The sequence below is a fragment of the Pipistrellus kuhlii genome, unplaced genomic scaffold (genome assembly GCF_014108245.1).
Source record: "Pipistrellus kuhlii isolate mPipKuh1 unplaced genomic scaffold, mPipKuh1.p scaffold_m20_p_43, whole genome shotgun sequence".
NCBI lineage: Eukaryota > Metazoa > Chordata > Mammalia > Chiroptera > Vespertilionidae > Pipistrellus > Pipistrellus kuhlii.
The window spans coordinates 484,474-624,933 of record NW_023425544.1 but is presented as its reverse complement, the minus strand read 5'-3'; the positions used below and the strand labels follow the sequence as shown (position 1 = coordinate 624,933).

Here is a 140,460-nt window from a genome sequence, read left to right as displayed (position 1 = left end):
TGAATATTTTTACGTCTGTATTAGACATTTTCTTTGCAAATCTATTGTTCGATTGAAATGTAAATGAAATTAAAGATGGTGTACACCCATCATGTAAAAAGCAGGCACCATCTCTAAGATGGATTTAATGCTCATTTTTAAGGCATATACTCAGCTTCTATTTAAAACTATAATTTAAAATAATTCTGTACAATGAAATGGGGAATATATATGGGAATAAATTCTATTCCATTTATTTCAATTTGAATTTCCAAATTGTAATGTTTCCCTTTGTGCTATAGGAATAGGATTAAGTGGGGGAAGGCTAGGACTTATAAGGCCTGTATATGGGGGGAGGGCAGAGATGGAACAATGAGGGTTGTGATGGTAGTGAATAGCGAAGAGTGAATTCTGTGTGTTTTTTCTGTAGGACTGAAGTGAAGAGATATTAGCTTTGGCTGTTCACAGAATAGAGCATCATGATTTTCAGTGTTTGAGAGAAAATTGATGGAAAAAGTTTGCAGTACTTGACATGTATTTGCATGCACAAAATAAAATTATTTGTCCACCTTAAAAGTTGTTTGTTCAGTGTCAATATTAAGGTTTTTGATACATTTTTAGTTATCTTGATTTCCTTGGTATATTATTTTGCTTAACTAAGCTATCAGATATTTCTTACGTTGAGATTTATATATGTATTCATCATTGGGAAGGATCTGAAAGGAATAGACCAGAGAGATTGAAATATTCCTTAATTCGATTAGTCACGTCATTTATTCAGTGGCAGATGAGAACAAAGATAATAGCAGTTCAAGGTATTGAACTCACAGTATTTCTCCTAGTGGAGAAAGTACACAAATAACTAATACAAAGCAGTGTGTTGTGGAAGTGTGAAGACAGTGCTGTGGAATCTCAGAAAATGCCATTTTCAGTGGGCCTTGAGTAGTTTAATTTATTCACTTGGCTGATATATTTGAAGCCCCTGTCTGTACTGGTCTTTTAGGTTAAAGGTTAATGAAATGTGAGCCCTTTCTCCAGAAGCTCACTGTGTGAAAAAAGGAAAGACCAATCTGAATAACCAGATCAGTGAACTATGTTCCAATGTAGGGTGTGTTGAAACTCCAAAAGGGATATCATGAGACAGGTAGTTCTGGTTAGCTGGGGGAGGTACTTTGAAAAATGACCTTGGGCTAGACTTTGAAGGTTGAATAATATTTCACCAAGCAAAGATAAGAGGAGAAAACAGCCCTTCACTATAGTCATGATCCCTTTTTTTATATTTGAGCAGTTGACTTACCCAGGACCTCTAAACTAGAAAGTACAATAGTAGAATGAGAATTGTGATTCAAGTCTGTCCTTGCTCTGCTTCCCAAAGGGGGTAGTGGTGGTAATGGTTGAAACCTATTTTAGCCATAAATGTTATTGTAGAAGGAATGGCTTATCTAACCTCTTAGAGCACTTAATATGTTACCGACAGAGTTTTAAGAGCTGTAGGTATATTACCATTGCCATCATTTTACAGATGAGAACAGAGAGTCCTTAGAAAATTTGCCCAGGGTCATACAGCTAGATGAGGTAGGTAGGGCCTTCTATGAAGGATGTTGAACATCATATTAAAGATACTACTAGGGAGTCCCAGAAGTTAAATGACCTGAACAACTTGGGTTTTTAGAAAGATCCCTTTGGCAGGAGTGCGAGTTGAAGCTGGAGGCAGACCAGCAGGGAGGCCATGTCCATGTCTGTAGAGCATGGCCAAAGTGAGGATGGAGGGAAAGAGATGGATTCAAAAAGTAGGAGAGAGCAACTGATGGGATTTGTTGTAGGGGGCATATTAGATATCTGCACATTATTGTGGATTAAATTTGTCTTAGTATCCCAGACCTCATTGCTGAGAACACAGTTATTTGTGAAACATGTAACCCTGGACTGACCGCTGAAATCAGCAAGAAGAGGAAGAACCATGGATAGTAGGATCCAGGCAAAAGAGAGGCAACATAATGAAGGAAATGAAATTCCAGGAAGGTTTTATTTCCTGTTTAGTTAATGGCCAAGTAATGATCATGCAAAGACTACATTTTTTTATTCCTTATTGTTAAAAATATTCCATATGTCCCCTCCCCCCCCCATTGTCCTCTCCCAGCCTGCCCCCAACCCCCCCCCCCAAGCCGGGTTTTCACCCTGCATCCCCCCCCTTTCCCCCCCCCCCCACTTGTCTGTGTTCATTGGTTATACTTAATAATGCATAGAAGTTCTTTGGTTGATTCCTTACTCTCTCCCACCCCTCCCTGGCCCACCCTTTCCTGCCTTCCCTCTAAGGTTTGTCGGTCTGTTCCATGCTTCTCTGACTCTGGATCTCTTTTTGTTAATCAGTTTGTGTTAGGTCCAACCTGCACATTATAATCATCTCAAGGTGTTTTAAAAATCCCAAAACCCAGATCACACCTCAGACCGATGAGATCACAATCTCTAGGGGTGGAGCCAGGCATCAGTCCTTTTGAAGCTCCAGAGGTGCTTCCAATGTGCAGAAAAGTTTGGGAACTACTGCCATATGGATGTTAAAGGGTTTGGGGCCTGTCTCTGCCCAGGTGCATTAAAAACATCCGTCATCAAATGTTCAGGTCCATACCATTTTCAGAGGCCCATTCAACAAGTAATTTTGAGAATGTGCTATGGACTAGGCAATAGGGACACAGGAGTGAACTAGTCTCTCACCTTGTGAAACTTGGAGGGACAGATAAGAAGTAAATAAAAGGTGTATGTAGATAATGAGGAATAACACAACCAGAAGGAATATAATGCAACCAGTTGGCGAGCTTTTATATGATGGGAGTGGTAATTCTCAACACCAAGGACAGTTTAGTTAGGACAGTCTATTGAACATCTCCATTGGGATGTCTAATAAACATCTCCAACTTAACATGTTCAAATCTCAGTCTCCAGTATTCCTCTGCTCCCCAGGCTATCCCTCCATCTTCAGGGTACCAATTTCCCTGTTGAGAGGTTCATGGAAGAATCATTGCTGAGCCAGACGGAGGCTGCAAGGTTATCAAGGGCCACATGTACTGGACCCACATGGTTGAGGGAAATCTCCATTGGATGTCCTCACAACATACTACTGACCACTGCCCCTCCAATGCCGTCTACTGAGAAAGCTTATTGTGCTCATTGAAAAGCACACATGCTTAATGGAATTCTGTTCATTACTGCAAAGCAAGAAAGGTAACTTGGGAGCGGAGAGGCAATGAATTGTTTATCGAGACAGGAGCCATTAGAAAGATCCCTTTGGCAGGAGTGCGAGTTGAAGCTGGAGGCAGACCAGCAGGGAGGCCATGCTAGATAGAGGCTATAACCCTCTATCTACTAAAGAAATTCAATTCATTATGAAAACCTTCCCACAAAGCAAACCCTGGACCCAGATGGTGTCACAGGTGAATTCTGTTAAACATTTAAAGAAAAACACCAATTTACAAAAACTTTCAGAAAATAGAGGCGGGAACTCCCTAACTGGTTGTATTGGATCAATATAACCTTGGTATCAAAATGAGACAAAGACAATACTAAAAAAAAATGCAAAATTACAGATCAATATTTTTTGGAACAGAATAGATAATACTTTGAGATGATTAAAAATCACACAAATGGCCCTGGCCAGTGTGGCTCAGTTGCTTGGGCACTGTCCTGTAAATCAAAAGGTTGCCAGTTTGACTCCTAGTCAGGGCACATGCCTGGGTTGTGGGCTCAGTCTCTGATAGAGGGCATGCAGGAGGCAGACAATGTTTTGCTCTCACATCAATGTTTCTCTCTCCCTCTAAAAATATATTTTTAAAAGTTATACTAAAATTATATTGTTATATAAAAGTCTCGCTTCCACTCCTGATTCTCATCTGTCCTTCAGAAGAAACTTTTTTAAAGATTTCATACACATATATATTTTTTACAGTGATTTTCTTTATGCATATATAAGCAAAAATTTGTTCATGTGTTTTTATGCAGAAGACAGGAAACATACATAATATTCTTCACCTTGCTTTTTTAAAAAGTAATATATTCATGCAAGTATGTCTATATGATAAACTCCCAGGATGGAATTGCTAGCTAAAGGTATACCTTGAGGGGGATGCTCAAGTACAAGTCTCTCTTTTTTAGGGGGGAGATGGAGCTTGTTTAAATATTCAAGAGCTATGTGTTTTTGGGCAAAAAGTACTTAATGTCTCTGATTCTGTAATAATAGACGTGATGTGCTTAAGAACAATAAAAAATATGCCAGTATATGCCCTGCCTGGGTGGCTCAATTTGTTGGGAGTGCCCTCCTGTACAATTCCCGTCAGGGCACATACCTAGGCTGCAGTTCATCCTATCTGGGCGCGTATGGGAGGCAACCAATGGATGTTTTTTCTCTCTCAAATAAATAAAAACACATCCTCGGGTTTGAATAAGGTCTATTAAGATACGTATTTGGAATAGTTCGAAAATGTCAAAGGTAACAAAATAAATGTTTTTCTTGTTCAAGGCTGGGCATATATAATGCAGCTTTTCGTTGTATTTAAAACAAAGAAAACGAAAGCGTATTACTGTTGTCGAGGTGTTTTGTCCCAGAGTCAGACCCGTAGCCCCGCCCTCGGCCCGAGAGAGGCTTCCTCTGATTGGGCTGCGTGATTCTGCCCTGACACCGGAAGGCCGGCCCCATTGGTCAGCGCAGTCCGGGCACCGGCGGCTTTTCTCTCGGTGCTCGAGGTGCTGACCCGCTTCTCTCCCCTCCGACTGGGCGCTCCCGATCTTCCGAAGTGTCCGGAGCCGCCAGCCCGAAGGGGTCCGGACCCAGCTAGGCCGATAACTGCGCTGAGGTCAACGGGGAAGGAACGGGTGGAACACGGGTGGTGGGCTCGCCGGCGTGGCCCGCGGTCCCTGCGACCCCCGTGGTCTCCGCGATCTCCCTGCCCCGCCTCCTCCGCCGGCCCCACCTCCCTCGGACTCCCACGAAGGCTCCGCTGGCCCCTCCGCGAGCCCCTCCACCGCCTGCCCTCCCGCAAACCCTTCTGCGGTCCGCCCTGTGCTCCACCCGCCTGTGGCCCCGCCCTCCCGGCGCTCCCTCCAGCAGCCCCGCCGCCTCCGTGGACCCCTCCACGGGCCGCGTCCTCACCCAGCGCTCCACCGCCCAGTGGCTCTCTGCCCGCGGGGCACCACCTGGGCCCCTCCACGTCTCTTATGCTTGGTTCTGTCCCTCCTCTTAGCACCTGCTTCTTTCTCTCAATTAACCCTGCCTCCCCTCTTCCTGCTGGGGTCCCCAGGTCCCCCCACCCATCCAGTCTGTCTCTGTTTGGGCTTAGCCAAATGGTGCAGAGGCCTGCTGCTGGGCGATAGAGATCCCTGCTTTCTAGAGCTCGCTGTCCCGTGGGCAAGTCACTTTGTAAGGGAGTGCAACGGGATCGGGGAATGGAGGAAACAGTATTGCTAAGCTTCATGGAGAATGCTACAGTTTTCACCCTCCCTGCTGGATCTGCTAGCAGGATTGCCAGGGGCTAAGCTGTGCCTTTCTCTCAAAATGTCCCAGGCTTCTTCTGATGCAGAATATTGGCTCCACTTGTTGTCCTTTAAAAGCTTAGAAAGAAGTAAAATTTTATCATGGGCCCTTCTTTTAGCCAGAGTTGGTAGGGCTTCAGACCTCATCCATTTAAGCCTTCCGTGTGCTGCCTGGGCTGAAGGCAGCAGACTGGCAAGTGATGGACTTAGCGACTCAGCATCAACCGGTTGATCCTTTTTGAGATCTTCCTGAGGATGCTTACCCAGTATTTCAATTACCCAGCAGTCTTAGTTGATAGGAAAACCTATACCTAACTCTGTAGATAAAACCTCCAGTCAGTGGGTAGGCTTCAAGCCACTGCACCTACTAAGTACTAGTGTCCCTTATTCAGAAGATTGTGGCTGCCACCTTCCGTTTTTTGTAGTCAGGCCTCCCTGGGCCCCTGAACCCAGCTCCACCATTTGCTGTGAAGTTTGACAAAGAAACTTCCCTTATCTGAGCCTCCGTTTTACCTTCTACACAAACAGATGGTTAACCCTCTTACACAGAGTCGTGATATGGATTTGTTGAGATCCTGCTGATGAAAAAAAATAAGTTGCTTTTAGGGTCCTCTAAACCACATGTGTCAAATACAAGGCCCGCGGGCCAAATCCGTCCCGCCAGGCCTTGCAATGTGGCCCGCACCACGCTGTCATCACTGCACTCCGCTGCGTTTCCATCATAATGACAGTTTATGACTGTTCAGTAAACCATTCGGCCCGCGATTTAGGCTGGATTTTAGATTTTGGCCCCTTCTCTGATTGAGTTCGACACCCCTACTCTAAACAGTGGGATCTCAGCACAAGTGAGCTCCTCCTGCTCTTCAGATTCAAGTCCGCCTGGTTCAAGCCAGCAAAGAGCCTGACATGTTTGCTCCTCTCTCCCAGGCACCATGACCACCCTGGACGATAAGCTGCTGGGGGAGAAGCTGCAGTACTATTACAGCAGCAGTGAGGATGAGGACGACCACAAGGACAAGGACAGGGGCAGCGGTGCCCCGGCCGGCAGTCCGCTGCCTGCAAATGCTAAGGCAGGCGAAGGCTTCTCCATTAACACAGGTACTGGAAATCCCTGAGCTCTGGGAACAGGTTTAAAAATGTCAGGTAAATATGTATCAGTTGGAAGTCTCCTAATGAAATCCCTCTCATTCCAGCCCCACTTCCAGAGATTTGATGTTGTCATTTCACTGCGCATACTTCTAGCCATGTTAAAGCACAATACAAACATGTATGCATAGCACCACGGCAGTGAACACAGACTGGCCTGGGTTTGAGTCCTTCTCAAATTAGTATTTGTTTGATAACACGTACATCATAGGTATGAGTACATTGGTAGTATAAATTCCTAAAAATGGCATATTGACTTTTTTTTTTTTTTTTTTTTCCATTTTAGTTCCAAATTGCTGTCACGTTGAAGTGGCACTATTTTATATTTTAGCCAGGAGGACAGTGTTTCTCCATATACCTGCCCTCCTGCTTTGTCCCCACACTTTTGTTAAAAAATATATTTTATTGAGTTTTTTTTTTTGTTTTGTTTTTTTTTTTTTACAAAGAGGAAGGGAGAGAGAGAGTTAGAAACATCGATGAGAGAGAAACATCGATCAGCTGCCTCTTGGACACCTCCTACTGGAGATGTGCCTGCAATCAGGGTACATGCCCTTGACCGGAATCGAACCTGGGACCTTTGAGTCCATAGGCCAACATTCTATCCACTAAGCCAAACCTGGATTCCGCTGCCCTCTGTGAGCATTGCTGTGGAGTCGATGGAGGGAGCTTTAGACCGGTGTGAGCTGGTCTATAACTCCTTGCCCATTCTTCTTGGTTACCTCCGCGTTCACCCCTAACTCAGGTCCCAAAGGTGTGATCAATGACTGGCGCCGCTTCAAACAGTTGGAGACAGAGCAAAGGGAGGAGGATTGTCGGGAGGTGGAAAAGCTGATCAAGAAGCTGTCACTGACCTGCAGGTCCCAGCTGGATGAAGAGAAGGAGCAACAGAAACAGAAGGACCTCCAGGAGAAGATCAGTGGGAAGGTAATGCCTAGAACCCTGGCTCTTCTCTGGAGCTGCCCTGGGGTTAATGATTCAGGAGGTGTGGGGTGTTTGATGTGGCCTCCAGGGAGCTGTCATGCTGGGGAACATATAGCGTCATGTCATAACTCAGACACACATGGGCATGAATCTGAGCTCAACCACTAGTGATTGTGGGGATGTCTCTTCCATTTTGAGTCTGGCTTTTCACTGATGAAATGAGGTCCGTAGCCCTGCCCCACGGAGCCGTGTGGGTATGCTCTCCATCACAGTGCCTGGTCCATTGAAAGTGCTCAGTAAATGTGAGTTTCCTGTCCTTAATTGGGCCTTCGGAAATAATCCTCTGAGGTTGGTGGTATTATCCCCATTTATTGGATGATGAAACCAGTGCTTAGAGATGAGAGGGGACTGGCTCAGGGTCCTGCAACTAGCAAAAGCTAATAGGAAGTAGGATTCTAAGCCAGATTTTCTTGCTCTTTTCATGGTGTTTCTCTGTTTCACTGGAAGCCAGTGAGGCAATACAATAGAAGAAATATGGAATGAGGGCACTGACTCTCTGTATTCCCAGTATCGAAAGGCCTCTCTATGTCATCCCATGCCCTCCGACCACAGATGAATGCCTAGGAGTGTCTGGATCATTTGGCTATGACCCAAAGCAGCTCATGGCTGGGCATACCAGCCAGGATCAGGAAAAGCCGTTAAGAGTTTTAAGTGAGGAGCCATTCACCTGGCCAGAAGGATGATGTCAGGGCATTAGACTCAAACAAAGACCCTAACGGGTAGTGGAGAGCTCTGAGGTGGGATGAAGATTGGGAATGTAAGCAAAACAGTGAATTCAGAACGGGGCTGGCTACGGTGCAGTAACATCTGTTCTTATCGAGTGTGGTTCCTCAGCCTCCACCCTCTAATCTGTGCCAGGTTAGGCAGAGCTAGGCCTTGTCTTACTGCACTAGAGCAGGAGAAGCAAGACACTTGAATAACTTCAGCTGGCTGCAGGGCGGTGTGCCCACTGCTCACCGTGCTTCCATACTGAGGCAGCGACGTGTCACATGATCACACAACACAAGTCTGAGAGATGCTGTCCCTGCTCTGCTGAGTTATGTGAGGTACAACAGAACTGGACATTGCCTGGATGCCAGAAATAGGGGAGAGGCAAAGCAAAATATGGACATGATGGATCATTTTATAAAAAACATTTAAAAACACAAAGCGTTTATGATATAACTAGAGGCCCTGTGCACGGGTTCGGACACCGGTGGGGTCCCTTGGCCTGGCCTGTGGGGATCGGGCTGAAACTGGCCTTCCGACATCCCCCGAGGCGTCCTGGATTGTGAGAGGGCACAGGCCAGGCCTCTAGTATGTACGTAAGATCTTTGGTTAATTTTTCCCCGCCCTCCCCTCTCCCCCTTCCTTCTGAGACTCATCAGTCTGTTCTATGTTCCCATGCTTGTGGTGTCTGCTCCTGTATTGAGCATCTGACCCTTGGTGATCAGTGTGCATCATAACTACTGGATGGCCAGTCGAATGGTTGGCTGGTCGCTTAGGCTTTTAGATAGATAGATAGATAGATAGATAGATAGATAGATAGATAATGCTAACTGGCAAAAGCAGGTCATAGCTTAATTTTGACCCCCACAACTGCTATTATAAAAACAAGCCATTCAGCATATGACTGTGTACTGTGTGTATGGGATGTGCATGTATGTGCAGGGTTAGGATTATGGTGTTCTTTTTAAAGTTCCTAATGTCCTGTTGTCTTTTCAACAAAAACAAAACCATGAATAAAATAATCTATTGTCATGAATAAAATAATCTATTGGCAAAGCTAGTGAAGTGATATTATCTGATGCTGCCTATTTGGATTTGAGAAGCAATATTAATACAGTGGTTAAAAGCCTGAGTTTTAAAATAATCTAGTTTGATTCCTAACTTTACACTTATTAGCTACGTGAATTGTGCAAATGATCTCAAGTCTTGGAACCCCATTTCTAAAGTGGGGGAAATAGGTGGAGGGGAGGGGGAAGGTAGGGAGAGATTAACTGGGGAACTTACATGCATATATGCATAGCCCATGAACACAGACAATAGTGTGGTGAAGGCCTGCGGGAGAGAGATGGGATGTAGGGGAGTCAATGGGGGGGGGGAGGGGGGAGACATCTGTAATACTTTCAACAATAAAGATATATTTAAAGAAACTCAACATAACAAAAAGTGGGGGAAACATAAGAATTCAGGGAAGTGTCACACACAGCGCTGAGCTCAGTGCCTGCTTCTGGCGTCATAAGCACATGGTACACGTGCACTGTTGTTACGGGTGTTGGGTTTGTGTTTCGGATGCTCACTTGCTGGTTCTCCTGCAGATAACTCTGAAGGAGATGGCCATGATGAATGGGGACCTGGACGACGAAGAGTTTCTGCAGCAGTACCGGAAGCAGAGGATGGAAGAGATGCAGCGGCGGCTCCATAAGGGGCCCCAGTTCCGGCAGGTGTTTGAGATCCCCAGCGGAGAAAGGTTCGTAGACATGATTGACAAGGAACGGAAAAGCACCCTCATCATAGTCCACATCTACGAGGATGGCATTCCGGGAACCGACGCCATGCACGGCTGCATGATCTGCCTCGCCTCGGAGTACCCCGCTGTCAAGTTCTGCCGGGTGAAGAGCTCGGTGCTCGGGGCCAGCCGCCGGTTCACCAGGAACGCCCTTCCTACTCTGCTGATCTACAAGGGGGGCGATTTGGTGGGCAATTTTGTTCGCGTCACTGACCAGCTGGGCGAAGATTTCTTCGCTGTGGACCTCGAAGCCTTCCTGCAGGAATGTGGATTGCTCCCCGTGAAGGAAGTCGTGGAGCGGACGTCTGTGCGTAACTCTGCCGCCTGCCACAGCGAGGACAGCGATCTGGAAATAGACTGAACTGACTCTGGTGGCGTAGATCTCTCATCGTTTGGGCTGGAAGATACCCCTCTCTGTGCTTATCTTTATTCCTTCCCGTGTCTTCTGGCTCTGCAGCTATTCTTTGTAGTCCCTTTGATTATATGTAACGTCAAGAATGTGTGGCTCGCCATAAAGCGACTTAAAATTGTGTAACAGGGAAGCGGGCTTTCAAACTGTTTACTCCAGATTCTCCAGCACGACATCCTTGTTGCCTCCACTCACTGTTCCCATGGCAACCTAAAGACTGTGTCCTGGAAACTGTCTTCAGATGATCTCAGAGGCCCGGCCAGGGCTGGGAGTCTAATTCTACGGTGTGTTACTTGTAAATAGTACATTTCCTTCATCAAATGATTGTAAATCATATTTTAATTGTAAGCAGACCCATAGTCCAAGAAGGCGGTTAAATATCCCCCCTGAGATCCTGTTCTCTATCGGGGACTTACTTTGAGGTTCTAGATGATGTGCACTTGCCCCATTAAGAAAGAGGGTGACCTTTGCTGCTGGGCCCCATGTGCCACCCAAGCACAATGTCTAAAGGAGGAGGAAGGACCCATGCTGACCGCCCGGGAAGCCCAGTTTGACTTACCGATGAGAGCTGGGTGGAGCTAGAAAGCCTTTTTAGAGGAGGATCTTTCAATAACGTACTCATCTCTTTCTCTCTTATTTAATAAATTAATTTTCTGTTTAATGTAGATTAAAAAAAAACGCAAAACTTTCCTCCCAGGGTGTTTTCTTTGTAGGCATTCTGTTTGTTGTTAAGACAATGGGATCATTCTGCACATACTGTTTATAGTATGGTCAGCCAATATAGCAAACCGTTTTTTCGTGTTATTAATTACTCTTCTACAGCATTTTGTAAATGGCTGTTGGTATTCCATCGTATGGATGTGCTGTAGTTTGCTTGTTGGTTGTCGCTTAAAAAAGAAAAAACAGCACAGAAATTTTTTTTGCAAATCCTGCTGTCACTCACTAGCAGATGTTCATTGTAGAAAATGTTATAAAAAAGATTAAGTTAAAAAGTTTTTAAAAGCCTTATAATTGCACCAACCAAAAATAATCCCTGATGTCATTTTACAGGTATCTCTTTAGTCTTCTTTCTCTGTATTTATAATAGTGATTGTCACATGTTTCTTCCTCTTATTTTTTGCATTTTAGGGTCAGGGAAATGTAATCTGGAATTAAATATTAGCTTTAAAACTCTCAGTTTCACTTTGCCTGGCCATTTAGGAATTCAACTATATGATGGGTCCTGAAAATATCTGTTGTAGTTAATCAACAAAAAGAAAGTGCTTGGACCCTAACCAGTTTGGCTCAGTGGATAAGAGCGTCAGCTTACAGACTGAAAGGTCCCAGGTTCAATTGTGGTCAAGGGCATGTATATACTTTGGTTGCAGGCACATCCCCAGTAGGAGGTGTGCAGGAGGCAGCTGATCGATGTTTCTCATCGATGTTTCTAATTCTCTATCCCTCTCCCTTCTTCTCTGTAAAAAATCAATAAAATATATTTAAAAAAAGAAAGAAAGAAAATGCTTGGTTTTTCTGATTATAAAAGCTCATTGTGCCTGGCCAGTGGTTGAGCTTTGACCTATGAATGAGGAGGTCATGGTTCTGTTCCACTCAGGGCGTATGTCATGTCCGGGTTGCAGGCTTGATCCCCAGTAGGGGACATGAAGGAGGCAGCCAATCAATGATTATCATCATTGATGTTTCTATCTTTTCCTCTCCTTTCTCTATGAAATCAATAAAATAAAAGCTCATTATAAAAGTGTGGAAAGTACTGAAAATTATTAGAATCAGACAATTATTGCCAATGTTCTAGTTTATTTCAGTCTTTTTCACTGTTTAATAACATTGAGAACTGAATTTAACTCTGTTTTGTTTTATTTCATACTATATCATAAATACTTTGACATATAAAGATTCCAAATAAATAATTTTAATGGCTTCATAATATTCCATTATTTGGATATAACAACTTATTCCCTAGTCTATTAATATTGGATATTTAGAGGCCAAGTTTTTTGCTAAAACACTTAGTATTTTGGGCTGTATTTTGGGTCATTTAGTATAGATTTATAGAAGATGAATTATTCGATAATGAACAGGGATGTTTAAAAATAGCTTTCAGCCCTGCCCAGGTGGCTCAGGTTTGATTACACCAAACTGGTTTGATTCCCAGTCAGGGCACAACTGTGTTTGATCCCTGGTTGGGGCATGTGTGGGAGGCAGTTGATCAATGTTTCTCACATTGATGTATATTTTGCTTTCACAGAACCTTGACTTTGGCTTTCAACAATGGAAATTATTTAAAAAGTGAACAAACACAGCGTGGGGAAATCCTAGCATTAAATCACCAACTCAGGTGTAGTGCAAATAGCACAGGTTTTGGAGTCAGATCAGGGTTCAAATCCTGCTGTCACTCGCAGAATAGCTTCCTGCGAGGTTCCTAGCCTTCCTGAAACTTAGCTTCCTCACCTTTGCAGTGGGAGCGGTACCTGTTTCTTGGGTGGTTTTGTGACCGTGTTTCTCAAGGTGTGGTCCCAGAGCAGCAACTTCGCTGGGGAACTTGTTGGAAATGCAAATTCTTGCCCTCGCCAGTTTACATCACTGGATGGAGCGTCGGCCTGTGGACCAAAGGGTCTTGGGTTCGATTCCGATCAAGGGTACGTTCCTTGGTTGCAGGCTTCTCTCTGGCCCGGGGATGCGTGCAGGAGGCAACCAATCGATGTGTTTCAGTCCGTCCCTTTCTCTTCCATTCTCTCTCAAAGACCAATGGAAAAATATCCTCAGGTGACGATTAACAACAACAACAAACAAAACACAAAAAAAAACCACCACCAACAACAAAAAGAAATGCAAGTCTCAGGCCTCTCCCTGGACCTCCTGCATCAGAAATTCTAGAGATGGCCCGACATGCTTCTTCTGAGTCCTCCAGGTGATCATGAGGAGGGATCAAGTTTGAGAATCATGAAGGTGAGGGACAGCATCTGTCACAGAAGAAGGGTTGGGAAAGGAGAGGACTCAGATCACTTCCTGTTTCATATGAGTCTCCTTGTTAGCCGTGGAGTTGTGGGAAAGAAAGACACTAATATCGGTCTCTTGCAAACGGTCTCGGTAGTTTTCCAGCTCTCACTTTCCTCTGGAATGAAAGCCTCACTGAGACGTGGACTGTTTTCCTGCCTGTGTGGCATACCCTGTGTTCGCTCTGGAATAGGCTGTACCAGCTCCGTGGGCAAGAAACTCACCCCCTTAATGCCTCAGTTTCCTGAAGTGGGGACAATCAGTGATTATCTCAGGGCTGCCGCAAGGATTCATTCAGTGAGCCAAAGTTCTCAGCATGGTGTGGCACATAGTAAACATTCCAAAAGCATCATCTTTATTACTATCCATTCTCCACAGAGCCTGTGTCCACTTAGGAAAAAAGAGCCTCATCCAAGATCCTGGATCCCTTTGGACTGCTTGGAAAACCCCATCTATACTTCAAAACTCAGTTCAAATCTCACATCCACCCTAGCTGTTTTGGCTCAGTGGATTGAGCGTTGGCCTGCAGATGGAAGGGACCTGGGTTCTATTCCAGGTCTACTCCAATCAAGGGCATGTACCTGGTGGGGCGCGTGCAGGAGGCAACTAGTCAATGTGTTTCCTCTCACATCGATATTTCTGTCTTTCCCTCTCTCTCCCACTCTCTCTAAAAATCAATGGAAAAATATCCTCAGATGAGGATTAAAAAAAAAAAAGGACAAATTTCACATCTTCTCTGGGCCCTGAGTCTTTCTGGCCAATTTAGAAAGCAGCATGGTATGTGCTCCCACAGGTTATGGTGAATTAAGAAAAGTGTTTGAGGACTCCAAGCCTGGTTCTAGTGCTGTGTGTTCCTTGGTTTGCCTACCTGCACAGTGGGAGTGACAGAGGTTGGAGGACACGTCTGTGAGTTGCCACTTAGCGCTTTGCTTAACACATAGAAATGTCTCCGTTATCTACTGTTGGCCTCCTGCTATCATTTGGTATTTAATTCAATGAAAAATGTAAAGTTTTACCTAAGTATGAGAGGTGGTTGGGAAGACCTTGGCTCGCTTTTCTGTAGGGTAATCCCATCTTCAGCATGTGTGGTTGCCAAAATTGAATTGTAATTGTTTGTTTACATATCCTAAATAATAATAGTCTAATATGCTAAGTATCTGGTCATCTGCTCAACCAATCAAAGCGTACTATGCTAATGATATGCTAAGACTGCTCAACAGCTCATTATGATGTGCATTGATCGGGGGCAGATGCTATGCTGCTGGGGTCTGGCAGATTGGAACTGGAAAGGGCATGCCCTGGAGCCCTCCCTCGGTCCCTCTCTAGCTGGCCAACATCCTGCATTCCTGCCTGGCCCCAATCATGCACCAGTGGGGTTCCTCGGCCTGGCCTGCGCACTCTCACAATCTGGGACCCCTCAGGGGATGATGGAGAGCCGGTTTGGCCTGATCCCGCAGGCCAGGCCGAGGGACCTTACTGGGGCACAAATTCATGCACTGGTCATCTAGTCAGACTATAAAGTCCTTAGGGACAGGGACTGTGTAATTTCTGGTCTCTGATCTAAGTTGACATAAGTAAACGTTTGCTGCTTAAGTGGGGAAAATTCCCTCGTAGGTCAGAATTCATCGCAATAGGGCAGAAGACTATTATATTGCCTTTCCAGGAATGGAGGAGTGCTACCTACCTCTGCTCACTGAGAACCAGATCACAGGTTCAAGCTAAATCCCAAACCCTGCCAGAGCGTGTGAGAACGCTGGTTATAACCTGATATGACCACATGGTGGAAGCAGAGGAAAGGGAACGAATAGTTTTATTAAGTAACTGGAGCCAAAGACTGGATTTGGGGCCTGAAGATGATTATGTCTAGCAGCATATAGAGTCATTTTATTTATTATTTTTATTTTTTTGTTAATCCTCACCCAAGGATATATTTCCATTGATATTTTACAGAGAAGGGAAAAGAGAGGGAAAGACAGAGAGAAACCACATCAGTTGGTTGTCTCCTACATAAGCCCTGACCAGGGCCCAGGCCAGGGAAGAGCCTCCAACCAAAGAAGGTGCCCTTGACCAGAATTGAACCCAGGACCCTTTGGTCTGCAGGCCGATGCTCTATCCACTGAGCCAAAACCAGCTAGGGCTTGAGAGAATTTGTTTTTAGGAAACAGAACCAGAAAGTATTATATTCACTCACTTTAAATAATGAATAACAAAGACGAATGTTGTTTGATAAGTGCCTCATCTATACACGTTTATAGTATGGTCAGTTAAGTTTGAGAGAAAAACTGGTCCAGGAAGAGAAAGGCTGTAGGCATGTACCAGTCCCCAGGTTAGAAGTCCCATTATCCATCCTCAATCGCCTTTTGTCTCTGTCTCACCTGCCTGAACTAGTGATTGACAAACCTATATTGAGACTTACTATGTGCTGGGTTGTATGTATGTGGGAGCCCAGCCAGCCCTTCACACCTCCGCCCGTCCAGCCAGGCGCTATGCGGTCTCCACTTTCCGTCCTTGGTTACCAGGGTTCTCTCCAGCTAGTCTTCAGTTGATTATCCAGGGTGTTTTTTGTTTCTTTTCTTTTTTCAAAATTTTAGTTGTAATTCCAGTTTGGTCCTGGGAGCAAGCCAGTGTAGCATCCACTTACTCCAGCCATTTTTAGTCTCCTTTTCAATAGTGCCCCGTTGTGGACACTCTGGGAAAAGCCCCCAGTAAGGGATTAGTTGTGATAGCGCCCTCTTATGGCTATTATGAGAACAGCATCCTAGTAATGAATTCTGGAAGTCTGAAAAGAAAACCCCATCCTAGACACTCTGAGAAAGAGGATTGGTGTGAAAGATAATATTCGATAGTTGTTCGCTGGCTGGATTCTTATTTTTCTGCTGTTCGTTGGCTACTTTAGCAACCTGATTCATTTAACAACTCTGAACCTTAGTTGCCTCATCTGTAAATACAATGCAGGAATTTCCTAAATGTAAATTTGTGGGTCCAGATGATTTTTTTCCTTTGTTTTTTTTTGTTTGTTTTTTGGTTACAAGTAATGTATGCATTAGTCAATTATTTTCTTCTCTTGTGCAATGATTATTCATGTTGGTACATTTATATTTTTCATTCTGATTTGTAAGATTTCTTGGTATATATGTGCATATTTGCCATATATTTTATAAATATTTTAAATTCTTTGTTTAAATTTTAAAAATTGTAAATTTTTTATAGTCACAGAAAAGCTTTATGTGACTGAGCCATGGGACTACATTATTATAATACTATCTAACATCTGGTAGCCCTAGACCCCTTTATTATTATTTTTCAAAATTTGTTTGCCTATTGAGCCAGATGATATCTTAAAGGTGCTTTAAGATTCTTTAATAGCTAAGACGAAAATGCACCCAAAAAAATCCCATTTGTCTCTTTCCTCCAAACCCAAGCAATCCTTATTCTTCTAGATACAGAATTAGTCTTTAAAAATGACTGTAATCTTGCCGAAACTGGTTTGGCTTAGTGGTAGAGCATCAGTCAGCGGACTGAAAGGTCCCAGGTTCGATTCGGGTCAAGGGTATGTATATTGGTTGTGGGCACATTCCCGGTAGGGGATATGCAAGAGGCAGCTGGTCGATGTTTCTCTCTCAAGTTTCTCTCTCATCGACGATTCTAGCTTTCTATCTCTCTCCCTTCCTCTCTGTAAAAAATCAATAAAATATATTTTAAAAAATGCCTATAATCAATCTTTTTATGTGAATATGGTTTATATGTATAGTGTTTTTAAGTGTATTTTGTGTATGTGTCTGTGTTGTGCGGGTCTATGGGCTTGTGTATGTGCAAAGATATGTCTATGGTGTGGGGCATGTGTTTATATATGTATAAGGTATGTATGTAGTGTGTTTGTGTGTAGTGATATGTATGTATATATAAGATGTGTTTGCATATATGGTGTATCGGCTTGTACTTAGAAAGTATTATGATATATCTGTGTGGGTGCAGAATGTTTGTGGTGTGTTTGTATTGTGTGTGTAATATGCATATGTATGTGTGTGTGGGGGGGCGGGTGTGAGGTAGAAAAGAGATACTGGGGCCCACAATCACAGGGTGCTAGGGTATTCTGGGCATGTTAGAAAGGCAGACTTGTTCCTCAAGCTCCCCTGCCTTTTTTAAAAAATATATTTATTGATTTTTTACAGAGGAAGAGAGAGATAGAGAGTTAGAAACATCCATGAGAGAGAAACATTGATCAGCTGCCTCCTGCACACACCCCACTGGGGATGTGCCCGCAACCAAGGTACATGCCCTTGACTGGAATCAAACCTGGGACCCTGCAGTCTGCAGGCCGACACTCTATCCACTGAGCCAAACCGGTTTCAGCTCCCCTGCCTTTTTGTGGAAAGCAGATCCATAATTGTGGGGGATCCTTTCTGAATGTTCCCTGTGGGCAATAGTATGAGTTCATAGGACTAGTCTGGCCTGGAAAGGCACTACCCAGGCTCCCACTCACTTTTGTCCTGAGAAAAGAGTGGCCTGCCCCTTTAAGAAAGGACATTGTTAACGCTCTACTAAGTAAGGGGTTTACTGATCAGTAAAGGTGGTGAAGGTGGTGCTATCACACAGGTCAGATCAGGATCAGAGTGGCAGTGGGTCTCTGAATCGGTTAGTTGCTGAAAGGGGCTGAAGGAGTCAGGAGGGACTTGCAAGGCAGTGGGACCTCTGTCCTGAGTGGGGGTGAAGTGCCCTGTGGTCCTCCAGGCCATTTACAGATGGGTCCCCTCATCTGCAGGATGCTCATGGCTTCCCTGGTGCGGGCTCTCCAGTGGTCCCGGGCACAGCACTCTCTCCTTTCCTGCCGACCTCCGAATTCCTCCCGGGAGAGAACACCGCTCTCAGGGGGCATCCTCCGGCCAGGCTAGCCATGCTCCCATCTTGCTCCTGCAGGTCTACGGCCCCTCGCACCTCAATGTTCTGTCTGCACCCTGTGGCTTGAGCCTGAGGATGGGCATTTGCCCTGGCTGGGAGGAGTGCCAGGGCCAGGATACCTCCCTGCACAGAAGGATGCTTGGACTCACGCTTTCCAGCCAGGAGTAAGATCAGGCACAGTCAGGTTGTCTGAGTCCTGGCACTGAGTAAGATCAGGCACAGTCAGGTTGTCTGAGTCCTGGCACTGAGTAAGATCAGGCACAGTCAAGTCCAGGGAGCAGGTAAGTCTACCTGCCACTGGGTTTCGGCCAGGGGGGGACTGGCTTGCCCTTGCTGAGGACAGGACAGTGCTCAGAGGGGAGGCTTGGGGGAAGATCAGAGCACGGCTCACTCAGTGCCAGGATTCAGACAACCTGCTGTTCTTTATGTGACGCTGTGGCACTTGGCCACTAGTTTGCCGATTTCGGGGTTCCTTCTCCAGTGTCCGCTCCCTGCTGGTGGCCAGCCGGCGCCAGGGCATCTAATTTCCTTACCCGCATCAGGAAGGCAGGCCTGCTGCCTCCACTTGCTGTTGGCCACGGGGCAGGTATGGACACCAAGGAACAACAGAAGGAGGATGGTCTTTGGGGCAGACAGGCCTGGGTTTACATTTCAGCTCTGCCAAGCCATCCACTCCTCTGCCTGAGGTTCAGATTTGTCCCTGGTAAATGGGGGCTCATGCTTCTTTAGGGTCACCACGAAGATTAAATTAGACGATGTATGTCAATTGCCCAGCTTAGGCCCTGGGCCCTGGCACTCAATTATATATAACTCCCTCCCGTCCCCCACTTTCTCTCTTACATCCCCCAACCCTGCCTTGAGCATGCATCAGGGAGCCACAGATATCCATTTGGCAACTTCCTTCCCATTTTTAGACTTATAAGACTAGCGGCTTTCCCTCCCACAGCAGCGATAGTCTAGATTTTGCAGAGCAGATGTCTTGGTGTGAAACTGCTCCCAGGAGGCGCCCCATGAATGTTTGCAGACAAAGCTGACCTTTCTTCCCGCTCTGCCTCCTCGCAGCAGGCCCTGGGCATGGAAAGCATCTGCCTCCTTCTCTGCGTCCTGGGCATCTCTGTCCCCTCAGATTCTGGGAGCCCGTCCTCCTGTCCCCGGGCACCAAAGGGACCGTGAGGCTGGCTGGAGCAAGCAGCCCTGGTCTGGCCCCGTGCCAGCCTGTGCTCCTTCCAGGGAAGGCTCAGAGGGAGACGGAGAGGGCAGGGTTTGGGATGGCGCTACCAGCCGGCGGGTGGGTCCATCCAGGGGTGGAGAGCACGCACTTTCCCAAAGTCTCCGGGGCCGGGAGGGTGCTCAGTTCTGGCAATTACAGGTCGGAGCTTCAAAAGCATGTAGCAAACCTGGCTAATGGCTGGCCTGGGGGAACTGGCCAAGCAGGCCGAGCGTGGCCGGGTGGGCAGCCTAGGAGAGGTCCTGGAGCGGGGAGCCCTGGCGTGGCCGCCCGTCCTGCGGGCTTCCCTTCCCGGAGGACCGCCGTCCAGGCCGCCGTGGCTGCCGGTGCCATTGCAGCCCGTGGCCGGCCGGCCTGCCCGGTCAGGTGGAAAGCGCCCCATTCAAACCGCGCGGGCCAATCAGCGCGCGGCGCGCCGCCGGTTCAAACGCGCGTCTGGGTCCAGCCCCGCAGGGCCCCGGGCTCCCGCCTCCGAGACACCGGCTGCGCGGGGGGCGGGGAGCCCGCTGCCTCGGTGACCGCGGACAACACAGACGCCTCCGGTTACCGGCGGTCCGGCCGGGCCTGCGGCCGCGGCCATGGAGCACTCCCTGCACCGCGTCTCCCTGGGCAGCCGGCGCGCGCAGCCGGGCTGGTCCTTCTACCTCTCCACCTTCGGTAAGTGCCGGCTGCACCTGGCGCCCCGCGGGGCGCCCCGGAAGGGCGCTCGTGGTGAAAGGTGAGGCTGGGAGCAGGCGATCCTTCCACGGGGGGCACCTTCTCCGGCCCCTTCCCCCTGAGGTTGCCCAGGAGGGGCGCAGGCGCAGCCTCAGGCGGGGCAGCCGCTGGGCACCACCTGCTGCCCGGCCACAGTGCCAAGTGCATTTGGTTCTGCCTCACTTGGCAGGAATAATCAGACCCCAGTTCATCTCTCAGAGGCCCAGGTTGTCGCCACCTGAGTTCCCATTCGTAAGCAGCTCAGGGTTTAATCAAGGCCTTGCTACTACATCTCCAGGGTCTTCTGGGGGGTCAGCCCAGCGGCTCCTGGGGGCTCCCCCGGGAAGCTACACTACAGTGTGGCTGTGCTCTGATGTCTGACCCACAGCAGAGGCGCGAGCTTTCTCTCCTCAGGCGTGACCAGGCTTTGGACAGGGGCATAGGGCTGTCCTAGGGGCTGAGGGTGAAAAGACAGGAGCAGATGGCTGCTGTTCCCCAGTCTCCCGGGTAACTGGACAAACCTGGCCTTCCAGGTAGCTGTGGGAAAGATGGCAGCCCTGTCCTGGTATGCAGCTCTCCATTGGTTTCCTCTGATTCTGCAGCTCCTGGTGGAGAGGGTGCTGTGTTTCCCCTGTGAAGACTTGAGATCCAGAAAGAGGGAGGTTGCCCTGTGAGCCAGTGACAGAGCTGGTACCTGAGCACAGGCCTTCCGGGACCTTCTACACTTTTCTGGATGAAGGTTGGGGCAATTACTGCACCATGGCTGCACTTGGCTCAGAATTCAAAGACAGAGCACCCAAGGAGCCAGTCCTTCTCTCTGATCTCAAGCTACCTGGCCGCACACTTGGCTCTTCTCAGCCTGCCTTTTCCTCCAGGAGCAGAAGAAGTGATGGAAACACAGTGTCTTGGCCCTAGAAATGGCCTGTGGTTTGGCCCCCTGGACCTCACTGGTCCAGCTGGTGGAGGATAACTAGGTTAACTAACTAGCCACCATCTGTTGAGCACTTATCATGTGTCATGCCTTGTACCAAGTCCTTTACCTGCATGATCTCATTTAGTCCTTCCAACTCTTGGAGGCAAATCCTATTAACCTGACTGGGATGTGGTTAATGAACATCCAGGATGATCTGAGTTGGTGGGCCAGGAAAGTATCCGAGGGCTGTGTCCTGATTAAAAAAGTAAAACTATGTGTTTTCTTCTGTATGAACATGGCAAGTTGCATTCATGATTGAGAACTTAGTGGAAAGAACCACCTGTAACCTGACCTCCCAGAAAAAAAGCCATTGTTAACGTGTTGGCGATTAACGTGTATCCTCCCAGACTTCTTTCTCTGTGTGTATGGGGGAAGCTGTGTCTAATTTTAACAAAATCGAGGTCATATTGTAAATACAGTTTTGCAGCCCATTTCTTTTTCTTACTGGTATGCTGTAACTAAAATTGACTGGCATCCGTCCCCATGCTTCTTTTTTTTAAAAAAAAATATATTTTTATTGATTTTTTACAGAGAGGAAGAGAGGATAGAGAGTTAGAAACATCAATGATAGAGAATCATTGACCAGCTGCCTCTTGCACACCCACTACTAGGGATATGCCCGCAACCAAGGTACATGCCCTTGACCAGAATCGAACCTGGGACCTTTCAGTCCGCAGGCTGACGCTCTATCCTCTGAGCCAAACCTGTTTTGGCCGTCCCCGTGCTTCTATGGAATGAATCTCCCAGCAGATCTAGGCAGCTGGGGAGGGTCTAGCCCAGCAGGGAGGGGTGCCCTGCCCAGCCATGGCCTCGGGGCTGGGTCAGATGGGTAACAGGGAAGGTTCCTACTGTGAGTGACTGGTCTGAGTGTGCAGGGGGCAGGCGGGAACCATGTGTGCAGTCTCCTCTCCAATCTCTCCAGGGACACGGAGTGACACTGGAGAAGTTCTCCCCTGTTTCCTGACGCAATGACTCTGTTTCCATGACAAAAGCCACCCCTTTTCCAGGCGGCTGGCTTTCTTCATGATCTTGGCTTGACTACTCACGAGTGGAGATTCAGATCAGTGGATACTAACCTGGCCAGTTATCAGAATCAACTGGGGAGCCTGTTCAGATAACACAGATTCCTAGGATCCTCCCCCAGAGATCCCGGTGCACTAGTCTGGGGTGGAGCCCGAGGATCTAAAATGTAAAAAAGCCACAGAAGCACTTTGGCGATCAGGCAAGTGTGGAAGCTACGGATTCAGAGTCAGTGTGAGTCGTCAACATGGACTCCCTTAACGGGAAAACCACGGCTAAGATTTCCTCTGTTCCCTGCCTTTACCCAGCCTGGCAGGTAGCCCAGCTAGCCTGGCTCTGTCCTGAATGAACCAGATGAAGGTACCACCTCGCTGGTAGTTTCCTGAGCAAAAGTATGTAAAGGGAACTACATTTCCAGTTTCTCTGGAACCATGGGGACAATATATATTATTGATTTCAGAGAGGGAGAGGAAAAGAGAGATAGAAACATCCATGATGAGAGAGAATCATTGATTGGCTGCCTCCTGCACACCCCCTACTGGGGATCAAGCCTGTAACCTGGGCATGTGCCCTTGACCGGCTAGGGCTGTGGTATAAGTGGCTTATATACTGGGGTGCACCCTCAGGAGTATAAACCCTTGCTCCCCAATAAGGTCATGTTCAGGTAATGTTAATTGGCCCTTCACGGCCTTCTCAGGAGGTGACCTGGCTTCGGGTGGGTGGAGAGTATAAACTGGGGCTAGAACCCATCTACTCCAGAGGGGTTTTTATTTATGAGACAATGCAATTTGAAGAAGCCATTCTAGGTGTAAAACAGTTATTTTCCCCCTTTTATATCTATAATCCTTTTATATCTTTTAATAACATAAAAAATAACTGATTTACACCTAGGATTATATCTTTTAATGCTATTAGTATATTTGCTAATATGCTCTTAAAAGTCTCAATAGCTTTATTGAGATATAACTTATATACAATTAACTCATTTAAAGCGTACAATTAAATGGGTTTTGGTATATTTGTAGAGTTGTGTAACCATTACCACAGTCAAGTTTAGGACATTTTTAACACTCCAAAAAGAAACATTGTACCCTTCAGTTTATTACCCCTAATTTCCAGTTTCCCCCTCTTGGACAATCCTAAACAATCACTAATCTACTTTCTGTCTGGACATATGAGCCAATTCCAGACATTTCATATAAATAGGATTGTATATAGTTTTTTTTTGTGTGTGACTGCCTTCTTTCATTCAGCATAATATTTTTAAGATCCACTCATGTTTCGCAGCACTTTTTGCTGCAAAAAGCTTTCTTGTTTCATTTGGTCCAGCGCATGGAAGAGGCTTCAGGGTGGCTAAAAGAATGGCTATTAGTTTCGGGAAGAGGCTCAGGTAAAAGCCAGACACCAGGGGATGCAGAGGGGCCCCTCAGAGGCCTCGGGCTCCAGAGGCTCCTGGTCGTGCTGGAGGGGGAGCCTTGGAAGAGAGACTCGCCCAGTCCAGCCTGGGGGCCGACCAGCCCGTGATGGTGGTCAGGTGGTCGCCCATCTTCTTGATGAGTTTCACCTGCTAACCCCCCCCCCCCCCGAAGTGGTTCCCCAGGAAGTCACAGGGATGGGGTAGAACCAGGGCCTGCAGCTCCAAAGGGGCCTGGTTCGGGCTCCTCTCTAAGGCCAGGGCGGCCTCCAGGGCAGCCTGAGTTTTGCCCGCTCATCCTGGGGAGGCTTCAGCGTGTCCTGGAAGTGAATGCGGCCACCGCGCTTGTTTTGCAATGTTAAGAGATGCTCAGCGCCTTCGCCCTTCTTCTCCACCCCATGCCCTCGAGAGCCACATCTTCTGGGTCAACATAGAAGCCCAGAGAGAGGAGGTGTGCGAAGCCCGCAGAGGCCGGCTGGCCAGGCAGGCGACTGCAGCCTCCACCTGGTGGAATAATTCTGACGAATTTGGGAGCTCATGTTTGTTCAGCAATAAGGAGTTAAGGTACAGGGAAAAAGCAAACAAACAAACCGGTGTGTTGGCTGGTCCTCGGAGGTGGTTTTGAAGGTGGTGACAGCATAAGGTGCAGGAGAGTGGCCGGAAGCTGGAAAGGGCGTCCGTGGGTCTGTTCTGTCCAAACACTGGTGAAGCACGAGGCAGATCCGGACCACAGAGGGAATTCTCATTCATGTCTTTATGTCTGAATAATATTCCATTGTATAGGTAGACCACATTTTGTTTGTTCATTCATTAGTTGGTGGACATTTGGATTATTTCTTTCTTTTGGCTGTTATGAATAATGTTCTTTTTATAGCTGTACACAATTTCGTGTGGACAAATGTTTTCAGTTCTTTTGGGTACATACCTACGGTGTTTCCCTGAAAATAAGACAACCTCCGAAACTAAGACCTAGCGCATGGAAAGATAAGACATCTTCTGAAAATAAGATCTAGCGCAACTTTGGGAGAAAAAAATTAATATAAGACACTGTCTTATTTTCGGGAAAACAGGTTAGGTGTAGAATGGTGACTGGGTCAAATGGTAACTCTAGGTTTACCTGTTTGAGGAACTGCCAAACTCATTTCCAAAGCGGATGCACCATTTTACATTCTCATCAGCAGTGTCTGAGGTCTTTGATTTCTCCAACCTCACCAACACCTGCTATTAACTGGCTTTGATTCTAGCAATCCTGTGGGTATAAAGTGGTATCTCCTTGTGGTTTTGATTTGCATTTCCCTGACGATCAGTGATACTGAACAGCTTTCATATACTTATTGGCTATTTGTATATCTTCTTTGGAGAAAAGTTTGATTAGATCCTTTGTCCATTTTTTAAACTGGGCTATTTGCCTTCTAATTGTGGGGTTTTGACAGTTCTTTATATATTCTAGATACAAGTTCCTTTTCCAGAAGCCTCGTGTTTGATGCTATGTAGCTTTCTTTTTTAAAATATATTTTATCGATTTTTTACAGAGAGAAAGGGGAGGGATAGAGAGTTAGAAACATCGATGAGAGAGAAACATGCATCACCTGCCTCCTGAACACTTCCCACTGAGGATGTGCCCGCAACCAAGGGACATGTCCTTGACTGGAGTCGAACCTGGGACCCTTCAGTCTGTAGGCCGATGCCCTATCCACTGAGCATCCAAACCAGTTAGGGCGATAAGTAGCTTTCTTTTCTTTTTATTCTGTTCAAAATATTTTCCAATTTTCATAGTCATTTTTTCTTGAACCTTTGGGTTATTTAGAAGTATATTTCTTAATTTCCAAAAATTGGGGATTTTCTAGTAATCTTTTTATTCATTATCTTATACAAGATTTTGCTCAAAAAACATGCTCTGCAACCTTTCAGTCTTTTGATGGCTCAGCACATGGTCAGTTTTCAGGAATGTTCCGTATGTACTTGAAAAGATCTGCAGTGGGTGGATGTAGGGCTCTTTGTAGATGTCAGCTTTAGGTCAAGTTTGATAATTATGTTGTTCAAATATTTTATTTTCTTTCCGGCCTCCCCCTCCCCCACATTTGTTCTCTCAGTTACCGAGAGAGACATGTTAAAATTCCTACTATAATTGTCTGTCTATTTCTCATTATAGTTCTGTCAGTTTTTCTTTGATATATTTTGAAGAAATATTAAGAGCACACAAACTTAGAATTATTATCTTTCTGGTGAATTGAGGCTTTTATTATAACGAAGCCTTTTATTATTATGAAGTCTTTTATTGTTGTGAACTTTTTTATTTCTCGTGGAGATAACTTTTACTTTTACTGACATGAACATAGCCACCCAGCCTTCTTTTGTCTCATAAATGCTTGGCATCTTTTTCCATCCTGTTTCTCCCGGTCTTTCTGTTTCTCTGTGTTTCGGTGTGCTGTGTCTATTACGGAGCTTTTCTTTTTCTTCTTAAATGTAGACCTGAGATGATTATCTTCCTTCAAAAAGGTCTTTCTTTTCTTCTCTCAGGTGCTTGAGGTCGCTAGCAATCTGGAATAATCTTAGTTGAATGTTAGGGATGGAGACTGTTTGAAGTTGAGCTGCGATCCTTTGAGAAACTATATCTCATCTTGGCTAATTCTGTTCCTGAGGAGCAAGCCGTTATGGTTCCAGTCCAAAAGTGGGGGCTCAGAAGGACCCCACCTCTGGGCAGGCCCTGATCTCCAACTCCTGTTCCTTGAGTCCCAAGCCTGGGGAGAAAGTGGGAACTTGTGAAGGGCTTGACTAGCTGGTACCTGGAGCAGCTGAAGGTCCCTTCTCCTAGTGATTTATTTTTCTAGACTTGGGTACATTCCTTGGAGCCTGCCCTCTCTTCGGCCTTCTCTTGGCTTCTTGAGCAAAGCTGTGGCACATTGTCTGGTGCCTGATGGCTCTCTCTGCTCCTGAACCCCTGAGTTGCATTGGCAGATGCAGTGGTGCATCATAGGGGGCTGAGAGTGTTCTAGATGGCATGCACAGTCCACAGGAAACAGTGCTGGAGTTGGCACAGAGTTCTAGTCTTCACTTTCTGGCTTGGCCCACCCTGGTCACTCTGGGCCCAGGCCCAGGGCAAGTAGCCTTCCTTTGCTGGGCATGCCAAATGAGAAGTTCAGGAGCCTCAGAGATTTCCACCCCCCGCCTCACCCAAGGATATATTTTCATTGATTTGGGAGAGAGAGAGAGAGAGAGAGAGAGAGAGACAGAGGTGAGAAACATTGATTAGTTGCCTCCTATGCATGCCCTGACTGGAGATTGAACCACAACCTAGGTATGTGTTCTGTCCAGGAATCGAACTTGCATCCTTTTGGTGTATGGGACGAGGCTCCAACCAACTGAGCCACCCAGCCAGGGCAGGAGCCTCAGATGTTTGATGGAATTGGCTGTTGTGGGGAAGACAGAGGGGCCAGGCAAGGAGGAGGGAAGTGCTTCATTCTTCATCTTGCCCTTATCTATGCAGCTGGGATGGGCTAAGTAGGGTGTGCCCTGTCCTGGGGCTTGGAGCCTCCTGTGTTGGGTTTGGTTTTTCTGCTGTCACAGGGTGTAGAGACTTCCTGAAGAGACCTGCTTGTCAGGCCCTGAGGGGAGCTGCATGGAGAGATGCACACTCACCTGACTTCTGAGTCAGATTCACCCCAGGCCTGCCTCCTCTTCAGTCCCACCCTTGGCCTTGCCTAGGCCTCTGACCTAGCCCCGGGTTGTGAACTCCCAGAGGGCAGGCACTGGGCTGTTCAGATCTGCCTCCACTCCCTCAGGACTCCTGCAGGTGTCTGTTGTATGGAATCAGTGACCACTTGTGTGGGGAGAGTCCTCGATGCTGGTTTCTGGGGAAGGCCGGTGGTAGTAGGTGATAGGAGTGATCAGCACAGTGGTTCTCGTGCCTTTCGAAAGGCAAACATGTTGGGGCCAGAGCTGGCTTTGCACTGGTGACAGTTTCAGAAAAAATGTTTTGTGCTAAACATAGATGCCTTTGGGTTGATGAGATCCAACCGGTGATTGCTTGGCCTGTTGGTCTGTTTCCAACCTCCCTCTCCATCCCACACCAGATCGCACAGTTTTTGTAGGAGTTTCCCAGCGTTCAGGAGTCCCAAAGTGGTCATTGCTCAACCCTTGAGCTAATAATACCCTGGATTCTTGTGGCGCCTTTCATCCCGGGACCTCCTCACCCTCCAGTGTTATCTGATCCCCACACAGCTCAGAGCGTGCGATAACCCTGTCATTAATTAGCTCCACCTCGCTGCCCTGGACACGGAGGCTCTGAAAGAGGCTCTGAGAGAGGAGATTCGTTAGTGCGGGAACTAGAACAGGCCTCTCGGGCTTCTGAGATCAGTGTCCTGGGCAGGAGAGCAGCAGGGATTGCTGATGGGAGGAGATAGGAACCCACATCACTGGAGCGGGGATTGCTGGGCTTGTAGCTTGAACACCTTGAAGACGGAGGAGCAGGTGGTGGCCAGGCCACAGTGGTTGGTGGGTGACTGCAGAGTGATGAGGCATGAAGCTGCCTTCCTCCAACCAGCAATGAAGTTCGAGCCCAGTCACCATCCCAGTCCCCTGGGGGCAGGTTCAGGGACGGGCAGTGGATGGTGAGGGATGGCTCACACTGCCATGAGGAACGGTGGAAGGACATTAGCCTTTGGTCTAGAGGAGCGATCCCAGGCTGCAGAATGAGGTTCAGTCAGTGAAAATTACCGAGAAGCCACTTTTGGCTCAACAAAGATGGACAAGCAGAGCTATCTTAAAATCAAAAGGGTTCCCGCTTCAGGAAGTGAGCTCCTCGTCGCTGAAAGGGGTCGAGCAGAAGTAGGCGACTGTTAGCCAGCCTTGTCCTGGATGGAGCAGATGCCAGGGCTGTCAGGTGGACGTGCGGGGTGGCTGCAGGCTGGGAGGTCCTGCCTGCCCTCGTTGCCTCCACAATGGTGGGCTGAGTTCAGCAGCTTCTTGAGGCTCCCAGGAGGGTTTATTACACTAAGAGAATATCTTTCAACATGTCTTTGAGGAAGAAGAGCGTGGTCCTCTGTCCATGCTGGAGGGCCGCTGGGTGTCTGTGAGAGTAACCTGATATTTGTTTTGGGCTACCTTCTGAAGCAATGAGCTCCCTATCCCTAGAGCGGTGTGGAGTCGAGGCCGGAGAACCACAGCTGGAGGTATTGCAGGCGGGGCTCTGATGTGGGTGAAGAGGCTGTTCTAGGGGGTCCGGAGTGCCCTGACGACCCAGAGACTGTGTGGGGTTTTGAGTCATTTCACATGAACCAAAAACTGTTCCCGTCACTGTGACCCCACTTTTCACCCAATGAAACGAGGTGAAGTTGTTTCTGTTGTTATACCCTCAGGTCAGCTGAAGCTGTCGATCGATGCCCAGGACCGGGTTCTGCTGCTCCACAGTGAGTATGGTTACATGCCAGGTCCTGTGCCTCTCGGCCTCCTGCCTGGAGGAGGTGTTCCTATGGGCCAAGGCATCTTTTCTCACCTTTGTATAGTGTCCTTCCATGTGTCCATTGGAAAAAAAAGGACTCGTTCTAGACACCCTCCCCCGGTCCTGCCCTGGATGTGATGGAGTTCACACAGTGGGCTTGCGCCCTGGCAGGCGGGAGCTGCTCAACATCCCCTCGATGTCCCGACCCGCGGGACAACAACGGGGGGCACGCAGGAACCACCTAAGAGAAAGAATCAAACAAGGAACGCGAAAGAATGGAGGCAAGACAAGGTTCTGATCAAGCCTCGGTTTGATTCTCTGAAATGGCTGTATTTATACAGCAGAGACAAAGGGGGGCAGGGCCACCCATCAGAGGGGTCCCTGGCAGTGTCCATGGGGGAGGGTCAGGAAGGGGAAGTTGCAAAGATGTTAACATTCCAAGGTGCTACATTCCAAGGCTGGGCTATCTAGGGGGGGAGGGTCAGGAAGGGGAAGAGGCAGGAAGACAGGAGATGCTAAGCCCCAGGTTAATCTTATCTTCTGGCCAAGCCCTCAGGGCACCTCATAACTTCTGCTAGAAGGAACTTAATTCTAGAAGGAACTTAATTCTATTTCCTTAAGACTGAGTTGCTTGCCTCAACTCTGCTCGCTCCCAACATCTCCTCCCTTTGTCTTAATTGAAGGTGGGCCTTAACCGATTGGGGGAGTAGTGACCTGGTTCCTCCCGTGGGCTTCCCAGGCCCACCAGTGTTAGCGGCTCTTGGTATCTTTTGGGGAGGAGAGGCAGAGCCGATTGGATTTGTATTGATACCAACCTCTTTGGACCTTCCCTTGCAATGCTTTGCTCTCCTCCCTTTGTCTTAATTGAAGGTGGGCCTTAACCGATTGGGGGAGTAGTGACCTGGTTCCTCCCGTGGGCTTCCCAGGCCCACCAGTGTTAGCGGCTCTTGGTATCTTTTGGGGAGGAGAGGCAGAGCCGATTGGATTTGTATTGATACCAACCTCTTTGGACCTTCCCTTGCAATGCTTTGCTCTGCACCCATATCGGTACCCATACCTTTCTCCCAGTGAGGAGTAGGTAAGCATTCCTCTGGTCATCATGCTGTCCCCGCAGGGAGGGAGCAATGGTAAAGTTCAAAATCTTGCTCATGATCAGCTACGGCTAAACGGTGGTAATGTATCTGGATGGGTTTGGCCAAGATGCTGTCAATGTGTTGTTTTACAAAATCTGTTAACCTCCGAAAAGCCCAGGGGCCAAAGGATAGGATTAATATAAATTCTATGACAGAGACTAATTTACTTATTTTCTTGAAGGCCTTAAAAATTAACTTTTTAAAAAAGGTTCACTAGCATTTTGAAAACTATTTCTTATTATGGAAATGCGAATATTGTTGCTGGAATTAGCTTGAATTTCTTTCAAGAAGATTTTTTCACTGTTTTTCTCAGGAAAAAGAATCAGTTCTGGGTTTTTCATTTCTGTAGCTCTTGTAAAGAGTTAAGGCCAGTTCAAGACTTATCTAATATCCAAAATCGGACGTGCGCACATTTAGTCTTATACTAGCTTTCTCTTTACACATGTACAGATATCCCAGACGTATTTCTAAATTTTTAAAACTTTTTTATGGCGAGAAAGGAAATTTTTAATTTAATATACTAGGAGAGCAGGCTTCTATATTGGATCGCCTCATGTCTCTCCCTTCCCCCATATTCTGCTTACTTCAGGGGAAGCATCAGCAACAGATCTGGCTGAATTTCTTTTCATGCTTAAAAGATAGACAGATCTCAATTTTTTTCTTCCTTTTTGGCTTTCTGAAATAATAATTAATACCCAATTTGGTCAAGATTTGCATTTCCCTGTGAGTTTTCTTATAATTTTTAAACAAGGCGGTAGTTTCAGCAGTGGAGTTCCACTTATTACAGATTTTAAATTCCATACATATACTAAGATTCTAATTTCAACAAAAAACATTATTTTGTGATCACATAAACATATAGACTTCAACATTTACTCTAAAGAGCACTTTCATTTCTAAGATTCTTTTTTTCTCTAGCCTTAATTCCTCGTGTCTGAGGGGACTGGACTCCCTGAGCCCTTTTTCTAAGATTCTTTTTTCTTAACCCTTACTCCTCGCGTTCTGAGGGAAATCTTGACACCGTCAAGGAACATTTCATGACAACTTAAAGCATTCCCCATTATTGGTCGATTGGATGGCTCTCAAAGAGATTCCTTCTCCACGTAAGCCTCCGGGACGTATAAACCCCGTGCCAGGTCAGCTTGAATTTTCTCATCAACCCAGGAATTCAGGCGGAATTACTCTCTTTTCGACTCTACCCTTTACTCCCTTGCTTGCGTGAAACGGTCGGTAGGTATAATCCGCCTACACGGATCCTCACAGACAGGGAGACCCCGTTTGCCCTCCTCAGGCGCGCAGGTCTCCCGTGGTTGAGTCTGAAAGGTGAACGACCTTTTGTTCAAAGCAAGCTCAAGGTTTTAAGAGTAGATCTAATTGGAGAGGATTCTCGGCAAGAAAACCGGGAGACGGTACTAGTTCAAGTGAATCGGAGTTCTCACAGCCGGAAATGGGTACCTTTCACTCTTCCCCAGATCGGCAAGTGAGTGCTTATTAGTGGGCAGGAAGAAACCAACCGAGAGAACCAATAATAACAATCGAGCAAAAAAAAGGGGTGAAATGTTCTGAAATCTTGTTTGAAAAGTCATCTACCTACCTTTACTCCGATCTGTCTCACGGCGGGCGGACCGTGGTGATCCAGTGCTGAGTCTTCACTCGCGGGTCCTCGCGGCGACTCTGGGGGTGCCTGGCCAGGGCTTCTCCGGTAGACGTTCTCGCTAGAGATTCTCAGAAGTACCCCGAGTTGGGCGCCATTTTGTCCCGACCCGCGGGACAACAACGGGAGGCACGCAGGAACCACCTAAGAGAAAGAATCAAACAAGGAACGCGAAAGAATGGAGGCAAGACAAGGTTCTGATCAAGCCTCGGTTTGATTCTCTGAAATGGCTGTATTTATACAGCAGAGACAAAGGGGGGCAGGGCCGCCCATCAGAGGGGTCCCTGGCAGTGTCCATGGGGGAGGGTCAGGAAGGGGAAGTTGCAAAGATGTTAACATTCCAAGGTGCTACATTCCAAGGCTGGGCTATCTAGGGGGGGAGGGTCAGGAAGGGGAAGAGGCAGGAAGACAGGAGATGCTAAGCCCCAGGTTAATCTTATCTTCTGGCCAAGCCCTCAGGGCACCGAATAACTTCTGCTAGAAGGAACTTAATTCTATTTCCTTAAGACTGAGTTGCTTGCCTCAACTCTGCTCGCTCCCAACACCTCGACCCCAGGGGAGCAGGGCCACAGAGGGGCCTTCCCAGCCTCCCTCTCTGCTGAGTGACCTTAAGCAAGCTCAGTCTTCTCATGTGTCAAATGGCAGCAACAATAGTACCTATCTCATCGGCTGTTGTGAGGATTCACTTGGGACAGTGCCCAGTATGTAAGCTGTATTTTATTTTTTTAAAATATATATTTCTTTATTGATTTCAGAGAGGAAGGAGATTTCAGAGAAGGGGAGAGAGAGAGAAACATCCATGATAAGAGAGAATCATTGATCAGCTTCCTTCTGCATGCCCCCTCCTGGGGATCGAGCTCACAACCCAGGCATGTGCCCTTGGCTGGAATTGAACCTGGGACCCTTCAGTCTGCAGGCCTACTCTCTATCTATTGAGCCAAGGGCTGTAAGCTGTATTTTAGTGTTTGCTAAATCAGATAGAAAACCAGGAATTCCAAAAACAACCACTGAGCAGTGGCTCTGTGCTAGGGGCGGGACACCAAAGGGAAGCACCGATTCCTGGGGAGGCGGTGCTAATAGGATGGCCGGGAAGACCTGACAATGGGGGTGATGGCCACACTGTATCCTGAAGGAAGAACAGGTCTAAGCCAGGCAGAAGGGAGCAGGCAGGCCGGGCATTCAATATGACGCAGGGGGAGCAGCAAGTGCAAGGAGATCAGCGAGAAGACCGTGCATTTGAAGGACTGTCTGATGTAACTGGGGCTGGAACAGGAACGGGTAGAGGGAGTGAGCCAGCCAGGGCCACGTGATGAAGGTCTTATGTACCACCCCGAGGGTTTCACACATTTCCTGTCCATGTATCTCTTTGTTCATCCTTCTGCCCAGCACACAAATAGTAATCAAGCTCCTGTTATTATCCCCTTTACTTGGGCTCTTCTGTCTGGCCCAGCAGGCCCTGCCTCTCTCCCTAGCTTCCCAGGCTCCTGCTGCTAAAGCCACCCTCCATCCCCTTTTCTGTGCAGTGACGTGTCATTCCCTTGAAGGCATCATGCTTTCTAATGGCAAAGGCACAGAAAGCATTAGAAAGCATAATGCCTTGTGTCTGTTCCTTGTGTCTGGAATAGCCTGCCTTCTTTTTTGAACTTCTTTAGAAAAATCACTCTCTATAGAATTGTCTCCCTGAAACCTAAATTAACCAATGTCACCCCAATAAATTGGATTAAAAAAAAATGACTCCCTCTTCCTCTGATTTTGTAAGACCTATGCCTGCCTTCACCATCCTGGAGACTTGGGGAGGAATCACCTCCTGGGCTGTTTGTTGCTTCCTCCCCTGTGTCCTCCTCACAGCCCTGACTGCCCTGTGTTACCGTGGTCTTCTCCTCGGCTCTGGGAGTGCATCCCCTGAGTGCCAGAATGACCCAGAGCTCAGCGTGCCGGGATCCTGGCCTCAGGGACCACACCCTTGAGGGGAAGGATGCATGCAGGAATAGTAACTAGGATACCAGGAAGCATAAACCAGCAGGCGCCTGGAATCCTGGGGTCTTGGCCTTGGGGGGGGCCCTAGGTGAAGTTCCCAAGGACCAGCCGAGGGGGGCCCTTTGCCCGCCAGAGCCTGGCTCCAGCTGTGCAAACAGTTTTTGCAGAATGCGTGTTGGCCTCCGGCGCTTCGTTTGTCCTGCACAGTTTGCTTTGGCTTCCCCCCAGCCAAAGGCCTTCATCCCGTCCAGCTCGTTGCCCTCTCTCCGCTGGTTTCCCAGGCCTCAGGCCTCAGGCTCAGGCCTAGGGAGCTTATCTGAGCCAAAGCCCAGGGTTCCATCAAAACCGAACACAGAAGAAAATAGAAAAGAGACTCAGCTTCTGTCAGGTCCGCTGTCAGATCTCTGCAGACCTCAGGCCAACAGGCCGTGCTTGCTTTCATAACCAGCCCTGAACCCCACCCTCACGCATCCCTTGCCTTTACTTATTATTCTTTTCTTCAACAAACATTTGTTGAGCAGTTTTTTTTTTTTTTTACTTGCCAGGTATTCTCTTAACCACTTTTGACACATTAATTCATTTAATCAGCACCACTACCCAGTCCAGTGAGTAGTATGATCACACACCCATTTTTAAAATATGGCAAATTCATTCCTAGAGAGAGGAAGCTACTTGCTTGGGCTGACGTGGCTAGTCAGTGGCAGGGCTTGGGGTCCATCCTCAGGCCTGTTGACCTCTGGACCCAGACCTTCGCCTGTTGTGCTATACCGTCCGTCAGCCACGGCACAGACTATGGAGCACTGTGCGTTCTCCAGCGTAGCCCCTCCCTTCCCAGGACGCAGTCTTGTGTGGTGGAAGGAACCACTGGCCTAGGAATTAAGGAACATGGCTCTGTCACCCCACTGCTCTGTGATTTTGAACAAGTTTCTTACTGTCTTTTCCCTCCCTCCCCCCAGCCTCATCTTCCCCTTTCAATGAGGGTTGGACTCAATAAATTTTGTTCCCTTCCAGCTGTCAGAATCAGGAGGTTGAATGCACCCTATGCTGCCTCGCTGAGGGTGCTACCTGAGGGTGCGAGATGGTGGGAGTGGACCAGACCAGAGAGGGGCTAATGTCCAATGGTGGTTATGTGCCTTAAGGGCCTGGTGCAATGAAGGGGGGGGGGAAAAGTGAGGAACATTTGTAATAATATGAACAATAAAGATTTATTTAAAATAAAAAACTTTTTTTTTAAAAAAGGGCCTGGTAGTAATCTTTCCCACTCACACACTCCAACATTTTACTTCTCTGTTTAGTCATGGAAGGCAAAGGTCTGATGAGCAGAGAGCCTGGCACCTGTGATCCTTACGTGAAGGTAAGTGGAGGTCAGGGTGGGTGTGGATGGGGCTGGGGGTGGGGAAGAGCCATGCTATGGACTGAGTCTCAAGGCCCCGCATCTGTGGGCCTGGGGCCATTTGAGGAAGCAGTGACTGCCGCCTCATTCAGTCAGTAGGCATTTATTTTGTTCCAGGGCGAAGCCCTGAGCTAGGATAGACCCCTCCCCTTAGCCTGGCTTGGTCCCTAGGGTCCTGCAAGAGTGAGAATCTTCCGGGTGAGCTTGGTCATCCACTCAGTGAGCACAGTGAGCACGTGGAGGGCAGAAATCCACAGATGATCTCAAGCCCTCCCCCTCCCCCTCTCCAAACCAGAGGGAGGCAGGATGGCCAGATCTGGGTGGTGGAATGGAGGGAGAGTCTCCGAGAGCTGGAAGGTCCATCCAAGTGGGGCTCTTGCAAGGAGACAGAGGCCCCATGGGGTGGGGAACTTGTAACCAGAACCAAAAGCCAGATGCCTCCCAGAGGGTGGCAACCTTAGTGCCACGCTGGTCAGAGGTCCCTGTGGGCAAGGACTCGGTCAGGAGCAGGGTGGGAGCCTGAGGCAGCTGGTGAACGCATTAGGGTGAGAGCATGGAGTGGGGGGCTTGGCAGGGAAACCAGGAGCCTCTTGTGAAGGGGAACTTAGAAGAGAGGAAGCCTGTGTTTTGGGGGCCACCTCTCTGCTTGAGAAAGAGCAGACATGGTCAAGCTGTACCCCATCTCTGGCTGGGCCTCTGGCTGCCTTCTTGCTACCCCCCACTAGGGGGAATCAGAGGTGTCTGAGTCCACCTCTGGCCTGGGGCCCCTCGCTCTTTCCCAGCATCTGGCTGAGGATGCCACCGTGTCCCCTTCAGAGGCTGGGGAGCCTTCCACTGCAGATGTGCAGAGTCGGCCTCTGGGCCTAGGTGACGGTTTAGCCACAAGCAATCACCTAATGCTTCCTTTTCTCCAATGTAAGATTTCTCTGATCCCCGAAGACCCCGGGCTGTGCTGTCAGAAGACACAGACAGTTCCAGACTGCAGAGACCCAGCCTTCCACGAGCACTTCTTCTTGTAAGAATGCGGGGCGGCTGGGCCCCCGTCAGGAGCGGGAAGGAGTGTTTATCTGGAAACAGCTCTGTCTGCCAAATCTAGAACTAGATCTCAGCAGAAAAACAGTGACTTCGAAAGGATGTCTTTGTTTTCTCATTCACCGTGTCCTTGCATCCCTGGCATCTGGCCCGGCCGTGAGGTCCTCGGTGATAAGGTCTCACTTGGCTGGTTCTCATCATTCAAATGCCCAGCCTGAGACTGGCAGCCCCTGAGGAGAAGGCGACTTCCCACTGTGCCGCGCGCCAAGCTTTCTCCTGAGGCAGAAGGAATTTTCCAAGCTGAGGGATGTTTTGCCTACACCCCCCTCGTTTTAAAACTTGCTAACCTCTTCGAGCCCTGGCTTCCTTATTTGTAAAACGGGGCCAATAATAGTGCCAACCCGAGAAAGCGGAGGTGTGGATGAGACAGGAACACTGAGTGTTGTTTGTTAGTATTTCTTTCCTCGATGCCTAAACTCGATGGGAAGGTCATGAGCATTTTGGATTTTTCTGCTAGTGCAGATTAACAATGTGTTTGTTGTTTTTCAAACCTCCCAAGGTAGTTTTGCTTATTATAGAAAAAGTAGCAGTTATAGATAAACAAAACGGAGAAGAGAGAAAAATCCTTCCAGCCCTACTACTCACTGATATGTCTTGATTTATTTCTTTTTCAGATCTTTGAATTTGTGGGGAGGAGGTCCCTCTCTCTCTCTCTCTCTCTCTCTCTCTCTCTCTCTCTCTCTCTCTGTCTCTCCCTGTCTCTCCCTGTGTGTGTGTTTATAAAAATTGAATTGTTCTATAATATTGTCTGGGAACCTCCCTTTTGTCCTTAATAACATAATGCAAACTCTTCTATGTATGTCAGTACTCACTTCCCACACTACTGTGCTTGGGTTTTTCAAACAGCTCCTCAGGGTTGGAGGTGTAAGTCATTTCCAAATTTTGCAGTTGTGTTGGACGCCATGGGGTCTGGTCTGGAGCTCAGCTCTGCAAACCCTCTGACCATCTGCCTGGTTTGCTTTGCAGTCCTGTCCGAGAGGAAGACGAACCGAAGCGCCTCCTGGTCGCAGTGTGGAACAGGGCGGGCGACTCCAGGTGAGGGGCGCTGCTGAGCTGGAGGAGAGGGCCTGCTCGGGGCCTGTGGGTGGCAGCCAGGTGGCCAGCATACGCCAGGGGCTCAGTTAGTGGATGAGTGACCAGCCGTAGCAAAGCCAAATGTGCCACCAAGTCCCCGTCACTCCAGGTGATGCCAAGGATCGTGTTATCAGAGAGCGTTTGCCGTGCCCTTGGCGCCAGCAAGACACGGTGATGGCCACCAGGGATGCAACCTACCTACCTTCTGCTCTCAGGACACCTCCTGTCAGTAAGGGACACCAGGACAGAAATTAGAGTAACAGCATGCACAGGCTCAGCACCACGGGAGTAGAAGCTCCATGAAAAATGGGCCCATTTCTCTCTTACGCACCCACTGTGCCAAGTGCCTGGCATACGGAAGTGTAGTGTCTGTTGGTTCAATGAATAAAAGAATGAAATGAATAGTAGGACAGTCAATGTGGGCAGAGAGAGAGAGTTCATTGTAGGCTGAGGTGGCCAAGGAAGCCTTCATGCAGAAAGGGGGGTTTTGAGCTTGGGGCAGAGATCGAGAACAAGACAAGGAGAGAAGGTCGGAAGGTCTTCCAGGCAGGGGCACAGCATGAGCAAAGGCCAGGAGGCAGGCATGTGTGCGGAGGGCTTGGGCTGCCGTGGGAGGCCAGTTTAGGAGATGCAGGAGTTTTGTGTAGGAGACTCCAAGCAGGCTGCATTGCAGCATGCTGGAGGCCAGCTACAGTCATTAGTGATAGCGTTTAGTATGGAGCAGGGGAGGAGTTCGGGGCACGGAGGGTGAGGATCGCTGTGAAGGAAAGGGGATGAGAGCACTTGACTGATGGTCACAGCCGACTGGGAGCTGCAGGGGCTCATTCACCTGGTGCAGCCGAAGAAATCTGGGAGGCCCTGTGGCCGGTAACATTTGTCAAGCAACCATAGAACCAAATGGTGTCTGTAAAATGTCTGTAAATTAGCTCAACTCACCTTCTTAGGCCCAGACAATATTTTAAGGATGAATGCTTTTTAGTACCCTAAATTTTAAAAAATATATATTTTATTGATTATTTATTTATTTATTTTTTTACAGAGAGGAAAGGAGAGGAATAGAGTTAGAAACATCACTGAGAGAGAGACATCGATCAGCTGCCTCCTGCATGCCCCTTACTGCATGCCACGCTAAGGCACATGCTCTTGACCAGTATTGAACCTGGGACCTTTGAGTCCGCAGGCCGACGCTCTATCCACTGAGCCAAACCGGTTAGACTAATACCCTAAATTTTATAGCTATTATCTTTCTAAAGTTGAGCCTTATTTAACCTTCATAAGGAAGGAATTGCCTTTTAATAGAGAATCTATTTTTAAAAAATCATGGAATGGAGCTCATGGTGCTGTGGGCCTCCTTCATTGAGCTGCCATTTCCTGGGTGCCAATGTGGCAACATTGTCGTAGGTTCTGGGGATACATGGGGCCGATCAGAGACCATCCTGCTCTCGAGAGGATCACTGATAGAGACTTGAGGTGGAGGTGGGTGAGGAGGAGGACATTGCCTTAAAAATAGGAGCAACCGTTTACTGGGTGTTGACCACAAGACAGGTGTTAATAGTGTATTACCTCATTTAATTCACAAAGCGACTCTAAAGGGAGTACGTTTTTATCTTAAGTTTTCAGAAGAGGAGACTGAAGCTAAGGAGGAAGTAACTTGCCCAAAGTCATACAGACATTGACAGTAGAGCCAGGGTGGGAACCCAGGCAGTTAGACCCCAGAGTCCTCACTCTCAACGCTGTATTGTCTCCTCGCTGCTCAAGTGAAAGGACAGAAGGAAGAACCAGTAGAGGGGAGGGGACAGGGCAAGAGTGTAGAGGGATCTACAAACTCATTGGCCTTGCTGGGAGGTCAAGTACAAAGTAGGGACTGGCTAGAGGTAAGATGAAGAAATAGTCAAAAGCCTAATCTGATGAATCCTTAGGGTTTTTCTTCCAAGGGCCAGTGGTTCTCAATCCTGAATATATATATATCAGAATCACCTGGGATGCTTGTGAGGAACCCAGATTCCCAGGTGCCACCGAATCTTCATGGGCAGGGCCTAGGAATCTGCATTTGCACAAGCTCTCATGGGGAGCCTTATGCAGCCAGATTGGTGTCTGGTAATCCGGCACTGGGGAGGGACCGAAGGGTGTTGAACAAGGGAATGAGAGATGTGCATTCTAGAGCTATCATTCTGGTAGATCTTAGGAAGGTTGGGGAGGAACCAGGAGATTCTTGTGGTGATCCGTGAGAGAGGCGATTTAGGGATAGAGGGGAGGGAACAAGACCCAGGACATAGGAGATGAACTGATAGTACTTACTGGTGATCTGGGCGTGAGAGCAGGTGGGAGAAGTCAAGGATGACTCCTGGGTGTTGGGTGGTGTCCCCGACTAAGCCAGCGTGTCCCGGAGGGGAAGGGAGCCAGCTCTGGGTACGGTGAGGTGGAGGTGCGTGGACCGCAGCCGGGGAAGGGCTGCGAGGGGCTGTCTGTGCTCTCGTGGAGCTCAGGGGAGGAGGGGGGTCTGTGCTCATGCGAGTATGTGAAAGCCAGGACCGCCGAGGTGGTGGGTGCCATTCTGAGCAGGTCAGATTGCCCGGGAAGAAAGTGAGTGCCGGGGACCACGGGTCAGAATCCTGTCTTGAAGGGAAAGCTGGGAAGTGACAGAGGAGGGGCTCAGAGAAACAATAGACACATGCCCACTGGGTGGAGGCAAGGAGTGGAGCAGGTGCTGGCGGCAGACCCCACACTGGGAGCTGGCGCTTCCCCCACCGGGAGCCACCCTCCTGGGAGAGCAGGGCAAGCCCAAGGCTGCTGGAGACGTCAGCAATGCAGCTCGCAGCTTTTGGAAAAGAAGGTGAGGCCGGAGGGTGAGTCAGCAGGACAGCGTGACAGAGGCAGTGAGTGTCTCCACTTGTTGCCTATTTTGGGAAAGTGAGATTCCTTATTAACAAAACAGTTGAACTTGTGGTCACAGTCCCAACCCGAAGCTCAGGAGGGACAGAGCAGGCTCAGACAGGCCTGCCTTTCGGAACAGAGGGCCCTGCTGAACAAAGCTGTCAGCGCCAGCCACCCGCTCAGCGGTTCAGGGCTCAGGGCTCAGCCGGTGGGAGGCGCAGTATTGATCCATCATCCGACCCAGGAGGCTTCTGAGCGGGAGGAGGCAGACAGAGCGATCGCAGGAAACTTCTACCCTGCTCCTCGCTCTCAAATCAAATTGTGCTTCTCTGAAGGACGGACATTCAACTCATCAACGTGACAGACAATTACAGGAGGAAGGAAACCAACATTTATTGAACTCTTCTCTGTGCAGAGCACTTTGCATACATTATCTCATTTAATCCTCATAGCAACCCCGAGAGGTAGGAATTATTACTGTCCCTCTTTTCAGAGAGGAGGAAAGTGAGGCTTCTGAAGGCCCAGGAACTTGACTGAGGACATGTCACAGCTCATGTTTATTAAGTAATTTAGTAAGCATTATCTAATTTAATCCTCATAACACCAAATGAGGTAGAGATTATGGTTGCTCTTTTACAGGTGAGGAAACAGAGGCACAGAGAGGCTAAGTAACTTGCCCAAGATAACACAGCTAAGATGTGATGAAAATAACATACAAATCCAGGCAGTCTGGTGCCAAACTCATGTCCTGGTGACCACGTGATAGTACACTTGACAGTCTCACACAGGTGATAAGTGACTCCCAAACTCTATGTTTCCTGTGTCAGTATATGTACTTTCCATAGCATTTATAACGTCGTTTTATGTGCCTTCCAGCTGAACATGTGGCAGTTACATTTTGCAGATGATAGGAGATACAAGGGAGGCACTAATTTCATTGATTCTCACGATCTTTCCAGTGATGACCATGAACTTGAGTTAGGGAAACAAGATGCTCTGCAAAGATGTTCTGGGGGAGAGCCGGCTGACTCCCACTCTTCCTGGTGATCACAGTGGGAGCGGAGGAGAACTGGCTCAGAACACTAGATTTTGGCCTCGCTCAGACTTGCTGTGAGTCTGTGGTGAGTCCTTTCCTTGCTTTGGGCCTCCGTTTCCTCGTCTGTAAAATGCACCGCCCTCTAAGGTGCCTTTCAGCTGTCAGGTTCTGAGAGTTTTTAAGAAGGCGTAGACAATTTCAAACGTATGGAAGGGTAGAAAATATCACAGCATAAACCCTCCTCCGCTTAGCCCAGCTTCACCAATTGTCAATACGTGGCCAGTCTTGTTTCATCTGTGGCCCTACTCACTTCCCCTCTTCCCATGGATTATTTTAAAGCAAATCCCAGACCTCATCTCATCTCATCTCTATATCTCTATAAAAGATGGCTTAAAAAAATACCAACAAACCCACAATGCCATTATCATGTTTAACAACTGACAGTAATTCCTTAATATCACTGACTGTGGAACCGAGCTATTTAAAAGTTTTGTTGGATGGTATGGTGAAAGCCTAATGGAAGCTTCTACTCATAGCATTTTCAGAACTTGGGGCCAGAGTACAAGCTTAGATTTGTAATGTCATGCACCAAGTTAAAAACAGCAACAGCAGCATGCACAAAAGCCCGCAGGACATACTCGTTTATGTTAGGAGCATCTACAATGTAGATTCTACATGTATGGAGAGCCTGCTTGCTCCGTGTCGCACGGTCATGGGTACTCCGCACGTGCTCTCTCCTTGAATCTCCTTTCATAAACAGGACCTCAGTGCCGAGCACAGTGCTGTCATGTTAGGAAGCCTGTGACCAGAGATGGGAACTGAGCCTAAGGAAAGAAAGAATGAATGGGAAAATGGGTTCGATTTAACCCATCAAATTAAAAATAAATTGAGATTAAATGGAGTAGCCCTGCCACAGAAATAGTTCAAGGTCCCTGAGATGGAATGGAAGGGCACCCCCTCAAAATAGCAATGCCTTTTGCCTTGCGGAGGTTTCCTACTTTATGCTCAAAAGTAAACGGAGCCAAGCACTCTTCCCCTTGAGTGTTCCATGAAGCCTTACCCTGAGCCTCTGCCTAAAATACTCTCACTCTCACTCTCTGAGGCTTAACTCTTTGGGCCTTCTTCAAGCACCTTAGCCCTAAACTACCTCTTGCCTCCTGAGCTTTCATCATTGTTTCCTGCACTGCTCATCTGTCCACCTTGCCCTGTCTAGTGACATCCCTGTTTTGCTGGCCTGAACTGCCATTTAAATTTCTGCATGTTTGTCTTACTTCCTTAACTAGTGGCTGAGGGGGGTGCCCCTCAGCCCAGCCTGCACCCTTTCCAATCTGGGACCCCTTGGGGGAATGTCTGACTGCTGGTGTGTGTGGTATCTGGCCTACACCGGCAGTTGGACATCCCTCTTGCAATCTGGGACCACTGGCTTCTAACCGTTCACCTTCCTGCCTGCCTGATTGCCCCTAACCACTCTGCCTGCCATCCTGCTTGCCCTCAACTGCCCTCCCTGGAAGGTCTCCTGGTCTAATTAGCATATTACTCTATTATTAGTATAGATGCTGTGGCTCCTTGCCCAGTGCCTGACAACCATGGGCATAATGGATTCATCCATTTGTCAAGTCTTCACTGAGTGCACCAACCCCTGTGCTTAGGGCTCGGCAACCAGAAGTCACCAAGGCTTGGTTCCTCGCAAAACTTCAGGCAGCCCAGGGTGCATGTTGTTCCTGGTTTTATAAGCTGACTGGTATATTGCTGTGCACCCAGGTGACATGCAAAAGAAGTCTTTCTCCCTCCAGAGATTTTTTTCAAAAGCAGGTCTAAGAAGTGCCCAATTGAAAAACACTCAGAGGGAGGGTCCTGCTTATGGACATGAATTGTGACAGTTTACTCTGCCTGAATTATCATGAAGTCATTGCAGGCCCCTTAGCAGGAAGCAACGCTCCTAGAAGGCTATTAACCATTTAGCCTTCTCTAAGCACCAGGGAGTGAAAACTGAACTTCCCGGAGAGCAGGGAGCGGCAGCCTTTATTACAGCAGGAGCATTGTGCCTGGAGACTCAGAGTGTTACAGCCATGCCCAGTGTAGAAGGAACATGTGGGCACTAGGTGCCAGCTGGCCTGCTCTTGCATGTGTTGACAAACAAAATTAAATTGGTGATGAGGACCTTGGCAAAGCCTCGACAAGGCTTTTGTGGAATGGCAGCTCAGGGCAGCATCTGCGCTTGTGACGGTCCCGGCAGCTGCCTCTCCCCGTCAGTGCTGCCTCGGCCACTTGCCAGGAGGGAGGAGTGTTTGTTGGTGGTGGTGGGCTTGGGAGGGGACTGTGGAAGGGTCACTTTACTGGGGTGATCACCCTGTCCTCTTTGGGTGGATTATTAATATGGCCGTGTATGATGGGAGGGGGCAAGAAAGAGGGGAGGAGCAGGTGGAGTCCAGGCTGCAGGAAATGGGGCAGGGAGTGAGAGCAGGCGGTGCAGCAGAGTAAGAGTAGCCGGTGGGACCAGGCCAGGGGCAGAATTTGCAGGGCAGGCTCGCTGGTGTGAGGCCGAGGCCCCGGCATTCTGCATCTCTGCCCCTCCCTTGGCGTGGTTACCCTCAAGAAGCCAGTTTTATTTTGCTTCGGATTGTTAGGCAGTGAGCTGCCACCCTTTCTGGAGAATGCAAACAATATGCATTTCTACAGGCCTTCTAGACCACTGGTCCTTCCCTGGGGCAGGCATGGCAGGTGCTTTCTCCAGACTCACCTGCCTGGACCCCGCCTGAGACTGTGGGTCCGGATCTCCGGGAGCAGGCTCTGGGGCATAGGATGTGGGCAGGCACTTCAGGGGGTTCTGGGGTGCACCCCCTGACTCTAGCCACCAACCTCGCTGAGGCCCCTTAGACCAGGTGCCAAGGAGACACATCCCCAGGGAGTTCACTGCCCATCTAGGAGCTCAGGCCATCTTGGCTCTGCTATTGTGCCTTCCACAGAACATGCTAGATCCGAGTGGGTCTTTCAGACATTGACGTCAGCCACCAGGGCTGTGCTCCAGTCCAAATACCCATGTTCTTTCCTGATTAACAGTAAACCAATCTGAAGGAGTCGGAGTCAGGGATGTGCTAGGAGAGAGAATAGAAAAGTTAAAAAGCAACTCCGGTGTTAGGATGGAGAACGATGCTGTAGAATAGAAGCACTTGCCAATACCTTTATACTGTGTTTTATTTTTTATTTTTCCTGATTATAAAAGTACTGCTTGTTCCCTAAGAAAATTGGGAAACACTGAAAACCCAGAGAAAACAAAACCTCCGCTAATCCCGCCTACCAGATACAATCATTATTAATTTTCGTGGGCGTTTCTCATTAACATCCATTGTGAATATTTTTTTGTGGGCGTTTTCCTCATGAAAGGACAGATTTGTGAATTTCCTTTTCTCACAGTAGCGAGATTTTTCTTTTTGCATTTCATTAGTATTCATCTTTGCCATCATTATTGAAAGCTGCCAAGTATCCATCAGTCCCTGACTGTTGGGACTCAATAATGGACCGTCTTCAAGGAACTTTGAATGACTCTTAACCAAGAAGGACCTCAGCCTTTCGCCACAGTGACATCCCCTCGAGGCCTGATCCTGGTTCATGCCTACTTGTCCTCCTGGCCACCCGGTCAGGTTGCTCTCGTCGACTTTTCTGTTGCATTTGATCTTGATCTGAGACTGTCCAGGATCTGCTCAGGTCTTGCCTGGACCCGAGACAGAGCTTCTTGAGCTTGTGCTCTCGTAACCTTTGTCCTCAGTTGAGCACCATCAGCTAATATGGAAGCTGCAGTTTTCTGGGGGGACCAGTTCTTTGGATCTACTGGCACCAGAGCAGTTAAAACCTGTGAGGTAGCTCTGAGCTTCTGTGGCGGATGGAGGGAGTGCCGCCCCATGACCTGGAACCCCTGGGTTTCCCACGGGACACTGCTACTGATTAGTTCAGGGACCTTGGAAAGGGGACCAACTTTGAGCCTCTGTTTTTCCATCTGTGAAATGGAGAAATAACTTTCCTCCAGCCTAACTCATGAAAGTTGGAAAGGTCAAATGAGATGATGTAAACCGCAGTGCATCCGACAAATCCACCCTACACTTGGTAAACGATCTCCTGACTTAAGGTGCTGACGTACGTCTGTGTTGTTCTCCCAGACAGAGCGGACTCATCGGCTGCATGAGCTTCGGGGTGAGGTCTCTCCTGACTCCAGACAAGGTGAGTCCTCGGGAAGCTTCTGGCAGGGTCATCCCACCTAGGCCGAGCTGCTTTGTCTGGAAGCCCGTGGGCAGGGCTGCTTTCTGTGCTAGACCGGTGCCCGGTGGCCTGAATAACAACACTGCAGTTGTCATCTATGTGCCAAGGGTTTGGGTCCCTTCTTGATTTCTTTTTGTCACAGAGCAGTTGTTAGGAGACCCAAGTCCTCCCAGGGGACTCTGGTTCTGGTGTCTGCCCTTAAGGACACGGGTAGGTCCCTTGAAGCTCAGAGGACTCCTGGGACTTCCTGGAGGAGGAGGACCAGGTACTCATGGTATGCCCCAGAGGTCACTGCGATGTCATCTACCAGGGCTTGTGTTTTGGGGCCAAGCAGGTACCCAGGGGTGGAGTGAACATCCTCCATGGAGCTATCCTTCTGGCTGGGTGAGGCCTCCTTGGGGTCTAGAGACCTCTCCCCCAGGTAGCCCGTCCCTCATCCAACTGGAGGCTTTTGAGCAGGAGAGGGACATGCTTCTTTTGTGCGTCCCTGGTGATGTCCCGATGGCCTGCCACACAGTGTTGCCAGGTAGCCCTGTCACCCAGCTTAGTGTCCTGGCAGCAAGGTCTTGGGCAGGTGGCCGAGAACCCTTTATCCTGTATGTGGGTCCCAAATGTCTTTTTATTTAAAAAAAAAATATATATTTCATTGATTTTTTACAGAGAGGAAGAGAGAGGGATAGAGAGTTAGAAACATCCATGAGAAAGAAACATTGATCAGCTGCCTCTTGCACACCCCCTACTGGGGATGTGCCTGCAACCAAGGTACATGCCCTTGACTGGAATCTAACCGGGAACCTTTCAGTCTGTAGGCCGACACTCTATCCACTGAGCCAAACTGATTTCGGCAAGGGTCCCAAATGTCTTGATTGCAACCTGGGCTTCGTTCCCTGTTGGGAGAAGATGTTCCACCCTGGAGACTGCTCAGGAGCCTCAGGATGCCTACTTTCTGGCATTTCCCTCCATCCTTCATTCCCTCCCTTCTGTCAACATTTATTGGGCTCCTATTGTATACCAGGCACATCAAGGAGTCTGTTCACAGCTTAGTGGGGGAGGTAGGTATGCAAGTAAACTGTGGGAATTCAGCAGAAGGGAGGACCAGCTCTGTTCACTGCATCAGGGAAGGCTTCCTGGAGGTGTAGTCACAACAGTTACTTTTGGGGAAGAGACGCTGGGGTGTCCATCTCTGCAGAGATGCTGCTGCTCTTTGAGGGGTATTGGTGGCTGCCTGACCTGTGCCCTCTGCCTCCTCTGAGTGTGTCATGTCTTCTCTTGTGACAGGAGATCAGTGGCTGGTACTACCTTCTGGGGGAGGACCTGGGCCGGACCAAGCACCTGAAGGTGGCTAGGCGGCGACTGCGACCCCTGAGAGGTATTTGCACACCACCTCAGCTTCTGCCCAGATGTGCTGCCACCCCCCATCCCCCCCCCGGACCTCCCCCTTCCCTTCCTGGGCAGCAGCATCAGTGCCTGTGTTTTGTGGCAGATGTCATCCCAGCTATGATTAGATCTCAGGTCCAGGGACTTCTCTCGAAGCCCTGCTAGCATGTGGGCATCAGGGAGCTTCTTGCCCACGTACCCTGATGTATGTGGCTGGATTGGATAGGGTTAGAGTCTGATCCCACGTGGTTCGGTGCCACCCCTAGCTCAGGGAGGGTGGGCTTCGGGAGCTTCCTACATGGGCTGATTCCCAGGGCCAGTCGCCTCAGGATCCTCTCCAGCTGCCCTGCTAACCCACCTCTGTGGTCAGGGCCCGTGGGCCTGGCCATGAGTCCCGAGGTTCAGGACTTGGATTTTGCATTTCCTCTGTTCTGTCCCTCCCACACATAGTCATGGCTCCTGAGCCCCTGCCTGACCCGAGCTCGGGCATCCCCACGTCCTGGAGGCCAGGAGTGACGTGGGCAGCCACATGGGCCTGCCACTCGGGCCTGGTCCTCTGGGTGGTCTGTGGGATGGACCCTTACATGCCAGCAGACACTTTCTGATGCCGCTCTGTTGCCTCCTAGACCCGCTGCTGAGAATGCCAGGAGGTGAGGACACTGAGAACGGGGAAGAACTTAAGGTAGGTGCGGACCAGCCTGCGTTGAACTCATGGGCCTGAGCACTGCTCCGGGTTAGAACCTGCTCTTGGTCAGTCCCTTGGCCCCGGAGACCCCTAAACAGGACAGCACTGGGTGCCTGGAAACTCAGCAAGTGTGCATTTTTGAGGGATTATTTCTGAAGCTCTCCTCTGGCTCCTCAAGCTCGGGGAGAGCCAGGCCCTTGCCCTGGAAATGGAGGAATCAGATCTTCTTGACTTTCAGCCTCTTGAAGCTGAGTCCTCCCTTCCCCACAGGCCTCCGCACACACCTTGCTTTCCCTGGAACCGAGGCCGCATTCTCCTCTCAAGTTAGGGCTGCTCCATGTCAAGGAGTCTCACCCTGAGACCCATGGTTCTCGCTCCATCAGGGCTTTGAATCCAGGGAGGAGCCTTCACATAGGGATGGGAGAATGGCCCCAGATTCATTTTGTCTCTTTGCAGAACATGGCAGGTAGGCCATGGATTTCTTCAGCAACACAGACAGGGAGAAACAAAGTCCCAGAGACTGAGTAGCCCAGTGTGCCAGGTGCTGTTGTTATTGAATTTAATCCCACCTCCCACCTCCGAGGGGGCTGCCACTTCCCTGTCTCACAGAAGAGGGGGATGTGCATGGTTCGGATGTCCCTGCCCTCATGGAGCGAACAGTCCGCAGCCATGCTTTCCAATATGGTAGCCAGCCACTGCCTGCCTGTGGCTCTGGAGCGCCTGAAACATGGCTAGTCTGGCTGAGGTCCTGACGTTTATTCAACTTGAATTTAAATTCACCTTGCACTTGTATCTGATTGCCACTGTATTGGATAACACTGGTCAGTTACTGTTTTCTGTGTGACGTTGTTAGTAGTTTAGAGCTGTCTTCTGGCTTCAGTAGGAGACCTGCAGTGGCCTCCCTCCCTCTCTCTGTACTTGCTGGTCACAGAGGACAGTGCGCAGGGAGCCTCGCTGGTGATCTGTGGGGGTCACGGGGACGCCAACACTGCAGGTTTCCAGGTGGCTGGGGACAGCCCTGCCTCTACACACAGGCCCGAGCCCAGGGCGCATGGTTCTGAGGCGCCTTTGATTTTCCGGGGCGTGCACACTCGAAGTTGTCTGTAGGACTCAGCCAAGTGGGCGTGACTGTTGGAGGTTTTGTTGGGGGTGGGCGAGAGAACCCCCCAAAAGTCACCTGTTCAACTTGTCCATTGTGCGAATGGGGAGATGGAGGTCTAGAGACCTGGGTGACCTGTCCACTAGAGTGACAACCAAAGCTGAGCTGGATGAAGGGATATGCTCAGGCATCCAGGATGTGGGTGGGTGGATGGTTTCTCCAGGGACCCTGAGGCGGGTGTAGGCTCATCAGGTGCTACAAGACAGGGGACAGGAATGGAGTTTTGGTCCCAGCTGCATCTTACCCAGCTGTGTGACCTTGACTGCTCCAGGCCTCCAATTCTTCCTGGGTGAAATGAAGAGGCCAGCCGAAACCGGTTTGGCTCAGTGGATAGAGTGTCGGCCTGCAGACTGAAAGGTCCCAGGTTCGATTCCTGTCAAGGGCATGTACCTTGGTTGCGGGCACATCCCCAGTGGGGGGTGTGCAGGAGGCAGCTGATCAATGTTTCTCGCTTATCGATTTTCTAACTCTCTATCCCTCTACCTTCCTCTCTGTAATAAAATCAATAAAATATATTTTAAAATAAAAAATAAATAAAATGAAGAGGCTGGGTCATCTGGTGATTGGAAACTCTTCCCAATTTGCCTTTATGGGCCAGTCAGACCGGAAAGCAGCCCACTCTGCTTACAAGGAAACTGGCTTTTAAGTAGAGGCTGAGGGGCAGGCAGGTCCTCAGACTCCAAATGTTTCATGTTCCCTGTTGTGAGCTGGTACGCCTGAGAGTGCAGCCCCCTGACCCATGCTTCCATTCCGTAGGCTGGGTTGGGCCCCTGGCCTTGCGGTGGGGACCCTGGGATTTGCACCCGGGCAGAGGCAGCCCTGGTGTGGAGTGGGCCGTGCTTTCTGCCCGGCCTCTCCTGTGTCCGGGTGTTTGTGAGAACCTGGGGTGTTTGTGAGAACCCGGGGTGTTTGTGATCACAACGTGGCCCGTGGCGGAGCACGCAGCCAGAACAAAGGCGCCCTCTCCCCGCCGGGCCCGGGGAATACTAACTAGTTGACAGGAATTTTAATATAAAACTCTCCCTCTTCCTTGTCATTCTGAGGTTTCAGGAAGCCTTCGGGCTTATCATGCAGAGGCACACAGCACAGACAGGGCCTGGGGAGGTGAGAGGTGATTTCCTGCCATTCTTCTGCGGGGCGGGCTTCCCAGGGCGGTCATGCCAGGCTGGCGGGGCGCAGTGCGGGCTCCGGCTGCTGGGGGAGAGCCGGGTTTTCATGGGGCAGCAGCGGAGCGGGACCTGCAGCCATGAACCGCTTCAACGGGCTCTGCAAGGTGTGCTCGGAGCGCCGCTACCGCCAGGTGGGTGCCCGGCCCTTTGAGGGGCGGCATGGGGTGTCATTGGGGGTCAGGGGTGGGGGCTTAGCCTAGCAGGACTTCTCTCCCCTTATGGCCGTCCTTGTCCCCTCCTGCGCCTTGCAGGTTCGTTTTGATTTAGGGGAGGACAGAGGCAGTAGCTGGACCGGAGACCCAGCCACTGCCCGCTGCCCCTCTCTCTAGGGGCGGATGGGGTCCAGCTTGGTGCTGTCCTAACCAGTGGCCGGGTGGTGTCCCTCGTGAGATTATTGATTGATTTTCTGTGTTTTCTTATTTTGTGGGAGCGTGGTTGTTCAAGGAGTGTCCCAAGCCTGAGAATGGAAGTAGCTAAGTTGCCGAGCAGCTGGGGTTTTTTTTTTTGTTTGTTTGTTTTTTTTTTGCTAACTTTGTAATTTTGCGAACTTTCCCTGCTTCCGACGGGACAGCAGTGCCTGCTCTGCATTGTGTGTGCGCGCGTGTGTGATTGTGTGACTGTTTCTGCCTGTGGCAGTGGGTGCTTGTATGTGAGATAGGACGTTTGTGTTTATGTGCGCACGTACGATTTTTCTTGTACGTGCTCACCCATGGACATGCACACACGATTTTTCTCCCCGCTGATACCTTGAGGCGGATCCGGAGCCCTCTGGCTCTGGAGCCCAAGTTCACCGCGGGGGGTCTGGCCTCAGCCTCCAGTCTTAGGATGATCCGTTAGTCTCTGAGCCTCTTCTGGAACTGGGATGAACATTTTTCCTTATAAAAAAATAAAGCCATGGGGTCAGTGAGGGTGCAGGCGAGGGATGTCCAGATTTTGGGAATGGGAGCTAAGAAACTGTTCTGACTGTGAACTAGAGAAGTCCCTCTGTGTGCTCGAATGCACAGACTGACGCCTGGGACTTGACTCCTTTGGGCAGGCAGCGTTAGGTCCAAGGGAGATGCCCAGAGGGGTTGCCTGCACGGCGGCCCCACAGCCAGAGACCCACAGGTTCTCCCTTCAGCCCTCCCTCCCTGCATGGCCCCTCCCTGCCCTCCCACCCCTGCCACACCAGGGTGGTGGAGTGGTGAGGCCCCGAGGGACTACAGAATGGGAAGTCAAGAAGTCCTTGGTCACCTTGGGACTACAGACACATTGTAGTCACAATGGGGCCAGGCATGAGTGTGGGCTGGGCCTGGGGCTCTGGGGTTCAAGTTCAAGACAAGCCTGCACTAGTAACCAGTGCAGCATTGAGAGCACCAGCTTTTTGTCAGACCTGGGTTCAAATCCAGCGCCACCTTTCTTCCGATGTGGCCCTTGAGCACGTCCCTCTTCTTCCCCGAGTCTCAGTCTCCCCGTCGGTGGAAAGGGCTGATCACGCCCAGGGAGGATGCTGGGAGAATAAGGGGAATGTTGTGTGTGGCGCCTGCCACAGCCCCGGGCATGCTCCATGAGCGGTGGCGGCTGGAGATGAAGGCCAGGCATGGAAGAGGCGCAGAAGCCAGGCAGGAGGGCAGAGGGAGGTGCGGTGATGGGTGAGATCCAGGAGCGGTGGCAGTTTCTGCCCCAGACAGGAAAGAGCAAGGACCAGCTCCAGGAAGGACGGCTCTGCCACCGAGGTCCCGGAGTCAGGGCGGGGGCTGCTCTCCTCACCTCCTGACCCTGGGGCCTGGGGTCAGAGAGGGGGACTGAGAGCTGGAGGCTTCCCTTTCTTTCTCTTTCACACGGGATATTACACCAGCCCTGCACCCGACTCCGGGCAGCCATGAGGATCAGGCTGTTTGTGAGGGTCCCGGCTTTTCACCGTGGCCAGCGCGCACGATGGCCAGAGAACAATTCTGTCTCCTTCGCTCGGTCCCACCCTCTGCTTCTTCATACCCGCTCCTCTTCCCAGCCTTCCCCACCCCCAGCTGGTTGGACCAGGGACCTGGCTGGCTCTTAGGCTGGTGGGCAGGAAGGCAGAGGAGCGCCAGTCCACTGTGCCACCCGGGTGTGGATGTGGGAGGCTGTTTTGCTGGAGCACATAGTTCAACTCCAGACTCCTCTCTGGAGTAAGGTGCCCAGATGTCCCGCTTTTGGAGGGACGTCTGCTCACCTTACTCTGGAGCCAGTCCCTCATTGCCAGCACCATGCCCACGGGGCTAGGATCTCTGTCCAGAGCCTGCACCGAGGCCAACGGGACTGTGGCCCTTGTGGGGTCGGACTAGGGAAGTGCTGGCAGGACTTTGGAATCCCAGCTTCTGCCTGGGTTTGGGTTGAGGGTGAGTGGCCAGGCTCCTGACAGCATCCCTCGGCCTCGGCCTGGGCTTTCCGCACTTACTCCAGCGTTTGTTTTTCTTTCTTTCTTTCCATTTTTTTTTCTCTTCCTGTCTTAGCTGCGTATTTTCCCAGAATTCTTATGGGAACAGGGTATTTTCCTGCCCCCTCCCCCACCCCCTTGTCTGTCAGATTTCCTGTTTTAAAGACTCGCTTTGAATCCAGTCCCAGGGCCGGTGGGAAGCAGAGCCTCAGGGGCCTCCTGGCAGCGTCCAAGGGCCTTGGTCACCCTGGGCCCCCGGCCCTCCCCTTCCTCATGCCTGACCGTGGTGAGGACAGCTGACGGGCGAATGCCAGGCCCCTAGCCTTGAAGAGACTCTCCTGGCCAGCGGGCGGCCCTGGCCTTTCCAGGCTTGCTGAGTTGGCTTCTTCCTGCCTGAAACCCCCGCCCTGTGCCTCGACGGGGCCCAATGCATGTCCACTTCCAGGGGGGTCTCTCGGAGCCCCCTGCAGCCCGTTTTCTGTTGCTTTCATGCCACCTGTTCCCAGCAGCTTGGGATCACTTTGGGGTGGGCCAGGCTGGGCCTTCTGCACTCCGCCCAAAGCCTAATTGGGGGAGCAGGAAGGGGGAGCACAGCAAGGCTGAACTGAATTGAGTCAGCAGACTTTACTGTACCCCCCAGCCCCCCCAAACTCCCCGCTGCCGTGGGATGCTGCTGGGCTGTCCTCATTAACTTCGCACTTGCTGCGTTCTGCGGTGCGCGAAGCCAAGCACAAAGAGCCACTCCCAGCTCGGCCTCCGTGCTTTGCTGCAATGCCTGTCATGTCCTGCTTTGCGTTGGAAAGATCTGTGTGCCCTCGTGTCTCTCTGGGAGCCAGAGACCCGGGCCCCATGCTCCGCGCCTCAGCAGAGCCTGGCATGGACCAGGGACTGAACAACTGCCTTGTAAAGAGCATCCCCATGGCACAGCCCTCCCAGGGGCCTTCTGACAGGAGGGGTTGTGGAGCTGCTGGGCACAAGGGCACATGGGCGCACGGGCACACTGTGCTCTCCCCTCCCTGCTCCCCCAATTAGGCTTTGGGCGGAGTGCAGAAGGCCCAGCCTGGCCTCGGCAGGCTCAGTGAGGTCAGTGGCCAGTTCAGGTTCAGCGGCCCCCACACCTGGGAGCCCTCATTGGATGGACTGTCTCGAGAACCCGGCACTTGCCCTCTGACCTTTGACTTGAGGGTGTGAGTGCATGTGTCCCTGTCTTCCTCCTCCCGTTCTCTGGGAAGGCAGCGTGCAGGTTGGCTTTGTTTCTGGAAAGGAGAGAGGGACTGAGCAGGCAGTGGGTCACAGGCCACGTGCAGACGTGCAGGTCCAGTGGGCCTTTGGGGAAGGGCTGCATGTAGCTGGGCCGAGGAAGGCGAGCTTTGCCCTTCTAAGGCTCTCTCCATCCCTGCCTCTGCGTCGGCCTGAGCTCCCAGCTTGCCTGCTTGGCCCACAACCCAGTGGTCAGGATGCCTGGGCCGATACAGGAAGGGTGAGAGGCTGGCCAGCCTCCTTTCCGGCTCCAGTTAGAGAGAAGGGTGGCTCTGGGGTGGGGCCTGGGGGCTTCCTGACCTTGGGTCGGCTCCTGGGAGTAACTGGGCGGGGCTGTGTCCTAGATCACCATCCCGAGGGGAAAGGATGGCTTCGGCTTCACCATCTGCTGTGACTCTCCGGTCCGCGTCCAGGCGGTGGACTCGGGTAAGTGAGTGTCCTGGGTGACGCAGCCCCATTCTCCCGCCGGGCGTGTGGGTCTTGGAATGTAAGGGGAGCCCCAGAGTAGAGCAACATGTGGCCTCGTTTTTTCAAAACGAAAAGAATAATATTTTTAAGTGACCACAGATAAAACAGAGGCTTATGAAAATATACCCACTCTTTTTGTGTGTGTGTTTTTATCAAAATGAAAATAGATTTTTTTACATGTTGGCTTCCCAAGCATTTCAAACAGGAACTAAACCTATATTTTCAATAATGGCTGCCTGGGGAACATGAGTCATTGCTGAGCTCTGTTTAGGAATTGGTATTTTATCCTACTCCAAGCCTGATCAGCACGGAAGTATAGGCAATCCCTTCCTATTTTTTCATAAAGAGAAGGTTTCTCCTAATCACGGAGTGAGCATCTCGGGAGGAGAAGCCATTGCTCAGTGATCTGGGTGACCCCCGGGCCTGCATGGGGTCGGGCACGAGGCTGGCACTTGTTGAGGTGCTGAAGGAGTGAAGGAAGTGTGTGAGCCTGGTAACAAGGAAGGATTCTTGGTGGGAGGAGGGAGGTACTGGGGAGTGGGGTGGGACTGGCTAGAAGGATAGTCAGCAGAGAAGTGTGAATAGGTGAGGGTCCAGGCCCACTCCACGTCCACTTCCAGGGGGTCTAAGGTCCCTGGCAGCCACCAAGGTTGGCCCCTCATTTCTCAGATGAAGAAACTGAATTTGACTTTGGATCCCTTTTCGTTTTGTTTCCCCCCTCCCCTCCCCAAATGATTTTCCTCTGGCTTGTTTTCCCACCCCCTGTTGTCCATGACCTCTGGTTAGGCTTATATGCAAGCACACAAGTCCTTCGGTTGATCTCTTCCCTCTGCCCCTCCCCTCCCCTACCTTCCCTCTGAGGCCCGACAGTCTGATCGCTGGGGAGGGGTTTAGGATGGGAAGGGGGGGATGAGGACAATTATGTGACACCATAATCAATAAAGAAATAAAAGAAAAAGAAAAAGAAAAAGAAACAGAACGGCAGTCCTTATCCTGGGTCCCTGGGGAAGCAGAGGACCCCAGGGCCTTCCAGCGGGTTGTGGGCTTGAGGAGCCCTGGAGTGTCCTTTCTTTGTCCTCGCAGGGGGCCCGGCAGACAGGGCGGGGCTGCAGCAGCTGGACACCGTGCTACAGCTGAACGAGAGGCCCGTGGAGCATTGGAAATGCGTGGAGCTGGCCCACGAGATCCGGTGAGAGGGGCCGGGGGCTGCCTGAGGCCCAGCTGGTGGCAGGCCTCCCCTCCCCAGCCCGGGCACGGGGCCTCACCCTTCCCTCCTTCGCCCAGCCGTCAGCAATTCGCTCTGCCCCTCAGGGAGTCCGTTTCTCAGCCTGCAGATGGGCGGTTCGGGCTCAGAGCAAACAGCAGGGCCGGAGCTCTCAAACCAGCCCTCTGGTTCCAGGGGGCGGGGGGTGGCTTCCTACTGGAGCTCATTATTTCTGCCACCTCACAGCTAAGCCCGTGGTTTTTAAAGGGTGTGTAGATGTTGCAAATGTGTCAATTGCCCAATTAAAAAAAAAAAATACTCTTGACAATATTTGGGCCCTCTACTTTTAAAAAAAAATTTTTTTTATTGATTTTTTTACAGAGAGGAAGAGAGAGGGATAGAGAGTTAGAAACACCGATTAGCTGTCTCCTGCACACCCTCTACTGGGGATGTGCCCTTGCCCGGAATCGAACCTGGGACCTTTCAGTCCGCAGGCCGACGCTCTATCCACTGAGCCAAACCGGTTTTGACTGGGCCCTCCACATTTTGGCCGGCTGGGATAGAACCCGCATGGCCCACCGCTGGTCTGCTTCTAAAATGACTGGGTGGATGGACGCACGCAGGTGTTTGCTTGCTCCTCCTGGCTTATGTTTTGCCCACAGACGTCACCAGTTGAATTTGGTACTTTCTTTTTTAACCTGGCCTAGGCCTCAGCATCCTTCTCAGCCTCCGTCAGCCCATTAGAGTGGTCCTATGAGGAGCCTTAGGCTATCTCTGTTTTACGTGATCTCTTATCCCCCTTCTTGCCCTGACATTAGGGCTTCTCCCCCTCCCGAGCTCGTCCTCTCTGCCCCTGCAGGCCCTCGCCTCAGCTGACTTTGATCTCTCCCCCAGACTCAAATTCTCTCTGTGACTCCCCCTTTCCAGAAGCTGCCCCAGTGAGATCATCCTGCTCGTGTGGCGCCTGGTCCCCCAAGTCAAGCCAGGACCCGATGGCGGGGTCCTGAGGCGGGCCTCCTGCAAGTCAGCACACGACCTCCTGCTGCCCCCCAACAAGCGGGAGAAGAACTGCACCCACGGGGCCCAGGCTCGGCCTGAGCAGCGCCACAGCTGCCACCTGGTATGTGACAGCTCGGATGGGCTGCTGCTCGGAGGCTGGGAGCGCTACACCGAGGTGGCCAAGCGCGGGGGCCAGCATACCCTGCCGGCGCTGTCCCGGGCCACTGCCCCCACCGACCCCAACTACATCATCCTGGCCCCGCTGAACCCTGGGAGCCAGGTATGGACAGCTGGTTGGGGGAAGGCGAAGGGCACGGGTCCCTGGGTGAGGCCAGGAAAGGACTCACAGTGGTGTTGGGGAGGAGCCTGCAGGGGGATGGGAGTGTGTGTGAGTTCCACTGCTGCAGGGCTGTCCTGGGTGCAGAGAGCAGGCGGGGGTCTTTGTGGCCTCAGGGCGCAGACACAGATCCAGGGGGCCTCACAGGGGAGAAGGCTGCTGCTCAGAAGGGAGGGCTCCACAATGGGATGGGCTGCTGGGGGCGGTGGGTGGTGAGTTCTCAGGCACAGAAGGTGTGAGAGCAGACAGTACATGACGGCAGGGTGGGATGAGGGAGTGTGCGCCCCAAAACATTGCCCCCATGAGATTTTTTTTTTGGGGGGAAAAGTGTTCTGAAGTCACACACGTTTGAGCAATATCCCCATGCACACTAGCCCATGGGAGCCTGCTCGGGTCACCCTGTGCACTGGAGACGGGCGTTTAACCTTGTTTCCCTCAGCATTTCCCAGACTCCCCTGAGGGTGCACCCTGTGGCGGGGTGGTTAGCATCGCTCCGTGCCAGTGTTCCATGGAACATTTTTTGGAACAAGCTGCCCTCAAGGAAAGTGGGGATTTGGCCAAGGGACTAGACTTACTGACAGCTATAGCCTGTTCCACTCGAATATTCCGGAGGACTCTGGGTTTTGTTTCCCAGCCCCCTCTCCGCTTGGTAGCAGGACTGCTGTTTTCCCTAGTGCCCCGAGGTGTTGGCTTCCCATCCCCAGGCTGGCGGGAGCAGCCTGCCGGGTTCCTGGGGCTGAGGTGTTCTCCTGTCTTTGCCTTGTAGCTGCTGAGGCCTGTGTACCAGGAGGATGCCATCCCCGAAGGTGAGTTGGTCCTCTGCCGCTGTGCCCTCCGGGCCTTTGAGAGATTGTGAAGTCAGCCGGGAGGCCGGGCCCAGCCTCCCCCTCTGAGGTTGGAGGCCTTCTCAGCAGGATCAAGAAGCACCCCCATGCTGATGCAGGCTCTGTGTCCTCGAGTGCATTTTCTCCCACCCCGAACCCCAGCGTCCTTCCGCCCTGGAGGCTGCCCAAGGAGGAAGAAGGCGGGATCTTGTCTAAGAGGTGGTGTACAGGACTCGGGCACTCAGTTGAGATTCATCCAATTTTTACGAAAGCAACCAATATCTGTTAGGTGCTGTAGGCAGCATGGTCAGGTTTGCGTGGAAGGGAGGCGTGGAATTTGGAGCTGATGGTCTCAAATCGGAGTTCTAGCTGTGTGACTTTGCTCAAGTCATGGGCCCTCGCTGAGCCTCCGTTTCTTTACCTAATAAAACGGGGCTGATGATTCCCACCCCGGAGGGTTGTGGGGGAGTTAAAGAAGGTAGTGGTTGTGGGCAGTAGCCTGTATACGGAGAGGTGCTACCCAGAGGGTCGTTGTCTTTGAAGTGCACATGTCTCTGCTGTTTGAATGATTCTTCTCTGGCCTTCACACCCTGGCCCTATTTCTTAAGGGCCAAGGAGAGACAAGTGGGGCTCAAAATCAGTTCCTTCCCTCAGGAAGCCTGAGCTGTCAGTCTCGGTGCTGGAATTCCTGGCAGGGCATTCCTTCAGGCCCCCTAGGCACCTGCTGGAGACTTCTGTCGGGTGGCTTATCTGTCGGTTTGGGGTTTGTAATAGCCCCTTGTGCACTCACGTTCGGTACTACTCAGCAAGCCCTTCCCCATCAGGCCTCTCCTGTGTGCCCCACACCGGCCCTGGGACAGGCAAGGCAGTGGCCCTTACAAGCCCCACTTTGCAGTGGGGGTAACTCTGGCTCACAGGGGGAAGGTACCTCAGAGAGGGGGCTCTGGAGAAGCCCGTGCTCATGTTCAGGTGTCTTGTCCAACTGCAATCCTGAGAGTCACAGGATGGGTCCTCTTTTAAGTTTTATTTTTGTTCAATTGCAGTTGACACTCACTAGTACATTGGTTTCAGGTGTACCCTGTCGTGGTTAGACATTGATATAACTTAACCAAGCGATCCCCTGATAAGTCTAGTTCAGGATGGGTTCTTCCAGCAAAGGGGCCGGGACCTTGAAGCTGGGACGTGGCCTGGGGCAGATGTCTACACCCTCCACCCCCACCCCTGTCCTGGACTCAGGCTCTTTCTACTCTAAGCACGTCCCCCGAAGCATCAGGAAGTGGTTTAAGTGATGATGGTTTGAGTGCTGCCCCAAGAAACAGCAGGGGTAGGTGGTCACTTGCGGGGGAGGTGTCGACTTGTTTTTCTCACCTCGCTGGGAGCAGGGGTGTGGGTGGGCGGGCGAAGGAAGCAAGTGTGAAACCTCCTGAGCTGAGTTTTTCCTCTGAGGCCGTGGGTCTCACGTTGGTGGGGAGCTTCCCCGCGATGTAGATGTAGCGGGGTCAGGCCACCTGTTGACTGCTCTGGCTTCCAAGACTGGGGGTGGTGGAAGGAGACCTTGACCCCGGGACAATGCAGGTCAGGGAAGACTGGTCAGGTGCCCAGCTGGCAGCAGGAACCCTTGGAGGGGCCGGGGCTGCATGGAGCCTGAATGCTCCAGGGTTTGCCTCCTGCCCGCTCGCGTCCTAGAATCCCTGCCGTTTTAGGAACTCGGTGTTTTGCTCCTCAGCCCATTGGAGGGACATGATAAAGGCCTGTGGGCCACCGCTGCTCAGGCTGAGGTGTGTGCCCAGCGCTGTCTTTTTAAAGAGGAACCCCCTGCAGTCTCCTGCTCTCTTTCCTGGCAGCGTCTCTCCCCCTCTCCCTGACCCCTCCCCATGCCCTTGTTCTCCCCTTTTTCTGATTAAAATAACTTGTGAGTTGGTGGCCCAGCGGGGAGGACCTCCTGCCTCTGACAAAGCCCAGGTTTCCCAGCGTCCCCAAGGCACCTGGTTAACCTGCTTTTCCGTGCGGAGGAATCACAGCCACAAGAACCCCAAGTCAGCAGCTTTCCTGGCACACCTAGAGGTCCCAGGCACGGTTCTAGGGCCTTTCCTTGGACCATCTCACTTAATCCTCGCAGCGACCCAGCGAACTTGGTACTGTTGTTAGCATTGAGGCAACCAAAGACTCTGAGGGGGGAGTGAGCTGCCGGAGGTCACCAAGCCAGTGAGCTGAGGGTGCTCTTCCCCGAGGACTGGGACAGCAGGTGCCACTCCTCGTTCTAGACCAGCTTAGGGGAGCCCAGCCACCCCAGCTCCCCTGACTGATAGAGGCTGCCTCTCCAGGCATCCCGGGCAAGTCCACTGACTCTGCCGCCGCCAGACTCTGCAGAGACTGGGTCTCTAGACCCTCTGCCCTGGGACCTGGGAGGCGGTGCACTGGGTGCGCTGAGCTGGGTGTGTGCAGGGGGTGGTGGGGACGGTGGAAAGCGGAGAGCAGGTGCTCTGCCACCTGGGCGCTCACCACTGTGCCCCAAGCGATGGTTCTGCGTGGGACGGTGGGCCTGGTGAGGTCAGATCTGGTTTTTCCAATAGGAGCGATTTCCTGATGTTAATAAGTACGAGGCCAAACCGATAGGTCTGATGTGGGCCCTGGGTCACCAGATGGGGTCTGCACCCCCGTCACAATGCATGGTTCCCAGCTCCGTGCTCACCGTGGGAGTGCTTATTTACGTGTCAGTATCTCTCCTCGATGGCCAGGGAACTCCTCGAGGAGTTCGGAGGCCTTCCTATAGTCTCAGCACCTCGCACGGAGCAGATGCTCGCAGCAGATGGCTGTGGACCGAGTCTGTTCCCGGTTTCTGCAGACGGGATGCCTTTGCAGGGCTAATCGAAGTGCCTCACGGCCCCCCGTCTCTGTCCTACAGAATCAGGGAGCCCCAGTAAAGGGAAGTCCTACACGGGCCTGGGGAAGAAGTCTCGGCTGATGAAGACGGTGCAGACCATGAAGGGCCATGGGAACTACCAGAACTGCTCAGTCATGAGGCCACACCCCCCACACTCAAGCTATGGCACCTACGTCACTCTGGCTCCCAAGGTTCTGGTGTTCCCCATCTTTGTTCAGGTGAGCTGGCGGCTGGTCACAAGCACTTCCCTCGGGGGGAGGTGAGAAAGAGGAGGGTCCTTGACCCCAGGACTCGGGGATGGTGCCTCATCTCCCCCGTTAGGGAAAGACAAATCGCTTCAGGTGCTCAGGATTCAGGGGGTGATACGGAGGGAGCACAGGTCTCTAAGTAAGAGGGAGGACAGGAGAGTTGGGGTGGGGTGGGGCAAACAAGGGGGTCCCCTCCTTGCTTCCCCCCAACTCCCCCTATTTCTGGGGCCAGGCACATTCCAACCACTTGTGCGGTCACAGGGCTTGGTGGGCTGAGGCTTCTGCTTGCGGCCCATCCAGTGGTTCATTGTTTGGGAATGTCCAGACCTTGAGGTCTGACATCTTGTCTGGTCTCCTCAGCCTAAGCAAACATGTCTGGCCAGTAGCAGCGGGTGGCCTGAGATCCACTTCAATCTCCCTTCTCTTCCTTTCCCCTCCTATTCCCTCACTTCCTCCCCGTTTCCACACCTTTATTTCACCCCTGAGACATAACCAGTGTGAGCATTTAGGTGTCCTTGCTGTGTACATATACACATTGGAGAGAAAAAAACCACCACCGCCAAACAGGTCTTACTGTACATTTTATATCCTGTTGCTCATTTATTTATTTATTTAAAAATTCATCTTCATTGTTGAAAGTATTATAGCTGCCCTCCTTCTCCCCCCTATTGGTTCGCCCCACCCACCCCTGCCCCCCAGGCCTTTACCACCCTATTATCTGTGTCCATGGGTGCTATTATTTGTATCCATATATGCATATAAGTTCTCTGGTTAATCCCCTCCCCCCTCCCCCCACTACCACCACCTTTTCTCTGGGATTCCTCCTGTTGCTTTTTAAAAATGAAAACTGCACAATCATTTCCCACATCATTAAATACTCTTCGAGCCTTTTTGTAGCTTGTGTTTTGTAGTGGCTGCACACTGTTGTATTCTATGGACGTACCCTATTTATTTAACCGGCTCTCTGTGCAGACACTTATGTTATGTCTACTTCTTCTTATAAATAACCCTGTGAGGAAAATCCTTGTGCATGACTTGCCGCTCTGCTTGTTTTCCTTGGAAGAGATTCCTAGGCGTGCAAGGCCTGAGTCACAGGCCATAAACGTCTGAAAGGCCCTTTATACAGACAGACAAATGGCTGTCCATAACGACTTGATTAGTTTGTCCTCTTGTCAGCAGCTTAGAGGTGACAATGTCCCAAGGGCTTCATTTCTTACCACCGTTTCCTTCTCTGGCCTTCCTGGCTTCTGGCTCTAGTTCTGGTCCTGTCACCATCTAGTGGGTCTTAGGCACACAGTGTGGGGCGCCCCGACCCCTGGTAGGTGACATGCCTCTCCCAGACAGACAGCCCATCAGGAGGGCCGGCCTTGGCCTTTCCTTGGTCTCCTCTCTTTCTTGGGGTATAACCACAACGGTCTTGGCATTCACAGGGGTTATGTTTTGTTTTGTTTAAAATATATTTTATTGATTTTTCACAGAGAGGAAAGGAGAAGGATAGAGGGTTAGAAACATGGATGAGAGAGAAACATCAATTCTGCTGCCTCTTGCACTCTCCTACTGAGTATGTGCCCACAACCAAGGTACATACATGCCCTTGACCGGAATTGAACCTGGGACCCTTGAGTTTGCAGGCTGACGCTCTATCCACTGAGCCAAACCGGTCAGGGCAGGGGTTATGTTTTCTTTTCATTTTTAAATGTTTACAAAAGAACTAAAACGAGTTTTTAAAAAGTTGTGAACATTTTAACCTTATAAAATACATATACCAAACAGTGGCACAACACGTACACGCACAGTTGAACAAATAATTCTAAAGCAGATATGCGCTGAGATGAAAGAACCCACCTTTGCCGCCACTCCAGAGGCCACTGGATCTCTCCTCGATCAGGATGCCCGCCTTCCCAGCAGACATACCCTCTAGCCCCATGTTACGACAATCATTTCCTTGCTTCTCTTTAGTTTTACCATCTATGCGTGCTTTCCTAAATAACAAATTTGATTTGGCCTCTTTTTGAATGTTATTGAATGAAACCATATTACATGCATTTTTTTTTTTTTGGGGGGGGGGGACTCTGCTTCCTTTGCTTCACAGATTTGTAAGATCCATCCAGGTTGTTGAGTGCAGTTGACGTTGGCCTCATTCTCTTTCCTCCAGCACCTTGCTTGGTGTCAGGTGCCTGGAAGCCGTGTTATAAATATGCATTCATGAGGATAAGTCCTACAGGCTCATCCAGAGCTTAGGGAGCTCTCCCCGAGCTGGGCAGGGATGGAGGAGGGGTGATGGGGTTGGGTAAGAGGTTTGGGTGAGAAACAGTTCCTGGGAACTGATGGTCGAGAAGAATTCAGTGCACTTCAGTGTGTCACAAATGTAGAGCAGGGGCTGGCCTGGGCTTTGAAGGGACTCAAGTGACCAAATCGGGTCCAGTTTGGTATCCTGAGAGCCCGGGCCTAGCAGCAGGGACCATCCCGTGAGGCATGAGCAGGACAGATGGGGGAGCGTGGGGCCTGGGAAGTCCCAGGAGCCCAGTGCAGTGGAGGAGGGGGGGCGGGGGGCGGGGAGGACTACAATGTGCGGTTGGACTTCCTGCCAGAGAGTGCAGCTTTGAGGGCTGGTGGTGAAGGTGGCAGCTACAGTTCCGCCCAGCACCAGCGCATTTGCCTTTCTGTTTCCATCTGCGTATGAGGGGGCGTGTGGGTTCTCGGGTACCGGGCCGGGCTGGCAGACTTTTCCGTGTCTGGCTTTGTCGAGCTGTGACCCCCTCGCCCCCACTCTGTCTTCAGCCTTTAGATCTCTGTAACCCCGCCCGGACGCTCCTGTTGTCGGAGGAGCTGCTGCTGTACGAGGGGAGGAACAAGGCTGCCGAGGTAAGGCCGACACGCGCCGTCCCCAGGTGGGGTGCCTTGGGGGGCCTCCCGGGCCTTTCTCCAGGCCCCTGACTTCTCCGTCTTCCTTAGAAGTGTACCATCTCAGGATAGAAAATACCTGAAAAGTCTGCCACCCCCCTCCACGCCCTCCTTACCAGACAGTGACCCAACTTTTGCTGGTGCATTTCCAGCAATAAGGAGCTCACTACCTCTCAAAGCTGCTTAGTCCACCTTTGATGGTTAGAAAGTTTTCCCAGCCCCTGAAGACACCCCGTTGTTTGTCCTAAATTCCTCTAAGGAACAGAAGAGGAGGCCATTCCCCCAGGGGTGATGAATGGCTTTGTGGGTGAGAAGATGAAAGCTGTCAGCCACAGAGAATTTTTAGAGGAGCATCAGTTACGCAGGTTTTGTGGGCCTGTATTAACCCAAACCCCAAATCCTCTCCTAAGGGATAAGTCTGACATTTCTCCTGGGCTTTAGCTCTACCAGTAGAGGCTTGGGGATGGATGTGGGAACCCCTTTCATGTCCGGAGTGGTTCAGGGTTCAGGTACTGGAGAAGGGCCGCACACAAATGAAAGAGACTAGAAGAAATTTAATTTAATAGGATACACCCATTACCCTTAAGCAGGTTTGGAATACACCCATAGCCCTTAGGCAGGTGGTAATTGGGTTATCATATCAGTAAGGATTTATATGATTATTTGATGGGGAAGTTGCCTCAGTTACCTTTGTCTCAATTAGACAGGGAGTGGTTGGCTCTGACCTTTCAGAGCTTCAAGGTTGACCAGCCTTTTACATCTTTCTATTAGTGGGACAATGATGAGTTTCCGGCAGATGGAGATCCCGCCACCCTTCGTGGGAGCTGGCCCCTGTTGATCACTCACACACACAATTCCCAGAGCTGGCCAGGTTCCAGCTCAGTCCTGTGAGCTTAAACCTACCGGGGCACAGAGGTCGGAGCCCGGGGATCTTCAAGGCCACCTGGGAGCCCGGAAGAAAGGGAAGGGGCTTGCTGCAGATCAGGCCCTGACTCAGCACCGGCAGCATGGCTGGCTGGGTTGAGTGACAGCTTGGGGTAGTGTGGAAAGATCAGGAACGCTGGAGGCGGGAAGCGTATAGCCAGCTCCTGTTCTGCTGCTGGACCTCTTCCTCGGCCTTCTCATCTCAGCAGTGGAGGGGGGTGAGTTTGAGGCAGTTTTGTCTAAGGGCCCTTTCAGCCAGCATTCTGGGACATTATGTGTAATCGTGGCTAAAGCAGGAGGCTGCTTGTGTGTGTGTGTGTGTGTGTGTTTGTGTGTTTGACAAGCAGACTATAGCTCATATATTCCAAATGAGCATCATCGCTTTCAAAGGCGCTCCCTGGGGAGACTGCAAGCTTATTTCTGCCTCACAGGCATTACTCACTGCCTTTCTAGACCTCTTCTTGAGGAACTTCCTTAAGGACCTTGAGTTGCCTTCATGGGAGTAAAGCCTCATCTACTAGTGTTGCGCGGGATTTGAATTTTAGGAATAAGTCACCCGGAACTGTGCTTGGTGAAGAAGGGTGTGGGGGAGCTGAGTCAGGTGGCCAGGGTCAGAAAGTGAGGTGGGACTACAAGCTCCTAAGATTTCCAAGAAGACACGCAGAAGTGGCAGCTGCCCTGAAGTACATTTATGGGCCTAGATTTGCTCTTGTGTTTGTCCATGGACCATGAAGTCAGCAAACACTGAGCACTTATGTTACCCTCACTGTGCGTGCATTCCACACATCAACTCTCAGTTAATTCTAATAGCACCCCAGGAGAGGCACGTCCCCCCCCCCCCCCCCCCCCCCCCGCCGCTTCTATCGATGAGGAAACTGAGGCTCCAGTGAGATTCATTGTATCTTAAGGCTATGAGGGATGGAGCCAGGTTCAGCACTCAAATCTCTGGCTCGGCAGTGCTTCCCACAATCCCGTGCTGCCTCTGGCTTGTTTGTTTAGAAACAAACTAGCAAACACAAGCTGAAGTCATAGCCTGGTTACAGTCTGTTCCAAAGTTCTTTGCTAGTGGATCTTTGGAGCTTTAGAACCAAGAAGACTCCCTTTGGAAGATTGAAAGAGGCAACTTGAAGACAAGTAAAATGAATGTATTTGTTTTTCTTGAATTATGCTAGGAAGCAAATGTGTGCGACTTGGCACCTGTTATTCAGCCCCCAAATATAAGCCAGTCCAAGGGGGGCTTGAGTAAGTTTGTAGAATCGCAATGCTGGTTAGTCCTCAGGAGTCATCTTTCTGATTGCTTCCCTGTAACGTCCAGCTGGTTTTCTAGCCAGTTGTTGAGTCTGCAGAGGTGGTCCCTGCAAACATTGTGTGTGTGTGTGTGTGTGTGTGTGTATTTTATTTGTTTGTTTGTTGTTGTTTTTTCATGGAGAATGCTAAATTGTAGCAATCTCTCCCTTAGGCTCAACAGGAATCTTTAATTCTCAGATATTCCCCCTTGCTTATTGGTCCCGCCTCTGCTCAGAGCATGCTCCAGTTTGCTCATGTCTGTGCGCTGATCCAGACCCACACCCTGAACTGCCCTCCTCACACCACTCCCGAAGTCACAGACTCCATTAACGTGCCGTGAGATCAAATCGGCATAATGGAGTAATCTGATTTATACCTTCAGACAATAGGTCCTGAGTGGCTACAGGGCAGCCAGGGCCTGTGCTAGAGCTTCCAGGAGTACCACAGGGTCCAACACAGACACACCCTCATTTGCACACTGACTCACCGAGTTTACCATTAACGAAGGCGCCAAAGTTCTCTCTGCAAACCCTGCCCCTAGACCAGATTCCTGGAGGAGGCTGGGTTAGGTTAGTTGGGAGAAGTGACCTTCTAAGTTGCGATGATTCCCTAAGCAATCCCTCACTCCTTGACTGATGTGTCTCTGGAGCAAATGTAGGAAGACACCTGTGTAGGCAGCAGGTGACAGGGCCCGTGGAGATGGGCATCACTGCACTGTAGGCCGCGGCGGCTTCCGAGGGAGCCAAGTCTGCAGGATTCTGGTGAGATGGGAGAGGGGCCCACCTGCCTCCCCTGGCACGCTTGCTCCTCTGCCCTGCCTTCTGCTGTGTGCCAGCTCTGTCCTTTCCCTGACCCGACCTTTGGGGAAATTCTTCGTTCATGCCTTAATCACTTCCTGTCTAGACCACATTTCCAGCTCTGGGAATCAGGGCCAGGGCAGCAGCCTGGGGCTTTTTGTACCTTGCCCACTGGCCGTTACCCTCTCTCAGTTCTCTCTGGCCTTGGTCCGTTTTTACCTCATAGGCTCCTAACAGACTGTCTTCTCCAGTCCTTCCCCCCGCCAGCTTCCCAGTGGGTCCGCAGGTCACAACCAGGTTCCCCTTGAGTGGGCGGGGGAGCCTGACCATTGGCCTGTGTTGGGTGTTTAGAGCCTTCTTCTTTTCACTGTTTGGACTTTGAAGCTCTCTCTTCAGGCAACCAACCCCTCCAATCCTTCTGAATTCTTGGACCATTTTCTTCCCCTCCTTTGATTTCATTTTCCTCCAGTCTCCTTTGCTCCATCTGTTCCAGGATTCTTTCACATTCAGGAGCTGGACGACAGTAGGCATACTGCTGCCTCTCTGTACAGTGAGCGCTTCGGGGGCAGCCAGCCCTGGGCCACGGTCCCTGCGGTGTCACTTATTAACCTCCCTGAGCTGCAGGGTCCTCATCGCTATAACTGAGGGCAATGATGTTATTGACAAGTGCAGGTCCACGGAGCAGAAATCTAAGTGCTTACCAAACGGAGGCTTTGGATGGGCTGTGTTGGGACAGTGCTGTGGTGGGAAGGGGGTTAGACAGCATCACCGCCAGGACCCCGCCCAGCTCAGGATCCCAGGACCCTAATGTTTGGTTCCATTACAGCAGCCAGAGCCCCTGAGGATGCCCAGATTCCCTCAGACCCCTGTGCTTCTGCTATGCTCAGGAAGCCAAGTGGCTCTTTGAAAAATATTTACATATTTTTTTAAATTATAAAAATAACCGGTTTTCATTGCACAACAATGCAAGCTAAGCAGAAATGTATGAAGTAAAAATCCACTCTCCAGAGCGAAAATTGTGGCCTGTTAGACATTCAAAAAATGTTCAATCTAGACTAATTTAGAGTTTCGTTTCACCAAATTGGATTATCCTCTTGGTATTTTTACACATGGCACTATTTTGACAGATTTCAGCTTCTGTCTGCACAGCTCTACATTATCCTTTTAGTCACATAAAATTCTACCTTATGAAGGTAGTATAATTTATTTTATCCAGCTTCTATTTTTTTTTATAAATATATTTTTATTGATTTTTTACAGAGAGGAAGGGAGAGAGATAGAGAGCTAGAAATGTCGATGAGAGAGAAACACCGACCAGCTGCCTCTTGCACACCCCCTACCAGGGATGTGCCCGCAACCAACGTACATGCCCTTGACCGGAATTGAACCTGGGACCTTTCAGTCCGCAGACCGATGCTTTATCCACTGAGCCAAACCGGTTTCAGCTATCCAGCTTCTCTTGATGGGCACTTACACTCTTTCTCTGTCTCTTTCTTTCTTTCTTTTTTATTTTTTTTTTTTACCCTTCTCTTATTTATTTTATTCTTTGTTTTTACGTCATCACCCCTCCAGTAGTTTATGTGCTTTTTTAAGAAAATAAATGTATTGGTGTGACATTGGCTATAAGGTTATATAAGTTTCAAGTATCCCATTCTATGACACATGCTCTGTATGTTGCATTGCATGCTCACCACTCAAAGTCTAGTCTGTCACCCTAGACTCCCTTCACCTTCTTCAACCTCAGTTTATATCCTTTTCTCATTACAAAAATATTGCTGAGAAATATTTATGGGTCATACTGTATAGCCTTGTAAATGTTTCTGAAGGGTAGTCTCAGAGGTACAGTTGTTATGTCGTCTTTACGGTCCGATAGCTAAATGTCCACCTGTTGGCTTCTTAAATTTCCATGACAATCCAGCACACACACTCACTGTGGCCCTTCGTAGCACACGGCAGGCCCTGCTGGCAGACGCTTCTCCCTTCAGCGGAGGTGAAGCGTCAGATTTTGACACCTCCAAGGGAAGTTCACATAATTAACCATGATCTGTTTTCTCTGAGCGATCTAAAATTGGAAATTATTGCTCTTGACCAGAGGCCACCGCAGGGTTTACACAACAAAGAACAGCGCAATCTTTTGTGGCATTAGAGGATCAAGTGGACTTTCGCAGCACAAAAATATGCTGAGCATGCCTGTTGGTTTACCTAGAATGTCTAAAAATAGCCTTCTCCTTTATTTTTGGAGCAGCTAGTGCACGAAAGAGATAAAAGTCATGCGCATGTCTGTACTGGAGTATACGTAACTGATTTCTCCTTAAACTGATTGCGTATAACTGCGGTTAAAATGACTGCGAGGAATTTGGTAACAGCACCTCACGTTGCACCGTGCTTCAGTTCACCGTCTGCTCAGAGCTTGTGAGGGAGCTGGGCAGGGGCTCTCCCCTGTGTGTGCAGATGAGAAAACGCAGGAGACTTAACCAAGTTTTCATGGCTTCTTAGGGGAGGGAGCCTCCTGACTGCTGAGTTCAAGTCCAGTGCTCTCTCTGCCAGATGTTTAGAGGAGAATACAAGCAGGTGCAGGACATCCTCCAGCTCCAGGACAGCTCTGAGCCAAGGGCTGGAGGTTCCAGGGGCTCGTGGACAGAGCCAGGGGCCTGTGCAGTATCAGGCTGTGTCGAGGCTTGCAGGGGCCATCTGCCAGAGAATGTGAAGCTGGGCTCTTTTATTCTATGTTTTCCTACTGTGAGGAGTGGAGCTGTAGCAAACGGTAGGGCAAAGGGGTGGTCTTGACTGCAGGTCAGGCCTCTGCCCTTGGCCAAGGCCACGTTGAATCTGCTCCCAGCTCTTCCTAAGAAGACAGGACTCCTCCCTCAGGCCTTCAGGGAGGTCGCGGCTCCTGGCCTGTGGGCCGGCTGAAGAGCCTGCTCTGTTTGCTCTCACCTGACGCAGGTGACGCTGTTTGCCTATTCGGACCTGCTGCTCTTCACCAAGGAGGACGAGCCGGGCCGCTGCAATGTCCTGAGGAACCCCCTCTACCTCCAGAGTGTGAAGCTGCAGGAAGGTAAGTGTATGCCCCCCCTGCCCCGGGCCCTCTCCCCACGTGCCCCAGGGCCGCCGCTCCGGGCAGCCTGGCCGCTCAGGTTGGGTCCAGCCCCCGTGGTACTGAGCTGCCAGCTGTCAGAGGGGCACGACATGGGTGGTGAGGTCCTGCCCCTGGGCTGGAGGGCTCGCCCACACTGGCGCTCCATTCGAGACCGGCAAGCCTCCCTGTGTACCCCGACTTTTGCGGGAGGTTTCTGTTCCAGAGATGCTTAGGGAGGCTATGGGGTGAAGCGGGAAGACCTCTGGACTTGGATCTGTGTTCAGATCTTGGCCCCTGCCCCTCACTCCCTGTGAGACCTTGGGCGAGTGACTTCACCACTCTGGGCCCGTTTCCTTATGTGCGGATGTGGGAGACCAACCGTATTTCAGACGGTGGTTGTGAAGAGTGAATTTGGTCACGTGTGTAAAGTGCCGGACCCACGCTAGGTAAATGCTAGTTGTCACCGCACTCACCACACATATCCGGGACGAGAGACCACTGCTCCTTCCCCATTCTGCTTTGTTGCTTTGGGAACACACATGGCCGGGGGGCTTTGCAAGCAGGAGCACAAGGGAGTGTGGAGCGAACCTCTTCCTCAAACTTTCCATCGACGGGAAGCCAGCTGGGAGGATCTGCCACGCGGTTTGGTTTGGCGCCTGAGGTCTCCGCTGAAAGGGGCTTGATTTCCTCTCCCGGATTATGAAAACAACAACAGACCTGTTTGAGTGCGAGTGACAGGGGCAGGGAGGAAAATATTACCCGGCGAAAGAATTCTGTTTTGATGGGTTTTGCTCCAGGAAAACTTCCTGCCTGTTTGCAACCCGACCTGTGTGCTTAGCCCCTGCTGGCCTTCCTCCTCAGACACCAGGCGGTGTGAGAACCTCCACTCCCGCCGCCCCACAGGAAGTCTTACAACTTCTCTGCCTCTGCCTTCCTCCTGCCCGCTGACCCGGGCAGCCACTGAGGGGAAACAGCAAGTCCCCTGGCTTGCGGGCCACCCCTTCCTCGGGGCGGGCACCCCTGGCCAAGGTCAGTGGGGAGGAGCAGCCCGCTGAGCAAGCTCAGCTCAGACCCGGGCATTGCAGGGAGCTCTCATGGGAGCTGAGAGCTGCTGCCCTTGGTTTCCTGTTGCTCTGCCCTTTCCTCCCTCCCTCTCACCCGCTTCCCCTGCACGCCCATTGTCAAGTCCCTCCCACCCCCTGCACATACACACACACACACATACACACACACACACACACACCAGTCTCTTCCTTCATGCATCTGCCCATCCCCAGCTCAGTTGTAAGGAATATTGGGGGGGCAATGCTTGGTAGCTTGGACTGATTGATTATAGAACCAAACTCTCACTGGGGGACAGTGCTCATCCTCCTGTGAAAAGGAGGGAGGGAAAAGAAGGGGGGCTCAAACTGGCTGTGCTTTGCACAGGGTTTGGGATGGGAGTGGCGAGGGCCGTGGAAGAGCCAAGGGCAGCCGCTGGGAGTTTGGGGTCTGGGCTCCGCTCTGCTGCCCATGTGCCATGTGACTTCAGCTGGCTCTTTCTATGGTCTGGGCTTCTTGGGCCAGTCCTTTGTGTCCGCTCCCAGCCCTGATGTGCCCAGACAGACCCTGAGGTGGCTATGGGAAGCTAGACAGTGCCCGTATGTCCAGCTTCCACCCCTCAGGGGCCCTGGACTGGAAATTGGTTGGATCTTCCCCACCTGAAGCCCCCAGCCCAAGGTTTGAAGTTGGAGGCCGTGTGAGCTCCACTGGGTGGCGGATGGTCATGGTAGGTGGTGCGGTTGCACCAATACTTTCCAGACGCTGAGCCCATGTGAGCTACAGCCTCGTGCAGGCCTGGCTTCCTCAAGGCTGGAGGCCACACCCTCTCCCTGCAGCTGGCAAGCTGAGGGTGGCCAAGACCAGCACTCCTCAGGAGAGATGACCATGCTATTAGAGCTCATTTGGATTGGCATGGGAGGTGTGTGTGTGTGTGTGTGTGTGTGCACACGTGTGCTTGCATGCCTGCCCTGGGTCTGCTGGGCAGATGGTTTGGAGCAGACAGATTGCCTTGCCCTTTTCCAGCAGTGTCGGTGAGCAAACACCGAACATGGGTCTCCAGGGAGCCCATGAGCTGCTGAGAGCAACGGAAACGGCTCAGTGACACTGAGCACTCAAGGTGCACATTCCGTTGCTTAGATTTCTTTCCAGGCATTGGCGGAGCCCTCGCCTCTCCCCTCCCCGCCTCCCCTGAGACAGCCCTGTGGGTCCTGCCTGGGGTTCTCAGAGTCCAGTGACCCCTTCGCCTGCAGTCAGAGCTGGAGCTGCAGGACCCAGTGTCCCGAACTCCGGCGCCCGATTTCCTGCCCGCCTCCCTTGTGCCCCCAGAGACCCGCTGCCGCTGCCAAGGCGAGGGCCTGAGTGAGGCTTTTAAGAGATGCATTTGGGGCTCAGCTGGAGCTTCTGTTGCAGGAACAATTAACATTGCGCACACTCCTAGGCTTCCTGTTTCTTTCAAGATCAACATGTGTGAAGAGTTCAATTTGGGGCAAAGAAGATGGTAAACAAGAAACACACCCAGCTTTTCCTGCGGGCTGGGTCTGCTGAGGGTTGCTCCCCTGGGCTGGCTGGGGAGAATCAGGGACCAAGGACTCCCTTGGATGACTTGTCTGAAGGGTGCTTACCTCCCCTGGAAAAGCACACTCCCAGGGTCTAGCACGGGGCCCGGAGCATTGTGGGTGCTCAAGGAATGTTTGTTGGGTGAATGAATGAATGACTGAAAGAAGACGGAAGCTCTGCCTCAGCTTGGGGGCTGGGGTACTCCTTACTCGCCTGCCCTCCTGTCCAGCTTTCCAACCAAGCTCCAACGAGGCTGCACCACAGTGCAATGGGAACAGACGGCGAGCTGGCGCTAACAATTGGGACATCTCCGGTCAGCCAGGGCCCATTGTGGTCTCTTCCTGTTCTGCCACCCACTGACTTTGCGGCTCTTTGTGTTTCTGCCTCCTGGGCGGCCAGCATCCCGCCCGCAGTGTGTCTTCCTGGCCTGCCCTGCTCTCTCAGGATGGCCTGGAAATGCCTAGCTGATCCTTGGGCTCTGTACCCACCCTGGGGAGCCAGCCACGGGAATGTTCGGAGAGAAATGTAGTCGGTGACATCTTCTGAGCACACCCTCAGAGTCCACCTCAGTGCTGGCTGCCAGGGCGAGTGGAAGAAGGGGGCATTTCCATCTCAGGAGCACACGGCCTGTGGAATAGCAGAGAAGTAGCCTGGTTCAGGGGCAGAAGTGTGACACAGTGGTCAGGACACAGGCTTTGGAGGCAGGCAGTCCTGGGTTCAGATCTCAGCTCTCACTTTCTTACTGTATGCCGTGTACAAGTTGTGCCCCCTCCCTGGGCCTCAGTGTTTGCATCTGGAAAATGGACACAGTGACCCACTTGGCTTGTCTCGCAGGGTGGATATGCCTTGGCGAGTGGCCGAGTTTGGGATCCCAGCCCAGGCCTGAGAGAACTTCGGGAAATGACAGTGGGGGGGTGGGGGTGGGGTCAGAGCTGGGTGGGAAAGCCTCGAGGGACCCTGCTCAGCCCCTGGCTGGAGATCCTCCTAACAGACCCACACCTTCGTTAGTGGGAACCAAGGCCCACGCAGGAACCAAATGGCCCTTTGTTACATTTCAGCATGGCAAAAGCATGTGGAGCACAGAAACCCAAATGCCCCTGTCCTTTTCCTTTATTCTCACCCCCTTCCCACACTCTGGAGAGTCCAGAGCTCAACCTAAGGTTCGAAAGGGTTTCTGGTGGGACTGTGGTCAGCCACCCTGCAGCCTGTTCTCCCACAGCTGCAGCTCCTTGCTGGCACCCTTGGCTCTGGAGGCGAAACATCCTTTTAGGAGGCGCTGAGCCATGCTGAGCACTGCCCCCATTCTGTCTTTCCCTCCAAGTGCTGCCAGCACAAGGGTACGAGGCAGAGGGCGGTGCTGGGGCATCACAGCACGGAAATGTGGTCGAGGCAATCATCAGCTATCCCTCACCACCGGGGACGTGTCCTAGGCTGCATTCCCCCCAACCTCGGCCTCCTGTGTCCCTGAGGCTCCCAAATCCTGGGTGTTCCCCTCCCTGCTCTCTGGAGCCTTCTCCTCTCTCAGTGCCAGCTTCTCAACCCAAATTTCTGTTATTTACTTTTTTTTTTTTTTTTTTTTTTTTTTTTACTTAGGCCTCTTTGTCTCTCCCTTGGCACTAAGGGCTGCTCTGGAAAGTCAAGGAAACATCCCAGTGTGTTTTAAACAAAAGAAACCAGCTCCTTTTGTTTCCCACCCTCAGCAACACAAAGAGCTGGCAATAGCTTGGAAATGATGGGGTCCCTAAACATGACAGATTTCTTATCAGGGCTCCCTCCCTCCCTCCCTCCCTCCCTCCCAGCGGCATGGAAAGGAAGAGGCCTCCTGGGGTGGATGACAGCTCCCCGAGCCTGGCCGTTGGATGCCCAAAGCGGGCTCCCGGCTGCCTCGTGGGGGTGCGATCCCAGCATTCCTCCAGTCGGGCTGACCTGCAGGCGGAGGCCGTGCAGCTGTGCCTCAGCCTGCTAGTTCCTCAATGGCATTTGCGCCAGAGATCTCCCTGTCTCCTGGGCCTGCTGCTTTCTCTTTCTCCGGGAAGTACCTCACAGCCCTCTGGGTGAGGCTGTGCCTGAACAAACTGCTGAGGCAGGAGCCAATGCTAACGCAAGTCTCTCTCCTTGTTCCCAAAGGGCCTTCGGAAGACCTGAAATTCTGCGTGCTGTACCTGGCAGAGGTGAGTCCTTCTCTCTGCCTTTGAGGAGAGGTCCGTGACCTGGTGCTTGAGAGGAGCTCCTGGGATAGGTTCTAGTACAGGGTTCTGGTGCCCCCTCCATCCCACCTCAGGCAAGTGGTCCTGGGCAGGTCTGGCATGTGTACCTTTACCCAAGCCGGATAACACAGGCTGAAGAACACACCACGTGTCTGTGTCTTGGGCTCAGCGTGATTGGTAGTCCTGGTTATCGCAGTCTGAACAGAGGCTTTGCTGAGGAAAACTGGGCAAACAGCTTATTGCTTAATACGGTTTGGGAGATAAAATAGCATCAAACCAGGGCTTTCATAAAAGGTTCTTGATGGAGAAAAAAAACCTGAGAGCTACTACAAATTCTTTTCCATTTTCAGCCAGTTTTTTATTCGCAACTTGTGTCTCTGCTAATGTGAGCAGGGGCACTCTCTGTCCCAAGCAAGGGTTTATTAGACCCATTCCTGCCCCCTGCTTCCGCTTTGGTCTGTCCCACCCAGCAGTCCTGGGAACCTGGGAAAGTCTACACTGGCCACACCCTGTGGGTGGGGCAAGGTCTACCCTGGCTGGCCGAGAGGAGGCCACCCCTTTAAGGAGTGTGTGTCATTTGTGATTGAAAATCATTCCTTCAGTTCCTGGCTAAGATAAGCGGTGCAGGCCTTGGAGAGAGTCCCCTCCGGTGAACAGACCTCTGGGGAGAAGGTGCTTTGATGTTAGATTCAGGGGAGAGCAGAGAATTGCACACAGTCAGAACTGAGCCGGGGATGCTGGCTGCCTAGAATGGCAACCCGAGGCCAGAAGGCATTGGCCATCCTCCCCTGTGTCAGCGCATCCCCCAGGCCCTGAGAGGAGCTGGCGGAGGCGCTTCCGAGGTATCGGGTGATCAGCTCAGAGCACAGTGAGCAGCTTAGGTGCTGCGAGCCACGCTGGGAAGAGCCAGAGCATCGGCCCCTTCATGCTCACCCCGCTGGATCCCCATCCCCTTCGGCAGGCTCTGAAATGAAGCTCCTCGTTCTTTAGTGCCAAGAGGGCTTCCTGCCAAGCTGGGTTTGTTTTTCCCAGAGAAAAGCATTTCTGCTCATTCGTTTCCTGGGAGCTGTGACCCCCTAGGCTCCAAAGACTGATGAAGGGGTATTGATCTGGGGCCTTTTATTTCAGTAAAGTGCCAGGTGATCCGACCCCATGGCAGACAGAAGCCTATCTTTTCTCTTAATGGGCTGCCGTGTAGGAGAGGCATGTCCATGATGCAGGAGACGAGAGGGCTGCTGGCTCTGTTCCTTGGGACAGGCTTGACACGGTGGTTCTGGATCCCATGCAGAACTCAGAACTCACATCTCAGCTGGAACCTGTGGCAAGTGGTTTCTTTCCATTGCCTGACAGGCAGGTGGCACCCAGAGAAGAAACCAGGGCCAGAGAGTCGGGATTTGGGGAGGGTTTTCCATTGCCCTGAGAAAATCCCAATTGCCTGGGTGGCAGCTGCTCTGACTGTGCCCCAGCAGTAGGCCCTGGGTGGGTTTCCCCTAAGCCAGTGGTCGGCAAACTCATTAGTCATCAGAGCCAAATGTCAACGGTACAACGATTGAAATTTCTTCTGAGAGCCAGATTTTTAAAACTTAAACTTCTTCTAATGCCACTTCTTCAAAATAGACTCGTCCAGGCCTTGGCATTTTGTGGAAGAGCCACACTCAAGGAGCCAAAGAGCCGCATGTGTCTCGAGAGCAGCAGTTTGCTGACCACCGCCCTAAGCAGCCGTTGGTCGTTGGCTATGGGGTCTCTAGTCTCCTGGACCAATGTCTCTCAGCACTTGCAAGTCCATGGGACAGATGCAGCCCACGACTGGCTTCAGAGCATCTGGGGCATTGGGTCAGAGGTCACGTTGGCTAGGGACCAACATAGAATATGATACTGGCTTCATTAATTTCAGTCTGCACTTGGGGTTAAGAAGACCGGGGTTCAAATCTTGGCTCTTGCATTTCCTACCTGAGTGATCTGGGCAGGGTACACACTTATGTCTGAAACAAGGCTGATGAGGCCTACTTTGCAAGGTTTTTGTAATGATTAAATGAGAAAGCAATAAGATACTGTGTCCAAGGCACTTAGCTCAGAGGCTGGCACACAGTAAGTGCTCAATAAATGGTGGCTGTTACTTTGTCAGCTTCCTAGCAGGAGGGGAGCTTTTTATGTTCATTTCCTCTCCATTAGAGTCATTGACCTTTTAAAAGTTAAGAGGAATATTTCATGTTCTTTGTAATGAATGTACATGCGCAGTTACACAAATGTGGCAAGGTCACAGGCTCAGGGGGAGGCGAAGACAGACTTTGAGTGCCTCCTCTCCTGAGAACTGGAGCATCCAACTTGTCCTCTCTGAGCCTCTGTTTTCTCAGAGGTAGCAGTTGTGCCTTCCCTTCCTCGATATGGGATAAGGCAGTGATCAGCAAACTCATTAGTCAACAGAGCCAAATATCAATAGTGCAACGATTGAAGTTTCTTCTGAGAGCCAAATTCTTTAAACTTAAACTTCTTCTAACGCTACTTCTTCAAAATAAACTCGCCCAGGCCTTGATATTTTGTGGAAGAGCCACTCTAAAGGGGCCAAAGAGCACATTGTGGCTCTCGAGCTGCAGTTTGCCGACCACGGGGATAGGGTCATGGGGAGAACTGAATTAAAAGAGAGAACGTTTGTCAAAGCAAGTGAACAATAGTAAATAGGAGAAGAGGTTTTCGTTTTTACAAAGATAGTAACTTAGGAACAAGGCTGTGAGGAAAGACGGGGGTTTTAAAGAGGCCAGAGGGTGCTGCTTGGCTGACCTCCCTGTGACTGAGTTATGTGAGAATGCCTGCAGGGTCGCTTACACCCTTGACCCTGGAGCCTGGGACTGAGGGCAGCGTGTGTATCAGCTTGTAACTGATGGGTTAGATCAAACAATGGATTAAGGGCGACAGGTTCACATCCTATGGGGGCAGCCCTGGGGCCCCCGATTTAGAGAGAGGTAGGCAGATGGCAATTCAGCCTCCCCGGCTCCGCGCTGTCACTCTTGGCCAGGCCAGCCTCAAAGCTTTAGGCAGCACCTCCGGAGGAGCCTGAGGAGCTAAGGCCTTCCTAATGATGTGTACCCGTCTAAGACCACTAGCCACTGGGCCAGGCCTAGAGTGAGGGCCTTCAGAGTAGATGCTTTTCTGGAGAGCGTGGATAGTAAAGTGCTTTTTAAAATTGGTAATGAGATAAAAGGAATGATGATTAGGACAGAATTTCTGCTTCAGAGCTGAAAGAGACTCGGGGAGATGAAAGGATTTGCTGAAATCCAAATAGCAAGGCAGAGGCAGAACCCAGGAGGCCCCTGCCAGGGCCAGCTTCGTGGAGTGATGGCCTTTTCCCTGCCTCCCCCCTCCCCTTGTAGGGGAACACAGCGGGACTGGGCGCAGACCCCTCGCGCTCATCTTGGGGTCATTTGCTGGGTGCGCCCTACCCTGTAGCGGGCTGGGGGTTCTGGGAAATGGAGGGAACCTGTGGTTAAGTGATAGCATTGCCTCACCCATCCACCCAGTTCCCAGAAGCCCCAGGGGCAGAGTTTTCTTCTCTTTCTCCTCTGATGCTTCTAGGAAGAACCGCTTCTGAGCACTTTTGAGCTGGAGAGTAATTGCTATACCGAGACAACACTTACCACGGGAGGTGTCCTCACCCTGGAGGGTGGCATTCCCCAGGGTTGCGTTGGCTGGCAGGGCGGAAAATGTTCCTCGAGGCTGTTCGATAATGCCGCCCAGCTCGGAGCCTTTGCGTTGGCTGTTCCTTCTGCTTAGAACAGTTTCTCCCAAGCACTTTGTTGCTGGCTCCTTATTGCTCCAGCCTCGAGGGACTGCTGCCCGTTCAGGGAGGCCTTCTCTGGCCGGAGGGCTCAAGTAGGCCCTCTCCCTTGGTCGCCTTGTCAGAATTTGTAAATATATTGTTTATTTGTTTATTGTCTGCCCCTCCCTAACCCCTCCCAACCTCAGAGCTCTATTTCTCCTTTCTCTCCTTTACCCCCAGGGCCTAGTACAATCTCTGACACATAGCAAGTGCTCAACAAATCTGTATTAAAAGAAGGAGTGAGTGACAACAGCGATAGCTGCTGTTTATGGAGGCCTGAGATGACCCTCTTCACTTGCCTCCCAGGAACCCCGAGACACGTGGGCATTGTTGTTCCCATTTTGCAGACTTTCCTGAGGTCATCAGCTGGAAAGTGGCAAAGCTGGCCTTTAGACCGGGCCTGTCCCACCGCACAACAAGGAAGGGCTGCACACAAACGCTGTCTTCTCTGTTTCAAGCCGTCTAGCGTGCGCTCTTGGCTCCCTGGCTGAGTCCGTCTCCTCGCAGCCCTGGGAGGTTTTAATCAAATTCCAGCGGAGTCAGAAAGGTCCTAATCTCCTGGCCGGGGTGTGCTGCAGTGGCTGAGAGCCCTGGGCATGCTGCACCGCCCCTCCCCGCCCAGCATATTCTGAGTCTCGTTGGTGCTCACTCCCTGAGTCTCGGCAGCCTGTTGGTGCTCGGCCTGGCTGCCCTGGCTTTGACCTCCTCCCGGAAGTCCCTCCAGGGAGCCAGAGCTTACCGGAGCATTGCTTGCCAAGGTCCAGATGAGAAAGGCCTTCCAAGAAGGAGTTTCTAGTCCAGTTAGGGAGATAAGACTGCAGCATGGATCGAGGTTACGTAGCCAAGCGGGATTTGCGTGACAGCAGTGCCATCCCGGGAGCTGAGCAGTCATGGATCAGACCCAGCTCAAGGCCACCGACGGTGCTTACCAAAGGCTTCTGTTGGTGTGCCATCCAATCACTCATCTAACCGTGGCTTGGCGATTAGACGAGTGTGCCCTGGGTGGGAGAGGGGGTCCTGGGAGCTGGGGGAGGGGAGTCCTGGCTCCACAGAGCATCAGAAGGGCAAAGACCGTGGCCCTCTGGGTGACCCACGTGCTCTCCCAGCTGCTGCTTTGTGCTGCCCGTCCCCGGCGGTGACCTCACCACCTCTGTTCTGTGGCTCTCCACAGGCCTCCACTGTGTTGGGAGCCACTGCCTCCCTCCCTTCCCCCGACCTGTGGGCACAAGGCTCGCCAGCAGGCCCCGGAGCCAGCTGCCCTGCTCCCTCTTCTGGTTGCCTCGATGCCACCGGGGATTCGTGCGCATTTGTGGCTTTTAGTGGGCACTCCCCGCCCTGCTGCAGCCTCGCCCTCCGGAGCCCAGGGATGGGCTCGGGCCCGGGAGCCCCCAGAACCAGGGAGCAGCTCTGACCGTCCCTCTCTCTGTTTTCCCTGACGTCAGAAGGCAGAGTGCTTATTCACTTTGGAGGCGCACTCGCAGGAGCAGAAGAAGAGAGTGTGCTGGTGCCTGTCAGAGAACATCGCCAAGCAGCAACAGCTGGCGGCCTCGCCCCCGCAGAGCAAGGTAAGGGTGTCGCCTGTGGCTGCAGCCCCGGCTGCCTGGCTTCCCCGCAGGGGCCCGGACCCCGGAGCCTCCGAACGGAGCTTGGGACCAGTCTCAGCTCAGGACTTGCATCTGGACGGCGAGCTCCTGGCAGGGAGGCCTGTGCTTGCATGTCTCTGCCCCTTGGCACCTTGCTGGGCTACTGACTGGGTTTCATGTTGCTCGGGCAGAGTGGCAGAGCCAAACTGAGCACGACCCATCCATGCTCGGCTCTGTGCTTTGGTTTGCCCATGGCAGGGTCTAATTTGGACTGGCCTCCCTGCTGCTGCCAGGCATGTGGCGCCCCTCTGCCATCAGCGAGCTGTGTCAGGCGCAGCACGCTGGTGTTTAACGCTGGCCCAAGGCAGACACTCTTGGGAGGGGATGTTTGTGGCAGACGCTATTCTAGTTTGAGCAGGTCACAGCCCACTGGAGCCAAGTGGAGTTTGCTGGGGCTGGGGCAGGGGCGGGGTTAGGGATGGGGGCGGCCAACTGGAGCATCCGGGGAGATGAGAGACTGCATCTGAGGCTGCTCAGAGCAGGCCCCTCAGCTGGCCCCGTGCCTGTGGAGGGGCATGATGGGAGCTGGACCTTTGTCACCAGAGGCCAGCCACAAGGCACGGCTGTATGTCCCCATTTGTGGGTCGCTCGGGCACTTCTCTTGCTAAAGGGTTGGCCGTTTTGGGATTTGGTCTTGTTGGCTGCAGGAGCCACGGTGGGGGAGGAGAGGATAATGGAGGGGAGCTGTCTGTCAACTCCCTGGCCTTGTTTCTTCCTGAAGCGGTTAAGCCCATGGCAGCAGGCATCTGGTGGGGGCAGTGGCATCTGCTGAGGGCAGCAGGTCGGGGAGAAGGGGCTGGGCAGTGGTGTGCAGCCCGGGGGAGCACCTGAGAACTATACAACCTCAGACCTGACCGTTATCTTGTTTCACACTATGGGGGGGGGGGCGGGGGGGAGAATAACTTGGATGAGGGAGGATGGTGGGAAGAGCATGGACTTGGGTGTGGCAACCTGCTGCTGACTGGTGGTGTGACCTTGAGCAAGTCACTATACTGAGAGCTTTGCTCTCCTCATCGGGAGACAACAGTTCCTCCCTCAAAGGGTCGTGGTGGGAATTAAAGGAGATGTTGCCTATACAGTTCACAGCACACTGCCTGGTATGCAGTAGGCACTCAGTAGCACTCAGTGCACTGCCCCACCTCCATCAGGGCCGCTTGTTGCGTGCTGGCTGGCTGGCTGGTTCTCGCTGTCAGATTCTCTTACTGAACAGAGACCCGCGGAGGCTGGAGGCTGGAGGCTGGAGGCTGCCGGCTGCCTTGAGCTCTTGATCCTGGGTTGGTTATAGTCAGAAGCCAGGCCACTCCCTACTCACTGGGGCAGCCTCTGGGATGTTGCATGGCCAAACTCAGGTCCTCCTGGTTTCTATGTCTTGGGCTTAGCTCCTTCTGGTTCGGGGGAAGGAGTTCTTTCTGCCCAGCTTAAGGGTTCCTGGACTTGGAGTGCATTCGCAACAGCCTTCTGAGTACCTTGGGGAGTCTGGAGACTAAAGTAGCTTGCGTTTCTGAGACGCACAGAGGGCTGCAGGCTTGGCTGACTGAGCCTGGAAGGCCCCAGGCTTTGAGGCTTGGCTTCTGGGCCACACCAAGATATAGAGCATCCTGGGCAGAACAGTTGGTCTCCTCTTTAAATCAAAACTCCTTAGACGTGTGTCTAATGGACAAGTTGTATGCTTGGAAGGAAAAAGGTAAAGAAGGTGAGGCTAACCGTGGGGATGGTCTCAGAATTGCCTTTTCCCCTGAGACCTGGGCCCACCCCAGCCTTGCGCACCCCACTTGGCCCACCCTCCTTAGAAGACACTTGTGTAATCATCTTATTCGACTGGCCCCTTGGGGGTCTTGCTGCCCAACTCTGCCCACTCCCACCAACACACTAATGCGTCTTAGCAACTCATTCCTCTGAATGCTCCCTGAGGAAAGTTTGGTCAATATGGTTTTCTCCAGCCCCATGTAGCTGTGGGAGGGCTTTAGGAACCTTAAAGGACAGCCCAGGAGGCTGTCCCCCTGTGCTCAGCTCCATCAGATCCTGGCAGCCTCCGGTGACTATGAACTCTTGCCAAAGGCTGGGCCACAGCCTTCCCACGAGGGTTGCTGTCCTCCAGGGGAGCGAGAAGAGGGAGGGCCAAGCAGGGCTCAGACATGGACCTCTTGCTTGGACTTTCTTAATGTCTTTACGAGTGCTCCGCCTTCTGCTGCATAATGGAAGCCACTGCCCAAGCCACCCGCCTCCCCCTTCTGTGCCTGGCCCCCCCCCCGCCGACTCAAAGGCCTCTCTGGGGAAAGAGGGGTTATCAAAACAACTCCCTAAATTCCTATGCTGCCCCTTCTCAACCTCATTCCTTTCACTAGTATTTGCTGACACCTTTCAAAGACTGCAAAGTTTTCCCCAAATTTGCAAAACATCATAAATGTGAGATGGTCTGAACGTGAAATGCTCTTTGGGAAGGACGGAGGGAATTGGAGCAAGATGGAGTCAAAGGAGGATGGAGAGGCACTGCCTGCGGTGTGTCCTCTGGCAACCGCCTCCCGCGTGGCCTCAGGGGTTTCGTCGGTGCATCGGTCTGGTGGCTCTTCCCAGATCTTCCTGCTTTGCGATTCTGGTCACTCATGAGTGCCGAGGATCTGGGATCATCCGGTCTCCAGTAGGGGATTATACTCTAAAGATGCTGCATTACTTGACTGCCGGTGAAGTCTGTTGTCTGAGGGGCCAGGTCTGTTTCTCTCTTGAAGGTGGGATGGGGCAGGCACAGGCTTTTGGCGCTGTCTTGGATGTGCCTATGGCCTGTGGACTGCAGAGTGGGGGTTCCAGCTGCAGGAGGGTGGACACAATGAGGCCGGCAGCAGGTGGACTGCATTTCTTTCTTTACTTTTTCTTTTTTTAAAAAAATATATTTTATTGATTTTCTACAGAGAGGAAGGGAAAGAGATAAAGAGCTAGAAATGTCGATGAGAGAGAAACACCGACCAGCTGCCTCTTACACACCTCCTACCGGGGATGTGCCCGCAACCAATGTGCATGCCCCTGAGCGGAATCGAACCTGGGACCTTTCAGTCCGCAGACCGACGCTCTACCACTGAGTCAAACCGGTTTCGGCTGGACTGTATTTCTTCTCTGGGGAATCCATTGCCTTTTTCTTGCTCACCATTAGCTGACCACAGGAGGCAGGAGGCCGCTGGGGCTGGCCTGCATGCTCTCCATCTTTCTGTACAAATAAATGGCCCACGCCCTCCGCTCTCCCAGCCTCTGTCTTCCTCTCTCCACGCCCTTCTTCCTCATTATCTGTGCCCTCTCTGGCTTCATTATCTATCCCTGGAGGGAACCCTCCTTTCTTCTCCTGCCTGGGATAACTTTCACCAAACTGCCTGCACAGGGTGTGCTGCCATGCATTGCATCTAGAAGAACTCAGAGGTGGTCTTTCTTCCCTGTGGCCACGGAGGTTCTAAGCGAGCAGGGCAGACATGGCTTTGGTTGTTCAATCAAATATACATAATAAGTGCCAGACTCTTGTTTAGGCCCTTTGGGGTCATGGAGATGTACCAGACCGGATTCCTGTCCTATGGACTTTTCCTTTAATGAGACAGACGTGACAGGGACCAGAGGGGCAAGCTGAGCATTAAAGGCGGTGCCTGGTGGAGCCTAAGAGCCATCTAGTGGGGTCGTGGTTGCCCATTTGCCGTCGGTTCCGTGAACCACCGCTGAGCCCACCGTGTGGGAAGCGTCTGAGGAGGGTAGGCTTTTGACTGAGCCATCAGGGATGAGAAGGGGGTGCGCTACAGCCTGTTCTACCCTGTTCTCAGGGCACGCCCTGAGCATGATGGGGGCAATACATGGATGAATCTGTCATGCTCTTTCCTGGGGTGATCACAGTCCAGCGGTGGAGACAGATATGCCAACAGGCCATTCAAAAATAGCATAGCAGGGAGATGCAAACTTTCCCACTCTGCGGCCTCAGGCGAGACCCTGAACCACTCTGAGACTCGGTTTTTTCATCAGCAAAGTAGATGGATTAATAGGGTTTTCGTGAGGATTAGGCCCATGCCATGTGCTTAGCAAAGCGGCTTGCGAGAAGAACTCTGTGAATTATGATGATTAATAAAGTCATGTCCGTATAGGAAGATTCCTCTAGTGGCTTTGTTTATTGAAGCTGAATGCTGCTGCTCTGAGCACCTGTGGCGACCGCTCCACGTCACTTCCTGTACCAGCTGCTGTATGCCAGGGCTCAGGCAGGGAAACTGAGGCCTGCTGGGTCCGTTCTGGCTGTGCGACTTTTTCCAGATGTGATGCTGAGATGTGCCACCTTGTGATCTCCCCTGGGAAGCTAGACAGGGCCCTGGAGATGCCAGGGTCTGTCTCAGCGCCTTAGAAAGGAGCAGGGGCAGGTTCTGGAGTCGGGCAGCCCAGGCCTGAGTCTACAGCAAGCTAATTCCAGTTCTGTCTGGTTCCACAGAAACTACACCCTTACGGCTCCCTCCAGCAGGAGATGGGGCTGGCCAGCTCAACCAATGCCACCCAGGATAGAAGCTTTACCTCATCAGGACAGACTCTGATTGGCTGAGCAAACCCAAGGGCCGGACTCTGCTTCTGGCAACTTAACCCTTTCTTGGGCATCCCCTACCACACAGTAACCTCACCTCAACTGGACCCAAAACTGAGGACCAAGATGGTGGGCCTAGGGTCATCTGAAGGGATGTGTGTGGACTGGCACCAGAAGGACTGCCGTGGTGTGAGAGGCCCCCAGGGTGCCTGCAGACTGGCTTCAGGAAGTCCTAATGGAGAAGACTCAGAAACTTACTTCCCACAAGGAAGAAGGAGGTGAACTAGCATCTGGGCTTCTGGTGGTTCCATCGCCTGCCTTGGGGGCAGCAAGAGAGGCTGGGAGGTCAACCCTGGCGGAGAACAATGCCATGACCCACCCCTGCCGAAAGACATCATCACCCATTCATTCCTATGTACTCACTCATTCATCCCTTCATTCAGCAGATATTTTGGGGGCACCTACTTTATGCCAGGCTCTGTGCTAGGACCTGGGGATACTGCAGAAAAGGAGATGGACATGGTCTCTGCTCTGATCAAGATTTCAGTCCTAGTAGGGGAGTCACACTAAATAAATGAACATACACACACACACACACACACACACACACACACACACTCATGTGATTACAAACTGTGATAATCTAGGAAGTAAAAAAACAGATTCCTGTAAGAGAGAATGTTATTTAGATCGTGTGTGTGTGTGTGTGTGTGTGTGTGTGTGTGTGTGTAGTGTGTGGTGGGGAGATCATAACTCTTAAGCTGGGTCCTGTGGGCCGGAAAATGAACTTAGTTACTCAAGGACTTTGGAAAGAGTATTCCAGGCCTATAGGGCCGGGTGGGTAGAGTACCTGAAATGGGAAGCTTGGCATTCAGGAGAACCGGGGCCAGGCCCCTGTGGCTGGAGCTCAGTGAAGAGGCAGAGAAGGCAGGTGGGGGCCATATTGCACAGGGCTGTGGTGGTTCATATTTATTGATTTTGGTCTAGATCCAGTGGGAAGCCCGTGAAGGCTTTTGAGAAAGAGAGTCCTAGAGTTTCAGGCACATTTCTAGAAGATCAGTCTCAGCTCTGAGGAGATCAGTTAGGGTCCCCTTAGACCTCCAGGTTAGGGGTGGTGGTGGCCTGTCCTAGATGGTGGCCGGGGAGGTAGGGATGTGGTAGAGGCTCTGGAATGAGCACAGAGAATTTTCCTACTTCTTCACCTCTCCCCCATCCCCCACTGTGCCTTGCTCTCTCAGTGGATGCAAGAGAGGATTGGGGCCTTCCTCCCGAACCCTTCCTGGCTAGGCCTGGGTAGGGACCAGCGCTGAGTTACGGGAATGTCTCTGGGAGTTGAGAGCAGTAGGTGCTTTTTTTTTCTAGCCAAGGTGGGAAGTTCACGGTCCCCAGGGCTTACCTGTGCCGTCCCTCCGTCCTCTGATGAACCCTCCATCCTCCGATGACCGGTCTGATGGGAAGCTGGGACACAAACTTCTGGAAATGGATTTGGTTTGTTTTCTGCAGCGCTCCTAAGGTCAGGGCCCTGGGCAAGGTGTGGCTCGGCACTCTGCAGGAAGCTGTCCTGCTTCGGGGCTAAAGAAAGGCCTCGCTAGGGGACAGTGCTTGGAGCTCAGCCTGCTCCCTGCTGGCTGCACCCCCACTGGAGCCCAGGGCTGGGCAGCTCTCACACCCTTTCCTGACTGCCGAGGCCTAGGGCGAGGACAGCCCAAGGCTGCAGGTGTAAGAGCCATAGCTCATGCATGAGGGAGGTGTGTAGGTCAGGCTCACTTGCCTGGAAAGGGGTCAGAGAGGCCAGAAGCTCCATGGCCCGGATAGTCTGTGTCGTGTCCTGTAAGACCTCTTGCATATCTGTAGAGAGGGGCCCGTGCCCTGGTGAGTTTGCTCCACTGGGGTGGCCACTGGAACCCCAAGAAGGGTGGCCCCGATGAGAATTCTTCCCTCACCCCGCTCCCAGTCTGGGAAAGATCGGACATGTGGCCTTGGCAGTCTAACAGGAGATGGCATGTATCTGCTCATGACCAAGCCGGTCCCCCTCCCAGCAAGGAATAGACAGGGGCTGGAGTGGGATGGGGGATGCACACTGTCTGTCAGCCAGGACTCAGCCGCGGGGTTAATGCTGAGAGGCTGCGCAGCTGGGTCTGCACAGACAGTTCTGCAGCTGCGCTTTGATTTCATTTGATTCCCTTACAAAATGACATTATGGGGAATGTGGGGCACAGGAGATTCGCCTGTCTGGGAAGATGGCAAGCTTGCCTCTCTGGGACCTGGGGCCTACCTCTGTCCACCGGACAGGCGCAGAAGACAGGAGTCTGGGCACAGGGAAACGGCGCATCCGGACGCAGCACCCAGCCCTGGGACAGGGCTTCTCCCCCGGCTTGTCTTAGTAAGCTGCCAAGTTGGGTGGATGCTCACATCAGGGTCCTCGGTCCTGCCAGCAGACAGACATCAGCTCCTGAAGGACCCCAGATGGACTGTGGTCAGAGCGCCATGGCTGCTCTGCCTCTCAAACCGAGGACATCGTCAACTAGACTCCGGGAGCTTAAGAAGATGCAATGTGACCGGTGGCCACCGCTCTTCAGCACCCACCCCCATCCGTCCCAGCAGCCCGGGAAGACGGACAAGCTATCAAAATTGCATTTGGGAGTCATAATCACGGGAAACACAGCCGAGCCCCTCCCTCCCCATAAATCACCCCAGAAGCCCACACAATGGTCTCTTTCCTGATGGGCCGATTGTCTTGGTTTGGTGTCTCAGGGCCTGGGAGCTGGGAGGATGGGAGCACAAGCATGTATTGTCGCAAAGGCCATCTGTGTGATCTGAATACAAAGTGATCCTTCAGTTCCCAGTATACCCTCTGTGCCCTCTGATCCTGCTTCATGTGTCTCAGCCTCTGGGTCTTTTGAATCTCTCCTCTGTTCTGGACGCAGTCATGCCCGGGACTCTGCTGGCCCTCCATCTTTTGGCCCTTTGGGAGTTGGGACCTGATGGGAATAATGAGGACAATTATTTATATCTAGTATTTTTATTCTTTGCTTTAAAGTTTTGTTGTTGTTTTTTTTCATATAGTCTGCCACCAGAGTCTTCATTTTCACACACGTTACCATGAGGGTTCTGTCAAGTGAGGTGCAGGCAGTTTCACAGCGTGGGAGGGCTCCCCACAGTGAGGGCATGGGCTTTGGATGGTAATCTGGGACCCTGGGCATTATCTCCCCCTGGCCTCCCAGCTCTCAGGTGAACGGGACTAGGATTCAGATATGTTAAATGATTTATCTAAGGTCACACGGCTGGTAAGTGGCCTCGCTAGTTCTCAAGCCAAGGCCTTTGAAGTTAATCCATTGCTCTTTCCAATGTAAAAAAAATTTTTTTTTAAATTGTCTTTTTGGGATGAGAGTGAGAGAAATCAGTCATCTCCTCCAGGAAGAGGCAGGAGGGGGCTCTCCTGCAGGTAGAAGCTGTGGCCTTTTAAGCTTTTATTTGTCCTAACGCTTTAGGAGAAACAAGTGAGCTACAATATTCTCTACACCACGGAGAGTGAACTTCCAGCGTTCCTATTCCTGAGGGGTGGCCCGGGTGGAAAGGATCAATAGCTTCACACAAGATTTGCAAAGTCTGATATGAAAGACATGATGGAGCTCCTCAAGACAGGCTGGGGGTTGAGTGCGGGCTTGGCACCGGGACTGTGGTGTGACTCCCTTCGCCTTTTGAGTGTGGCATTCAAGAGGACCAGCAGGCACAGCCTTGGAGTAGCCGGCAGCAATGGCACGTGGGCCAAAGGCAGGAAAGATGGCTTCAGCTTCAGGCCGGTGCACTGAGCAAGAGTCGGGAAGGAGGCCTTTGACCCATGCCCCGTGGGTGGCGGGGAGAGACTGTTCCGGGTTCTGGGCCCAGACCTTGCTAATTGGCTGGTTTCAGATCTCAACTCTAAGTAACTGGGAATCAACTGGATGGGATTTCAGTTATCCCCACAAAGAAGCAGACTCTCTGGCTCCCCACCCACCTTCTTGCTGCTTCTCTGCCTATGGGTAGACCGCCTTCTTACAGTCTCACCCTGGGGACTCAGCCATCTTGTCATTCCCTTTTTTAGCTCTCAACGAAGACAGCACGACCTGACCGTCTATCCTGTCTTGACCTTATCTCCCCTCAAGCCTTTCTCTGAATAGGGCCAGCATCCTCCGAATTGTTCCCAGATCTTTGGTTTAAGGGTAGAACAATAACTCTAGGTAATGTGGTGAGCATGTGTACTGCGCATCTGGCCCAGTGCCAAGCTTTGGACCTACATTTGTCTCTTCAGTCCTCATTTCAGCCTCATGCTGTTCATTATCCCTCTTACACCTTTACCCTCATCATGCCCAGCTGATACATGAAGGTGCTATCTTAGAGAAGTTAAGAACCTTGCCCGAGGTCACACAGCTAGTGGGCTGCTGGGATTGGCACTTGGGTGGCCCAACTCCAGAGCGCCTGCTTTTGATTGCTCTGTCTGTTCTGCTTTCCAGCAATCTTGGACCATCCAAGTTGAAGGTGAAGGGGAGGCTGAGCAGCCACAGTCCTGCTTCAAGGCTGGTGTGGGAGGCCCTTGTCTTCAGAAACAAGCTCAGGTCTCAGCTTGGTTCTCAAGGTTCTCCCTGGTCGTACTGTGCTCCTGCTTTGTGCTCGCACCCTGGACACACTGGACTATTTCCCCTTCTCCTAGTCTCCACGCACATTCATGTTTAGACTGCTTATTCTGCCTGATGTCGCCTGCCTTCCTTGTTGTCACTGCTGGATGCATTTCCCTACCTTCAGGGCTTGGCACCTCCCGGAGACATCTTTCTCAGACTTGCATCACAGGTCGTGGCTTCTTCCCCCTCTGCATTTCCATGGTATCTGGTTCATTCTCAGCACCGTGTGGTAGGCAGATGTGTTTCACCCGTGAGGCTGTGGGCCCTGGAAAGCCAGGAGAGGCTATATCTTATTTATTTTTCTGTTACTGCCTTGCCTGGCCCTTCGTAGATGTTGTAGAATTGAATTGGGTCACACCATTCAAACCTCTCATGTTTTAGAATTTAGATGAGGAAACTGAGGCTCACAAACAGGAAGTGGCCTGGCCAAGGTCATGGGACAAATTAGTGACGGAGCTAGGATTAGAATTCAGGTGTCCTGACTCCCTTGATTCTGAGTTTTGTCTGTTTCACCTCAGCTTTGCAAGACCACAGCCTGGGTCCCCACTTGGTTTATTAAGCATCCTGTCCAGGTTCACTTCTGGGTCATGGGTTCCATCTTATTCCACGCTGACTCCTGTATATCCTCAGAGAGAAAGAAGCCCTGATCAAAACTGTCCCTGTGGTTCTCTTCCCCTCTCGCCCAGCCCACTGCCCTCAGAGTAAACCAGCATAGGATTCTGAAGATCTTGGTTCAAATCCTGATTTTCTGGTAACTCACTGTGTGACTCTGGGCAAATTTCTTCACCCTCTCTTCAACACAAAACCACAACTGGGAATATAATACTTATTTTATGAGTGACTAGAAATTTGATAGAACCATACGTCTTTGAATGTGGAACTGAAAAGCTACCCCCCACGGAGATCAATTGATTAACAAACTGATTTGTAGAAACCAAGACCAAGAGAGGCAAAATCTGGCCAAGGGCACTTGGTTGGCGCTAGAGTTGGAACAAGGACCCAACCCCCCTACCCTGTAGGCCAGCGCTCTCTTTAGGGACTTTTGAAGTTTGCCGGGATGGGAGGAGGGAAAACTCAGGTTGTCTTAGAGATGCTCACTCCTCTGTGTTGTCATTAGGAAAAGTAAGTCACCACTTGGGGCTGTAAAGGAAATAGTGAGAGATGGCCCGGCTAAAGGCGTGGGCAGCGGCTGCCTAGGAGGCTGAGTTGTCTCTCAATTCCTGGCGTGTCCATGCTGGAGTGGAATGAATGAGGCTGCTGTATTTCACCTGGAGGTTGGAGCCTGGCAGGACTCCCTGTGGTCTGCTCTAAAAATAGCAATGGGATCAGAGCTGAGGGGAAGAGGAGGGGGCTCCTTCGGGAGCTGGGTGGGACCTCACCCCCTTCCTCTTCCTGCCAGGCCCTTTGTGAGGAAGGACTTGGATCTGGGAGGGTCCTGGAGCATCAGCCCTCACGTCCCCTTCTCATACATAAGGGGAGGCTCTGGAGGCCGGGAGAGGGGAAAGGACTGGCCAGCAGCCACAGAGTCCCCGGAGAAGGCCCCAGATGGCAGGCTGTCTTCCTCCTGCTGTTTCAGCAGGGCGGCTCCAGGCCCGGTGAGGTTTGCTCTTGCTGCCTCTGGGCGAGCACAGGGCCTGGGAATTCCTGGGGCCGGATGTGGTTGGGCTTCCTGAGAGTCGCCCGGCAGGCGAGGAGTCCCCCTCTAGTCTGCCCTCAGCCCTGACCTCAGCCAGCTGGCCTTCTAGTGCCACGCCTTCCCTTTACTGGTGTCCCTCTCCTTGCTGATTCGTCCTCCTGTCACCCCCTGGACTGTCTGCAGGGAGAGAGCACAAGACCGGGGCATGCAACTGGTCTGCAGGACAGCGGGTCTAGTGGCCTGGGACCTCTTTTCTGCCTTGCCCTAGGAACAAGCAGGGGCAGCTAAGATAGAGGCAGGGGCCTGGGTGTAAAAGCAGGCAGGCCAGGGCTCAAGTGCCAGCTGTGCCTCTCACCAGCTGTGGAATTGCCAGTGGACCATCTAGCATCAGTCCGATGAGATGAGGGCCCCTATCTTACTGGCTTCTTGTGAGGTTAAAGGGCTGGGTGTGCACAGTGCCTGGCATGCAGAAGGTACTCAGTAACGGTGGCTGTCATCACCAGGCCAGGCATGAACATGTGCTCACCTCTCTGCAGCCCCTTCCTTGCGGCCTCCCCCAGGGGGCATGCAGGCGTTTGCTTTTAACGCAGCTGGCATTTCTGTTGTTGTGTTGTTGCAAAAGTTACGTTTATCATGAAGAAAACATTTAATACAGATGAACCAGGAGAAGGAAATGAAGTTCACCCTTTAAATACCCAGAGATAGCCACTGTTAACCTTTTTGGGTGTATCCTTGTCAGGCAATTGTTTATACACACATATATCTTATTTGCAAGTTGTAGTTACCAGGGCACACAATTTTCAAACGTGTTTTCCCCCCATTTAACAATGTAGTGTATCCATGTTTCCATGTCAATAAATGTTCCTCTCCAGCATAATTTTTAGTGCCTGCAGAATATTTCATTATGTAGATCAGGGGTGGGGCACCATTTTTCTGCCAAGGGCCATTTGGATATTTATAGCGTCCTTCCCGGGCCAGACAAAATTATCAACTTAAAAATTAGTCTGCTATATTTGGTCAAAAATTTAATTAACACATCCCTAATGCCTTGGCAGGGCCAGATGAAATGATTTCACGGGCCTCATACAGCCCATGGGTCAGACGTTCCCCACCCCTGGTGGAGATGAAACCGGCTTTATTTAAATAAATTTAACATTTAGGTTGTTTCTATTTTTTCATTTTTACTAAAACTTGATATTTCTCAAATCCTTGTGGGTATATATTGGTATGTCCAGCATCTAGTGAAAATGATTGACCCTGCACAAATATCTGATGAATGAATGAACATGTTGTTAGAATAAATTCCTGGTAGTAGAATTTCCATGTCAAAGAGTGTGTATTTGTAAAAGAGGTTCTTGATATCCATTGCTAGTGACCCTCCAGATCGGTTATGCTATATAACCAATACTGTAGGCTTACCCTGCTTTGCCCAGAACTTTGCCTTTTTACCATGGAAAGTTCTGCTTTTAGGGAAACCCTTTAGTCCTGAGCAAACTGAAACAGTCTGGGTAAGAGAAGGCCCATTCCCCCGTCCCCTCACAACACTGTGCATTGTTACATTTCTTTTAATAGGTTCATTTTTGAATTACTAGAGATGTTGAATATTTATATGCCCTTTTGTTGCTTATGTTTTGTGAACATGCATTCAAGGTATTTTTTTGCTCATTTTTTTATTGGGTGGTTTATAGTTTAATCAGGAGTTCTTTATCTAATAAAGACATTTGTGTTAGTCTTTTTTTAAAAAAATCATTTTTAGACATTACAAATGTTTTTTATTTATAGGTAATCATATCTCTGCTTTGCTTTGATAGTTGCTTTATCAAGAAATTATTCACAGCCAAAACCGGTTTGGCTCAGTGGATAGAGTGTTGGTCTACGGACTGAAGGGACCTAGGTTTGATTCCGGTCAAGGGCATGTACCTTGGTCGCGGGCACATCCCAAGTGGGGAGTGTGCATGAGGCAGCTGGTCGATGTTTCTTTCTCATCAATGTTTCTAGCTCTCTATGCTTCTCCCTTCCTCTCTGAAAAATCAATAAAATACATTTTTAAAAAAAAGAAATAATTCACATAAGCAATTTATCTCCTCAAAGTATACAATTCAGTGGGTTTTTAGTTCCATTACCACAATCAATTTTTACAATATTTTCATTATCTCCCAAAGAAACCATGCCCTTTAGCTATCAACCTTTATCTAGAGAAATAGAAACACCAATAATGAGAGAGTATCACCAATTCTCTCATCTCCTCCAGCCATAAACCACTAATCTATTCCTGTCTTTATTGATTTGGACATTTCATAGAAATAGAATCATAGTATTTGGTCTTTTGTGACTGGCTTCTCTCACTTCACATAATGTTTTCAAGGTTCATCCATGTTGTAGCATGCATGCCATTCCTTTTTGTGGCTGAATATTATTCCATTATGTGGATCTTCCACATTTTGTTTATCCATTTATCGCTTGATGAACATTTGGGTTGCTTTCACAATGCTGCTATAATCGTCTGTGTGAAAGTTTTAGTGTGGACTTTCTCTGGGATATATACGTAGGAGTGGAATTTCTGGGTCCAATTATTTAACTTTTTGAGGAACTATTAGAGTGTTTTATGAAGTGGCTGCATGATTTATATTCCCACTATCAGTATATCAGTGTATGAGGATCCCGATTTCTCCACATTCTCTCTAACACTTACTATTTTCCCATTTCTTAAATTAGACCCATCCTACATTTCTTGGTGATTATTAACATATCTGTTCATTTTAAAAACTATTTTTTCTTTTGGTGTTGTGGTAGTCACCTCCCTTGAACTTAATGGTTTTATTTTTCAACTTAAAAAAAAAATTATTTCAGAGAGGAAGGGAGAGGGAGAGAGAAATAGAAACATCACTGATGAGAGAGTTTCATTGATCAGCTGCCTCCTGTGTGCCCCAACTGGGGATCGAGCCTGAAATCCGGGCATGTGCTCAATCCAGAATCAAACCATGACCTCCTAGTTCCTGGGTCAACGCTCAACCACTGAGCCACGTCTGTTAGGCTGTTTTCCAACTTTCAACATTTTAGTCTATTTGGAATTTACTTTGGTATATAATATGAGGTAGAATACCTTTTATTTTTCTCAGTTATTTGTTCCAAGGCTTTTTACATTATGTTAGCATAAGCATCCTTTTCATTACTCTTTTTAAAAATTAAGAAAACATTTTATTCTCACATATTTATCCTTTTAAGTGAAATTTAGTATAATTTTATTCAGTTCCTACTTCCTCTCTGCCCTCCCCAAAAATCTCATTGAAATTTTGATTAGGCTTATGTTACAAATATAATATAAAAAAGAGGAGTATTGAGGTCTATAGAATACTGTATTTCCATCCAGGAATAAGACTATGTTATGTCTCCTTATTTATTATTTCCCAAGTAAACTTTTGAAAAGAAATTTTTTTTTCTTATAGGTCTTGTATATTTCTGTTAAACTTATTTGAGGAAATTAAAATGTTTAAACCTATTTACAAATGAAAATATTTATTTATTTAGCCTTATACGTGTTCTTTGATATATACTTGTACAAAAAAAATCTGAAACATTCCTAAACTAGATAAAATAAAGAAAATTCCCATTCCTCAGCTCTGCTATAAGCTTTTTGTGGTCTCTCTAAATATTATTCCATGCACATATGTATACATAGATTATGTTTTATCTTACTAGATAATGTCATCATGCTAAAGTTTCTGTAACTCATTTTTTAAAATTAATATAACACACACTGAGTGGCCAGATTATTATGTTCTCTGAACACATAATAATATATCACTCAGTGTGTGTGTGTGTGTGTGTGTGTGTACATTAGAGGCTTGGTGCATGAATTTGTGCATGGGTGTGGTCCAGCCAGCTTGGCTAGGGGGAGGGGACATGGGTGGTTGGCTGGCCTGCCTGCTGGTGGAACTCCTGGTCAAGGGGACAATTTGCATATTAGCCTTTTATTATATAGGATATACACTGAGTGGCCAGATTATTATGTATTCAGAGATCATAATAACCTGCCACTCGGTGTATAAATCTTTTACATCTGTACCTGAAGTTCTCTCTCTTTATTCTTAGTAGCCAATGGACCATAATTTATTTAACTACTCTACATTCCTATTAGCATTGAGTGAGAGTGCCTATTTTCCTGTTCCCTACCTAATCCTAGGTGTTACAGCTCTTTCAATTCTTTGTTGGTATGAGAAGTAAAAAAATACATTTTATTTTAATTTTCAGTTGTTGGATTATTAGTAAGGTTGAGCTCTTTACACTTATTAGTCACTTATATTTCTTTTTCTTTGTCAGTTCATATCAGTTGCCAGTTTTCTGCTGGGGCTTTTATCTTATTTATATGATTAGAATATTAATTGTTTACTTATTCTATAGGTTACAAATATCTTTTCCAGTTTGCCAGTTGTCTTTGAACTTTATAGTATCCTTAATCACTCAGAAATTAACATGTTTTATAATCAAATCTTTTGATGGGGGGGTAGAAGGACTATATTTTCTAAGGCCTTTCACACTCCAAGATTATAATGAATATTCTTCTATATTTTATTCAAGTATATTCATATTTCAACTTATTTACAGTTAATTTAATATACCTGGTGTCAGATGGAACTCTCATTAAAATTTCTCCTTAAGCCGGGACCGGTTTGGCTCAATGGATAGAGCGTCGGCTTGGGGACTGAAAGGTCCCGGGTTCGATTCCGGTCAAGGGCATGTACCTTGGTTGCGGGCATATCCCCGGTAGGGGGTGTGCAAGAGGCAGCTGATCGATGACTCTCTCTCATCGATGTTTCTAACTCTCTATCTCTCCCTTCCTCTCTGTACAAAATCAATAAAATATATTTAAAAAAAAAAAAAAAATTTCTCCTTAAATGGTTAAATAATTTTCCCAAACTTATTTTGAGCCATCTTTCCTTTTCTCTTAATTTCCCCTTAAATGGTTAAATAATTTTCCCAAACTTATTTTGAGCCATCTTTCCTTTTCTCTTAATTTCCCTTTAAATGGTTAAATAATTTCCCATACTTATTTTGAGTCATCTTTCCTTTTCTCTCTTATAGACCAAATTTCTAGACATAGGTGGGTGGGTTTCTTAATGCTCTTGTCTTCCTCAGTAATCTGTCTAATACTACATCAGGTTGAGACTCAATTACTATATCTTCATAAAATGTGTTAATAGTAGTCAGCATCCCAAGACTGATCTCCACTACTCTGCAAAATTTCCTCTGAAGTTATACACCTAAGCTTAATCTGCCAGTGGTTTTACCCTTAGTTTTTCACAGACACATTTCAATATCAGGAATGACACCAGATCTACAATAGTTTGTCCTCACCTCCGACTACCCATAATGAGCATGTGGGCTGGCCCATAATTTCCTTTGCTTTTCTTCATGCCTCCACACTATCGCTGAAGCCATCTAGAACTTAAGTTTCTGATTGTTAGTGTTTTTAAACATTAATTCTATTATGTTTTAAGACTAATTTGCTTAAATTGCATCTAACTTCTCAATTATGTTATTAGTACTTAACTGAGTAAATGTTTCTGGCCTCATTGCTTCTTGGTCTCTAACATACTTCACCATCTCACTCTTGACTTCTTGACATGGATTCATTTTTGTCTAGAGTGCGTTCTTGAGTGATTTTTCCAGAAGGGGTGTGTGGGGAGCATACTTTCTCGGTGTTTGTAGGTCTGAAAGTGTTTGCTCTTTTCCTGAGGAGCGGATCCAGGCGCTCTGTCATCCCAGCATCCTGTGTTGGAACAAGTGCTGTTGCTTTTGCCACATAATCTTCCCGAACCTCAGATTTCTTTAAGGAAACGAGCAGAGTTCTCTTTCCAATCTTTGGAATTTAGATATTTCATTAGATTGTTTCTAGTGGTTTGCTCTCTTTTGGTAATTTTTCCTGGTACTAACTTCAGCTCTTTCATTTTGAATACTCAAGTCTTCCCTTAGTTCAAGGAAATGTTCTATTAATTTTTTAAAAAAAATCATTTCTCTTCTGTGTGTTCAATTCCCTCTTTCTTGATTTTCTACTACAAATGATAGTAATAGTAATAATGGCACCTAATATTTATCGAGTGTGCCTTTTCCTTCTGCGATAATATGTAATCTGCCCAACACTATTATTATTTTATAAATGAGGAAACAAAGGAACAGAGAGATCCAGTAGATTGTCTGGGGTCTCTTACCATGAGGTGTAGGCCATGATCCAAACCAGGTATCCGACTACAGAGCCCATGTTCTTAGCTGCTTATATTCCCTGCTTATCAAATCCAACCCTCCAACCCGACCCACACCCTGCCTGACCCCAGTACCTTTCAGTAAAACTTTGTTGACAGAGGGAGAAAACATAGGGATTCTAGAATGATGGAAAGGAGACGGCTTAGAAAACAAGACCAAAGAGGAGATGGGGTCATCAAAGGTTTCCCAGTGAATTTAGAGTTGGAGATCTTCCCCTCCCTCCCTTTCCCTCAGCTACCCTCTTGCAGGCTTCATCTCTGTCCATGTATGTCTCCTTATATTGTAGATCTCCCTGTACCTTCTCCTGTCCCTGTAGTCACCTCCCTAAACAGCAGCCAAGATGATTTTCCCTAAAGAGCAAACCTGGTCACCCTCTCATTGTGGAATGTTCGTTGAGTGGTTGAGTGGACAGATAATTTCAGAGTGCCTGTTGTATGTCAGTCACTAGGTTAAGAACTGGTCAGCAATCTTCCAGTTGCGAGTGACAAGAGCCCAACTCAAATTAGCTTCAGCCAGGAAATGGAATGGATGGGGTGATGGAGGGTAGCCTTCAGGAATAGCTGAGTTCAGGACCTTGAGCAATATCCCCAAGAATTAGCCTCACCCCTTCCATCTCTTGATTCTGCCTGCGTGTGCGTTGGCTTACTCCCTTAGTTATGGCAGTAATGATGGCAGCATTATGGCCCCTGATTTGGTGGCCTGGGCAGAGGCCCAATGGTTCAAGCCAGGGTGGCCCTGGAGGAGTGAGTAGATGAACCAAATCTATTGTAGCAGCCAAGGTCACAGGGCTGGCCTCTACATGTCTGAGCCAGTTGCTCTGTGCTGAACGCTGCCCAGGAACTTGGGTAGTCAGGACACAGCCTGTCCCCAGAGCTGGCACAAGCACAGTGGGTCGAGGATTGCTCCCAAAAGCCTGAAATCTCAGGCCAGCATATGGCTGCTTGGACTGGAGCCAGTCACGGCTCTTGGCCATCCTGTACCACTGTGGCCGCCCAAGGTCAGGCCGAGGCTGCTGAGGGGACTGCAGCTTGCACCCAGGCTGGAGGCAGAAGCCAGAAGTGACAGCTCTCAAGGCCAGCTCTCTGGGGAGGACATTTGGTCTCCTGGCTGTCACTGCACATGGGCTTCTTCGTGCTGTGGCTGGGAGTTACAGTTCCCGGGAGCAGGCTGGGATTGTCCTTACTGCCTGTAGTTGCGAGGAAGAGGCAGATGGCAAGGGGAGAGACATTTTGGGGACATGAATCAGGGACAGAATACGTAGGTTAAGAGCATAGGTGTTGGAGCTGTACTGCCTGTTTGCCATTCCTTTTGCCATATACTAGTGACCTTTCTGAACCTCAGTTTCCCCATCTGTAAGACGATGATGAAGAGAGTAGCCTGTTGCTCAGTAACGGTTCATGCTTATCAGCTATTAGTAGATGCCAGGCACATGCAGTTCCTTATCTCTTAGACCTCCCATAGACAGCACTTTTAACTCTGCTCTTTGCATTGGCCCAGGCCTGAGTGCCCAGGCGCCAATGCTGTGGCCAATGAGCCACCTGGCTCTTGCTGCTCCCTAGACCCCAATCCCTCCTATACCGAGCAGCACTGTCACTTAAGCAGGTCTGAGAAGCATTGGGATACCATGGAAGGAGCACTGGACTGGGAGTTCACAGCCCTCGGCCCCAGCCCTGCTGCTGAGTTGCTTTGCTTCCTTGCTAAAGTCTCTTTCCCTCTCTGGGCCTCAGCTTCACTGGCTGAAAATGGAGAATTTGGGTGCACTGGGAGGGCCCACAGATCCCTCTGATGTGTGTTTGGGAACCATGAGAAAGCAAAGGGCAGCGGCTGCCTAAGCTTTTCCAGAGACTAGATGCTCTCCTAGCCTGGCCTGGCAGATGCCTGGGCCTCAAGGCACTGACTGTTATGCCCTGTCCTGATTATCCCTGTGGTACAGGGCATTGATGGATGCATTCGGGATCCGCTCTGGCCGCAGTGCCCGGGGTTGGCAGAGCTGCTCTGCCCGCTGTGGCAAAATGTTTATTTATGGACTCATTAGCCTGACTGTGTGGCTGATGGCTGCCTCCCTCACTGACTGTCAGCTCTGTGAGTGCAGGACCCAGTCCCCAGGGCCTGGCACCGAGCCTGGCACATGGTAGGTGCTCTGGAACTATTTGTTAATTAAAAGTAGGTGAAGACTGAGCTGAGGCTCAAGGGCTCCTCATATAAATGAACCCTAAGAAATCAGGATCTGCACCCTAAGAAATCTTATCCCAACCACCATAGATTTCATCCTGGGAACCAGTCAGCCCTATTGGAATTGGCGTCTCCTGAGACTCACTTCCCAGTTTCCCAGGACCAAGGTGGGCTCCGCTTCCCCGGAGCCTGCAGGATGACAGCCTTCCGATCTGGAAGCTTCCTGTGAGGACTGCCTTGGCTCTGCCCCCAGGGACAAGACACAGCATGGACTGGAGTTTGTAGTTTGGATGAGGGCTGTTCCAGGTCTCCGCTAAGAAAGGACATTTTCTTATACTTGTATGTGTGAGAGAGACAGGAATAGAGGGACAGACAGAGATAAGCACTCAGAGGCATTGGGACTAATCTAAGGAGAGTAAGGGGCAAAGGGACAGCACTTCAGTCCAGAGTGGCCGAGGTGGGGTGAGGCAGGAAAGGAGGACGGGACTCCTCCTGTTCCATTGTTTCCATGCCGACATCCTAGGGCGCCTGCCACTCTGGCAGTACGCATGCTCATGGTTGGAGCTGGCTATGGGATGGGCACCGCCAACTTGGGCCTCAGGCACACCAGACAACCAATTGCAGCAACCGTAGCGGCAGTGCCGAATGGCTCTGTGCCGGCAAGGCCACTGCCTGGAGTTGACGGGGCTGCCCTGTGGCTGGGAGGGGGCACCCTGGAGTCGGACCTGCCGTGTTCAATCCTGGCTCCACACCCAACTAGAGGTGTGATCGTGGGCAACTTCCTCTGCCAGTTGCTTCCTTAGGTTCTTCCTGGGGTAATAATAGACCCTGCCTGACAAGGCGCTGGTGGGATTAATTGGATAATTTAATGAAGGCCGAGCTGTCAGAATAGTGCCTGGCACGGGATCGCTGAGCCCTCTATTAATCCCCTCGGTGGGCGGGTCAAGTGTGGTCAGCCCTGATTGACTGAAGCGGAAATTCAGGGGCAGGGAGGCTGGGACTTGCTCAGTGACGCCCAGCCAACCAGTGCTGCAGCTGGAGCTAGAACTGGGGACCCTTGCTTCCCAGTCCTATGTTCTCTCCTCTGCCCACCCCCCCTGGTCTCTCTGTTAAGGAGGTCCCCTTCACATGTGGCCCTCACTCCTGAGCTGTGGTAGCATCAGAATGAGGGGAGGAAGCCCCAACCCCCCGTCCATCTCTGATGCCCCCGAGTTTGGTACACGAACATGCTAAATAAAAACATGTGTCCCGCTGCCCTGGATGGTGCGACTGCTGGGAGGAGGGGCCTGAGGCCGCAGCGGCTTTCCCACTCCGGGGGCGGGGGCGGGCTTGGCATCCGCACAGTCAGCCTGTGTTGGCTGCAGGACCCCGGGTTGAATTGCAGCCACCCACTGGGATGAGAGCAGCATGGGGGTGGGGGCGTGACAGGGAAGCCTCGGTGATTGGCTCCCTCCTGCCGGAGTGGTGGCTGGTGGCTCCGCACTGCCCCCGCAGGGGGAGCCCTCAGGATGTGTGTGGGGTGCCGCCAGTTCGGGATCCTAGTGCCAGTGGGTGCCACGGTAAGGGATGGATGCCTCTCCCTTCTGGGGTCAGCCTGGGCGGGGGGACAGATAGCAGGGGAGCGAGGGTAGATAGCAAATATGAGCGGGTAGCCCAGGAGCTAGCTGAAGCTAGCTGGCAGAGGACTCTTCTCTGAGACATCCCGGATTCCTCGGATGGAAGTGGCTTGGGAAATCACAGAGTTTTCTGTTTGATGGAAGGAAGAAATCTAGGTGCTCTGCAGAGTAGTGGCTGCTGGCTAGACAGGGTGTGTGTTTAAGAAGAGCTCAGGAGGAGGAGGAGGAAGAGGAGGGGAGGAGGAGGAGGAGGAGGAGGAGGAGGACCAGGGGGAGGAGGAAGAGGAGGAGGAGGGGGAGGGCAGAGTGATGCAAGGGTTTTGAAAAGGCTACCTAGATGTGGGAGGTGGAACCTGGTCATTCGGTTCTGCTTTTCCCAGCAGGTATCGCTCCCCTGGGGAACTTGGGTAAGTCCATAAATAGCTCTGCTGACACAAAGAAGCTCTGTCTGGGAAGGCAGCTGCTGGCCGCCAGGAGCTGCCACTGACACGGCTGCCCGCCCGCCTGCGGGAGGAGCCGGGCGGACACCGGGCAGAGACCTGGGCGGGCGGGCGGGCTGGCAGCAGCGGCAGCAGCCCCGATCGCCCGGTCCCTGCTGGGTAGGTGCCTCGGGGATAGGGTGTGTGTGTGTGTGTGTGGGGGGGGGGGGGGGTGTCTTGTCCAAGCCACCCTGTGCCCCTGTTCCTATTGTTTCTTCCCCAGGGCAGCCATTGATGGGCATGTTGCAACCAAACCGTGTGTGTCCTGATCGGAGGGTGTGTGTGTGTGTGTGTGTGTGTGTGTGTGTGTGTGTTTCAGGGGTGGGGACCCTGCAGGGTAGGGACATGCTTCCGCCGTGTGCTGCTCTCCACTTCTGGGCTGGGCTGTCGGCTTTTCTTTCCGGGAGAAAGGAATGTTTGGTGACCAGAAGTCGGGACACTGCCTGGGGAGGGCGTGCTCAGCCAGCGGTGTGGGTGGTGTGTCAGGGATGCTGACCGCACGCCAGGCCCCCAGGAAGGCTGCTCTTGCCTAGGTCTGTGTCAGGGAGGGAGGTGGTCTCGGGGGCGGGCCCCCAGGGTTGCCTGTGACCCCAGAGACTTCTGCTGCGGTGGCACTGGGACACAGCAGGGACGCTCAGAGTCCTGAGCCCCTGGGGAAGGTCCCGCACCTGCTCCCTCTGCTCCTGCTGAGGCCTGTAAGGAAGGGGCTAACGGTGAGGGACCCGCTCACCCCACAGAGCTAGCCGCTGGCAGTGGGCAGTGGGCAGTGGCCAGTCCTTTTCTCAGCGTGGAGGCCCCCCACCTCTACGCTTGTCCTGAGGTTTTCAGGAAGAGCCCTTGTGCCGTGGGACCTCAGGGCTGAAGAAGAGCCTGGGTCCAGAGGGGATAAGGGCCACATCCAAGTTCACACAGTGGTTCATGGCCGGGGCCAAGATGGAGGACTGCTGCGCCTGGAACAGCAAGGACAGGATGTGTGGCTGTGAACTTCAGCTGTGGGTATGGCACTCTCAGGGCAGGGCCACGGGGCCGCTCACCAGAAACTTTCCACATTCTGCCGCCTAAAGGCCTGTGCCTGGGGGCTGTTCTCCTCCGGAGCTGGCTGGAGCGGATAGACCTCTTAGGAGGAAGGAGCTGCAGTGCCTGCCCTCCCAATGCCCGCGGGATCCCAGCCAGGGCCCCGCGACCACAGTCAAAGTTTCCACCAGAACCCCTGGGGTCCTCCTGGCCCGGCCCCGGGGCACCTGCCCGCTTCCCCAGCTCCAGCACGTGGCCTGGCTTAGCCCAGGGCGGGCTCTTCAGGGAGCCAAGTTCCACAGCAGGGCTTATGCCAGGCCCAACCAGACATCCGAGGCAGCAGGGCGCTGGAGAAGATCGAGGCAGCTGAGGCAAGTGACCCCCTGGTGGGATGATGTCTCCAGGGCCTGGGACCAGGCATCTTTGCTGAGGCTTCTGACTCTAAGTACTTGGTATCAGTGAAGTCACCCCACTCCCGGCTTCCTCACCTTTGCCCATGCTGCTCCTGCTGCCTGGAGAGCCGGTGTCTTCTTTTCTCTCCAGGCCCTCACCCCACCCACACTTCCGCCATGCGAGCAGATGTTCCACTTGGGATCGGGCTGTCCATTGGTGGCCAGGAGTCCCTCTGGAGGGGCCCTAGTTTCTGCATGTCAGGGCTGATTCTATAGGGTCAAGGGGTTGAGGCGGGATTTGACAGGAGGCGAGGCAGGGAGAATCTTGGCGTCAGCCTGGCTGAGGCCGCAGGGAGTGCCCCCTCAGAAGTCATACCGGGCATGTGGGCAGAAGGGGCAGCCCTGGCTTGTTTGAATGCAGTGCTTATGGTCCTTTGTACAGACTTGAGTGGCTTGGGGCTCAGCTTGGGGCCCCTTCAGATGGTGCCAACCTAGGGGGAGAGGGTGTCAATTTGGGCAGCTCTTCCACCAGGCGTCCGCCTGGTTCCCTGAGAAGAAGCACAGGTGTGGAAGGGGTGCTCATCCCAAGCTGGGTTCCTGGGGCACCGGAGAGCTTTCCCCCCATTTGGTCTCCAAGGCTCTAGCGATGGCGGAGCCCATTTGCCTTCTGGACATGCAGGGGAATGAGGCAGGAGAGGAAGGACTTGCCTGGGGTTCTATGAGACTCAGCAGCACAGTTGGGACAAGACCCAGGGGTCTCTCTCTGTCACACCAACTGCATCGCTCTGAGTACCTGGCTTTCGTCTTGGCGCTCCTTTTCTCTGGACTCCGCATCGACACTCTTTCCCCCAGGACCTCTGGGCTTGCTGGCTGGGGCCTGGCTCTCCCCTGGGTGGCCAGGGCTGGAGGCTAAGGCACATTCTAGTCCCTGCTTGCTGGAGGATCTCAGGCAAATATGTACTTCCCCCTCTGGCTCAACCAGGGACTGGACCAGGTATTGCCAGGCTCCTTCCAGCCCTCTGATTGGTGGATTCTCTGCAGACCCTCTCCTCTTCCCAGGTTTCCAGAATCCTTGGTCCAGGCCAGGGTCTGGCTCAGCAAGGCAGCAGCCCCCAGCCTGCTGTCAGGTGCTCTCCTGTTCGGAAGCCGTCTCCTGCAAGCTGGAGCCCGGGCTGAGGCCTGGAGGTTTGTTGTTGTTTGTGGAGCCAGGCCGTTTCCAAGATGTCATTGCTCAGGGAAAGCCATCATTCCTCCCAGGGATAAACAAGGCTGCTTATGGCTCAGCCCTGTCAGCCCGCAGAGGCTGGAGCCACTCACCACAGGCCAACCAGCTCAGCCCCGGGGAGCCGCCACCTTCCCCTGCACGGCCCGCTGCACCCAGGGGTGAGGGTGAGGCAGAACTGGGGAGAGGGGTGCTAGGGCCATAAGCCACTTGTGAGATCAAAGCGTCCAGGCACAGAAGAGAGGGGAAGGGGTCCCAGGATACCTTCTTCCTCTGGCCATGGGCCTAGGTTCTCACTCCAGGTGGCCCGTGGCTTTTCCCCCTCTCCCTGCTGCTTGCACCTGGCACTGTGGCTCAGGCTGCTGCCAGAGAACTGTCAGCAACTCCCCCAACTTAGAAAGGCAGGGGACACAATACGTAATTTGGAACAGAGCGCACTTTCCCTCATGTAGCCAAGACCCTCTGTGGTGTCCTTCTCACCTTTTGGTGGGTTAGCCTGGGGCTAAGGGCAGAACGCAGACCCTTGGGACAGGGTGGCCGAGTGTGGGGGACCTGGGAGAGGCAGAGAAGAGCTGGGCAGAGCCTCGGGGAGCCAAACGGTTGGCTGAAATCTTGAGCCAAGGCCGGAGGCAGCCTGGGGAAGGACCAGGTTGATAGGAGGCATGGTCGTGCCTCAAGTCAAGGGTTGGAACTGATGTCCATCAGGACGTGGAGACCTTCACTGCTCTGGCCTCCATTAGTGACGTGCCCTGTTGATCCAAATCAGCAGTCGCCAACTGGTGATCTGTGGACAACTGGTGGTCTGTGAGGTCCGAAAGGTTGGTGACCGCTGATCCACTATTCATTCTGACCCCCTGCTCTGTACTTGTCCTCTCTGCTTTCTTCCCTTCTTTCCTTCTTCCCTCTCCTTCTTCCTTGCACATGTATTAATGTCTACCGTGTAGCATGCATTGCCAGCTACTGGAGGTATAGACATAAAGGCCCATTTTTTAAAGACATGTTTTTATTGATTTCAGAGAGAAAGGGAGGGAGAGAGAGAGAGAGAGAGAGAGAGAGAGAGAGAGAGAGAGAGAGAGAGAGAGAGAGAAACATCAATGATGAGAATCATTGATTGGCTGCCTCCTGCATGTCTTTCCACCCCCACTGAGCATCAAGCCTGAAACCCAGGATATGCCCTGACCAGGATCAAACTGTGACCTCCTGGGCAACACTGGCCAAGCAAGGCCTAATCTTTAATGTAGTGCCAGGATAAGCATGTGATGGGTGGTAACAACATGGGATGGGGAGGCTTGGGGAGGGGGCTGTGGGAGTCCTGGGCAAGCTTTTAACCCAGCCTGAGAGCCTCCATGAAGCTTTCTGCAGGAGGTGAGGCTGAATCTGGTCAGAGACGCTTGTCCATCAAAGGAGCAGGTCTCCATCCTGGTCTGTCCGCCCCTCTGAGGTGTAGAGGTGATTCCTGCCCACCTGTCCCTTCCTGTCCCACGGGAGGCCGAAGGATATGTGTGTGTGGGTGCATGGGCTCTGGACTTGAGGGCATGCCCTTCCACTTTACTGTTGTGTGTCCTTGGGCGAGACCCAGGTCCTCTCCATGCCTCCCTTTCCTCAGGCTGTGGCCCAACCTCATCTGGTTAAATGAGATGCTGCGGGTACCAGAATGCTTTGCTAGCATCTTCTCTCACAGTGGCTGTTTCTGAATGAGACCACATGGGTGAAGCGAGGCTCCTGGGTCTGGCCCAGAGTGGGCATTCAGTGCACGGGAGGTGGCACGGCAGCTCGTTGGAATGTGCTATCAGAGATGGGTACAAAGCAAAGGGGGAGCCCAGCCCTGGGGGCAGGGGAGACACTGGGATAAAGGCTTTTGTTTGTATGTTTTTAAAAGTAAACTTCTAAATGGAAGTGTAATTTGCAGAAAGATTAAAATGATAGAGCCAATGAATTTTCACGAAGTAAACACACCCTCCAGGTCACGAAATAGAAATTCTAGTTCCCTGAGATCCCCCTTTTCCCCATTTCAGTCACTGCCCCCTCAAAGGTAACCCTTTTTCCGACTCCCCTCATTGATTAGTGATGCCTGACTTTGAACTTTGTGCACGTGGAATCATTGAGAATGTATTCTCTTATACTGACTTCTTTCAATCATCATTTTGATGGTGAGATCTGTCCATGATATTACATGAAGTTTGATTTTATTCGTTCTCATTACTATGTGGTGTTTTATTGTATGGACATAGCACAACTTACCCATTCTCCTGTTGATGGATATTCGGGCTGCTGCCAGTTGGGGGTCAGAATGAATAGTGCCGCTGTGAATACCCTTGCACATGCCTATCGATGCACTATGAATACTTCTCTGCTGGGGAAGTACTTATGGTTTGCGACAGTGAGTCATAAAATGGTGTATAATTAGCCTTAGTAGCTACGATCATGTAATTTTCCAAAGGGTGACACCACCACACCCTCCTGGAGCAGCATATGAGTACCGCACCAACGTTGTTGGTGTTGGGGGTGCTGATATCTCACCGTGGGCTTTGTTTGCCTTTCCTCGATGACTAATGAGGTCCAGCACCTTCTCATAGGTGGACGGGCCGTTTGGACAAACTCTTCGTGAAGTGTCTGTTCAAGTCTTTCCCCCCGTTTTCTATTGAATTACCTGCCTTTATTCTGATGGATTTGCGGGAGCTTAAAAATACTCTGGATCGTGTGTACTGTCAGATATGCACATGGCAAATATCCCCTCCCACTCTGTGGCTTGTATTCTCACCCTTTTAATGCTGTCTGACCTGTCAACCTTTCTCTTTTACGAAGGGCGTTTTTTTGTATCATCGTGTCTCTTGGCCCATTACGAGGTTATGGCTATAGTCTCTTATTTTATCTTGTAGAAGCTTGATTGCCTTGTGGTTTTATATTTAGACCTAAAACCCAGTTGAAATAGATTCTTCGGCACGACGTGGGCGTAGAGGGCGAGACTCCTTTTCTCTGAGTGGCTATCCAATTTATTTAGAAGACCATCTTTTCTCCCGACAGGGCATGTCATCTTTGCTAGAAATCAACGGGCAATCCACGTGTGGGTGAGCTGAGTTTTACAGGTAGACTAGGCGTTTGCCAGGTGGATAAGGGAAGTCGGGGTGTTCCAGGCAGGAAGTACAGTGAGCTCAGGTATAGGAGTGCCTGAGGGTAGAGTGTGTTTGGGGAAACACAGATGTAGTTGAGCCCTGACCAACATGGGAGTTTGGAGGCACCAACCCTCTGCACAGTCGACAATCCATGTATCACTTTTGACTCCCCCTAAACTTAACTACCAATAGCTTCCTGTTGACCACAAACCTTACTGATAACATAAACAATTAGTAATATATATTTTCTATTTAAATATATTACATATGTATTCTTACTGTAAAGCAAGAGAAAAGAAAACATTAAGAAAATCATAAGGAAGAGAAAATACATGTATAGTATTTTGTTGTGGGGGGAGGAAATCACATATAAGTGGGCCTGCACAGTTCAAAACTGTGTTGTTTAAGGGCACCTGTAGTTCAGGCTGGCTGGAGGGAAGAGAGGAGAATGGTACATGTGGTAGAGGGGTCCGTTGGTAAGGAGCTAGGACTATCGTATCCCAGAGTGATGGAGGGGTTTTAAGCAGAAGAGTAGAGTCAGTTCATGTAAGGGGCACAGGAGAAAGTCCCATGACAGTAGGATGGAGGAGAATGAGTTAGGAGCAGACTGTAAATCCAGGCAAATCCAGCCTCCCCATCGCCCCTCAGCAGAGACAGATGGTGTCTGCTACAGGGGGCAGTGGTGGCGGCTGCAGCCTGCCTGGGGCCTTGGAGGGTGACCTTTGGCCACAGGGTTGCAGCTGATGTCCAGATGTCCACCCCGTGTTGTCAAGAGGAGGAGCCTCTTCCCCTCCCCACTCCAGGGCCCCAGCACGCCACGCCCTGAAGCAGATGTTTTAGGAACTGGGGCAGCCGGACAAGACGTGGGGAATCTCTGGACACAGGTTGCTTTCTGCTTCCCCTGCCCCTGCCGGGAGACCTGGCCACACCTTGGGTCCTGGGACCTGACCCCTCCAGGCTGCCTGAGATTCAGAACTGGACAGACTCCCTCCTGGAGAGTGCAGCCCAGATAGGGGAGTCACTTGGCCTAGGCCACATGGTGAGCCAGACTGACCCAGCCCAGGGGAAGCTGAGTCCCTCCAGGGCCTTTGGTATGGGGCCTCAGTTTCCTCTCCCGAAATGTACAGATAATAGTACCCCCATCCTTGGGCTGTCACAAGGGTCAGAATGTGTTCAGCACCTTTCTCCTGGAGTGGCATGCAGGGGGACGAGGAGGGAGGCAGGAAGGGGCAGCTGCTGCTGAGAGTAATCATTGTGATCGTAGAAACTGTGAGTGTTTATTGAGCACCTACTATGTGCAGGCTCCTTTGGGGGATGGTCTCCCAAAAATGCTGTGCCGTAAGTACTCACTCCTTGTGTCACCGTCTTACAGGTAAGGAAATGGAGCCTTGAAGAGTTTAAGCAGCCTGGCCAAGGCCACTGAGCTGGGAGGTGGCAGAGGCCGGATTTGAATCTGGATTTTATCTGTCTCCAGACCCCACTGCTTCCCTGGCAATAGGCTTCTCTCCGCCACCCCGGCTCTGAAAGCGCTCCCTGTCCTCTGAGCCGTTGCTTGGAGTTAAGCCGTAGATTTCGGGTTGCTCCCTGGTGCTGGCCGTGAGGGAGAGTCGGGCAGAGGAGAGGAAGGGCATCATGGGCCGGGCACGCCGTGGGCCAGGCCCTGCCTCCCATTGCCCTGGCAGCCCTGTGGGGGAGGCGGCACATGACTCAGCCACACAGTTAGGAAGCAGGACTCACTCCCAGGCCTGCCTGAGTCCAAATCCTGGTCTCATGGCCACGGGGCTATTTGTGCCCTCCCCCGGGGTCCTCCTCGCTTGGCAGAGCTTTTTTGTTTGACACTTCGTGTGGTCATCACTGAGGAGCCGCATGCCGCTGGCTCTCCTGGGAAGAGGTCCTGGGAGGGAGGGAGTTTGGGAGGGTTGCCAGGTGTTTGCAGTTCTGTACCACCCCTCCCCACACCGGGTGAGCTGGGCATCTGCCTTTCGGTGTCCACCTCTTTGGGCTAAGAGCAGGGGCCCTGTATCTGGGATTGCTCACCATGCCTCACACAGGGCCTGGCCCAGGCGGGGGCCTGGTAACGTGTTTTGAAGGAAGGGAGGGAGGGAGGACGGGCAGTGAAGGGAGCGGGAGAGGGATCCTGGGCTGGTAGAAGGCGTGGGCCTTGGGAGGCAGGCAGACCATGGTTTCAGTACGGATGCCTCTCCTTGCTTTTTGAAATTGCTCAAGTTACTTAACCTCTGAGTCACCGTTTCCTTATTTGCAAAACGGGGCCAGTGATGACCTCATAAGCTTGCTGGAAGTGAGAGTGTATGTAAAGCAAGTGTCACAGCGCCTGGTGTCTAGCAGATGCTCAATTAGTGGTCTCTCACTCTTCCCCTATCTTTTTCACCGTTTTCTGTTTCCACCATCTCTAGCTCCACCTCCCCTACCTTCACAGCACCAAGTGTGCACTGCTTTCAGGGTAAAGCCCAAATCCCTTAACATATCCATGCTTTTCTGCTCCAGGGACCCACCTGCACTTCCTCAAATGCCGTCTCCTTTTCCAGCCCTTTCTGCTTTCCTACTCCCCGGGGGTGGTAGTGGGTGGGTGGGACATTGCCTTGGCCCCTCACCTAGTTCTCTCCCTCTGAGGACTAATGCCTTCAGGAGAGAGAATGGGTCTCGCTACTCGTTGGCTCCTTGTCCCGCACAGGCCCTTGCTCATGGCTGGGGCTCCAGAGGTATTTGCTGAGTAACTGGCAATGGGGGTGGAGGTGAGGGTGAGTAAGCCAGATGCTAGTCCTGATGAGCCAAAGCAGGGCCTCCTCAGGCCACAAGAGGAGGGCAGGCCAGGCATTAGTAAGAGAGGAGGGCAGGCCAGGCATTAGTAAGAGAGGAGGGCAGGCCAGGCATTAGTAAGAGAGGAGGGCAGGCCAGGCATTAGTAGGAGAGGAGGGAGCCCTCTAGCCAGGCCATCCTAGGGCAGCATTTAGCTGGGCTCCAAGGGATGGGCAGGAAATGGGCTTGACGAAGCAGAGATATTTGGGAAAATGTCTGTCAGGCAGAGAAAGAGGGTGCCAGGTGGGAAGGGGAGTGGTGGTAGAGCCCACGGGTAACCTGGGTCCTGAGCAGCAGGCCCAGGGTGGGTGGGGCAGGAGAGACCCAAAGGCCCTAGCTCGCTCCTTCTGGCAGAGGGAGGCATCAGTCTCCACAGGGAGAGGAAGAGGCTGGGAAATGCCCGCTCTCAACGCCATGCCTGTCAGGTGAGAAGAGAGCTACAGGCATGGCAGGGGTCTCTGGGGCGAGGGGAGGAGGAGCGGCAGACTGGGAGTGCCTCTTCCCCCATGCAACGGGAACAGTGGTACTGAGTCCCCGTACAAGGTGGCTGGGAACTCAGACCTTGGGAATGCCTTCTCCTGCCCAGTGAGAGGCTGGCACCCAGGAGGGAGGGGAGGCATCCCAGCAGGCTCCCAAGGCCAGGCCTGGGGGGATGTCCTTCTGCTTAGCCTGGTGGCGGTGCTAAGAGTAGGGAAGGTTTCATGGAGGAGGCCCCTCTCTTATGCCTCAGGATGGCTTTGTCTTGAGAGTTTCTGAACTGAATGAGCTACTTCTCCTCTTAGCCTCAGTATTGCTTTCCAGAGAATGGGCATGCTCACTGCCCCCCGGAACCCCTGAGAGACCTGTACGTTCCTGTGGGATCCTTTAGGAACAGAGAATTTTCCATCCGCAATTCAATTCCTCCTTCTCCTCGCTCCTCCTGCAGTTGGGCCTCTGTTTCTAGGGAACGTGTATGGGTAGCTGACTCCAGCCGGCTTGCCAGCTCCCCATCCTGGCACAGGTGCTCTGAGGTCATGCCTCTTTCCCCTGCTTCCCGTCACTGAGGGAGCGGTATGTGTTGGAACCGGTCCCAAGCTAGATTCTGGTCTGGACTCTGTCCTGATTCCTTGGGCATGTCACCGCTCTTCTCTGGGCCCTACCCACCTCATCTGTTAGCTAAGGCTGTTTCCCCGGAATTGCCCGGGGAGTCAGAAAAAAGGGGAGGTACCCAGGCCCTACTTGTAGAGAATTCTGTAGGCCTGGAAGTGGGCCCAGACAAAGATATTTTTAAATGTGCCACAGGTGATTCTACAGTGTTCCTCTGTTAAGAACCAATAGTCTGGATCAGTGCTTTCCAAATTTCAATATGCAAATTAATCAGCCGGGATCTCAGTAAAATTCCAGGAGATGTGGACTGAGGCCCAAGATTCTGTTTCACATGAGCTCCTGGTGCTGCTATTGCTGGTTCTTGGCCACATTCTGAGCAGGAAGAGTCAAGATGGACCCATGAAGTTCATTGGGTTTCTCATTCATTCATTCATTCATTCATTCATCAGACACTTAAGACTGGAGTAGTGAGGGTAGAGGGAGAACAGTCTCCCAGGGCTACAGAATCTGGACTTTATCTGGAGGTCGTTGGTGAGCCACATGGGGTGTCAAGCAGAGGAGTGATAGGGTCAGACTTGCACTTAGCTGCCTCCCGGGCATGACTCAGAGAATGACCAGCGGGGTCTGGACTGCTGCTGGGAGGTTGGCATCAATCCCGATGGAAGAACACAGTGGTCTGGAGGGCGGTGGTGGCAGTGGAGATGGAGAGAGTGGCTTGATTACTCTTTTTTTTAAAAAAATTAATAATCTATATTTTTTAGAGAAGCTTTAGGACTTGAGAGGAAAGTACAGGATGTTCCTACACATGCATAACATCCCCCAGGGGAATGATTGTTAAGATTTTATGAGGGACAATCAGGGAGGATTTGGTGATTGGCCAAAGGGGCAGTAGTGAAGGGAAAGGGAGGGAGAATGATACCCAGGTGCCTGGTTTGGGCAACGGGTGCTGGCGTCATTGACACAGAGGCCAAGAGGGGGAATGGACTGAGGAAGACCATACATTCAGGGTGGGACACGTTGAATTGGGGGCACTGATGGGCTATCCACCGGAAGTTTCCATCTCTGTGCCTGGACCCCAAGCTCAGGGTCTTTGCATCTGCTGTTTCCTTCCCCCGAGGGAGGCCCTCCCTGCCCAATGAGCAGATTTCAGGCTCAGTGTAGGCCCATGGGGTGGCCTTCCCCACAGCCCCTTTCTTCTCTTACAGCACCTTATAGTTCTCCTTTGCGCAATGGGTCACAGTTTTAATTCACTGTTTCTGTAGGTCAGTGTTTCCCAAAGTGTGGTACGCATACCCCCAGGGGTACGGGAAGAGTTTGGTGGGGGTACGCGTTGCACCGGAGTTTGGTGGGGATATGCACTGCACCATGCCTAGTTGCGCCTAATTCTACATTCTCATGAGTACGAGGGGTACTCAGCGTTACGAAAATTATAGAAGGGGTACACAAGTCAAAAGTTTGCAAACACTGCCATAGGTGATAACTTAGTTAATGTCAGTCCCTCCTCTCTAGCCTCTGAGCTCCACCAGGAGAGGCCGTGTCTTTTGTGCCCACGGAGCCTAGAGCAGTGTTTGGGAGCAGCGCTGTCCCACAAGTGCTTGGTGGACGCTTAATGATGGGACTGAGCTTAGGAGGCAGGTCAGGGCTGGGCCAGTGGACTGGGCATTGTCAGTGGCCAGATGGTGATTACAGCCTGAGGAGTGGGTGGGTGCCTGAGAGAGCAGCAGGCCCCGGTGATGGCAAAGGAAACTAAGAGTCAGAGAGGTTACCCAGCCAGAGTGAAGTCGGGATCAGCATCCAGAGGGAGCTGGCCCCCACCTTTAGGTGTCAAGAAGCCAGAGGAGCCGGACTGAGGCTGGGCTGGGGAGCTCAGGGTCAGCCGAGCAACTGAGGTTCCTGGAAGCCAGCGTGGAGCCAGGAACCCAGGAGCCAGGCCCAGAGCGTGCCAAACTCGGAGGAGTAACCCATCCCAAGTCAACCTGGAGGTCACACGCTGGGCCAGAATTCTAATAGCTGCTCCCTTTCTCCGAGGCCTTTCGAGTTCACAGAGCACTTTCCTGTCTTCTCTCAGGCTTGATCCGCTTAGCTCTCTGGGACAGGGGGCAAGAGACGTCCCGCCCCATTTTATGGTAGAAAAACCCCAGAAGTGATAGCCTGGGTCCACCCAGCTAGCAAATAACAGAGTGAGGCTCCAGCCCAGGCCTCCTGGCTTTATGTCCAGTGCTCTTTCTGTAAAATCCTAGCTGTGTACGGGCCACCCCGAGACGGAGGCAAACCCCAGCTCACACCTCCCCGTGCCCTCCCCTCCCCCACCTCATTCAGGAAGTGGCTTTTGAGGGCACACGTGGAGCTGGAATGCGTAGTGGATGTGATGAGTCATCTCAGTGAGAGCTGCAGGTTGACTCTGAGGTCAGCAGACCTGGCTCCACGTTTCGTAGCTGTGTGACATCGAGCAAGTCGGTCCCAGCCCCTCACGGCCATCCCCAGCTGCCTTAGCTGGTGGGGACCGGGGGCTAGAAGCCAGAGCTGGTGTGAGCAAGAGCTCTGGTGTCACTCCTGCCAGCCTTCCTCAGCCCGGTCTGAGCCCTGGATTGGATTGGGGAGAGGATTTGATTAGATCCTCAACAGCAGCTCCACTTAGAGGGCCTGGTTCATTTCCTGTGTGCTGCTAGCAGGCGAGACATGGACGGAATTAGGCCTGGTCCAGCCAAGCCAAGGAAGTGATGGGTGGGGGCGAGAGACTGCCCGCAGGAGAGGGGCAGCTGCACGGAGGACTAGGGACTCAAGGCCACGGGCCAGCAGACTGGTCTCTCTGCCGGATTGTTGTCACCCCAATCAGGTGCAACAGCTGCCTAGCTGGGTGTCCCCGCTGCCTGCACTTCCTCCATCAGAGCACTCACAACGATGGACATGACCGATTGTCCAACCTTTTGCTTTTTTCTGCTCGGGTAACTGAGGCAGGGATTGTGTCCCACTTGTCCTCTGCTGTGCCCCGGGGCCTCACTCTGTGCCTGGAGAATGAATGAATGCATGGGCGTTGTCATCCTGCCCAGAGCAGTTTTCATGTAGGACGCCTTGCACGTGTCATTCCTTTGCTCACAGGACAGTCCCATGGCTGGCATCTATGGATTCTGTGACATGTTCTCCTTGCCTTTCCTAATTCTCTCATGTGCCACTCCCTCCCCCCCCCACCCCGATTTCTGAGGTTTCCTGTATTTGCTCCAGAGGCCCCCTTCTCCCAAGGCACCCCCCATCCCAGCTCTCCAGAGAACCCTGGCCTGACCAAACCTGCCTGGTGGCCCATCAGGAGCACAGGACAGAACCAATGAGCTCTGGTCCCTGTTTGCAAGTGGGGGATGGGCCCAAGTTGGGTAATGCTCAGCCTGCTCCCCCTTCGAGACCCCTGAGGGTCCCAACAGCTTGCGTATAAGGTCCTAAAGAAGCAGGGAGAGAGCCTCTGCCAGGAGACATAACTGAATCAGTCTCCGGTTTCTTAGGTCATTTTCTGAGCTCAGTTCCCCCTCCTTAGACTGATAGCAGCCACCGTTTCATCAGCTGGGCCAGGCCTGTGGGACCACTCTTGTGAGTGCTGTGTGATAGCACAGCTCTGTGTCTCCCGGAGGCTGGGGGGCGTGGCCAGAGTGGCACAGCTGGAAATTGACCCCACAGGGACCAACACCAAAGCCTGACTCTGGCATCAGAGCACCAAAATGCTGGGCACTCTGAGAGCCCGTCAGGCCTCGGTGGTTTCCCAGCTGCCCGGGGCAGGGCAGCCCTGGGGACAGAGGCACTTGTCCTCCGGTTTGTTTGGTTTGGCCTCGGTGTGGGGCAAGATTGGAAGATTGGCAGAGGCAGGCTGACTTGCATTTCTGGTTTTGGGTCTGTTGCTGCAGTTTCCTGAGGGGTGGGCAGGATGCGGGCACCCCTGGGACAGGCAGGGGCCTCACCCCTCCCCACCTCCACCCTCCAGGAAAGGGGGAATGCAAATGAGGCTGCTCCTTTCTCAGGGCCACTTGGTGCCTGGCCCAAGGGCACCGGTCGCTGCTTCCTTCCATTGGTCCTCCCAGGTGGGGGTGAGCGGAGCCAGCGCGGATAGTCAGGGAGCCGGCTTTGGGCATTTGTTTTTCTTTGTGGTGACCGCTCCCTGGTGGGTGGGGCGATGGGCGGGGATCCGGGCTGCTCTGGGGACTGAGTCTGAAGTAGGCTTGGGGAGAAGGAGCCAGAGGCTTGAGGCTCTAACCCCCGCCTGGCCCTGATTGGTGCCTTTGGGCAAGTCCCTAGGTCACTGTCCAGGCTGGGCTCAGCCTTCCTGTCCGCTCAGCAGAGGCTTTCTCTGTCCGCCTGGGAGCAGCCCTTAGTTTCCAGGTGAGATTTCTGCAGCGGGGGACCGGGCATCCCAGCCACCCTCTTTGATTCGGGGTGTCTGGGTTTGCTCCCAGGGGCCCCTGGAAAAAGCATGATGCCGTTTGAGGTCTGTGATCTCAGCATTTCCCTCTCGGTCTATTTTCAATCACCATGCCTATCCTCGCCACAATCCCATTGAGAGCTTTACTTTCCTGTAGTATGTTCTCCTGGCTGTTATGTGGGCGTGTCGGATGTCCCATTGAATAGGTGGGGACCTTGAAGCCCCAGGACTTAGTGACTGACTCTCCCTGACCCCGAAGTGTGAGTCTAGGTTGGCCCCTGCCCCTCTCTAGGCCTCAGCTTCCCTCTCTGAGCAGCGGGGACTTGGGGTTGCTGGTGTTTCAGGATCTGAGGCTGTGAGGTCTGAGTATCATCCCTCAGGTTCGGGCAGGATTTCCAGAGCAAAGGGTCCATGGGGTGCGTGGGCACCTGTCTTTGGCTTTGCCTGGGGACCAGACTCACCAGATCCTCCTCCAGTCCTCTGAGGCCTCCCCTCTCCTTTGTAGCCACCATCTCTGTGGGGGTTGGACACTTTCGCTTTCAGGCTCCCAGGCAGTGGTTCTCACCCACACTGTGCTTTCACATCCCCTCTGGCGCTCCCAGACCCACGCGTGACCCCTGACACGTGTGTGCAGCGCCCGGCTGGCCACTGGCTCCCGGATGCCAGGACTGGCTGGGGTTTCACAGGCAGACTCCTGAGGGCGAAGGGGTTTTCTCCGCCTCCGGTGCAGCCTTTTGGTCTCTGCGTGGCTGTGCAGTAAGTCACTCTCTGCTCCTTGGCTCAGCTTTCTCATCTGGCAAATGGACATGAAGGGTCTCTGTCCCAAGAGCTCTGAACTGTGTAGTAGGGGTATGTGCCCCTGAAATTCTTAGTGTGTGTGTGTGTGTGCTCACATTCTCATGTGTCTGTACAGTTTCTGGGTAGGTGTGGTACTGCCATTCTTTTTCATTAGAACTAGTTGGTTCTGGCCTCTTCATGGACAAAAACTGGGCTCTAAATAGTCCTAGCAACAGCATTCCAACTCCTGGACTCTGATGAGCCCGAGACCTGCTTCCCCCGTGACTGCGGCACCGTGGACTCTCCCCACCTCTGCACCCCGGTCTTCATGGGGGACAGCTGCATTCAGACTTCCTCCAGGGCACTCTTTGCCTCTTTGCAAAGGAAATCTGCAGAAACCCAGCAAAACTCAGAGGGTTCTCTGCGTTGTGCGCAAGACAGCAAATGCTTTCTCTTCTCTGTGCGGAACTCCTGAGCTTCCTCCAAGCATAGTCTCCAAGTCCCCGGATGCTCCCTCCGTGGGGTTCCCAGTGTCCGTGACACCTGCTTAGTCCACGTGTGGGCAACATTTTGAAGTTCTTGTTTCATTCCATTTAGTATTAAATAGCTACTTAAAAAAAGATACTTAAACATTGAGAGTAAGTTATTTTTTTAAAAAATTCTTATTTTTAAAAAATTCATGTTACAGATGTCTCCCAGCCCTTCCTTGGCCCCCCTCCACCTAGACCCTGCCCACCACTGGCCTTCACCACATTATTGTCTGTGCCCAGGGCCTATGCATGTATGCATATAAATTCTTTCATTAATCTCGCAACCCCTTCCCCTCTGAGATTTGTCAGTCTGTTCCATGTATCCATATCTCTGGCCCTATTTTGTTCTTCAGTTTATTTTGTCCAGTAGATTCCACATATAAGTGATATCCTGTGATATTTGTCTTTCTCTGACTGGCTTTTTTTTGCAAGCATAATAATTTCCACGTCCATCCAGGCTGTCTCAAAGGGTAAGAGATCCTTCTTTTTTACCACTATATAGTATTCCATTGTGTAACTGTACCACAGCTCTTTTATCCGTTCATCTACTGATGGGTACTTGGGCTGTTTCCTGATCTCAGCTATTGTAGATAACACTGCTATGACCATAGGGATGCATATGTTCTTTCTGATTGGTGTTTTGGGATTCTTAGGACATATTCCCAGAAGTGGGAATCGCTGGGTCAAGTGGAGTTCCATATTTAATTTTTCGAGGAAACTCCATACTGTCTTCCACAGAGGCTGCACCCCCACCAGCACTTGTTTATTGATTTATTGACGGAAGCCATGCTGGCAGGTGTGAGTGAGATCTCCTTGTAGTTTTAATTTGCATCTTTTTGATGATTCGCCATGTCGAACATTTTCTCATGTCAATTGGCCATCTGTATGTCCTCTTTGAAGAAGTGTCTATTCGGTTCCTTTGCCCAGGATTTCATTGAATTGTTTGTCTCCCTGGTGTTGAGTTATATACGTTCTTTATATATCTTGGAAATTAACCCCTTATCAGATGTTTCATTAGCGAATATGTTCTCCTATACAGTGGGTTGCCTTTTCATTTTGTTGAGGGGAAGTTCTTATTTGAACAATTCATTAGGCTTTTTAAAAAAGACTTTGGTTCAGGTAAAAGGTACCCTTTGGCTGGGTCCAGGATCCTCCCACGTAGGGGGGGGGGGGGGGCTTGGGGCTTGGTTTGGTTCTAGCCCATGAACACAGAGAGAGCCTGGCTTCTCCGTTACTCATAGAGGTGACTTACCCAGCGCGGATCTGGCCTGAGAGGACCATTGCCTAAGGGGTTTAAATGGGCATAGCCCCTGGCATGCAATAGGAGCCAGATCGCTGTGGTTACCTCTCTTCCCCTCACGTTTTTGATGGGGCGATAGTTTTGAGCAAGGAGTTAAGGCTGGGACCAACAGGGGCTTCTAGGTTTCCATCTGGTGCTTTGGCTTGCAGACTGCGGGGCGGGGTTCAGGCCACTGTCTGATTTTGTTTCAGTCTCTATGTGTGTAGTAACCTCCTGGCACTGTGTAACCTCCTCTTCCGAACCTTTGTTGTTTTCTCTTTGTTTCCCAGATGTTTGAGTCGGAGGTGGATGAGAAGAGGGAGATGCCCTTGGAGGAAGGGAAGGGGCCAGGTGCCGACGATCCCCCACCCAGCAAGGACCCCTCTCCTGGCCAGGAGCCTCTTCCGGGACAAGACCTTCCACTCAATAAGGACTCCTCTTCTGGCCAGGAACCATCTCCTGGCCAAGAGTCCCCATCGAGCAAAGACTCAGCTTTCTGCAAGGAACCCCCACCACGCCAGGAACCCTCACCAACCAAGGACTCCCCCCCATGCCCGGAACCCCCTGCAGCCCAAGCCCTCCCTCCCTGCCAAGACCTTCCTGCTAAGCGAGAACCCTCTCCCAGCCAAGACCCTCTACTCAGCCAAGACCTCCCGACCACCCAGGACCCTCCTGCTCAGGACCTTCCGCCATGTCAAGAACTAGCCCCCAGCCAGGCCCCGCTACCAGCCGAGACCCTTGCGGAGACCACGGGCTCTGGGGACCCTCCAGCAGCCACCGGGGGCCCGCCTGTGGCCTCCAGGCCAGCCTTTGTGATTCCCGAGGTCCGGCTGGATAGTGCCTACAGCCAGAAGGCAGGGGCAGCGGGGGGCAGCTCCGGGGATGAGGAGGATGCAGAAGAGGCTGAGGAGGGGGAGGAAGATGAGGATGAGGAGGACACAAGTGATGACAACTACGGAGAGCGCAGCGAGACCAAGCGCAGCAGCATGATAGAGACGGGCCAGGGTGCGGAGGGCGGCCTCTCGCTGCGGGTGCAGAACTCGCTGCGACGCCGGACGCACAGCGAGGGCAGCCTCCTGCAGGAGCCCCGCGGGCCCTGCTTCTCCTCCGACACCACCCTGAACTGCTCCGACGGAGAGGGCGCCACCTCTTCCTGGGCCATTCCTTCGCCCCGCACCCTCAAGAAGGAACTGGGCCGCAACGGGGGCTCCATGCACCACCTTTCCCTCTTTTTCCCGGGACACAGGAAGGTAAGCAGGCCGAGGATGGCGGGGGCGTGGGTACATGCGATGGTGGGCTGGGGTCCAAGAGCTGCAGGGAAGGAGCAGCTCTTTCCTTTGTCACTTTGTCCCACCTCCACCAGGACCTTCCTGCTAAGTCTTCCAGTGAGTTCTTCCAATGAGCCTTATACCCACATGACAGAGAACAAAACTGAGACCCTAGAGACCAGAAGGCAGAACCTGGACTTAACCCCATGACTTTATGACTCCAGATAGTGTGTTCTTACAGCTCCGGTGGTACTGGGGACCCCCACAGAGAGTAGAGCCGACGCAGCCTAGCCCAGGACATTGTGTATTTGGATCTTGAAGACCCAAGATAGTAGCTAGAGAAACAGTTACAGTTTAGACGTAGCCCGGGCCCAGCCAGATTAGAAATCCATCCGCCGAAAACAATGACAGCACATATTTTACGTAATTTACATTACCTCACTAATTCCCACAATGGCCCTCTGAAGTGGATACGATTATTGTTCCCCCCAGGAGAGGAAACTGAGGCACTGAGGTAGTCTCACTCGCATCAGGCTTTTAAATATCAGAACCAGAGTTAGCATCTGCAGCCAGGGCTGGGTGGGGCTCTTCACCACTGTGCTCTTTGCCTCCTGCAAATATTTACACTGAGTGGCCAGACTGTTATGATCTCTGAATGCATAATAATCTGGCCACTCAGTATATATCCTATGTAATAAAAGGCTAATGTGCAAATTGTCCCCTCGACCAGGAGTTCAACCAGCAGGCAGGCAGGCTAACCGCCCATGTCCCCTCCCCCTGGCCAGGCTGGCCAGATCCCACCCATGCATGAATTCATGCACTGAGCCTCTAATCTGACCACTCAGCGTATAAGTAGAGGAATACGTGTGTACTGATTTCCTGCTGTGTGCCGGGCTCTGTTCTCTGGGCCCAGCTGGGTCCCAGCAATGTGTGAGGCTGCCCTCAGCCTGGGAGGCGTGAGCTCTCTGTGTGGGCCAGCAAGGCGGCCTGCCCGTGAATGACTGGGCCATGTCCTTGACGCTCATTAGCCAGCTCGAGTCTGGGTTCTGTCTCTCACTGTGGAGCCTCGGGTGAGTCACTCAGCTCCTCTGGGCCTCCGTGTCCTCTGAGGAGCAGAGATGAATGGCACTCACGTCCCAGGGTGGTTGAGGATAAGCCGGATGCGTCTGGGACCTCAGGACATTAGCGCAGTCGCAAGCGGATGCTGTTGGGTTGCTAACAACCAGCGCACTGCAAGGTGTTGTGATGACTGCTGTGAGGCTAGGCGGGTGGGGGTGGTCAGTGTCTGCAGAGGACAGCTGGCCCTCAGAGGCCTGGGAGTTCAGGGAGGAGAGCTCAGGGAAGGCTTCAGAAGTCGTCTCGCTCTCTCCCGTCTCAGCTTCCCTCAGCTGAGCCTTGAGACTTGAGCAGGTCTGGAGTAAGCAGAGGGGCTGAGGCAGGCGTTCTGTGGAAGGGGACGTGGCCTGGACGAAAACAGCCGCGGGAGCCAGTCTGGCTAGAACAGGGGATCCCTGAACTGCAGGGATGGCAGGTGCGTGGCACCTGGGAGGAAAGGTGGTCGGGCTGCCAAAGCAGGCTGGGCCCTCAAGAACAGGACCTTAAACTTTGGGTCCAGGATGGGAATGAAATCCCAAAGGAATTGGGACTGGATCTCAGTTTCCCCATCTGCCAACACGTGTGGTTCTCAAACTTTGAAGTGCTTCCCATTCACCAGGAGGAGGCTATGCATATACAAGTTTCTAAGTCCTCAACACAGACTTCTAGAATCAGAATTTCCATGGGGGGTGCTCAACCCTGCATTATAGACAACCTCCCCTCCCCCAGGGATTGTGATGTTCCTGGTAGTTTGAGTGACACAGTCTTAGGCCATTTCTTGATGCAGCTGCTACAGGAGAGAGTCCAGACCTCTGTCCTACTGAGGTGAGGCATCAGACTGACTCAGCGAGGCCTGGACATTCTTCTCTGGAGGACGGCCGAGGTCCACCATCTGCCTTGAGCCTCTCAATCCTGATTCCCCCTCCAGACCCATCCAAGTTCTCTTCCCTCCTCACTTGCTCTGATGGAAATAGACAGAATATCGATAAATTCACACACATTCATGCGTAAACTCCCAGTTCCCTAAATTAGCGGACCTCAGCTCCTATTTTGGGATAGATACTTCCACCTGGGAGTCCAGCAGGCCTGGGCCAGCCTTCTCAGCTTCCTCCTTTGGGTGCCCAGGGCTCCCACTGGCCTCCTGTTCTCCCCCCCCCCTCCCCCGCCGTGGCCTGCTGCTTCCTTTCTTGGGCTTGAGGGGCTGAGCTGGCAGGGCCTCAGAGGCCACCCCAGCCCGTGGTGGCCACCCTTCCTTGTGGCTTCTGCTTGCCGGCCCCTGAGTCCTTCATCATCATTCATATCCTATTCCTTCCAGCCAGCTGGCTTTAGTAAGAAACCTACCCTTGTCAAGGGGAAGTAAGGTCCAGGCTGGACAAGCACCCTGGTCTCTCTCCATCTCTCACTGGCAGCGCACATTGGGCAAGTCCCTGTCCCTCTGAGCCTCAGTTTCCTCATCAGTGAAATGGGTATGTGATAACACCTCCTTGGTAGGGTTGCTGAGAAGATTAAATAGCCCGACTCGGGTAAAGTGTTAAGGGCACGGCTGCCACTCAGTGCTCCATAAATGGAAACCGTGTTGACAAGGAGGAGGAGGAAGACAAGCCGCAAGAGGAGTAGCGGTTACCCCAACAGGCACCAAGTGCCTCCAGCTCCCTTTCCGAGCTTTCACAGCACTGCCCCAAGGAGGGCCCAGCTGTACTCATCCTGCTGTGGGGAGCCGGAGGCCACGGGAGAAATGTGTTGTCCCAGACCACACAGCGAGCGCAGCTGGACAGTGGCCTCGGCCTTGTCCCGTCCCCTCTGGCTCTTCCCCAGACCCTGCGCGCCTCATGCTGGGGAGGGGCAGGGGCAGGGGCAGGGGCAGGGCCGGCAGCTGGGGAGGCAGCTCTTTTCCCCGGACCTTTATCTCCCTGGCTCAGGCCTGGCTTCCCTTCAGGTTAGGGAATCAGCAGGCCCTGTTCAAGTCTCAGCTCTGCCTCCTCCTGCCTGGTCCTGAGACCTGGGCCACGTGACGTCTTTCTCTGAGCTTCAGTCTTCTTTTATAAACTGGGAAGACTTGAGTCTGCTTGCACCTGTCCAGGAATTCTAGAAGGTTGCAGTATGGAGGTGCTCCGTGCCCACGGCACTGACCCTGGGGTGACGGGTGACCTGGGAGCACTAGGCAGAGCCGGCTCGGCCTCAGGCTGGTCAGGGTGCTGATGTGTGGCTAAGCGGAAGCTGCCTAGAGCACCAAGTTGCCTGTCGCAGAGTGACAGTCCCTACGTTGACCCTCCCCCACCTGTCATTCTGCCTCCTTGTGCACTGATTTCTACTGTGAGTGCGAGTGTCCGAATTAGACAGACTGGATGTGGTCTGCCTGCTATGGTCTCCTTATTGATGGGCCCGCTGAGGTCCAGAGAGGAGACCCCACACAGTTAGCCCATGAGTCCTGCCCGCGCCGCCTCCTTGTGCTGAGCTGAGCTGTCTCACAGTGCCCTCTGCTGCCAGTCCTCGCTCTGCCGGCTGCTCCCTGGAGGCCAGGCTGCACAGAGCCACAGGCCTGTGCCTGCCCTTTTCCTGGAAGCCAGGCAAGCCACGAGCTAGCTGTGTCTGGCACAGGATGCTGCCATTGAACTGCACCACAGTCTGGCCTGGCCTAGGCCAGAGTCACAGGTCACTCTTTGACAGCGAGACAGGCAGGGCCCCTCCCTGGCCATGCTTCCTTGTCCCTCCTGCAGGGCACTTGCACGTGCAGAGGCCATCAGCGGAGGGGGCTCGCCCTGCCACACTAAGTCTTGGGTTGTGGGTCAGAAAAGAGGGCTCCTAGGATGCCTTCCAGCTCCGAGAGGTGAAAACACCTTCCAGGCTCCTGTTTAAGAAAAGCCTAAGAGGAATGATTTCCGGTGTCTAAACAGATAAGTGTAGAGTTTAGATCCAGTGTTTCCACGAAGTTCCCTGGGGCCTGCCAGGCTGGGAAACCCGGGGAGGCCCTGCTCACAGGAGCGCCCACATTCCCGGGTGGGCTCTGGAACTGGGCCCAAAACTCTCTGCTACTTACCAGCTCTGGGAGCCCATGCAGGGAACGGAACTGCTCTGGGCCTCCCTCAGTTTCTCCATCTGCAAACTGGGAGCAATAAGCAAATAGTTCTTAGAATTGTTGCAAAGATTACATCAGGTAAAGTTAGGAACAGCCTGTGTGCACAGGTACACACACACACACACACACACACACACACACATACAAACACACACACACGTCTTTGCAACCTTGATGGGCAGCGTTCTCAGGAAGGAGGCGGCATCTCATCTGAGTCTTTCACTGAAAACATTCCAAAAGTGTGTGCGTCTCACATTAGAATAGCACTGTCGCTCAGTGCCTAGCATGTAGTGAGCGCTCAAGTCACAGCAGTGACGCCAATGGCTGACAGTTACTGAGGACACCCAGGATAGCCACTGTGCTTGGCACTTCATCCGGGCTAACATAGTTCCTTTCAACAAGAGGCGGGTCTAATCGCCCTCCTCCTCTTACAGGTAAAGAAACCAAGGCCTCGTCTGAGGCCTGTTAGCTGGTAAACGACAAAGCTGGAGTGCACATTCAGGCAGTTTAGCATCTTCACTGCTATGATTATAGTTCCAATTACAATAAAAAGTATGGCTATTATTCCAAGAGGCAGTGAGCTCTCCGTCCCAGGAGATGGTCGGGTGGGGCTGGGCAGGCCCCAGGGATTCCTGCCTGGTGTGAAGGGAGCTGGTTCTGGGCTCAGCCCACCTCCGACAGCCATTCATCAGAGAAGGTCACGTAGCTCAGAGATGGTGGGGAGCCAATGGGAAGGAGAAGCCCTCTGTGCTGGGCCCTGGGCAGGCCTGGCTGCCGTTCCCATAGAGAGAGGAACCTTGGGAAACTACTCTGGCTGCAAACGAGAATCCTAACTTCTCATCTTAGTTTCTTTGCTTTCTGTCCCCGACCCCTTGGTGCCTGGGTTTTCCTGGCTAACTTTGGGGGCCAACTCTCAGGCCCAGAGCTGCCCGGCCCCTCTCTCAGAGGGGGGGAGGGTGGCTTGGCTGGCCCCTGCCGAAGATGCCCCCTCTCCCGAAGATGCCCCCCTCCCAGCAGTGGAAGGAAGAGCCCATTTCCCAGCAGCGCAGGGGCTGGGGCCGGCGGGCGGTGGGAGTGGTCCCCAGGCCCATTGTGTGGTGCTGATAAAGTGCGGAAGCCGAGGTTAGAATGGGAGGAAGCACAGCGCCTGGGCCCTTTCCCACGGGTGGGGGCTTCAGGCACTGCCTAGCCAGGCCGGCGTGACCACAGCTCGTATATTCAATGGGTGACAGTGGTAGCACCCAAGGGCGATGAGCACAAGCACACAGTGTGTCCTCTGAGTTATGAGGACACACTGTGTGCCAAGGTTGGGCCGTGCGGGCCCAGACGTTTTCCTAGGGAACCTTCCGGGGCAGTGAGGCGTGTGGTCGGCCCCGTGCCTTATGTTAGAACCAAAGAAGCTGAAGCCGAGAGGCTGGGAAACTGCTCCAAAGTCAGTGGGGAGAAGATCTATGGCCACGTCTGGCTGCCAACCGAGCGCCGGAATCCCCCGTCCCCGACGGGCGTGTGCCTGTGTGTGCACGTACACACTCGTGTTTACAGCCTTGGTGGGGCAGCGTTCTCAGGAAGGAGGCAGCATTTCCCCCGAGTCTTTCACTGAAAACATTCAGAACGTGCCCTGTCCTCGCCTTTGCGTAGCAGCATCCTCTGGCGGAGAAACCCACGGTTTGAGTTCAGACAGACCTAGAGTCCTGCTGTCGGTGAAGTGCTGGGTGTCCTTGGCCAAGTGGCTTACCTTCTCTGAGCCTCTGTTTACTTTATGGACTTACTCTGAAGATGAATGAGAGAGTATCTGAATAATGCTCATCCCAAGGTCGGGTCTATAGTACAAGCTCTATAAATGATGCTATACTTGCTGAAACCGGTTTGGGTCAGTGGATAGAGCTTCGGTCTGCGGACTGAAAGGTCCCAGATTTGATTCCGGTCAGGTGCATGTACATTGGTTGCGGACACATCCCCAGTGGGGCAGTGTGTGTGTGTGTGTGGGGGTGTGTGTGCAGCAGGCAGCTGATTGATGTTTTTCTCTCATCTATGTTTCTAGCTCTCTATTCCTCTCTCTTCCTCTCTGTAAAAAAAAAAAAAAAAATATATATATATATATATATATATATATATATATATATATATATATATTTTTAAAGATGCTATACTTCACCTGTCCTTCATCTATCCATCCGTAGATCTACCCATGCATCCATCCATCCATCCGTAGGTCTGTCCGTGAGTGCATGCTTTACTGAGGCTAGTAGCTCCTCCTGCTGGATATCTCTGGATTATTTTTCTTTCCAGAATTAACACAGCATTTTAAGGCATAGCCCATCTTTATTTTACAAGTGAGGAAACTGAGACCCAGGGTGGGGCTCATGAAAAGTCAGAGCTGAGAGCCACGCCTGGAGGTCTTCTGTCTTATCTTGGGACATAGTGTCCACGCCCATCCTCTCTGAGTGCTATTTCCTCTGCTGTCTCGGAGCACTTCCTGGGCTCCTGCTCTGGGTGGCACAGCTGGGGCTCTGGTTTCCCCTGGAGAAGGCTAGGCAAGCATAGGTAGGGAGGTAGAGGGAGGCCCTGGTAGAGATGGTATGAGTCTGGAGTGGTCTGGAGGAGTGATGGACTAGGGGCAGGCGAAGACTGGGAGAAGAGGAGGGGGCATTCCAGGAAGAGGGCACAGCACTGGCAAAGGCAAGGAGATGGGTGTGGAATGGATGGAATCTGCAGGCTGAAGGGGAGCCTGGGAGATAAATTTGCAGGCCTTGAGTCAAGCAGCAGGTACCTCAAGATGCATCTTTCCTAATCCGCTTTCCCTCCCTCTCCATTCATTCATTCATTCATTCATTCATTCTGCACGTATTTATTGGATACTGTGCCCTAGGTCCGGTGAAGAATACCCAGACAGGTGCAGTCAGACAGCGGCCAGTGGAGAAGTCAGATTCGGAACAAGCCATTTTGGGTGTAGTGGGAACCTCAAAAGGAGTAAAGGAGACACAACCTTGATGTAGGGGTCAGGGAGGGCCTCCCAGGCGAGGAGGCATTTAAGCATCTTTCCAGACGTGTAGGTCTTTCCAGAGGGTGGGACTAGGGAGGAGAAGGCACCCCCATGGAAGGAATAGCAGGTGCGAAGGCCCACAGTAAGGGCGAGACAAGTGAAGACCTTCTGTTTGGTTGAGGGCGGGTCAAGGAGGCTGCCGGAGCAGGAGTCAGGCTGGGAGCTCACTGGAGGAGTGGTAATGGGTGTTAAAATGGAGCTTTCTGCCCGAATCTTGAGATGATAGACCCTGCACATCATGCTATGGAGTTTGGATGTTTCCCCAAGAGTACTAGGAAGTCATGGAGAGTTTTAAGGCAAGAGAGGTGTAATAATTCACTTTACACACTACTGTGCAGTCCCAGGTATCGTTCAAACTGCAGAATCCTGAGTTAGTCCTTAGGATTTCAATTTTGAAATTAAGGAACAGAGGCTTGCAGGAGGCCAAGACCAAAAAGTAGTTAACATATACATATGTGAGGTCCATCAGAAGGCTGATGGACTTTGATATTCAGCAAGGGCTGAGAATCAGCATTATATTACCTGCTGCTGGCTGAATGGCTGAAGGCAATCCCCTCACCTGATAATCTTTTTTTTTTTAAATATATATTTTATTGATTTTTTGCAGAGAGGAAGGGAGAGGGATAGAGAGCTAGAAACATCGATGAGAGAGGAACATCGACCAGCTACCTCCTGCACATCCCCTACTGGGGATGTGCCCGCAACCAATGTACATGCCCTTGACCGGAATCGAACCCGGGACCTCTCAGTCTGCAGGCCGACGCTCTATCCACTGAGCCAAACCGGTTTCGGCTGATAATCTTTTGTTTACCAAACCTTACCTTTGATGTCTGTTTACTCTGCTAAAGGGCAAATATGTATTCTAGTAAATAAAAAGCTATGGGTCCGGACATTCAGGGAGCCATTCCACTAGAGAAGGGCCTCTGCCTGGTTCCCCCAATGCCTTCCAAATTTATGTTTCTTATCTAGTATATCCATTTGTGGGTGGCCCCTCCTCCAGATTCTGAATCCTTGCTGCAAAAGGTTGCGGCAGAGGCTCAGAAGGTTCAATTGCTGCAAAAGGACAGCAGTTGAACCCATTACACAGCAAGCCCCTGCTGAAGTGCTGCTGTCCAGCCAGCCCTACTGCCTGCCGTGATGTCTCTGCCCTCTTCTCAGCAAGCCAGGTCCTGAGTGCGCCAGGAGGAGACCCTTGGGGGGAGGCTCGGCCAAGCCAGCTGCATTCCGTGGACAGGCTGTTTCTAGTAGTGGGGTCTCCCTCCGTCACCGGTTCTGTGAGGGATGGGGACTTTGGAGAGGGCTAGAGGAAGCAGTTTTGCAGGAGCTGATGGAGTCTTGAGTCTCTCTCTGCTCAGGCAGCAGCCTCTGGATTACACCATACCTGTCTTTTCTCCGCAGATGAGTGGGCCCGACACGGTTGGGGACAATGACGAAGGCTCCCGGAAGAGAAAGAGCAAAAACCTGTACGTTGGAAAGATCCATGGCCCTCACCCTTGTTCCCCTCTTCCCCCTCCTCCAGGGGTACAGGTGGGGAGAACAGGCTGCACCCAGTCCTGCCCCAGACAGACTCAGGGAACAGCAGAACCTTGGGACTTCGCAGTGGCCCCAGGGCAGGGTCACCAGGGTTCTGAGCTTCTGGCACTGCCCTCGGCATCTATGTATCGTCCGGCAAGGTGCTGATTCAGCACCTGGAAGCCACCGGGAACCAAGCAGAGGAAGCCAGCCAGGTTGCCATTGCCCCCCCCCCCCCCCCCCCAGCCTTTGAAACAAGTAGTGGCTGAGAGACCTCAGCAGGTTCTTTGCTGCCTCTGAGAAAGGGCTGAACAGACAGTTGTTAAGGTTTCCCTTTCTCCTCTTGGCTCTTGAATAGTAGCAGTCTCAGACATTGCCAGGAGGGGGCGCTGCTGGCCTAGATAGCGAATCCCATATTCCCCAAGCCTCTCTGGCCATGCTCAGGCTCCCTTACTCTTTCCTTTGGGGTTTGTTAGAAGTCAGTTAACAGGATGCGTGGAGACTCTCCTCGGGTCTCCTGTTCCCCCAGGCCGAGACCCTGGAGACTGCAGAGAATGACAGGGCGTGAAGTTAAGACCCCCACCTCTCCAGGCCCAGTAGTGCCCACCGTTATGCATAAATTGGGCTTGGGACGGGGAGAGAGAACAGGGATCTTTCCCGGGATCTTTCCCTTGCCTCGACCCTAGCTGAGCTCCGCGATGGTAGAAACTCTTTCCCACAGGACCCCTGCCCGCTCCAGTTTCCTGCCGCAGCTGCAGGCTTCTCTCTGCTGTTCCCTGTGGGCTCTGAGCAAGCAAGGAGCCCAGAGGATGGGCCTCAGACAAGCACCTCCTTCCCCTGCTCTCCGCGCCCATCCCCTCCGCCCCTCTGTGTACCCACCTGCACAGTGGGCCTGGAGCAGGGGCTCTCAGCACCAGGCCCAGGAAGCTGTGCTCTCTCACTTCCAGCCACCCCAGGGCTCTCTGTGGCCAGTCCTCACCCAGAGGGCTGCCACTCCTTGACCTTATCATGTTGGCTTGGAACCTTCTAGAGCAGAGTCCCCATCCCTGGGCAGCTTGCCCCAGATCCTCAGGTAGACATGGGGGCAGTTTTGCCCCTAGCACTGTGTTAAAGCCTTCTGTGCATCTTATCCTGGCCATGAAACAAGCCCAGCAGATGTTAAGTACCTTGGTCATCCCTGTTTAGCTGATGAGAACATTTAACATTCAGAGAGGTTAGGTAACTCGGCAAAAAGGCGCACAGCTGGTTAATGCTGGAGCTGGGATTCGAACCTTGGGCTGTCTGGTTTCACATTCTTACTCTTAACCTCCAGGACGTATCACTCCCCTCAAGTACAAGGGTGTCCGATAGGTCCTAGTGCCATTTGAAGTCTGGATAACTTCAGAAGTATAAATGCTACAGGCTTACAAAACACATTTGAAAGTTGAGGGTTTTTTTTTTTTTTTACATTTCTTTTGCACGTATTTAGTTAGCTCTGTGGTTTAGATAGATCATACCTTCTAAATGTTTGCTTTCAGTCAGCATTTCTCGTCTTTAATCAGAAAGATGGAGATAAGAAGTTAAGACAAAAAACATACTCAAAAAAATGTTTCAAAGACTAAATAACTGCACGTTCAAAAGATGTTTTTGAAAGTTGATAGGACTTGAACTTCTGAAGTTATGGAAGCTTAAAATGGTACTTAGACATTTGGTGCATCCTGCGTGTTTGTGGAGGGGGTACCCCAAGCCCGTGGCTGAGGTTGGAGCTCTCTGGGGGGTGCTCAGGGTAGGGGGTCTAGAGAAAAGGGGGGGCAGGCCAATGGGAGCATGAGACATTTAACCCTTTGCTGCTAGCAGCTTCGCCCAGAGCTAAAATCTGCAGCCATTGGGGGGGAGAGGGGAGTGGCAAAGCTAAAAATAGTTCTTGGCTAAAAATAGGTAGCCCTGCCACCCTGGTGTGCACAGGCTCCCGCCTCCCCTCTTCCCTCTTCCCTCCGGCAATTTGCTGACTGGTTCTCTCCTTCCCCCAGCTGCCGTGGTAACGGGGAGGCCACTCACAAATAACTGGGCCTGGCTTCCTGCCTGGGCCGCCCCAGAGGCCGCCCCTCGCAGACACAGCCCCTTTCACTGCTCCCTCTCCGGGTTGGCCAAAAAGGCTCCCCCCCGCCCCCCCCATTCTCCATCCTGGTCCCTCCCATTTCCTGGCTCCTCCTGTTGGAGTCCCAGCCCAGCCTATGCCTGGGCGTCCCGCAGTCCGCCTGGGATCCCAGCAAGCGCAGGCAGGCTCTTCCACGTCCTGCCCCACGGCTGCCCGGCCGGCCTGCCTGCCGCTCGGCACAGAGCTTGGGGAGCAGGAGCCCTGAGTGCTCCCTGCAGACCTTCCCGGGCCCCAAGGTGGGGGGCCCCGCGGACATGCTCCGAGGCATGTACCTCACGCGCAACGGGAACCTACAGAGGCGGCACACGATGAAGGAGTAGGTGGCCCTTGCCCCAGCCCCTGGCCTCCCGACCCCGAGTTTACGGGGTCTGAGTGTGCCCGGCTGACCGACCCCCTTTCTCCGCTTCTGCCCCCAGAGCCAAGGACATGAAGAACAAGCTGGGCATCTTCAGGCGGCGGAACGAGTCCCCCGGGGCCCAGCCAGCAGGCAAGGCAGACAAAGTGATGAAGTCATTCAAGTAGGTCCCCCCTGGCACCTTGGGACCCCTCAGGCGCTCACTGATTCCCCGGAGGGGGGACGGGGCAGAGGGGGAGCAGGGCTGGTGGTGGAGGTAAAGGGCAAGGGGTATTGAATCCAGCTCTGGATGGGATGGAGGCTCAGATGGAGGGAGCCTGGTGCCTGCAAGCAGCAACCCTCCTGGGCTAGCTGCCCTGGGAAGGACAGCCAGGCAGGGGCCGAGGGCAGCGGGGATAGAAGTGAAACTGACCCCAAGAAAGGGGGTGGACCCCTCCTGGGCTCCCCAGTCAGGATCGGTCACTGCCTGGGCCAAGGGTGGCGGATCAGAGGCTGCCCAGGCCCAGCTGCCCCACTTTTCGGAGCCTTATGGTGCCCCTTCCCTCTGCCCTCAGGCCCACCTCGGAAGAAGCCCTCAAGTGGGGCGAGTCCTTGGAGAAGCTGCTGCTTCACAAATGTAAGTGGGGGCCCGTGGCCTGTTCCCCCTTCCTGGGTTCTCTCTCTCCCTCTCTCTCTTCCTCCTCTCCTAGACCAGAGCGGGAGCCTGATCCCGCCTAGGTAGCCTCTCCCTCTTTCCTGGGCCCCGTGAGGTGTCCCTATTGTTGGGAGAAGCTGAGCCCGGGCTGAGGCCCTGGGTCTGGCCTTGAGCCGGTGCCGCCAGCCCCTCCCTGTCCATGGGAGCTGGCACTGCCCGCTGGAGGCCGCTGGGACCTGTGTGCTCAGACCCATTTTCCCAGAATAACAAGAAACATTTCCATGTACTGCGAGGGCTCACACTGGGCCAAATGTGACGGTCCTCCTCTCACGGGCAGGGTCCCCTCGGATCACCTCACAGGGCTGGTGATCCCCATTCTGCAGATGAGAAAACTGAGGCACGGGTGGGGAGACACCTGGCCAAGGCTCACAGAGGCATTTACACCCTAACGGTCCCGGGAGGATAATCTAGGGTGCCGAGGGCAGGAGAGGCTGGTTCTGTCTCTCACGCAGGGTCCGGACTTCTTTCTCCCCACAGATGGGTTAGCCGTGTTCCAGGCCTTCCTGCGCACCGAGTTCAGCGAGGAGAACCTAGAGTTCTGGCTGGCATGCGAGGACTTTAAGAAGGTCAAGTCACAGTCCAAGATGGCAGCCAAGGCCAAGAAGATCTTCGCCGAGTACATCGCAATCCAGGCGTGCAAGGAGGTAAGGACTCCATCCGGGCCCCCAGCCCTGTCCCCGGGCCCCATGGCCGCTCAGTGATTGGGGGGAGCTGGATGCCTCCAGGAGGAGGGCAGGAAGGGGGGAGGGCAGGGTGATTCTCAGGCACATGTGTCCCGGGTGGAGAGGAGGCCAGCTGGGACCTCGGGGAAGAACTGAGTTCAGCTGATAACAAAAATGGCCTCTTGCGACACTAAGCCCCTTATGAACGGGCTCACGTCTAGTAACCTGTGAAGTAGATTTTAATATGATCTTCACTTTTAAAATGAGGGACCGTCTTGGAGAGCCTAATCGTAGTAGCTGACATCTATTGAGCGCTTACTGTGTGCGCAGTCTGTCTCCAGACAGACAGATGGACATTTGGACGAGAGGCCTAGCCTGGGGGGGGGGGGGTGTGTGGAGTGGGGGGTCTGGTGATTCACCCCCTACCTGTTGTTTTTTTTTTAAATAATTTACACAACTCTTGGAAGAAGGTACTATTATTCCTAAGCGGTAGATAAGACAACGGAGGCTCAGAGCACTTCAGTGATTTGCTTGAAGCCACACACTTAGATGTGGCGTTACTGGGATTTGAGCCCGGGCAGCCTGGCCCTGGAGGTGGGTTGCAGGCCCTTCAGTAAGGGACGGGCTAAGACTCGAACTGCCGGTCCGAGGGCCTCCGCTCTGAACCTTGTGAGGTGGAGCAGAGGGGCTTTGAGGTGAGAGGCTAGACAGGTCCCGCCCCCACCCCGGTCCCCGGGGCCAGCCCCCTGCGGGCGGCCCTGACCCTGCCCCCTGTGCCCCTGAAGGTGAACCTGGACTCGTACACACGGGAGCACACCAAGGACAACCTGCAGAGCGTCACGCGGGGCTGCTTCGATCTGGCGCAGAAGCGCATCTTCGGGCTCATGGAAAAGGACTCGTACCCGCGCTTCCTCCGCTCGGACCTCTACCTGGACCTCGTTAACCAAAAGAAGATGAGTCCCCCACTCTAGGGGCCGCCAGAATAGAGCTCAGCATTCACACCAGGAGGGCTGGGCTTCCTCCTACGCCTCCCTCTCCCCTGCGACGGAGGAGGGGGCAGCCAAGCCCCCAGAGGCCACGTCTCCGGACAGACGGATGGACATTTGGACGAGAGGCGAGGCCCAGGCCACCGGAGGAGAGAAGGACTGGCCCCACTGGGTCCCCACTGCCTTGGTACGAGGGGGCTCGAGGGCCCCGGCAGGTCGGGGGCCCTGGCGGCACCAGATCCGGGGCTGCCGCTCCCCACTGCGGAGACCTCCCGTCGACCAAGCTCCTTAAAGAACTGGCTGGTGGGGCGGGGGCACGGCCGGGCTCCGGGGCTCTCCAGAAGCCCCGGAGGACCCCCCGCCTTGAGTTTTATTTATTTAAACAGTAGTAGGATGCTTGACACGTCTTCCTGTAACAGGAAACCGTTGCCTCATCAGTTTTCCTAATTGACAAGTGCAATATTTTAACCAACGCCTTGTGACCAAGCCGCCTTGCCGAGAAAGGTGGGCATCATTTTCCAGGTTCAGGGGAGGTGCCGGTCCCAGGCACCAGCCAGGGGCAGGCAGCCGGGCCTTCCCGGGCCGATGAGGCCTGGAGGAGCGGGCGATACCGTCTGCCCTCGCCCAGGAACCCGGCGCCCTCGAGGACGGAGGTCCCTGAGGGGCCCTGGGAAAGCATGGCACTCTCAGACCACACAGCAGCCACGTTCTGGAGCAAATAAAAGGCCTGTGTTAGTTCTTGCTTTTGACCCTTTCTGTGTGTCCCCGGTTTGGAGGCTTCCCAGGGGGCCGGGGGCCGGGAGGGTCGGTCGTTGGCCTGCGGGTCCAGCTTCTCCCCCTTTCTGAGCCATCCCCTGCCTCCCATCCTGCAGCCACAGACACCGTACAGTGGCGAGGGCTGCTCCCTGACCACCTCTGCCTGTGTGACCGGCTCTGCCATGCGCATTCCGCTTCTCTTCTCTGCGGCCTGGGAGGGGGTTATCCCTATTTTACAGATGAGGAGCGTGGTACACAGGCAGGTAAGGAGACGTGTTCAAGGTCACCCAGCAGGCAAGGGGCAGAGACAGGGTTCAGTCTGAGCCCCACTGGCTGAAAAGCTCTGGATCTCCTGTCCTCTGTCACCAACTGGCCATGGGACCTTCAGCAAGCTCCTTCACGTCTCTGCCCTGCGCCACCTGGGGGTTCCGGTGGAACGTGCAGGTGTCCCAGGGCTGGTGGGTGGAGGGTGGGTGGGCCAACACCTTTGACAGAGCAGCAGTGCAGACGAGGCATTTGGGACAAGGAAGAGCTGGGAGGTGACAGGGGGTAGGGCGCCCAGAGTCCCTCTGAGGCCTGGGGAGGGCTTCCCCCGCTGTGCCTAACGGGAGATGCAGATTTAGGGAAGGCCTGGTCCACAGCCAAGTTCAGGGGAGGCCCTGGCCCACTTTCCTGGAGCGTGGAAGAGGGCCTGGAATCCAAGCCCAGCTGATGGCAAAGCTTCCCCTGATGCCCACACATACAAGCTGCCAGGGTCTTGGGGCAGGGCCCAGCGCAGGGGCCAGGACACGGCCTGTGGGTGGGGACTGGCTCAGTTGGGCTGACTTAAATCTGGACGGAATTGATTGGTGTAAGAGGGGCTGGACCCCTCTCCTTGGATCTCGTTCCCTATCTGGTGTCCTGGGTTCGGGTCTGCCCACTGGGCACTGGGAGATCCAAGGACACTGCTTTCCCTTGCTGGTCTCCCTGGGCGAGGCCACCCCCGTAAGGGCAACATCAGAAATGGTGGTTGGTCTCTAGGCCTAAGCTGGGGCCAGGCATCCAGTAGGTGCTCAACAACATGCTACAGCCTTTCCCCTGGCACAGGGATGCGAGCTCTTCCAGGAATGGGCTGGGTCTCCTTCCAGGCACCAGACCTGGCCAGTGAGCCGTGCGTGGCTGCGTCGTGGTGGAGGGCAGCTGCCAGGGCCTCGGCGAGGCAGGAAGAGCAGGGAGCGAGGGCATCTCTAGGAGGAGACACCCAGCCCATAGGAGACTCCCCTTTCTTAATTCCAGGGAAGGAGCCCTCCTCCAGGCCCTCCACCTTCCCACCCCAAATTGCCATGGAAACCAGAGTCCAGGAGAACAGTCAGGCAGATGGAATTCCCATTTCGGAAGGGCCCACTGCCTGGTTTCCATTACTCATACAGGGACCCCTGGCCTCAGAGGGGCTTTGGCTATGCCAAGCTTTTGGAAAGCAGTCTGGAAACGTGCTTGGGTCCTGCCCTGAGCTCCTGGGGACAGCCTTTACCCCCATAGACCTCAGTCCCTCACTCCCCTCACCTGTTTAGGGTGGTTTGGCCTGGTCCCCATTTTTTTTTTTTTTTCCACATGTGAGGAAAGAGCAGGTTTCTTGGTCTCTGCCTGGCAAACCCAGGCTGGTCAGTGTGGGTTCTGAGAGTTGTGTGGTCAGTATGCCCAGCTCCCTCCTTATCCCTCAGGTGGGAAGACGGAGGTGGAGGGAGGGAAGCAGCACCCAGCGCAGTGAGAGGCCCAAAGTCTGGAGTCAGGCTCTCAGATTCGGCTTTTGGCTCCACCACTGGCTACTAGCTGCAAATCTGTGAACCAGTCACATAACCTCGCTTTGCCTCCGTCTTCCCATCTGCGAATTGTGCATATTGACCCCCACCCCAGAGCTGTGATGACTGAGCAAGGTCATTCCTGCGGCAGGTTTAGCCCAGGGTCTGGCACAGGGCGGTGCTCCTTCAGCAGGAGCTGCTGTTAGCAAGGGCATGAGCCCCTTCTCCACCTGCCAGCCCGGCTCTGCCGTATTAGGGAGGACGGGGGCCTTTAGTCCCAGACCCCAGAACCCTGTCCTCAGGAACAATGTCTGCCTGTTCCAGGGACTAAGTCAGAACAGCCTGTCCCTGCGCCACTGCCCAGTCTTGGCCTCGCTGGGCGCATTTGGGATCAGCTGGCAAGCAGGGTGCGAAAGGTGGAAAGGGGAGAGGGCACAGCAGTGCTGCCGGGCTGGGTGCCAGTGGGTAGAGATTCGGTATTGGCCCGCCTGTGCCAACTGCAGCTGACTTCTTGCTGGCGAGTCCAGTCCCTTGCACTCTCGGCCTCTTGGTCTGGTTTGGGACAGATCTGGCCCCCCAGACTCTCCCTCGGTTCCAAACTGCTGCCTGGTGCTTCTTGGGCTTCTGCTTGCCGCCCTCCTGTAGCAGGGAGTGCATTATCTCCAGGAGCGGCTCAGGAGGGCCCGGAGGCAGCTTCGAGGGAGTTCTAAAGTTCTTTGCCTGTGAAGTGGGATCCTAGGGTAGGGGTCGGGGGTCAGGGGGCAATGGTGGCAAGTCAGCCTGATTCTCAGCCTTCACTCCTCCCTGGTCCCCTCCGTTTCACCAGACTTCTCTGAGCTCCTTATCCTCACCTCCCTGTCTTGCTCCCAAGTCCCTTTGCTCACTCTCCCCTCTGGGTCCCTCCCGTGGATGTCCTCCCCTAGCCAGCCTCTCCAACGCACCTCTCTTCTCAAAGCCTCCCCCAGGCCCTCCCCTGCCTCTTTCTCAGAGCGCTCAGAACCTCAAGCAACAGGCCCTGGGCCTCAGAGGAGCACTCCTGGGCTTAACTTCAGCAACATCTGGGAAACATCTGGCTCTGCCTGTCCTCCCCCTGGCTGGGCAGGCCTGCAGGAGGGAAGGAGATACCCTGGGCCCCAGCCACTGAGGAGTCCTTGTTTGGGGTTGGAGAAGGGGGATGAGGAAAAGCTGTGGGGCTGATCTGGGCCTGCTCAGCCTGGATGGGAGCGAGGGCGTGGCTGGGTGGGGGACGGCAGGGACAGGTGGCAGATATGAAATAATAGCTATGGTCACGCACCTCAAGGGCACCGTAAGCCTTATGGCCACCGTCCTTGGAGAAGGTCTGAAGGTTGTGTTCACTTTTACAAACGAGGCAGGGAAGGGTCAGAGAGAGTGGACGAGTATGGCGTGACGGAGCAGGGTCTGGGACCCGGACCCCTAACTTCTAGGCAGCCTCACCTGCAGCCAGTCTGAGGCTGAGTGGCTTGGATGGGGCTTCTTATCACAAGCTCCCCATGCGGGCAGAGCTTTTCTGAGCTGGGCCAAGGAATGGCGGGAGCTGAAGTGTGTAGAGAGACTTGGTCCGGAGCTGACTCTCAGTTCTTGGTATCGTTGTCTGATGGGCTGCCTGACTTCTCTGCGCCTCACTCATCTCATGGATAAAGTGGGAGGAATGACCCACCTGGGCTCACATGACTCAGGGAGATAATAAATATGTGTCAGCCTCAGCACAGGGCCAGCCACAGACGGGGCGCCCCGCGTGGGGGAGAGGAAGGAGCATGGGGCTGTGACTGACTGATCCAAGAGGTGAGGTCAGGCCGAGCCCCAAGCAGCTGCACAGGAGGAAGCCGCCTCCACGTCTGCCTCACGGTCAGTTTCTGAGAAGAGATAGATGGCCAGGGATTCAGTGACAGGGGCAGGGCCCCAGAGGGTGTGGTTGGGCCCTGGCTCCACGTGGGCCCGGCAGGGTCCTACCTGCCAGTTTCAGGTGCAACTGAGTAGCACCCACACTGCTGGCCCGCTGGCCTGCCCCGAATTCTGTCCCAAACCCTCCGACCTTGGAGGAGGGCCCTCCCTCTTCCTGTCGTTTCTTCTGGAAAACAAGGAGAATCAAGCTTTTCCTCTGGTCTGAGGACCTTCTAAAGGGACACATGGTGCTTTGTGTGGTGTGAGAGGCTGGAATCCAGGTCATGTGTGTGTGCGTGTGTGTGTGTGTGTGTGTGTGTGTGTGTGTGTGTGTGTGTGCACGCGCATGAGTTGGTAGACTCTAAAAACGGAGCTTAGCCATGTCCCCAGAAGACTGGGCACCAACTTGGATGGAGCTGCCTGTTTACCGAGTCTCCATGGTTCACCCCAGCCCCTTGGGGCTCTGCCCTCCAGGTCCTCCAGCCAGGCTTCAAGGAGGAAGGATCTACTGGGTTTTACACACTCCTTCCCTTGAGGTCAAGTCCTCACCCCACCCGACCTCTGTCTCTCTCACACACACACACACACACACACACACACACACACACACAGCGTCACTCCCCCGGAGTCAGGGGGAGACTCAGTGTGCACTCTGAGAAAGATAAAAACATACAGGGGATGGAAAAGGCAACGCTGATGTGCCCTCTATCTAGCTCCCCATAGTGACATCTGGCACAATGTGGCACACTGTCACACCCAGAGCCTGACAGGAGTGGAATTTGTCACTCGATCGCATGTGGAGATTATGGAGCCACTCCCCCAGGCAAGAGGCAGAGCTCTTTCACAGAAAAGATCTCCCTTGACACTTTTTTATAGTCACATCTATCCTCCACCCCACCATCCCTAAGCCCTGAATCCTCTCCGCATGGGTATCACTTTGTCACTTTAAGAATGATATGTGAAGGGAACCAGGCAGGATGTGCCCTTATGATTGTCATCATGATCTTGAGATCCACTCAAGCCATGTCTAGTGATAGTTCCATCCTGTCTCTTTCCCAGTCGCATTCCGTTCTGTGGTGGGGACGTATGACAGGTGGTTTCACTATTCACCTACTGAGGGGCATTTTGGTTGTTTCTGGTTCTTGGCTATTACATACAAAGCCGCCATGAACAATTGTGTGGTGAGTTTCGTGTGGACACAGTTTTCATCTCTCTGGGGAAAATGCCCAGGAGTGCAATTGCTGGTCGGATGGTAAGTAGAAGTTCAATGTTGAAGAAACTGTCCACGTCACTGTGTCATCAGAGACCCAGCTCTTGCAACCTGGTCAACATTTAAAGTGGCCCGGGTGTTTTATTTTAGCTCACATCTAAAACATGCTACAACACGATGAAAACATTATACCAAGTGCAAGAATGTTATAGGTGCGAGTTGAAAGCTCTTCCAGGTCTTAATTCGCATTTTCCTAATGGCCAGTGATAGTGGACATCTTTTAATTTGCCATCTGTATATCCTATTTGGTGAAATGTCTCCGCAAGTCTTTTTGTCCATTTTCCAATGAGAGCGTTTCCTTTTTACTGCTGAGTGTGAATTCACTTCATATATTCTACATAGGAATCCTTTGTCAGCTGTGTGATTTGCAAATCAATTCTCTCTGTCTGTAGCTTGTCTCTTCATCCTCCTAACGTGTCTCTTGCAAAGTAAATGCTTTTCAATTTTGATCAAGTCTAATTTATTATTTTTCATTTTACAGATCATGCATTTGGTGCTATGTCTAACGACTTTTTACCAATCCTTGGGTACTAAAGATTTTCTCCTGTGTTTTCTTCTAACAGTTTTATAGTTTTCCATTTAAGTCTATGGTCCCTTTTGAATTAATTCTTGTGTAAGATGTGAGGTTTAGGTTATTTATTTTTATTTTTTGCATAAAGATATCGAATTGCTCTTGCACCATTTGTTGAAAAGACTGTCCTTCATCCATTGAATTGTTTTTTTTAAGCCAGCTTTATTGAGATGTAACCACACAGCATACAATTTACCTGTTTAAAGTATACAACTCAATGGTTTTTAGTATATTCACAAAATTGTACAACCCTCACCACAATCAATTTTAGAACATTTTCACCATCTCCTAAAATACCTCCATATCTATTAGTAATCACTCCTCTATACCCCAACTCCTTCTCTATTCCTATCCTTGGGCAATGATTAATCTACTTTTCTGTCTTAGATTTGCCTAGTGTGGGCATTTCATGTAAGTGGAATCATAAAATTTGTGGTCTTTTGTGGCTTCTTGCACTTGGCATAATGTTTTCATCGTGTTGTAGCATGTGTCAGTACTTCATTTTTTTTTTTATTGCCTGATAATATTCCATTGTATATATCCTATTTCAATACCACATAACATACCACATTTTATTCATCCAATACATTAGTTGATGGGTCTTTGTGTTGTTTCTACTTTGGGGCTATTATGAATAATGTTGCTATAAATATTCATGAACAAGCTTTTGTGTGGACATATATTTTCATTTCTCTTGGGTATTTACTTAGGTGTGGAATTTCTGAGTCATAAACACAGTGCTTCCCTTTTTGGGGAACTGCCAAAACCACACCATTTGACTTTCAGTGTGTGAGGGTTCTAGTCTCTCCGCACCTTTGCCAATACTTGTTATAATGCCTTTCTTTTTCATCAGATTCATCCTAGTGCGGGTAAAGTGTTATTGCTTTTGCACCTTTGTCAAAAATCAGTGGCCATACTTGTATGGGACTATTTCTAGATTCTCTGTTTCACAGATCTTAGTTTCTGTCCCTCTACCAAAGCCTCACAGTCTTGATTACTGTAGCTGTAGAAGTCTTAAAATTGGGCACAGTGATTCTTCCCACTTTATTTTTTTTTAATTGTTTTAACCATTTGTAGTTTTTGTTTTGTTTTGTTTTGGGTTTTTTTTAGCCTTTTTTGTGTAAATTTTAGACTAATCTTGCCTAACTGGCAATAAGTCTTCCTGAGGTCTTGATACTAAATCCCATCGTGTTGGGATAATCTTGTCTAGTCTACAGAGTCCTGAGAGTAATTGCATTGTATTTCAAATTGTGGAGAACGGGTATCTTTATTTTGCTGAGTCTTTCATTCATGAGCATGGTATGTCTTCCCATTTGTTTAGATCTTGGATTTCTTTCATCAGCACTTTGCAGTTTTCCACATACAAGTTTCGTTTTGTTAGATTTACAACTAAGTACCTCTTTCTTTAGTGATTGTAAATGACATTCTATT

General features: G+C 51.9%; 2 protein-coding genes across 15 annotated transcripts; both read left to right on the top strand.

Annotated features, from left to right (window-relative positions):
* The first annotated feature begins 4,672 nt into the window (after positions 1-4,672).
* Positions 4,673-11,651, top strand: PDCL (phosducin like). Of its 2 annotated transcripts, none has more exons than XM_036411901.2 (4): positions 4,673-4,809; positions 6,427-6,597; positions 7,388-7,569; positions 9,927-11,651. In XM_036411901.2, exons 2-4 carry the CDS (start codon positions 6,432-6,434, stop codon positions 10,476-10,478), a joined length of 900 nt encoding a protein of 299 aa, XP_036267794.1. In that variant the 5' UTR covers positions 4,673-4,809; positions 6,427-6,431; the 3' UTR covers positions 10,479-11,651. The 2 variants fall into 2 exon arrangements, with proteins under 2 accessions (XP_036267794.1, XP_036267795.1); XM_036411902.2 differs by having other exon boundaries at positions 4,682-4,823.
* Positions 11,652-20,085: 8,434 nt separating this feature from the next.
* On the top strand, positions 20,086-133,494 carry RGS3 (regulator of G protein signaling 3). 13 transcript variants are annotated; one of them, XM_036411934.2, is made up of 24 exons: positions 20,111-20,304; positions 29,108-29,158; positions 35,250-35,308; positions 36,268-36,362; positions 37,406-37,474; positions 45,578-45,638; positions 46,956-47,046; positions 47,681-47,736; positions 54,067-54,148; positions 55,274-55,379; positions 56,322-56,673; positions 57,497-57,536; positions 60,460-60,656; positions 63,468-63,551; positions 69,545-69,656; positions 70,539-70,706; positions 74,403-74,446; positions 79,739-79,861; positions 118,215-119,174; positions 127,805-127,869; positions 130,472-130,573; positions 130,965-131,026; positions 131,582-131,748; positions 132,552-133,494. In XM_036411934.2, exons 1-24 carry the CDS (start codon positions 20,226-20,228, stop codon positions 132,735-132,737), a joined length of 3,411 nt encoding a protein of 1,136 aa, XP_036267827.1. In that variant the 5' UTR covers positions 20,111-20,225; the 3' UTR covers positions 132,738-133,494. The 13 variants fall into 13 exon arrangements, with proteins under 13 accessions (XP_036267831.1, XP_036267827.1, XP_036267828.1 ...); XM_036411935.2 differs by lacking the exon at positions 70,539-70,706 and having other exon boundaries at positions 20,113-20,304; XM_036411938.2 differs by lacking the exons at positions 70,539-70,706; positions 118,215-119,174; positions 127,805-127,869; ... (2 more) ...; positions 131,582-131,748; positions 132,552-133,494 and adding an exon at positions 84,384-85,138 and having other exon boundaries at positions 20,086-20,304.
* The last annotated feature ends 6,966 nt before the right edge of the window (positions 133,495-140,460 follow it).

Bases quoted from the DNA above. Each gene is read 5' to 3' on its own strand.
- PDCL (XM_036411901.2), top strand. From the start codon at position 6,432: ATGACCACCCTGGACGATAAGCTGCTGGGGGAGAAGCTGCAGTACTAT. The intron at 6,598-7,387 runs GTACTGGAAATC...CCCCTAACTCAG, and splicing joins AGGCTTCTCCATTAACACAG to GTCCCAAAGGTGTGATCAAT. The intron at 7,570-9,926 runs GTAATGCCTAGA...GTTCTCCTGCAG, and splicing joins AGGAGAAGATCAGTGGGAAG to ATAACTCTGAAGGAGATGGC.
- RGS3 (XM_036411934.2), top strand. From the start codon at position 20,226: ATGGAGCACTCCCTGCACCGCGTCTCCCTGGGCAGCCGGCGCGCGCAG. The intron at 45,639-46,955 runs GTGAGTCCTCGG...CTCTTGTGACAG, and splicing joins CTCTCCTGACTCCAGACAAG to GAGATCAGTGGCTGGTACTA. The intron at 130,574-130,964 runs GTAGGTCCCCCC...CTCTGCCCTCAG, and splicing joins AAAGTGATGAAGTCATTCAA to GCCCACCTCGGAAGAAGCCC.